General features: G+C 44.1%; 34 protein-coding genes across 34 annotated transcripts in view; 15 read left to right on the top strand and 19 right to left on the bottom strand.

Moving 5' to 3' along the window:
- The first annotated feature begins 25,688 nt into the window (after positions 1-25,688).
- Positions 25,689-26,993, top strand: BDR25DRAFT_305024 (Metallo-hydrolase/oxidoreductase). Its single transcript, XM_033690335.1, has one exon. It carries the CDS (start codon positions 25,750-25,752, stop codon positions 26,794-26,796), a length of 1,047 nt encoding a protein of 348 aa, XP_033545491.1. The 5' UTR covers positions 25,689-25,749; the 3' UTR covers positions 26,797-26,993.
- A 2,122-nt stretch (positions 26,994-29,115) lies between these two features.
- On the top strand, positions 29,116-32,061 carry BDR25DRAFT_316099 (uncharacterized protein; the record flags this gene model as incomplete). Its single annotated transcript, XM_033691572.1, has 2 exons — positions 29,116-32,017; positions 32,054-32,061. 2 exons carry the CDS (start codon positions 29,116-29,118, stop codon positions 32,059-32,061), a joined length of 2,910 nt encoding a protein of 969 aa, XP_033545490.1.
- A 1,109-nt stretch (positions 32,062-33,170) lies between these two features.
- BDR25DRAFT_335437 (histone-arginine methyltransferase CARM1) lies at positions 33,171-34,913 on the top strand. The gene is made up of 2 exons (XM_033693010.1): positions 33,171-33,432; positions 33,483-34,913. Exons 1-2 carry the CDS (start codon positions 33,243-33,245, stop codon positions 34,814-34,816), a joined length of 1,524 nt encoding a protein of 507 aa, XP_033545489.1. The 5' UTR covers positions 33,171-33,242; the 3' UTR covers positions 34,817-34,913.
- Positions 34,914-35,159: 246 nt separating this feature from the next.
- BDR25DRAFT_265443 (uncharacterized protein) lies at positions 35,160-40,019 on the top strand. Its single transcript, XM_033686922.1, has 7 exons — positions 35,160-35,468; positions 35,527-35,715; positions 35,764-38,091; positions 38,140-38,583; positions 38,635-38,881; positions 38,931-39,410; positions 39,486-40,019. Exons 1-7 carry the CDS (start codon positions 35,388-35,390, stop codon positions 39,857-39,859), a joined length of 4,143 nt encoding a protein of 1,380 aa, XP_033545488.1. The 5' UTR covers positions 35,160-35,387; the 3' UTR covers positions 39,860-40,019.
- Positions 40,020-40,662: 643 nt separating this feature from the next.
- Positions 40,663-42,490, bottom strand: BDR25DRAFT_394829 (uncharacterized protein; the record flags this gene model as incomplete). Its single annotated transcript, XM_033698335.1, has 7 exons — positions 40,663-40,753; positions 40,807-40,849; positions 40,888-41,027; positions 41,465-41,481; positions 41,580-41,961; positions 41,995-42,144; positions 42,204-42,490. The coding sequence occupies 7 exons, from the start codon at positions 42,488-42,490 to the stop codon at positions 40,663-40,665; spliced, it is 1,110 nt and encodes a 369-aa protein (XP_033545487.1).
- Positions 42,491-43,391: 901 nt separating this feature from the next.
- BDR25DRAFT_373331 (uncharacterized protein) lies at positions 43,392-44,156 on the top strand (the record flags this gene model as incomplete). The annotated part of the gene is made up of 5 exons (XM_033697275.1): positions 43,392-43,586; positions 43,643-43,758; positions 43,816-43,884; positions 43,936-44,024; positions 44,093-44,156. Exons 1-5 carry the CDS (start codon positions 43,400-43,402, stop codon positions 44,154-44,156), a joined length of 525 nt encoding a protein of 174 aa, XP_033545486.1. The 5' UTR covers positions 43,392-43,399.
- Positions 44,157-44,202: 46 nt separating this feature from the next.
- Positions 44,203-45,483, bottom strand: BDR25DRAFT_290439 (uncharacterized protein; the record flags this gene model as incomplete). Its single annotated transcript, XM_033688517.1, has 2 exons — positions 44,203-45,292; positions 45,345-45,483. 2 exons carry the CDS (start codon positions 45,478-45,480, stop codon positions 44,655-44,657), a joined length of 774 nt encoding a protein of 257 aa, XP_033545485.1. The 3' UTR covers positions 44,203-44,654.
- A 771-nt stretch (positions 45,484-46,254) lies between these two features.
- On the top strand, positions 46,255-47,038 carry BDR25DRAFT_265439 (uncharacterized protein). Its single transcript, XM_033686921.1, has 2 exons — positions 46,255-46,532; positions 46,585-47,038. The coding sequence occupies exons 1-2, from the start codon at positions 46,318-46,320 to the stop codon at positions 46,991-46,993; spliced, it is 624 nt and encodes a 207-aa protein (XP_033545484.1). The 5' UTR covers positions 46,255-46,317; the 3' UTR covers positions 46,994-47,038.
- Positions 47,039-47,051: 13 nt separating this feature from the next.
- Positions 47,052-47,805, bottom strand: BDR25DRAFT_373325 (uncharacterized protein; the record flags this gene model as incomplete). Its single annotated transcript, XM_033697274.1, has 2 exons — positions 47,052-47,195; positions 47,380-47,805. 2 exons carry the CDS (start codon positions 47,803-47,805, stop codon positions 47,109-47,111), a joined length of 513 nt encoding a protein of 170 aa, XP_033545483.1. The 3' UTR covers positions 47,052-47,108.
- A 313-nt stretch (positions 47,806-48,118) lies between these two features.
- Positions 48,119-48,947, bottom strand: BDR25DRAFT_265437 (cytidine deaminase-like protein). The gene has a single exon (XM_033686920.1). It carries the CDS (start codon positions 48,914-48,916, stop codon positions 48,359-48,361), a length of 558 nt encoding a protein of 185 aa, XP_033545482.1. The 5' UTR covers positions 48,917-48,947; the 3' UTR covers positions 48,119-48,358.
- Positions 48,948-49,080: 133 nt separating this feature from the next.
- BDR25DRAFT_335432 (DnaJ-domain-containing protein) lies at positions 49,081-50,420 on the top strand. The gene is made up of 2 exons (XM_033693009.1): positions 49,081-49,324; positions 49,386-50,420. The coding sequence occupies exons 1-2, from the start codon at positions 49,129-49,131 to the stop codon at positions 50,258-50,260; spliced, it is 1,071 nt and encodes a 356-aa protein (XP_033545481.1). The 5' UTR covers positions 49,081-49,128; the 3' UTR covers positions 50,261-50,420.
- Positions 50,421-50,502: 82 nt separating this feature from the next.
- Positions 50,503-51,841, bottom strand: BDR25DRAFT_335431 (uncharacterized protein; the record flags this gene model as incomplete). The annotated part of the gene is made up of 2 exons (XM_033693008.1): positions 50,503-51,519; positions 51,799-51,841. The coding sequence occupies 2 exons, from the start codon at positions 51,839-51,841 to the stop codon at positions 50,525-50,527; spliced, it is 1,038 nt and encodes a 345-aa protein (XP_033545480.1). The 3' UTR covers positions 50,503-50,524.
- Positions 51,842-51,941: 100 nt separating this feature from the next.
- Positions 51,942-52,538, top strand: BDR25DRAFT_305016 (uncharacterized protein). Its single transcript, XM_033690334.1, has one exon. The coding sequence runs from the start codon at positions 51,998-52,000 to the stop codon at positions 52,346-52,348; it is 351 nt and encodes a 116-aa protein (XP_033545479.1). The 5' UTR covers positions 51,942-51,997; the 3' UTR covers positions 52,349-52,538.
- A 174-nt stretch (positions 52,539-52,712) lies between these two features.
- BDR25DRAFT_305014 (aminotransferase) lies at positions 52,713-55,452 on the bottom strand. The gene is made up of 7 exons (XM_033690333.1): positions 55,093-55,452; positions 54,346-54,688; positions 54,152-54,243; positions 54,062-54,102; positions 53,795-54,004; positions 53,060-53,661; positions 52,713-52,983 (listed from the first exon to the last, which is right to left on the bottom strand). Exons 1-7 carry the CDS (start codon positions 55,184-55,186, stop codon positions 52,920-52,922), a joined length of 1,446 nt encoding a protein of 481 aa, XP_033545478.1. The 5' UTR covers positions 55,187-55,452; the 3' UTR covers positions 52,713-52,919.
- An 884-nt stretch (positions 55,453-56,336) lies between these two features.
- BDR25DRAFT_305012 (V0/A0 complex, 116-kDa subunit of ATPase) lies at positions 56,337-59,378 on the bottom strand. Its single transcript, XM_033690332.1, has 5 exons — positions 59,140-59,378; positions 58,968-59,046; positions 58,684-58,919; positions 56,847-58,629; positions 56,337-56,797 (listed from the first exon to the last, which is right to left on the bottom strand). The coding sequence occupies exons 1-5, from the start codon at positions 59,266-59,268 to the stop codon at positions 56,460-56,462; spliced, it is 2,565 nt and encodes an 854-aa protein (XP_033545477.1). The 5' UTR covers positions 59,269-59,378; the 3' UTR covers positions 56,337-56,459.
- Positions 59,379-59,591: 213 nt separating this feature from the next.
- On the bottom strand, positions 59,592-61,341 carry BDR25DRAFT_305011 (uncharacterized protein). Its single transcript, XM_033690331.1, has one exon. It carries the CDS (start codon positions 61,295-61,297, stop codon positions 59,906-59,908), a length of 1,392 nt encoding a protein of 463 aa, XP_033545476.1. The 5' UTR covers positions 61,298-61,341; the 3' UTR covers positions 59,592-59,905.
- Positions 61,342-61,485: 144 nt separating this feature from the next.
- Positions 61,486-67,177, top strand: BDR25DRAFT_265418 (uncharacterized protein). Its single transcript, XM_033686919.1, has 4 exons — positions 61,486-62,041; positions 62,150-64,659; positions 64,765-66,480; positions 66,537-67,177. The coding sequence occupies exons 1-4, from the start codon at positions 61,822-61,824 to the stop codon at positions 66,885-66,887; spliced, it is 4,797 nt and encodes a 1,598-aa protein (XP_033545475.1). The 5' UTR covers positions 61,486-61,821; the 3' UTR covers positions 66,888-67,177.
- On the bottom strand, positions 67,046-67,886 carry BDR25DRAFT_357566 (uncharacterized protein; the record flags this gene model as incomplete). The annotated part of the gene is made up of 6 exons (XM_033695822.1): positions 67,046-67,089; positions 67,149-67,262; positions 67,291-67,326; positions 67,416-67,647; positions 67,700-67,739; positions 67,801-67,886. 6 exons carry the CDS (start codon positions 67,884-67,886, stop codon positions 67,046-67,048), a joined length of 552 nt encoding a protein of 183 aa, XP_033545474.1.
- On the top strand, positions 67,843-69,313 carry BDR25DRAFT_290412 (DUF1295-domain-containing protein). Its single transcript, XM_033688515.1, has 2 exons — positions 67,843-68,402; positions 68,501-69,313. Exons 1-2 carry the CDS (start codon positions 68,066-68,068, stop codon positions 69,166-69,168), a joined length of 1,005 nt encoding a protein of 334 aa, XP_033545473.1. The 5' UTR covers positions 67,843-68,065; the 3' UTR covers positions 69,169-69,313.
- A 229-nt stretch (positions 69,314-69,542) lies between these two features.
- BDR25DRAFT_394820 (uncharacterized protein) lies at positions 69,543-76,898 on the bottom strand (the record flags this gene model as incomplete). The annotated part of the gene is made up of 17 exons (XM_033698334.1): positions 76,653-76,898; positions 76,567-76,596; positions 75,507-76,493; positions 75,346-75,457; positions 75,157-75,272; positions 74,983-75,123; positions 74,924-74,950; positions 74,834-74,893; positions 74,686-74,779; positions 74,350-74,609; positions 74,141-74,323; positions 74,080-74,104; positions 72,101-74,025; positions 71,499-72,074; positions 71,295-71,449; positions 71,150-71,247; positions 69,543-71,098 (listed from the first exon to the last, which is right to left on the bottom strand). The coding sequence occupies exons 1-17, from the start codon at positions 76,722-76,724 to the stop codon at positions 69,543-69,545; spliced, it is 6,417 nt and encodes a 2,138-aa protein (XP_033545472.1). The 5' UTR covers positions 76,725-76,898.
- Positions 76,899-77,765: 867 nt separating this feature from the next.
- Positions 77,766-78,031, bottom strand: BDR25DRAFT_305007 (uncharacterized protein). The gene has a single exon (XM_033690330.1). It carries the CDS (start codon positions 77,957-77,959, stop codon positions 77,789-77,791), a length of 171 nt encoding a protein of 56 aa, XP_033545471.1. The 5' UTR covers positions 77,960-78,031; the 3' UTR covers positions 77,766-77,788.
- Positions 78,032-84,592: 6,561 nt separating this feature from the next.
- BDR25DRAFT_231528 (uncharacterized protein) lies at positions 84,593-84,943 on the bottom strand (the record flags this gene model as incomplete). The annotated part of the gene is made up of 1 exon (XM_033685380.1): positions 84,593-84,943. One exon carries the CDS (start codon positions 84,941-84,943, stop codon positions 84,593-84,595), a length of 351 nt encoding a protein of 116 aa, XP_033545470.1.
- Positions 84,944-85,173: 230 nt separating this feature from the next.
- BDR25DRAFT_305006 (transcription initiation factor IIE, beta subunit) lies at positions 85,174-86,349 on the top strand. The gene has a single exon (XM_033690329.1). The coding sequence runs from the start codon at positions 85,327-85,329 to the stop codon at positions 86,128-86,130; it is 804 nt and encodes a 267-aa protein (XP_033545469.1). The 5' UTR covers positions 85,174-85,326; the 3' UTR covers positions 86,131-86,349.
- A 417-nt stretch (positions 86,350-86,766) lies between these two features.
- Positions 86,767-87,441, top strand: BDR25DRAFT_326769 (ubiquinone biosynthesis O-methyltransferase; the record flags this gene model as incomplete). The annotated part of the gene is made up of 1 exon (XM_033692297.1): positions 86,767-87,441. One exon carries the CDS (start codon positions 86,767-86,769, stop codon positions 87,439-87,441), a length of 675 nt encoding a protein of 224 aa, XP_033545468.1.
- Positions 87,442-87,485: 44 nt separating this feature from the next.
- Positions 87,486-88,296, bottom strand: BDR25DRAFT_265398 (uncharacterized protein). Its single transcript, XM_033686918.1, has 2 exons — positions 88,004-88,296; positions 87,486-87,927 (listed from the first exon to the last, which is right to left on the bottom strand). Exons 1-2 carry the CDS (start codon positions 88,193-88,195, stop codon positions 87,790-87,792), a joined length of 330 nt encoding a protein of 109 aa, XP_033545467.1. The 5' UTR covers positions 88,196-88,296; the 3' UTR covers positions 87,486-87,789.
- Positions 88,297-88,405: 109 nt separating this feature from the next.
- On the top strand, positions 88,406-91,393 carry BDR25DRAFT_290394 (Utp14-domain-containing protein; the record flags this gene model as incomplete). The annotated part of the gene is made up of 1 exon (XM_033688514.1): positions 88,406-91,393. The coding sequence occupies exon 1, from the start codon at positions 88,454-88,456 to the stop codon at positions 91,391-91,393; it is 2,940 nt and encodes a 979-aa protein (XP_033545466.1). The 5' UTR covers positions 88,406-88,453.
- A 2,176-nt stretch (positions 91,394-93,569) lies between these two features.
- On the top strand, positions 93,570-96,332 carry BDR25DRAFT_373273 (endo-1,3-beta-glucanase Engl1; the record flags this gene model as incomplete). Its single annotated transcript, XM_033697273.1, has 4 exons — positions 93,570-94,016; positions 94,066-95,473; positions 95,610-95,747; positions 95,827-96,332. The coding sequence occupies 4 exons, from the start codon at positions 93,570-93,572 to the stop codon at positions 96,141-96,143; spliced, it is 2,310 nt and encodes a 769-aa protein (XP_033545465.1). The 3' UTR covers positions 96,144-96,332.
- A 439-nt stretch (positions 96,333-96,771) lies between these two features.
- On the bottom strand, positions 96,772-98,344 carry BDR25DRAFT_316078 (vacuolar calcium ion transporter-like protein /H(+) exchanger; the record flags this gene model as incomplete). Its single annotated transcript, XM_033691571.1, has 4 exons — positions 96,772-96,868; positions 96,963-97,804; positions 97,852-97,935; positions 97,997-98,344. The coding sequence occupies 4 exons, from the start codon at positions 98,342-98,344 to the stop codon at positions 96,772-96,774; spliced, it is 1,371 nt and encodes a 456-aa protein (XP_033545464.1).
- A 1,150-nt stretch (positions 98,345-99,494) lies between these two features.
- BDR25DRAFT_305002 (uncharacterized protein) lies at positions 99,495-101,945 on the bottom strand. Its single transcript, XM_033690328.1, has 3 exons — positions 101,072-101,945; positions 100,572-101,007; positions 99,495-100,520 (listed from the first exon to the last, which is right to left on the bottom strand). The coding sequence occupies exons 1-3, from the start codon at positions 101,604-101,606 to the stop codon at positions 99,758-99,760; spliced, it is 1,734 nt and encodes a 577-aa protein (XP_033545463.1). The 5' UTR covers positions 101,607-101,945; the 3' UTR covers positions 99,495-99,757.
- A 949-nt stretch (positions 101,946-102,894) lies between these two features.
- Positions 102,895-105,999, bottom strand: BDR25DRAFT_290385 (Piwi-domain-containing protein; the record flags this gene model as incomplete). The annotated part of the gene is made up of 4 exons (XM_033688513.1): positions 102,895-103,098; positions 103,147-105,718; positions 105,800-105,869; positions 105,897-105,999. The coding sequence occupies 4 exons, from the start codon at positions 105,997-105,999 to the stop codon at positions 102,895-102,897; spliced, it is 2,949 nt and encodes a 982-aa protein (XP_033545462.1).
- Positions 106,000-106,166: 167 nt separating this feature from the next.
- On the bottom strand, positions 106,167-110,057 carry BDR25DRAFT_357558 (uncharacterized protein; the record flags this gene model as incomplete). Its single annotated transcript, XM_033695821.1, has 25 exons — positions 106,167-106,258; positions 106,287-106,320; positions 106,379-106,562; positions 106,625-106,678; positions 106,732-106,947; positions 106,992-107,215; positions 107,245-107,337; positions 107,407-107,626; positions 107,687-107,808; positions 107,873-108,029; positions 108,090-108,131; positions 108,161-108,402; positions 108,456-108,594; positions 108,650-108,697; positions 108,760-108,877; positions 108,915-109,015; positions 109,068-109,152; positions 109,182-109,264; positions 109,316-109,421; positions 109,483-109,498; positions 109,530-109,607; positions 109,641-109,740; positions 109,836-109,866; positions 109,895-109,982; positions 110,025-110,057. 25 exons carry the CDS (start codon positions 110,055-110,057, stop codon positions 106,167-106,169), a joined length of 2,706 nt encoding a protein of 901 aa, XP_033545461.1.
- A 23-nt stretch (positions 110,058-110,080) lies between these two features.
- BDR25DRAFT_357557 (uncharacterized protein) lies at positions 110,081-112,489 on the top strand (the record flags this gene model as incomplete). The annotated part of the gene is made up of 14 exons (XM_033695820.1): positions 110,081-110,221; positions 110,262-110,302; positions 110,357-110,453; positions 110,496-110,548; positions 110,595-110,714; positions 110,885-110,923; positions 110,948-111,025; positions 111,077-111,146; positions 111,181-111,739; positions 111,790-111,904; positions 111,933-112,048; positions 112,083-112,194; positions 112,231-112,318; positions 112,376-112,489. The coding sequence occupies 14 exons, from the start codon at positions 110,081-110,083 to the stop codon at positions 112,487-112,489; spliced, it is 1,743 nt and encodes a 580-aa protein (XP_033545460.1).
- A 16,499-nt stretch (positions 112,490-128,988) lies between these two features.
- BDR25DRAFT_316075 (uncharacterized protein) lies at positions 128,989-130,415 on the bottom strand (the record flags this gene model as incomplete). Its single annotated transcript, XM_033691570.1, has 5 exons — positions 128,989-129,387; positions 129,463-129,774; positions 129,832-130,076; positions 130,168-130,359; positions 130,409-130,415. The coding sequence occupies 5 exons, from the start codon at positions 130,413-130,415 to the stop codon at positions 128,989-128,991; spliced, it is 1,155 nt and encodes a 384-aa protein (XP_033545459.1).
- A 1,025-nt stretch (positions 130,416-131,440) lies between these two features.
- The window catches only part of BDR25DRAFT_357550 (kinase-like protein), a gene marked incomplete at both ends in the record, with an annotated part of 3,776 nt that continues 1,502 nt past the window's right edge, over positions 131,441-133,714 (bottom strand). The window contains 2 exons of the mRNA XM_033695819.1: positions 131,441-131,470; positions 131,504-133,714. The exon at positions 131,504-133,714 is cut by the window's right edge and continues 201 nt beyond it. Of these exons, the coding sequence (XP_033545458.1) occupies positions 131,441-131,470; positions 131,504-133,714 (2,241 nt within the window). The remainder of the gene's footprint in view (positions 131,471-131,503) is intronic.

The following is a 133,714-nucleotide window of genomic DNA, read 5'->3' as shown; positions in this document are numbered from 1 at the left end:
GTACTCTTAGTGTGTATAAGACTTAGCACGCTAATGTGTGTAGTATATTAATAAAGAACACTTCTTTCTAGCCTTTAAAAACACGTTTTTAGACGTTTTTATGTATAATAACTGTAAAAAAGCTTTTAAGGCATTTAGACTAGTTCCTATTAACACGTAAGTAGTCCTTAATTGTCTTAATGTGCAGCTGTGTACTCTACTACTAGGACCTCTACTAGAAACGCTATAGCAATTAAAGACCCTAAGTAATTTATATAAATTTAGATTATAATTAAAGCTTATACATAATTTTTTTATATAATTACTAACAATAGCACAAGAAAGCTTTTTACAGCTTATAAAAAAAGCTAAAAAGATGCTATATAAAAATATACTTATAAAAGCGCGTGTATAAGAGCTTAAAAAGTAATTAGTAGACATAACTAAGCGCAAAGGGTGTAAAAGAAAGCAGATCTAGCAAGGTAGCATAATAGAGTATAAGACTGCAGCAGCGCAGGTAGCTGCTAAGGCGTCTGTAGTAGCTTAGCAGTTAAAGAAGGCTTGTAGTAGTAGTAATTAAGAAAGAGCCTAACTAGCTCTGCAGCGCTGTAGGAACTGTAGGGAGACTAGGCACAACGCTTGTACGTGCAAAAAGGATAAAGAAGAAGCACTAGAATTAGATGTAGGCATGTTATACATAGGTTCTCTATTTAGTTGTGAATAAAATTAGAGTTTTGTATGTAGTGTTTGCAATGCTAAGAGATTTTGTCAGGTTTAGTAGTTTGGCGGGTTCGGTGGTGGAATACGTTATGTATAAAGCTTTTCTAGTGTAATTACTTTTTTTTATGCTATATTATACAGCTTCTAGGCTTAGGTACTTTTAGTGCCTAGCTATAGTGTAATTTTTTTATTTTTTAGCACTTATATAAGCTCCCTTTTAAACGCGCAGCTAAGTGCTAAGAAGTTTTATAGTGTCTATTCTTTAAAATCTTTTATATACGCACTTAAAAAAGTAGCGCCCTTCTAAGTTGTTATATATAGATTAGTAATTATATAACTTATATATAATTAAGTCTGCAGGCTTATTAAAGCTTCTAATATATTAATCTTATTATTCTAGTACTTTAGGCTAGTCTTGTTTTATAGTGTTGCCTTTAATATCTCTATATCCTTTATAAGTTATTTATATAATAAAAATTATTTCTTATTCTTCTTATTATTATACAAAGTTGTTAGTTACTAATAAGATTTTATTATAATAGTATAGTTAATTACTTTTCTAGTAGATTACGCAGGTACTGCTGTTATCTAGCTGCTAAGTTATATAGCTTTAATAGCTTTAGTGTACACCTTACACTATCTCCTCTTTACTTTGTATAGTAGTAGAGCTTACTATATAATGTAAAGAATTAATCTGCTATTCTAAGAGATAAGTAACTAAATAAAGTACTTTATAAAGTATAAGTGCTTTATTATTACTTTTTCTAAAAAATAAGTAACAAAATAAAGTGCCTTATAAGGTGTAAAGTTAATTACTTGTGTAGTAGATTACGCAGGTACTGCTATTATCTAGCTGCTAGGTTATGCAGCTTTAATAGCTTTTAGTGTGCGCCTTACACTATCTTCTTCTTACTTTGTACAGTAGCAGAGCTTGCTGTATAATATAAAGGATTAATATGCTATTGTCTAGCTGCTAAGTTATGTAGCTTTAATAGCTTTAGTGTGCGTCTTACACTATCTTCTCTTTACTTTATACAGTAGTAGGGCTTACTATATAATGTAAAAAATTAATCTACTATTCTAAAGAATAAGTAACTAAATAAAGTACCTTATAAAGTGTAGGTGCTCTGTTATTACTCTTTCTAAGAAATAAGTAATAAAATAAAGTACTTTATAAAGTGTAAATACTTTATTATTACTCTTACTAATTTATAGTTAATTAAATTAACTACTAATTAGTGTTAAATAGGCTCTAACAGCTAGCTGCTTATAGTATAAGCACTTAAGTAGCAAAAGTAAAAGTAGTATATAGTGTGTGACAGTCCTACGCAGAGAGCTCTGTCGCGCGTCACATGACGAGCTGCCCGTGCAGCCAATCAGGATATAGGGGGTGCAACTAGCGCAACACTATTAGTTTGCTTAGCGCTAGCGTCCTTACTAGCGCCTTAGCGCTGTAAGCACTTCTTCTGCAGAGCTGCTCTTAAAGCTCCCTTTTTCCTCCCTATCTTAGTGTAGCTAAAATAGAGCTAACTTACTTTACCTTACTTCCTTAGCTTTATATAGTAGTAGAGATAGTGCTTATTATTACATTACACTAAAATTATCTTATTTAGCTAAAGAATAGTAACATAATATTTAAGTCTACTATGCAGTTAGCTCTAAAAGCTTAATCTACTAACTAACCCTTACTTAGACAGATCTGCTAGTATAACTAGGCTAAGCTTTAGTTTATTAATAATAGCTATCTGCCTTAAAGCCCTAGTTAGGCTAGGTAACTATAAAAGTAACACTAAGTAATAATTAAATTATTACACTTTATTAAGAAGCTTTAAGCTAGAAGTGCTGCTGCTCTAGTTTAAATTAACTATAAAGGGGGGCCTACTGTACTAACTACCACCGCAACAACGCAAAGAGAGCTGCAGGCTCTGTACAAACCCACGTACAAACCCACCACTAATCAACTATCAGCCCCACTGTCACCGGACCTGGGGCTCACACTACACTATACCTCTGCAGACTGCTAGACCCTAGAGTAGAGGGAAGAAGCTAAGAGCACTAGAATAGAGAAGCTATTAAAAATTAAAATGTATGTTAATTTTACTACCTAGCCTACTAGCAACACTTATACGCCTAAACTAAGGACGCTACTATGCTAGGCCTAGTTCTACACTAATAATGTGTTTAAGAAGGACTACGCTATTAAGACTGCGCGCGTGTGCGCTTAGTAAGCTAGAAAAGCACTATTACTTTAGACAAAGGCTATTACCTAGAGTACTACTAATTATAATTTAATTAGCCTTTGCCTAGACCTACTAAACTTTATAGCTATAGATTACACAGTTATAGCAAATAAGCTACTATAGCAGTTATTAAAAGTGTAAGCTTATTAAAACTATACTAATACTTTTACTAAAGCAGTTAACATAGCAGAAGCTAAGTAAGTAAAAGTTAGTAAAAAGCTATAAAAGCTTTAAAGCTTACTAAATAAAACTTTTAAACACTTAGCTAATTATAAAAATAAAGTTAAAAAACTTAAGGCTACTACTATACTAGTGTGTAATTAATTATTTCTTTTAAATAAAGCTTATTAAGTGCTAAAAGGCACACTTATGCTAACTACACTAAGAAAGCAACTGTAATTTAACCTAGCTACGCTAAAAATGCCTAACCTCTCTTATATTAGTACTATAAGCTAGGGAGCTAGGCTAAAACTGTTAGCTAAAGTAAAGGATCTGCCTAGGTTTATAGGTAAAAATAATATTAAATTTAATTACTAAAAAGACTTTTTAATAGGTAAGCTACTTTATAACATAAACTACTTTATACCTACAAATAGTAACCTTATAAAAAAGAAAAACGCTTAAGTACACTATACTAAAAGTAAAGTAAGTAGTTAAGTGCTAAGTTAACTAGTTTTTTACTTTAAGGCTTAAAAGTAGTAAAGTAAGCTAGTAATAACTAAGAATATTATAAGCTTTTTAAAAAAAAGCTTTAAAAATACTAACTAGTAAATAAAAGCTAAGACTAAGCTTTACTAGCTTAAAATAAAGCTATTTTAGAATTTTAAAGACTTTAAGGCTTAGTTTATATACCTTATAAATAAAGCTAAGCTGCTGCTTAAGTAGTAAAAGAATAAAATCTATAACACTTTATTAAGTTAGCTTTAAGTACATATAGAGACTTACTATAATAACTTAATAGTTAGCTTTTTTTATTACATAAAGTAAGCCTACTAGATATTCTTCTTACTGCAAAGGTCTACTATAAAGTTAAGTGTGTAACATGCGCAGAAAGGTTAAAAAAAGCTTACATATTAAAATGTTCTTTAACCTGCTACTGCTGCTGCTGCTTTAATAACTTTAGCAACACTCTAAGTATAGGTAGCTTTAATAAAAAATGCTGTAACTTACTACTTATACTATTAGCTAGGATATATAAGTTGCAACTGCTCTTACACCTGCGCTAAAAGTAAGGCTATAGAAGTAGCATAGAAGCTAGACACTATAAGCTCTAGCAAAAATAGTAAATTAAAGAAAGACTTACTTTAAAAAAAGTCTTCTTTCTAAAGTTAATAAATAAAGTGCTAGCACAAGAGCTATGTAAGCTGCTATTTAGCAGTAAGCTTTTTATGCTGCCCTACTGCGTTTCTACTAGAGAGATTACTATACACTTAAATAGTCTTATTAACATAAGGGCTAGCAGCTATAATTTAATCTACTTATAACACTTACAAATAATCTAGAAGTACTTATAGCCTAAGATGCTTAGCATTAAGTCTATTTTTATTATAGGATATAATAATTAACTAAACAGATAAGTAAATAAGTACTTTTACATAAATCTAGTAATTAACAGCTACTAGCTGCTTACACTCTTTATTTTTTATAACATAGGCTGTTATAACTTAATTATAGGCTATAAAGTTTTTAAGAAGGCTAGTGTTTAGATTAACTATAAAAAATAATTAATTTAGTAGCTAAATAATAATTAGACATAGAACTACAAGTGTAATATTATTATCTCTATATATAGTGTGTCTTTATAGATTAACTAATCTTATTAAGTAAACACTAACTAATAAAATAAGTTTATAAAAATATTAAAAATTAATTAATACTAACTTTAATTAACTTAGAAGCATAATTAGTAGTAAAACTTAAAAAAAATAAAAAAGTAACTTAATCTTTAACTAATACCTTCTAGCGCTAATTAAGCGCGCTAATGTTAACTAGCTATATCTAGAAAAGCACTTACTAAGGCAGGGCTAGAGGTAAATGTGATTAACGCTGCTACATTTATGCTACATGTAAGGCGCAGAGATGTTATAATTAGACATATTAGCGTTTATAAAGTTAATTAACTAATTAAGGACTGCTAAGCACTTATAATAGTTAATTCTAAGAATAAGCTTTAACAGCTAATGCTTAAGAAGTTACTATTTTTTGTGTATGCTAGAGCTACGCTAGCTTACTTCTTAAAAAAAGACTTAAATAAACTGCTGCTGCACTAACCTAGTGTTAACTATAATATTAAGCTAACAGTAGAGAACACTCTATTAAGCAGCCTACTATACAGCATATCTCTAGAGCAGCTTAGGCTAGTTAAGGACTATCTAGACAACCACCTGCAACGCGGATTTATCACGCATAGCAACGCTAGCTACACTTCTCTAGTCTTATTTACTAAAAAGCTAGGAAAAAGGTAAAGGTTCTATATAGACTATTATAAGCTTAATATAATTATAAAAAAAAACACTTACTTAATACCCTTAATCTAAAAGACGCTTATATAGCTAGCTATAGCTAAGGTCTTTACTAAGCTTAACATATAATAGGCGTTCTATTACATCTAGCTTACTAAAGAGGTTAAGGACCTAACTACTTTCTAAACACGCTATAGTAACTATAAGTATTATATGCTACTTTTTAAACTTTATAACAGCTTTATAACTTTTTAGTAATATATTAATTAGGTTTTACATAGCCTACTTAATAACTTTTATATAGCCTACTTTAATAACATCTTAATCTACTTAGATAACTTTTTATAGTATAAGGCATATGTTACTAAAGTTCTATGTTGTCTATAAAACACTAGCCTATAGATTAACCTTAAGAAAAGTAAATTTATAGTTACTAAAATAAAATTCCTAAGTTTTATTATTAGCATAGACAGAATCTGCAAAGACCCTACTAAGGTAGCTGCTGTCTAAGACTAGCCTATACTAACCTTAATTAAGAGCCTGCAGTTGTTCCTAGGGTTCTGCAACTTCTACTGCGCCTTTCTTAAGAACTATAGTTACATTATACAGCTACTTATAAAGCTGCTTAAGTGTAGCGCCTAGCATCTTTTAAAAGAGCATAAGTTAGCTATGTTTAAGTGCGCTAAAAACCTTATGCTATTAAATAATGTCCTTACGCACTACTTACTAGATTATAAGACATGTATAAAGACTAACATAAGTAATAAAGTTGTTGCAGAAGTACTATTGCAGCTGCAGAACAACAGCATCTAGCGCTCTATAGCGTTCTACTCTAAGACTATAAGCCTACTGCAGATAAACTATAATATACATAATAAAAAAATGCTTACAGTTATCTAAAGCTTATAAAAGTAGTAAGCATAGCTAATAGGCCTATAATAAAATAAGCTATTTACAGTAATTACTAACTACTAAGCTCTTAAGTACTTTACTATTAAGTGTAAGCTTACTCTTTACTAGATGTAATAGGCTATACTAATAGTAGACTTTAACCTTACGCTAACCTACTGCCTAGGCACTGCTAATGTTGTTGCAGACTGTCACGGTATCCTCCCCGGATCCCAGACATAACCGTATTAGACGCGTACTGGAGTATTATTAGTGCATGTCTGACACAAACACAACACAACACAGACATAAACTTAAGCATAAACTGCCTTAACACTAACTAAACCTAGAACAGGCTTAATTTATACCTAAAGCGCTTAGACTTTTAAGCTAAGTATTTAATTACTAATTTCTTCTTAAACTTTCTTATTTCTTACATAATGTCTTGTACCTACTATAATACCTTACATAGTAATTAAACTAGACCTTTGTAAAGCTTTATAACCTTACTTATGCATAATTATAACATTATGTTGTGTTAAAACTCTAGCTAAGAATAGCCTCTAAATCTAATTTAATAAGCTTAGTACTTACATAACTCTAAGCTATTAAAGTAAGCTAAAAAGCCTTTTAAAAAGCGCTTACTTTATAAAAAAGCTGCTATGTTGTAAGCTTTAAAGCTTTTTAAAAAGACTTTAAAGAACAGCTTTATGTTATTAAGTAGTCTGTTTCTGCTTTAACTTTTGTTATAGTAGTAGGAACTAAGAACTTACTAGCCTTAAAGCTTACTTAGAAGTCTAGAGATAGCTTAACTCTCTCCTACCTAATGCTGCCTATAACCTGTAACTTTTCTAACTTAGTAATAAAATCTAACTAACTCCCTAATCCCCTGCTATTTAACAGAAAACAGAAAGACCTACCTTCCTTTCTACATAAGCTCTAATACAAACTTAAAGAAAACATAGACTAATTCCCCTTTAAACACTTTTAGTTACTATATGCCTACTTTTAACTTAACTACAACATAACAGCCTTAATTAACTTACTAATAGATAAGGATATTATTAACCTAGATTAATTTATAGTGTTCTTATAAGTAACTTATAAAGACCTAAATAAAAAGTTAACAGCCCTAAGTTACCTAAACACCTTATAATAAAAAAGAAAAAGCTTTACTTTACACTTTACTAAGTTCTACTAACTTGCATCTAATATAGGCCTAAATAAGATAAGTTTAATTGCAGCTTTATATAACTCCCTCTTAACTAAACTGTAATGTGCTATAGTAGGAGAACCTCTTCTAAACAACCTTAACACGTATGTAAACCTAATTGCTACCTACAATAATAACATAAGGTTCCTCTCTGTACAAGCCCTAATACGCCCCTAAACTAGCGCAGTTGCAAATAAGGACCCTAATGTAATAAAAATTAATTTAAATTATGCTCTAGTTAGTTCTAGAAAGTGTAAAAATTACAGAAAAAAAAGTTAATGCTTTAAGTATAGTAAGTATAGTTATATCTTTTAAAACTACTTTATTCTTCTTTCTTAAGTCTACATAAGTAGCGCTGCTAGCACTTATTAAAGATTCTTATTATTTTAATTTTATTTCTATAAGGGCTCTAACTTGTATTTAAGCTCTAATCCCTCTTACTACTCTTAACGTAGCCGCAGCTATAGCAGTAGAAGCCTGTAAAAAGGCTTGTCTTAGAGCTAAGTTGCCCTCTAGGACTAATTTAACACTAGATCTCTGCTAACTTATAGGCTAAGTCCCCTACTAATAACTAGAAGTACTAAGTTAATATTCTTATATGTTTATAATAAGAAACTATATTAGCCCTAATATAGGCTCTTATTAACTTAGAAGTAAATAGCATAGGTTACATTAACAGAGAACTAGCGCGTAAACTAAATCTTTAATTAACACTACTTACCTAAATAATTTACCTAACTAGATTTAATAGAAAATAACTTAAAAAAAGTTCTATTTTCTATACTATAACTATTATAATTACCTACTAACACTATAAGGAGCAGATTAAGCTCTATGTAATAAACATAGGATGTTATAACCTAATTTTAGAATAACTATAGCTATATTAGCATAAGGTTGCCTTTAATTACTAAGAGTAAGTTTTAAACTTTAACTCTTTCTAATGCTAAGATATATGCTTACGCTTACACCTAAATAACACTTAAATAGCACTTAATATAGAAGGTTTTTAGACCTACTTTTTAATAACCTAGAAAAGAACTACCTAAGTAAGGCTAATAAGCTAGGCCTTTTACTAAAATAGGCTATGTAAAATAATTTAATAACTACTTAAACTTAAAGAAAAGAAAGCTTTTAAGAAACTTTTACCTACCTAATTTAAACATAAACTAGAACTTAAATAGTAAATAGACATCTGCTATATAAGACCTACCTTGTTTATAACCCTAGCTTAATAACTAGATTATAAAATCTACACAGTTATAATTTCTAATATAGACTAAGCTTTAGCTCTCTAAAAACACACTAACTTAAGAATAATAGTCCCTTAAGACTACTACAACCTGTTGCATGTCTTTTTCTAAGACAAGTTTAATAAGCTTTTAATACAACATCTGTACAATTACTAGATAACTCTTAAGCCTAGTAAACAACCTAGTTATAGGCTACTATATAGAATGTTGCTAAATAAATTAAAAGTGCTTTAAAAATACTTTAATAAGAACTTAAAAAAAGGGTTTATTTAAGCTAGCTTTTTACTAGTAGTGTTACTTATACTATTTATAAAGAAACTTAGATGTAGGCTTTAATTCTGTGTTAACTACTAAGGACTAAACACTATTACTATTAAAAACTAATACTTAATTCTCTTTTTACAAAAAACTCTAAGCTAACTAAGTAAAGCAAAGTATTTTATAAAGTTAGATATTATTACTGCCTTTAACAAGCTAAAAATAGTAAAGGGTAATAAGTAGCTAACAGCGTTTTAGACCTAATATAGACTATTTAAGTACCTAGTAATGCCCTTTAGCTTAGCTAACACGCCTAGTACTTTTTAGCATTTTGTAAACAACTTACTCTAACCCTACCTAGACGTGTTCTGTACTGTGTATATTAACAATATTCTAATCTACAGTAATAGCCTTTTAGAGCACAAACAGCATGTACGCCTAGTGCTAAAGGCTATAGAAGAAGTAGGTCTGTAACTTAACATAGACAAATGCAAGTTCTACTAATTAAAGGTTACGTATTTAGGATATGTAATCTCTATAGATAGCATCTAAATAGACCCTATTAAGGTTTAGACTGTGCTAGATTAGTAATACCTAAAGAACATAAAAAATGTTTAAGCTTTTATAAGATTTACTAACTTTTACTAATAATTTATTAATAACTTTTTACAGCTAGTAAGCCTTATAATTACACTTACTAAGAAAAAGGTTTAATTTAACTTTAACTTAAATTACTAATAGTCCTTTAACTAGCTAAAGAAAGCCTTTATTAAAGCTTTAATACTCTACTACTTTAACTTTAAACTACTAATACTTGTAAAAGCTAATGCCTTAGACTATGTAGTAGTAGGAGTTCTCTTCTAGACTAAGCTAGATAGGACTATTAGGCCTATTACATACTTCTTAAAAAGAATAAGTCCTGTAGAAGGTAATTATAAAATCTATAATAAGAAATTACTTGCTATAGTACACTGCTTTAAACAATAGCAACCTAAACTAGAAGGTGCAGCGCATCTAATACAGGTCCTATCTAACTATAAGAACTTGTAGTACTTTGTAACTATAAAATAACTTAGCTACTATTAAGCCTGTTAGTCTAAATACTTATTTTATTTTAATTTTAAAATTATTTATTATTTTAGTTAAGACAGAGGGAAACTAGATGCCTTTATAAGGTAATTCTAAAACATCCCTGCTTAAAAAGAAGTGTAAAAGGCTTAACACTAAACTCTACTCTAACTTAAGCTATTTTTAGACCTTAACCTAAATAAAATAGATTAGATAATTAATTAGATTATTACTAATAAGTATTTAAATAATAAATTTATCTAAAAAACCTTAGACCTGCTTTAAAACAGCGCTAGTTAGTTAAAAAAGGTAACACTAGCTAACTATAAAAACTAAAATAGTAAGCTGTATTACTGTAACTAACTTATAATCTCTAATTCTAACAAACTAAGAATTAAACTACTCTAAATTATACATAACTCGCCTGTTAGAGGACACCTAGGCAGAGGAAAGACTCTTAACCTACTACAGAGAGAGTACTACTAGCCCCGCATGTTCTATACTGTACGCTAATACGTATTATGTTGCTATACTTACTGTAAAGTAAAGGCCTTTTAAAAAAGGTATAATAGCCTACTTAAACTACTTCTAATCTCTAAATAAGCTTAGAAAGACATATTAATTAATTTTATTATAGACCTACTTCTATCTAAAGGGTATATAAATATTATAGTAGTTGTTAATTACTTAACTAAGTATTAACACTTAATACTATGTTCCTCTATAACTGCCCCTAATATAGCCTAGTTATTTTACTAATATGTATAAGTTTACTATAGCCTGCCTAACATAATTATATTAGACAGAGGTACGTAGTTTGTCTTAGCTTTTTAGAATAAACTCTATAAACAGCTCTAAATTGTCCCTTATCTATCTACAGCTTTTTACCTAGAGACTAACAGCTAGACTAAGAACATAAACGCTGTAATAGAATAAGTTCTATAAGTGTACATAAACTACTAGTAGGATAACTAGGTAAAATAGTTAGCTATAGCATAGTTTAAAGCTAATAACATAACATCTAAATTAACATAAGTATCTCTGTTCTTAGTAAACTATAGATACTACTCTTAAATAAGATTTAAACTACTTATAAATACTCCCTAACTAACTTATTAATTTATATAAGTAATAGATGTAAATAGACTTATTAATAAAATCTAAAACATATCTAAATATGTTTATAAAGAGCTTACATAGGCTTAAGCTTTTTAATAAGAGTACATAAACTAATTCTAAACCTCTGCCCTTATGTATGCAGCTAGCAAGAAGGTCTAGCTAGACACTAGAAATATCTAAATAAACTAATAATTAAAGAAACTTAATTAGAAGAACCTTAGCCCCTTTACAGTAGCTTATATAGTTTTATTACACACTTACTAATTAATCCTACCTAACAGTATAAAGATACACCCTGTGTTCTATGTATTGTTGCTGCGCTAAGCAGCTTCTAAATCTAACTATCTACTTAGACAGCTAAACCTGCTACCTAAACCTATTATTATAAATAATAAACTAGAATATGTTATAGAAAATGTTAAATAGATTTAGTTTAATAAAAAGAAACATATTTATAAATACTTTATAAAATAAACTAGATATAACAAACTATTATAGGAACCTGCAGAAGCTTTATAAGAGAACTCTGCAGTAACCTAATTCTACACTTAATACCTATTTAAACTAAACCTGTACCCTAACAAAGACAACCTAATGCTAGAACTACTAATGTAAAGGATTCCCTTCCTAATAAGAGGGGGGGTACTGTTACAGTATCCTCCCTAGATCCTAGACATAACTGTATTAGACGTGTACTAGAGTATTATTAGTGCACGTCTAACATAAATATAACATAACATAGACATAAACTTAAGTATAAACTGCCTTAACACTAACTAAACCTAGAATAGGCTTAATTTATACCTAAAGTGCTTAGACTTTTAAGCTAAGTATTTAATTACTAATTTCTTTTTAAATCTTCCTGTTCCTCACACAACGTCTTATACCTACCATAATACCTCACGTAGTAATTGAACTAGACCTCCGTGAAGCTCTATAACCTTACTCGTGCACAATCGTGACACAGACGCGCTGTTAAGAAAGTAAAAAGAGCTTAAAATATAAAAAAAAAAAATAAAGCTACTTATACACACTTTTTCTTAAGCTAGAAGTAGATTAGTGTTAGTTTTATTACTTAATTATGTGCTGCTCTGTAAAGCACTTTTTTGCTAAATAAAAAGCTTATAAAGCTGCTACTAATAAATTAACTATATAAGCTTATTAATTAGATTCTAGATGCTAATTAGAATTATAAAAGCTTATAATACTACTATAATAAAGTGTAAAATTTTAGCTTATAATAAAAGCTTAACACTAAGGGCCTACTACTAAAGAAAAGAAAGCTTATAGTTCTAGCTATCTAGTTTCTAAGAACCTACCTTATCTGCGCTGTTTACGCAACACAACTTACTACACATTCTAAAACTAGAAAAATAACTAAGCTGCTGTGTAAGTAGTACTACTAGCTAAGCATAAGCTAGAACATTAAGACTTACATTAGTGCCTATAAGGCTTATTAGTAGAGCTATATTCTTTAAGATAAGACCTTAAGGCTTTTTAAGCTACTACTAATACTTAAGTAAGCATAGTAAAACATCTTTATAAATTTTAAGTTATTTCTACTTAATTAAGCTAGCTATAATAACATATTTATTATAGTAGACTGTCTAAGCAAGCGCTGCTTCTTACTACTATGCTACAAGACTATTACTGCTATAGAGGCTGCAGACCTATACTATTACTATATCTAGTGTGTCTATAGACCTTTTTAATTAATTATCTTTAACTATAGACTATAGTTTACCTCTGCATTTATAGACAAGCTTTACTGCCTTACTAGCGTTAAATAAAAGCTCTCTACGCCCTACTATCCCTAGACTAACAGTAACATAGAGGTGCTAAATTAGTATATTAACTAGTAACTGCGTCTATTTATTAATTACTTCTAGGACAACTAGTTAGACCTGCTGCCCTGCATAGACTAGGCTTAAGCATCTTTACTGCATAAAATAACAGAGTTATTACTATTTAAAATTAAGTTTAGCTATTATTTAACACACTACTAGAACTAGAAGACACGTACAAGACGCTTACTAACTGCGCTAGAGTAGATTTTATGTAAGAAGGCTTAAAGCTATGCTAAGCTCTACTATAACACTATGTCACGATTGTGCACAAGTAAGGTTATAGAGCTTCACAGAGGTCTAGTTTAATTACTACGTGAGGTATTATAGTAGGTACAAGACGTTGTGTGAGGAATAGAAAGGTTTAGAAAAAAATTAGTAATTAAATACTTAGCTTAAAAGTCTAAGCGCTTTAAGTATAAATTAAGCTTATTTTAGGTTTAGTTAGTGTTAAAGCAGTTTATGCTTAAGTTTATGTCTATGTTATGTTATATTTATATTAGACATGCACTAATAATACTCTAGTACATGTCTAATATAGTTATGTCTAGGATCTAGGGAGAATACTATAACAGTACCCCCCCCCTTATTAGGAAGGGAATCCTTTACATTAGTAGTTCTAGCATTAGGTTATTTTTATTAGGGTATAGGTTTAGTTTAGATAAGTATTAGGTATAAAATTAAGTTACTATAGAGTTCTTTTATAGGGCTTTTATAGGTTCTTATAACAGTTTGTTGTATCTAGTCTATTTTATAAAGTATTTATAGATATATTTTTTTTTATTAAACTAGATCTATTTAACATCTTTTATAATGTATTCTAGTTTATTGTTTATAATAATAAGTTTAAGTAGTAAGTTTAGCTGTCTAGGTAGATAGTTAGATTTAAAGGCTACTTAGCGCAGCAATAATACATAGAACACAGGGTGTATCTTTATGCTGTTAGGTAGAATTAATTAGTAAGTGTGCAATAAAACTATATAGGCTACTATAAAGGGGCTAAGGTTCTTTTAATTAAGTTTCTTTAATTATTAGTTTATTTAGATATTTCTAGTGTCTAGCTAGACCTTCTTGCTAGCTGCATACGCAGGGGCAAAGGTTTAAAATTAGTTTATGTACTTTTATTAAAAAGCTTAAGCCTATATAAGCTTTTTATAAATATATTAAAATATATTTTAGATTTTATTAATAAGTCTATTTACATCTATTACTTATATAAATTAATAAGTTAGTTAGAGGGTATTTAAAAGTAGTTTAAATTCTATTTATAAGTAGTATTTATAGTTTACTAAAAATAAAGATACTTATGTTAATTTAAATATTATATTATTAGCTTTAAACTATGCTATAGCTAACTATTTTACCTAGTTATCCTACTAGTAGTTTATGTACACTTATAGGACTTATTTTATTACAGTGTTTGTGTTTTTAGTCTAGCTATTAGTCTTTAAGTAAAAAGCTGTAGATAGATAAAAGATAATTTAGAGCTATTTATAGAGTTTATCCTAAAAGGCTAAGACAAACTGTGTACCTCTATCTAATATAATTATGTTAGGCAGGCTATAGTAAACTTATATATATTAGTAGAATAACTAGGCTATATTAAGGGCAGTTATAGAAAAACATAGTATTAAGTGTTAATACTTAGTTAAGTAATTAATAACTACTATAATATTTATATACCCTTTAGATAAGAGTAAGTTTATAATAAAATTAATTAATATGTCTTTCTAAGCTTATTTAGGGATTAGAAGTAGTTTAAGTAGGCTATTATACTTTTTTTAAAAGGCCTTTACTTTACAGTAAGTATAGCAACATAATATGTATTAGTGTACAGTATAGAACATGTGGGGCTAGTAGTACTCTCTCTGTAGTAGGTTAAGAGTCTTTCCTCTACCTAGGTGTTCTCTAATAAGTAAGTTATGTATAATTTAAAGTAGTTTAATTCTTAGTTTATTAGAATTAAGAATTATAAGTTAGTTATAGTAATATAGCTTACTATTTTAGTTTTTATAGTTAGCTAGTATTACCTTCTTTAACTAACTAGTGCTGTTTTAGAGTAAGTTTAAAGTTTTTTAGATAAATTTATTATTTAAATACTTATTAGTAATAATTTAATTAATTATCTAATTTATTTTATTTAAGTTAAGGTCTAAAAATAGCTTAAGTTAAAGTAAAGTTTAGTGTTAAGCCTTTTACACTTTTTCTTAAGTAGAGATGTTTTAGGATTACTTTATAAAGGTATCTAGTTTCTCTTTGTTTTAACTAAGATAATAAGTAATTTTAAAATTAAAATAAAATAAGTATTTAAACTAATAAGCTTATTAGTAGCTAAGTTATTTTATAGTTGCAAAGTACTATAAGTTTATATAGTTAAATAGGACCTGTATTAGATGCGCTGCACCTTCTAGTTTAGGTTGCTATTATTTAAAGTAGTGTACTATAGCAAGTAATTCTTTATTATAGATTTTATAATTACTTTTTACAGGACTTATTCTTTTTAAAAAGTATATAATAGGCCTAATAGTCCTATCTAGCTTAGTCTAGAAGAAAACTCCTGCTACTACATAGTCTAAAGCATTAGCTTCTACAAGTATTAGTAGTTTAAAGTTAAAGTAGTAGAGTATTAAAGCTTTAGTAAAGGCTTTTTTTAGCTAGTTAAAAGACTATTAGTAATTTAAGTTAAAGTTAAATTAAACCCTTTTTTTAGTAAGTGTAATTATAGGGCTTACTAGCTATAAAAAGTTATTAATAAATTATTAGTAAAAGTTAGTAAATTTTATAAAAGCTTAAATATTCTTTATATTCTTTAGGTATTACTAATCTAGCATAGTCTAAACTTTAATAAGGTCTATTTAGATGCTATCTATAAAGATTACATATTCTAAATATATAACTTTTAATTAGTAAAACTTGCATTTATCTATATTAAGTTACAGACCTGCTTCTTTTATAGCTTTTAGCACTAAGCGTACATGCTATTTATGCTCTAAAAGGCTATTACTATAGATTAGAATATTATTAATATACACAGTATAGAACATGTCTAGGTAAGGTTAAAGTAAGTTATTTACAAAATGTTAAAAAGTACTAGGCGCGTTAGCTAAGCTAAAGGGCATTACTAAGTACTTAAATAGTCTATATTAGGTCTAAAACACTGTTAGCTACTTATTACCCTTTACTATTTTTAGCTTATTAAAGGCAGTAATAATATCTAACTTTATAAAATACTTTACTTTACTTAGTTAGCTTAAGGTTTTTTATAAAAAAGAAATTAAGTATTAGTTTTTAATAGTAATAGTGTTTAGTCTTTAGTAGTTAATATAGAATTAAAGCCTACTTTTAAGTTTCTTTATAAATAGTATAAGTAACACTACTAGTAAGAAGCTAGCTTAAATAAACCTTTTTTTTAGGTTTTTATTAAAGTATTTTTAAAGCACTTTTAATTTATTTAGTAACATCCTATATAGTAGCCTATAACTAGGTTGTTTACTAGGCTTAAAAGTTATTTAGTAATTATATAGATGTTATATTAAAAGCTTATTAGACTTGTCTTAAAAAAAATATATAATAAGTTATAGTAGTTTTAAAGAACTATTATTTTTAAGTTAGTGTGTTTTTAAGAAGCTAAAGCTTAGTCTATATTAGAAATTATAACTGCGTAGATTTTATAATCTAGTTATTAAGCTAGAGTTATAAATAGGGCAGGTTCTATATAGCAAATGTCTATCTACTATTTAAGTCCTAGTTTATGTCTAAATTAGGTAAGTAAAAGTTTCTTAAAAGCTTTTTTTTTTTAAGTTTAAGTAGTTATTAAATTATTTTACATAGCCTATTTTAGTAAAAGGCCTAGCTTATTAGCTTTACTTAAGTAGTTCTTTTCTAAGTTATTAAAAAGTAGGTCTAAAGACCTTTTATATTAAGTGCTATTTAAGTGTTATTTAGGTGTAAGCATAAGCATATATCTTAGCATTAAGAAGAGTTAAAGTTTAGAACTTACTCTTAGTAATTAAAGGCAACTTTATGCTAATACAGCTATAGTTATTCTAGGATTAGGTTATAATATCTTATGTTTATTACATAGAGCTTAATCTACTTTTTATAGTGTTAGTAGGTAATTATAATAGTTATAGTATAAAAAATAGAACCTTTTTTAAGTTATTTTCTATTAAATTTAGTTAAGTAAATTATTTAAGTAAGTAGTGTTAATTAAAAATTTAGTTTACGCGCTAGTTCTTTATTAATATAACTTATACTATTTACTTCTAAGTTAATAAAAGCTTATATTAGAGCTAATATAGTTTCTTATTATAAATATATAGAAATATTAACTTAGTACTTCTAGTTATTAGTAGGGGACTTAGCCTATAAGTTAGCAAAGATCTAGTGTTAAATTAGTCCTAGGAGGTAACTTAGCCCTAGGACAAGCCTTTTTACAGGCTTTTACTGCTATAGCTGCAGCTATGTTAAGAGTAGTAAGAGGGATTAAAGCTTAAATACAAGTTAAAGCTCTTATAAAATTAAAATTAAAATAGTAAGAATCTTTAATAAGTGCTAGCAGCACTACTTACATAGACTTAAAAAAAAAGAATAAAGTAGTTTTAAAAAATATAACTATGCTTACTACACTTAAAGTATTAACTTTTTTTTTATAATTTTTACACTTTTTAGAACTAACTAAAGCATAATTTAAATTAATTTTTATTATGTTAAAGTCTTTATTTATAACTGCGCTAGTTTAGGGGTGTATTAGGGCTTATATAAGAAGGAACCTTATGTTATTATTATAAGTAGTAATTAGGTTTACATATATATTAAGGTTATTTAAAAGAGGTTCTTTTATTATAGCGCGTTGCAGTTTAGTTAAGAGGGAGTTATATAAGGCTATAATTAGACTTATCTTATTTAGGCCTATATTAAATGTAAGTTAGTAGAACTTAGTAAAGTGTAAAGTAAAGCTTTTTTTTCTTTATTATAAAGTGTTTAGGTAACTTAAGGCTGTTAACTTTTTATTTAAGTCTTTATAAGTTACTTATAAAAATGCTATAAATTAATTTAAGTTAATAATATTTTTATTTATTAGTAAGTTAATTAAGGCTGTTATGTTATAGTTAAGTTAAAAGTAAGCATATAGTAACTAAAAATGTTTAGAGAGAAATTAGTCTATGTTTTCTTTAAGTTTATATTAAAGCTTATGTAAGAAGAAAAGTAGGTCTTTCTATTTTCTATTAAACAGTAGGAGATTAGGGAGTTAGTTAGATTTTATTACTAAGTTAAAAAAGTTATAAGTTGTAGGCAGTGTTAGGCAGAAAAGAGTTAAGCTATCTCTAAACTTCTAGGTAAGCTTTAAGGCTAGTAAGTTCTTAGTTTTTACTACTATAATAAAAGTTAAAGCAGAAATAGACTACTTAATAATATAAAGCTATTTTTTAAAGTCTTTTTAAAAAGCTTTAAAGCTTACAATGTAGTAGCTTTTTTATAAAGTAAGTGCTTTTTAAAAGGCTTTTTAGCTTGCTTTAATAGCTTAGAGTTATATAAGTACTAAGCTTATTAAATTAAATTTAAAGGCTATTTTTAGCTAAAGTTTTAACATAATGTAATGTTATAATTATGCATAAGTAAGGTTATAAAGCTTTATAAAGGTCTAGTTTAATTACTACATAAGGTATTATAGTAAGTATAAGACATTATGTAAGAAATAAAAAGGTTTAGAAAAAAATTAATAATTAAATACTTAGCTTAGAAGTCTAAGCGCTTTAGGTATAAATTAAGCCTGTTCTAAGTTTAGTTAGTGTTAAGGCAGTTTATGCTTAAGTTTATGTCTATGTTGTGTTGTGTTTGTGTCAGACGTGCACTAATAATACTCTAGTACGCGTCCAATACAGTTATGTCTAGGATCTAGGGAGGATACCGTGACACACTATATAATAAGTAATTAAAATTATAAAGAAGGGCATTACTTAAGCTTAAAAGTAGTAAGCAGCTTAGGTAAATAAAAAGTAGCATAAGCCTAACTTTATAGTAGGCAACAAGGTATATGTAACTTTTAAGGGCTTTACTATAAGGCGCCCTAGCTAGAAGCTTAACTAGTAGATGTACAGGCTCTATTTAATTATAGGTATAAGAGGTTATTTGTACTAGCTTAAGCTCCCCCTATACATAAGAATGCACAACGTCTTCCACGTAGACTGCTTACAGCAGGCAGCACCTACAACGCTGCTAGGTTAGGTTAAGCCTTTAAAGAAGCTAATTAAGGTTAACAGTTACCCTAAGTAGCAGGTTTAGAACATCCTAGATAGTTACGTCTACTGCAGGCGTCTCTAATACTAAGCCTTATAGGTAGGCTATAATCCTAAACCTACCTAGTATAATGCTAACAGATTCCTTAGAGCTCTGCATAAGGTAAAGGACTTCTACTAAGCATATTCTACTAAGCCTAGTCTACTAGCGCGACTAGACACCTAGTTATAAGCGTATAAAAAAGGCAAGAATATAAAACTTATAAAGGTTAATAATTAACTTATACTAGAGTCTTAACTAGTTTAAAAACTAATGTAGAGGTGCTAAACTACCTAGTCTTAGAGATAAGACTGCCTTAGAAGAGGGTGATGTAACAGTCCTACACAGAGAGCTCTGTCACGCGTCACATAACAAGCTGCCTGTGCAGCTAATTAGGATATAGGGGGTGCAACTAGCGCAACGCTATTAGTTTACTTAGCACTAGCGTCCTTGCTAGCGCCTTAGCGCTGTGAGCACTTCTTCTGCAGAGCTGCCCTTAAAGCTCCCTTTCTCCTCCCTATCTTAGTGTAGCTGAAATAGAGCCGACCTACTCTGCCTTGCTTCCCCAGCTCCATACGGTAGTAGAGACAGTGCTTGTCATCACATAGTGTGCACAGCGTATAAAGTAAGTAAAGTAAAGGTAACATGTTTTTAGTTCTATTACTCTTGTCTTTTCTTTGTATAAAGAAAAAGGGGGATATCTAGATGTTTGCGCACAGAGGTTCGCGCACAAGCATCATGTGACATAGATACGTGGTCCTGCTCGTGCGCGATCGCTTGTATCTAGATCGTGACGCTGCTGCTGCGTACAGACAGTTAACTTTAAATTCTTAATGTTTTTTTATTATGCATTTTTTTACTAGGCAGTTAATGCTTTTTACTTAGTAATAGTAAAGAAGTTAATTATTTTATTAATTAGCTTTCTATTAAAAGTAGTAGAAGGCGCAGTTAAAAGTGTTTTTACATTTAGTCTAAAGTTTCCTTTTATAGGCTAGACCTGTACTGTAATGCTAGCAGTTTAGCATTTTATAAGTTATAGCTAGTTTTATTAGAGTGTCTATAAACCTTTTACTCTTTTATATGCTAATTAGCTACTACCTAGCGCAGTGTTTAGTTAGCTAATGTTAGACGCAGTATTTATTTATGTATAAGTACTATGTATATAGGCATTACTTTAAATTTATACAGATTAGTATAAGCTGTACTTAGGCCTAACATAGATATTTTTTTATTTAAATTATCTGTAAAAAGTAACTTTTATACCTGCATTAGAAGTTGTTGTGTTGCTTACTTTTACATAAGATATAATATCTATAGATTTATTATTTCTCTAGCTCCTTTCTAGTTACTACTAGTGCTAGAGGTAGTGTGTCTACCTATTTATTTAATAGAGCTAGAGTTTAAAAAAGTGTTAAAAGCTAATTAAAGCTTTTTTTTTTTACTAATATTTTTTTAAAAAACTTTTATTATTTTTCTTTATGTAGTATGTTATAATAGACTATAGTAATTTTTCTTATAACTTTATAAGTGTTATAGTTATTATCTAGAGTTACCTTATAAAGTTCTGTTTTATAGAAGTTATAACTATAAAGTTTTTTATATTTCTAGTAGTTTTTATATTTAAATTATTTTTTAAGTTTTTTTAGTAAGATGCCTATTTTGTTTTATTAAAGAAGGTATTATTCTTTGCCTTTTTTTATGTTTTTAACATAGTTAACTACTTATGTTTAATTTTACTATTCTTTTAGAATTACAGCTTGTTTAATAGCCCTAGAGATACTATTTTTTTTAGACTTCTACTTTCTAGTAGTTTACTAAATAGTTAGAGGATTTATAGTTAGCTTTACATCTCTAGTAGAGTTATTTATCTAGCCTGTTATAAAGTTTCTCTATTATTAGACCTTTATTAGTGTATATAGCTTTTATAGCTAACTTACTATTTTTATTTTTCTACTTTATAAAGTCTAGGCAGTTTTGCTAGAAATAGCTTACTTTTTTATAGTTAAAGCATGCTTTTTTTTAAGCTATTTTTATTATTCTTTGTTTAAAGGTAGCTTTATGCTTTTAAAAGAACTGCTTTTTTTTTAAGAAAGCTATGCATATGTTTAGTGTAGCTAAGATTTATAGGTTTACTATTAAACCTTAGAGTCTTCTTTTTCTTCTAAAACTATTTAGGTTTTAAAGTTATAACACTTACTTTTTTTTCTTTCTAATGTTTAGCATGTCTTTTATTATAAGTAAGTGCTTTATTAAAGTATTCTTTAAAGCTCTTAGGCTTTTTAGTGTAAGTAAATTTATTTTTAATTATTTTTAAAAGCTTATTATAGAACATGTGTTTTATTGCTTTTTAGTTAGTCTATCTGCAGATAGCTAGTTATTTTCTAAAGTAGGCTATATAGTATTAGACAGTGCTTTTTTTTGTTATAAAAAGTCTATTTTATTAACTACTTATTTTTTTAATTAACTAGATTATAGATTACAGTTAGGGCTAATTTAAAAAAAGTAATATTTTTAAAGATCTTTTATATTTCTAATAGTAAGAGTTTTTTATTTACTTAATAGTTTATCTAATTATTTGTGTAGGGTTAAAACTATATAGTAGGTAATCTTTTTAGGTGTAGGCTTATTTATAAGATTATTTCTTTGTCTATTTTAAAAGCACCTTTATTATATTACATATAAAAGTAGCACTTAGTAAAAAATAGTTTTAGGTCTTTAGCTACTCTAGTAAATGCCTTAGAGAAAGTAAAACATAAAGTTCTTTTTAATTTAATGCTAGTTTTTTTATATGCTATGTTTTAAAGACTAGCTACTTCTAGCTAGAGGGCGTGTAGTTATTAAGCACTAGACAGTCCTTATTATACTTGTTACTAAAAGTGTTGCCTAAGTTGTTCTAGCTTATTATAAAAATATAATATTTACTAATTTTACGCTTTCTTAGTAGCTATAGAGGTCTAGCTAGTGCTAGCAGCTAAAGCGCTTATTATGCTAATATCTAAGGTTAAAGTAGCTATACTTTATAAAAGTTAGTAATTACTGTTATAATTCTTACTCTAATAAAATAGTCTTTTTAGAAGCACTACAGCCTATAGTATGTTGTAGAGTAGGGGTAAGAACTTAGCTAAATTAGGTGTACAGTCTATTTAGCAGAGTATAGGTAGAGTAAAGATAAGAAAGGCAAGTTGTAGTTTAACCTAGCAGCTATATAAAAAGCTAGTAAACTAATCTATAAAAAATAAAATAAAAGTATATATAATATAAGATATATAAGGTAGTGTTTTTTTTTATAAAGGTATTAACACCTTTTAGTTTATTAAGTATGTAAAGACTAAACAGTAATTATAGCTTTCTAACTATAGTTATAATTCAAACTATATACATAGGGTTTTGCATGTAGTGCATGCTGTGTGCACTGTGCGCGTGGCTGCGCTTACTGCGCACTGCGCGCATAGTAAGCAAGTGTACTTTCTTTATTAAATAATGCATTCCTTAATACACTTATCTAAGAGGTAGAGCTATTCTTTATCTGTCTTGTTATGTGACCTGTCTAGGACAGGGTTAAGCGCCGTCCATCCGGCGTCGTTTAAGCTATGAGGTATAGCTGATTAGTTGATTACGGTCTGTTCGTTGGCTGTAACACATAGTTGCTATAGCTATCTACTATAAGCAGGTAATAGTCTTCTGCTGTACATGTCTTTATTTAATTATTAAAGTGCTTAAGCTAGGCTAGGCTAAAGTAGTTAGTTATTTAGCTATTATTACTTACTATAAGCGTCTAGTTACTAGAGATATTATAATCCTAGCTAGCTTAGTAGAGCTTTCTATGTAAGATAATAAGTAGTAAAAGTAACTAGCTATATGTGTTAATACACTTAATTATAGTAACTTAGTTATAATTACTAGGCTATATAGTAACTACTTAACTAATAGTTTTAAAACTAGTAACGTACTTCATAGGCAAGTTACTTACACACCTAAGTTGCTTACTTTTGCTAAGACCCTACTAAACTACTTTTCTTACACTAATACATTCTCTATAACACTACTTAGATGTGCTAAAAGAATGTTAGATATAGCTTACACTTTAAGCTTTTAAATAAAACATAAAACTCTTAAAAAAAATATGCTATAGCTATATATAAAGTTTTATAAAAAATAATAAATAACTATAGCACTAGATAACATTTATAAGCTAATTCTACAGCTAAATTATAAAAGCTAAGTAATAAAAATAAGTAAGTAATTATTAAGACTATACTTAAGCTATATACATAAGGAATTTCCTTTTAAATAGCATTTATAGCTAATATAGCTAATTCTTTACACGCTAAGCATAATTTAGGCTATGTTTATATAAACTAGCCTAGTATGTTTATAAAGTGTTATTTAAAGCTTAAAGTAATATTTAAGTGTAAGTATAACTATAAAAAAGCTTTTTATAAAAGTTCTAAAGTAATTTAAAGCAGGTTTAGCCTTATAAAGAATATTAAAGCTAAGTATAGTATTTAAGATAATAACACATATAACTTTAGTAAAATAGGCTTTATAATTAGCTAAATATTTTTTAACTATACTTACACTTAAAACTTTACTTTAAGCTTTAAATAACACTTTATAAACATACTAGGCTAGTTTATGTAAACATAGCCTAGATTATGCTTAGCGTGTAAAAAATTAGCTATATTAGCTATAAATGCTATCTAAGAGGAAATTTTTTATATATATAGCTTAAGTATAGTCTTAATAATTACCTACTTTTTTTTATTACTTAGCCTTTATAATTTAGCTGTAAAATTAGCTTGTAAATGTTATCTAGCGCTATAGTTATTTATTATTTTTTATAAAACTTTGTACATAGCTGTAGCATGTTTTTTTAAGAGTTTTATATTTTGTTTAAAAGCTTAGAGTGTAAGCTATATCTAATGTTCTTTTAGCATGTTTAAGTAGTGTTATAGGGAATGCATTAGTGTAAGAAGGGTAGTTTAGTAGGGTCTTAGCAAAAGTAAGCAACTTAGGTGTGTAAGCAACTTGCCTGTGAAGTACGTTAATAACTTTAAATATAATAGTAACTTCTATTATAAATCTTATGTTGCGTTTGCTAAAAGGTTAACCTTCTAGCTAGCACAGCAGAAGGATATATATAGACGGATAGCTGTACGCGACACACCCCCCAGCTTAAACTGTGGAACAAGAGAGGTAAAACATAGTGAAACAACCTTAACACACCCTCTAGCCTAAGCAACAGAACTTAGAGACAGATCTAGTAAGGTAGCCTCTGTAATAGACGCACAGCCTAAATGCTCTTTGCTAAGCGTAGGAATTAAACACACTGTGCTTAGGGATAATGTAATTTTATTAGTAGAATAGGGGTGTGTAAATTTTTAAGCGCTAACTATCTACACTACGCTGCAAACTAGGCTTATAACTGTTGCGTTTGCTAAATAGTTAACCTCCTAGCTAGCACAGTAGAAGGATATATATAGACGGATAGCTGTACGCGACATCTTATTTTATTAAAATTATAAGTATTTTTATCTAGTATTTTATATGTCTAACATGTGTCCTTTACTAGCTTAAACTAGGCTTTAAACTTAACTAGATTCTAATAAAGAGCGCGCTAGAAGTATATTTTTCTATTCTACTTTATCTAAAGCTCTACCTAGCTATTAATAAAGCGCAATACCTAGCACTTGCCTACAGGCAGTAGTAGAGGATCTTAGCTACATGCTTAAAGCAGAACGTTTGCTATTTAACACACATTAATAATATAGAGTAGAAAGCTGCGTTAGTTAAGGTCTAGGATCTAGGAAATAAGTAACTGCTTTTTAATAGGTAATAGCTTACAGTAAACTAAGATTATCTTACGTTTTAGAAGAATACTACTAAGGCGCGTTTAGAGGGTAGATTCTAGTATGTTATAGGCTGCAGTAGCTGCACAAATTAATAGATAAGAGTTAGACTTAATTAAGACAAGAGCAAGCTAAAGCCTGCCTTCTTTTGCTAGAGATTAAGCTTATAGTTGTTAAGCTATAGTTAAAGGTGTGGACGCGGTTTCGCGTGGTTTAGTGGGGTGCGCAGCTTACTGATGTGCGCAGCTTACTGATAAAACACGTTATTAGCGAAGCTGGCGTCAGCTGTAACCTGAACAGGAAGCCACTCGTCTTCGCTAAGAGAGTTCGAACACGTATTCGCCAATTCCACCACTCATTGCGCCCGTAGTCCACCAAGCGGGAGCTGATCTCGCTTCTGAAAACTAGCTTATAAACCATTTGTCAGTGGTCGTGCTGCCATGCTGCTATTTCTACCAAGGCGCTATTAAATCATTATATATAAGGTAGAAACAAGGTGGGATTATGAATGACATCCGAGTCACATCACCTGGCAACCTTGTTATATATTTATCCAAACCGACTCCGCATAATCTTAATGAAGACCTTATTTTCTCTCTTCTTTTCAGTCCTCCTTTTCTCTTCTCTCGCTGCTCAATGCTCTATTCGGGGTGAGATAAATGACGTTTTCCTTCCCTTGCCAGAGACTTCCAAGGGCCTCGCAATCGGCCCCGAGGGATATGTAGTTGAATCTTATGGTGGGGGCGTGTATATGGTTACTGATGGCTCATACCAATGTCTCTTCGTCGCGTCTACAAAAGGTGTCATTTTAGTAGACTTACCTCCAACGATCGGCAAAAATATCTTCTTCGCCATTGGCAACATTACCGATAAGCCGATTACTCATTTCGTGTATTCCCATTCACATGCTGACCACATCGGCACGGCAGCACTGGTCGCGAAGCCCGGTGTCGAAGTCATTGCACACGAAGATACTACCGAACTTCTACGTACATATGCAGACCCAAGTCGGCCAATTCCAACAAAATCATTCGAGCACGATTACGTTGTAAATTCAGGGAACCAAACTGTCCACCTCTCTTACAAAGGCGAAAATCACTGCCGAGGAAATATTTTTATCTATGCCCCGTCCGCTCATGTCCTCATGCTTGTGGACGTTGTATTTCCAGGCTGGGCTCCATTCTCTCAGCTCGCAGTTTCTAGTAACATTCCCGGCTGGATCAACGCACACACCCAGATCCTGAAAGACTACCCCAAAATGAAACATTACATTGGGGGCCATCTTGGACGGTCGGGAAATCGACAGGACGTACTCATTCAGCAGGAATATATGGATGATTTACGCACTGCATGCACAGCCGCAATCGAATTGACAGCTACAACAGACCCGGTACTTGGCGCGATGCATATTCAGGACACGGTTTTGGCGGCGAATCCAGGAAATTATTGGGCTGTTTTCAAGGTGTATTTGGACCTGGTTGCGGAAAGGTGTGCCAATGTGACGAATGAGAAGTGGTTGGGCAAATTAGGTGGTGTGGATGTGTTTGCGTTTGAAAGCGCATATGCGATGGTTGAGCATTTGAGGCTGGACTATAACGTTCTTGGGCCGTTCCGGAATGTGTAATGCTAGCCTAGTCACACGAAGGAAACATTTGACGAAGGTGATAAGCTAGCGTTCATGACCCTGAGTTACTGATATATACTGTCTACTGGCTTTTTTAGCGGTTCACCTCTATTCTCGAGCTTGGCGTTTGTGGCTCCGTTGCTACAGATATTGCCGTCTTACCGGAGCTTCAGGAACGCCTTGCTGCTTACGGCCCCTACCAAAGCGTCTCGACCGAGCTGAATCGCGATTTGCTGGATTCACGCATCAAGGAGCCTAGTTTGCATGACCTTGTTCTTCTAGCGGCTTCGAACCAGGAGATAATCACAACTCAGGCCAGTCGCCGATCGTGTATGTCGCTTTCCCAGCTCCATTGCTGGTGCCGGCACGAAATTTCAAGTCCGCAAAGTTCGAGTGCCGCGCAAACATATCACAAGTGGTTTCGTGATAACAAAATCATCCTAGCTACAGAGCTCCAACAGCGTTCCGAAATTGGGGGTTTCTCGCTTCACAGGGATGGACTGTGGGACCCTTTCAAGCTGAGGTTTCGCTGGTTCTCTAATGACACTAGTGAATACAATAAGTTTCTAGAATGGGAATACGGGGAACTCATGGATGAGTAATTTTGACTCGAGCGAATATGAGAGAGCAATTGGGCAAACCAAATATACGGCACTTCTATCCAAAAGAGCTCAAGGCACTGAAACTCGCATTCCTCCAACGTGTCAGCAAGCTCGGTTATATTAGTGCTTTCCATCTACGAGGGTATGCAGCGTCAACAGAATCTCTCAGTGCACAATGAAAGAAGCATGGTCTCGTGGAGCTCCTAGTAAGCTTCGTTCGAGCTAAAGCAAAAAGATAATTCGAGTCTATACGGGAGAAAATAAATAAGCTGAAGGGTGTAAGCGTGGTGGGGAGAAAATCCAGGATCTAGAATTGAGCCGAGGGAGACTTTACTAACTCTTCACCCTGTAGGTCGAAAACAAGGGCAATGCCAGGGGCGAGGCCTCTAGCTGAAAGGTCCAAGTCTGGAGAATGAAGACGAAACGAGGAACCCAAACGAAGGAGGTCTTACTAACGACGCACAAAGGTGTAGGCAGAAAGCAAGGAGTTTTATAGTAATAGAATGTATTGAACAGAAAATAATATGCCAGTAGTAAATTGCTCTTAGAATAGGCTATGCCTGGTGGCCACTGACGAAGGTAACGGACCTATATTAGTTATATAACAGAATAAGAATGAAATGAAACCCTGAGGGCGTGCGAGATAAAATTCTTGCGATCAGTACAGGATCTTGTGCTTGATATCACATTGAAGGAGTGGGGGAGCTGTCAAAGCTCCCATCTCCCATCGACCGCAGGGAGGTGAAACTACACCAAACTAGATGTTGCCATTTTCTTTAATGCGGCAGGGTTGGTTAAATGACACTTTTTTTTGTAGGAGAATTTTTGCCATATCAACATTGTGTACGTCGTACGAAGCCACTGGAGGCGTATGTCAGGTTAGGTCAGTGAACAAAACAACAACCCGTTATACTACTCTAGCAGAGAGCTACTAGAATGCTCCCTAAGGTCAGTCACTCAGATTAAGAGCGCTCTTTCACCACCTCACCACCCACCCTCCCATTTTTCTTGGCGCAAATCCATTCGGGCACAACACCAGCCTTCACTTCTAATTTTCTCTCAATACACACTTGCCCTTAAAAAATCTTCTTCATTCTTCCACAATCCATACATTGTTTTGTACCGTCACAGAAAACAGCCAGCCGAATTACACAGAAGACGCACTTTACAAAGCACCATCCGCTTCTCACACCTTTTCTTAACCCAGTGGATCACTTACATCCTCTTTTTGTCTTTCACGTTCAAATCCCACCCCCAATTAGGCCATCAATAGTACAAGAACTAGCAACTTTGCAGCTGTATATCACCCTCTTGTATCCTTTCATACCTGGCTCCTTCACACAACGAGAACCGTCTTGAGTCGTTCACGTCCGCCAACTTTCGCCATCTTTGTGCCATCACATCGAGTGAAGGAAAGTACTTGCGGCCTTACCGCCCCGCAAGGCCTGGCGACGCTCTCCAGCTCTTTCATCACTTTCACCTGCGAGCAACGCCCGTCTCTAAGGCTATCGCCTATAAAGTTCTGCCCTCGTATTCTTGATATTCCTTCCTCCACGCACTCTCCTCTCAGTGTCTTTTGCAACACAACCCTCAGCTTATACATTTGTACCAAACGCACACCCACTATCTTGCGCTTTTGAAGGCACTGCCTGCGCGAAGGTCTTTCATTGTACCATTTCATTATCATTCACCGCCGCTACATTTCGAGGCCAGCACTATGGCTTCGTTTCAAGTAGAGGCTACTGCTACACGCCACCACCTAACCCCTCCAGTTAAAGAGCCCACCTTCAAGGCAGTCAACTCAACTCCAGATGAGAACACTGTTTCCGACGCTGAGCAAGAAGTTATCACTTTTGACGCTAGTCCCGTCGCTAGTGGTTCTGGCGACCATGCTTCCATCCCAGACGTAGTATCCATCCACGAGCTTGAGAAAAAAAACGATGAAAATTGTGACGAAGGTAAGCTCATCAATATCCCGTCCATGTCGGAGTACGAGTCTAATGGTAAAGTAGACACTGTCCTAAACACTATCACCAACAAGGATAATGCAAAGGACAAAAATGTCATCCCAATCGATAATGCTTCTAACGCAAGTCAAAAAGACGAGATCATGCCTGGTACCGAAGAAGAGTCCAGTCTTCCGGCAACCCCAACTCCGCCTCCAGCTCGGAAGCAGGACACTCCCGCCGGCGAGCAATACAACGGCAGCACGGCCGGTGAAGAGACTGGTGAGTCCAGCTCCAGGGACGGTTGGCGCCGTCAGCCTAGGATATGCGCCGCTGAACCTAAGTGCCCAGTGACTGCTCAGATGCTGGAGGAGCATATCGCATACCGTCTTGCACATATCATCTCCGCGAACCTTGCTCCAGGCTGTAAGAAAGTCGATCCAAAGGACATGCTGAAGGGTCTTGCTCAGTATCCAGTTGTCGGTGACCTCTTGAACCATTTCAAGCTCCTCGGCTGGTCCGTGGATGCGAACGTGGTCAAGGCACTCAAGAACGATCCTTATGTGCTACTCAATGTCACACCCGTCGCCGGACCCAACGTCACCCGCAACGAGCTTCAAGCGCCTAAGCCGCCACATATGGGAGTTATTCGTCTCTTGTACAACGAATTGTGCGCTACGATTAACGGCGAGAACAACGAGAATTTGCGCAAAGGTCAAGCTAGGGTCCTTAGCAACAACGTTGCAGACTTCTTGGTTTCTGGATTAAGTGCAAACCAGATCTTTGATAAACTTCGCATGAATGGTTACGATGGTGTGAACTTGAAGGAGATCAAAGATGTCATGGCTCGGTATGAACGCCACCTTACCGGTATGAACTTTCGAGAGGACGATCCAGCATCCGACTCCTGTGCCTTGGATAGCCCATCGCCTGCCGCAAGCGAACTCAAAAAGGTCCGCAATATTCCGCAGACTGCGAGCCTGCGAGGCACGATTCGTCGCCAGGGTAATACAGGCCAGAGTGTTGCTCGTGGTTTCTCTCGGCAGCCTCGTGCCAATAGTAAAGCCCCAAGTGAGGCCAAGGAAGCTGTTAGCAACCCAGAACAGAATGCCGCTCATGGCTCGTCTCAGCACCCTCACGTTAACGACAATGCCCCAGCTGAAGCCCAGGAAGCTGTTGCAGAGGCTGTTACAGAGGTTGTGACAGAGGACGAAAATGAGAGTGATAGCGACAGTGGCGATGACGAGATTCCGTCTAGCCTTCATGGCAGGCATGGGAACCTGGTTAAGGACGATTGGGTAGCCCAGTTTAAGGTAGCTGCTACTCCACCGGGTGTAGCTCCCGCACAGAACGCCCTAGTCAATGCTACAGTTGCCAGACCTCCAGTTGCCAGTCTTCCAGTTGCCAGTCCTGGAGTTGCTGGTCCTACAGACCTCGCCGAGCATCCTTCCTGCCATAGCCCTTCAGAATACGAGACTTTTGAGCCATCCAATGAGCTCCCGGGTCGTTATAATGTCCGGTTTAAGATGACCCTTGCCAACGGCCGCACCATTGAGCATCTCGATCTGCTCCCGGAGATGGACATGGAGGCTGGAGAAGAAGATGGTTCCTATTTCCTGCCTTGCAATGAGCACATCATCCCAACAGTCAGCAAAAATGATGAGTCGCTCTGGGTTAAGGATCCTAGTGTCCCAGAATGGCCTGGTGTCTATCATCGCCATACCAAGAAGCGTGGAGTCCTCACCGCTAAGCCTCACTTCATTATGCGAAAGTTCACCTACCCAACAAACGTATATGATCAGCAATACAAGTATGGCATGTCGTGGGAGAGCTTCGGAGATGACAAGCATGTGGGCGGTTTCGACATCAACAACCGCAAACATGTCCACCACTACAACCGGTGGATTGGCCAAATTCGCGCTCGAAATGATAGGAACTACGTCAAGCGTGACATTCGCAAGTGCTGGCATGACCAGGAGCTCATAGCACTGCGAAAGCATTGCAATGACGAGATCGAATCCCGAGGTCTCATCGATTGGTACAATAACATTAACTTGGCTAAGGTTACTCGCTTGGTCAATGAAGCTCGTCTGAAGTATAACCCAGAAGCTGACCCTCGCACCGAGAGCGGCGTTCAGTCTCAGGCAGACCGTGACACGTATGAGCCTAGGACTCGGGCGGGTCCCAAGATTGGTGTGCCTTGGCCTCTCGGTCCGGATGGCAAGCCAAAGCAAGGAATCAAAGAGATGAAAGAGGAGGCTAAGCGCCTGAGTGATTTGCAGCGTCGCGGCGAGGAGATCGAGGACAGTGTTCTGAAACCAAAGAACCCGTTGTCTTTGGCAGACTTCCCTCGAAAGCTGCCAGGCGGAAAGTCTCACTTGCGTCAGATACCGCAAACGAAAGTCGCTACGGAAGGCCCAGTCAAGCATAAGCGAGGTGCCATTCAAGATGCCGTCCAGGATGCCGCACCGGCGAAGCGCAAGCGAAGTGCGGGTGAGGATGAGGTCTCAAAGGAGGACGAGCACCCTCAAAAGCGGCGAAATTCCGACGGCAATGAGACCACCATGGGGGAGAACACCATGTTGACCGAGTACACCGAGGACGAAGTTAAGGGTGAGGATGAGGACGCCATCATGACTGGAACGGATGATGGCAGCGCCTCCCCCACTCACAGTGAGTCTATTAGTGAACCAGTCTAAACGATTTTAGGATGGTAAGCTCTTGCTAGCTCCACATGTGAGAGGATTTTGTTCACGACGGTCTTGATCATAGATGTGCGATTCCGTGTCGCCGATTACAAGTTGTTTGTTACAACAACATCCTCTCTTTCTGGACGATGGATACTTCAATGATTTTTCTGATGGAGATATTGGTAGGTGGTGGAGCAGGCATAGCTTGATGTGTTCTGGATCTGATAGCGTTAGCGATTGGCAGCTCTACCTAGATGTTTTGTCCGTCTTAGAGAGAATCATTCTTGAGGTTAGGCTTTAGTTCAATATGCACATCTCTTAAAGTGGATACAGAGAGTTTTCAACTGGTATACGTGCATGTGTAAGTGATGTCCATCATACTTTTCAGTGAACCAAACACAACAGCAGGATATTGACGAGAAAGGAATTGACGAACAACTGTTTAAAAAAAAAAAAAAGTCCGCTGATAAGAGACTACATAATCAACAAAATTTTTGAGGCAAGATAAATGCAATCGCACCGGTCCTGGGGCTGAAGAGGCAGTTGCGAGGGCACAAGAGTCATGCAGACTGCGTTTGCTGACGCTTCAGTGATTGAAGGAATAATCTCGGAACATGCAATGAAAGATACTTGTGAGACATCAGCCCAAGCGTAGAATGTAACACAAGATCTATGTCTTCTAACTTTGGAAGAGCTGAGGTGAACAAAAGCGGCGAAGCGGAAGAAGGAGAAAGGCTATTGTAGTTGGGTTAGATGTGACTAATAGTCTTGACTTTGGAATATTAAATTAGGCAATAAGCACGAGACTAGAGGAAGGCAGTCATTGTGTTTGTACTTCTAGTGTGATAGATAGCATAGTGAGAGCTACTAGGTGGCTTCCGCGCCGATAGGAACAAGATTGGTGTGGCAGCTACCAAAAGAAATAGCTAAAAAGAGAGCTAGAATTGAATCGATGCACAAGAGTCCGATTTTCCACAGGCATATGGTGCATGAGGGATCACTATTAAGGGGATGACTGAGGTGCTGGATTGTCAGTAGTAGGCGGGGTCAACCAATCACCAAACCGCGCAACCCTGTCGCGGCCCGACCTTTGACTCTCCCTTTTCCACAAGCGAATTCTCACGTTCTGTCGCTTCGCTGCTTTCAAGAAGCCTCTTGGTGGCATCAAGACCTCTTCTGGCAATTACTAATATCAGCTAGAACTCATCATGTCGGATGGTTCGTCTTCACCGCCCAGCTCGGTCGGCAGCATCGTTGAGGAAGCTTCTGAGCCGGATGTGACAAATTTCGAATGTCTTTTCTGCACGCAACAATTTGATCTGGTGCCCACGCTAGTGTATCATTGCTCCAAAGAACACGACTTCGATATCTACAAAGTCATCAAGGAGGTCACGGCAGGTCAGTCGCATGTTTGCTTCGCTAGGAAGCATACGCTGAGCGCAAATTAGGCGGTGACGATCTTGCCATTTTCAAATTGATCAATTTCTTGCGGCTGGAAACTCGAAAGGGCACCGACCCGACGTCGATTACAGTCAATAAGGAGACTCTAGCTGATGACAAGTTACTGCAACCTACCGACCCAGGCGATGCTCTGCTGTACAGCCTTGGTGATGTGCTTCCTGACCTGGAAAAGCCTGCTGCAAGCTACGAAGCCTTCGAAGCTCGTAAGGGAGACATGCCCCAGCATGAAGTTGAGCACTTGAAAATCGGAGATGGAGATTCCGGCTATTTCGATTCATATAAACGTTCTGGTATCCATCGGGAAATGATTCAAGATGCCGTAAGAACAAACGCATACCGAGACTTCATTGAACATCACGCATCCCTTTTCAAAGGCAAAACTATTCTCGATGTGGGTTGTGGCACAGGCATTTTGTCCTTGTTCTGCGCTCGAGCTGGAGCCGCGAAGGTCTTTGCAGTCGACTTTTCAGACATCGCCGCGAAAGCGCGAGACATCGTTGCAGCAAATGAATATCAAGACACGATCACAGTAATACAAGGCAAAGTAGAAGGCTTCAACGTCCGGTCTATAATAGGCGACAATAAGCCGGTCGATATCATCATCTCCGAATGGATGGGGTACGCTCTACTATACGAAGGCATGCTGGATTCCGTCCTCACCGCGAGGGACCTGTTTCTCAAAGACGGAGGCCTAATATTTCCGAGCCACTGCACCCTTCACGTAGCACCTATCTCCGACCCTGAGTTCATTGCCTCTAGTAACGGTGCCACATTCTGGAAAGACGTCTACGGTTTCGATATGTCCGTTATGATTCCCATCGAAATGCTGAACGAGCGCGACATTGGCGTCTTCGATGTCCCAGCAAAAGCCATATGTGGCTCTGCTCTGCCATTCTACACCCTCGATATTATGAACATCACTGTGAAAGAATTGGAGTTCACTGCGCCATTTTCTATCAAGCTAGATCGGGATATCCAATCTCTGGACGCCTTTGCGATCTGGTTCGACACGTTCTTCGTTCCACCAGGCTCAAGTGGGAAGCCAGATTGCGTTAATGCGTCCGCTTGGGGAGAGACTGGCCAGGACGGGGTGGCTTTCACCACTGGACCTTTCGGCGCTCCAACACACTGGCACCAGGCAGTTCTGCTTGTTGGCCAACAAGATCGAGGTAAAGGCATCGGAACAGGCACTGAGATTACTGGCTCAGTTTTGTTGAGAAAGCGGAAGAAAGATGCAAGGGCTATTGTGGTGGAGATCAGTTGGAAAGGGGATGGGAGTGAAGGACCCATTTCGGGGACACTTTCTCGGTCAATGTCGTAGAGAGCTGACATGGACGATATATATGCACTTTTCCAACGACCAAGCCGAGAGCCCGATGCGCCCTCAGAGGTGTGTAGAATTTGTGGATATGGGTCCCAAGGTCTTAGAACAAAAGAACAAATCACGTGTCTTATACTTGCATTGTAGGTGCGGGCTGATCTCAACAACCCAATGCTGACATAATGAGCCGAGACATGGGGATTGGATGCGGATGGCTTGCATTAGACGCGAACCATGCAGGATGTTCTCAAATTGCTTTTGGAGCCGTTATCGCTGATGCGTGCACCTTTACGTGATATACATATCGGTTCTATGCCCACCTTCGTTTTGTGTGGAAGCGTTCTTCTTTTCGTCGGCATCTCAGAGTGCGGATCGTCATTGAACGCTTGGACTTCCTCTCCACGTGGTCCATGCGCGTGAGCTTCAATTCACTTCACATGTCCGCAACTGACTCGATTGAATTCGCAACACGGCCTAGGAAACCCCCAGCGCATCTCATGGTAGTTGATAGCTCCCTCTATCTTTTCTAGAGGATGCCTCGCCGGTAGTCCACCCCTCACCCTCTATTCCCATGCGCGGCATTCTTCCTGGTCGTCCGCAGGCGAAGCTGCAGGCTGTCTCCCATGGACTTTGGGAAGGCCATGAGATTGTCGTATGTTCTTTTATTGCCCCCAGGCAATAGACTAGACGAATAATTGCGTGCTATCTAGGCCTATATCTCCGGCAATTCCCTCGTCGTCCTCAACCGCCCGAACCACGTCCTCCAAACAATATACATCGACGAAGAGTCCGAACTTGAAGCTGTTGCCTTCGACCCAGACACCGGCAAGCTCGCTACATGCTCGGCGCAATGCATATACATATATCAGCCTTACGGGCAAGACGAGAGCGCCGTCAAGGTGGGCTCACTGCCTCACGTTTAGGTGAATCGGCTGACGCGCGAAAAGTGGTCGTTACAGGGCAGCATGTGCCTGCCTACCCCGGACGATGCGATATCAACTCTTTCGTGGGGCATGGCAGATGAATTGCTCGTAGGAAGCGCGTCTCTCACACTTCTCAATACGCATGGCGCGACAGAGCAGATCTGGACAAAGCAGCTGGCGAATCCCGTTAAATTTGCGCAGTTCTCGCCTGATGCGGAGATGATAGCTTCAACCGGTACATGTGACAGACTGTTAAAGATATGGCGGCGACTAGCATTTGGCTCCGCTGACCAAAGCTTCGATTATTCCTACCTTCCTCATCCAATGCCAATCACGGGCATACATTGGCGTCAACCGTACCACAAAGACCTGTCAGCAGACAATGTGCTATACACAATCTGTGCGGACAACAAGGTGCGAGTTTGGGTGGCAGGAGAAGGGCATGGGTTGGCTGGGCTTAACTTGTGGGGTGAGGTGGATTTGATTGAGTCAATCAAGCCCCGGTCAATACCTTTGGACCAGCAGTCACGAAAGAGGTATGCCTTCTTCATCGATGGCAAGTATTTTACGCATGCGACGGAGAGAGCTGTGCAGCAGGCAACGAACGAAGAGAAGGATCAAGTGGCCCTCAACCATCTCATTGCTGTCGCCAATCGCAACCCAGAGATCTGCGTTGTGTTGGACGATCGAGGCAACATGTCTGCTTGGGGCTTTGAGAATATAGGCGCTAAGATCAAGAGGACGTCAGATGTGTTTAATATTGCGCATGTTGATGGATTGCATTTTCATTTCGCCAAAGGCGCCAGCTGGCTACAGGATAATGTTCAATTCTATGCCTTCTGCGGCGACACACCGGGTTCTGTCTTCACAATACTCTCGCATCATTTTGACGGGCGAGTAGAGTGGCTAGAGTCTCGAATGGACTATCTCTTCGATCCTTCTCCTCAATCCCAACGAATACAACGTAAAACGGTCTGGACGGGACATTCGCACGCTATCAAAAAGGTTAACCGTACGGCGAGTGGGAGGGCTCTAGTGTCAAGGACTGTGACAGATGAATGTATTGTGTGGGTCCAAAGAGCCACTGAACTAGGGATGACACTCCACCGCCACAGTACAGTTAATGTCACAGAACATATCCATCGAACATGGCTGCTCCATGAAGGCGACTTTGTCGTCTTTCTACACCACGAGCACATCTCACTTTGGGATACCCGAGGACCAATGGCTTTCGAAATTGCCCGATGTGCCTACCAGATCCGGGGCAAGCCTCTTTGTCTTATCCTCATACCTGAGACTGAAACTGGGGGCAGGGTTACTCATATTGCGACAATCAGCTCTGAGATGAAAGGTGTCTCTTGGGAACTTCGGCTTCCTCCCCAAGACAGAGACCCAGTAACTGGCCGCAAGCTTTCTAGCATCGCACCTTACACCAATGGTGTGTACACGAACGGGCATCCGGAGATATCAATGGAACAATTCGACATCTTCGATCTTGGATCCGGAGACGACCTCGCCTTTGTGCTTCCTGTCGATCCTGCTGGTACAGCTCCTGTCATCTCGGGCTTTCTCGACACTTTCGCTCGCGACATTGCTATTTCATACACGAAGTCTGGAGTGATAAGATCATGGACGGCACGGGTGAACCAAGAGAAAAGAAAACTGGAATGGCTTGAAACGTCGACTGTTGAAACTGGTGTTCGGAACCCCTCCCTCGCGAGCGGGACGTCGATAAGGAAGGCCGCATTGACAGATGCGGAGAAGACAACGTTGACAATTTGGAATATGAGAAGCGAACAGCTGGAGTATGAGGAGAAGTTTGAAGGAAACGGTATCATTCAGGATCTTGATTGGTCTTCCACCCCTGATAACCAGTCCATCCTCGCAGTCGGCTTCCCGCATCGCGTCGTCATATACGCTCAGCTTCGATACGACTATCTAAACGCTGGACCCTCATGGGTAAAAATTAGAGATGTGCGGATCAGGGACATAACCCCACATCCTATAGGAGACTCGGTATGGCTTGGGAGTGGCAACCTCGTTATTGGCGCCGGGAACCAACTCTTCATCCAAGATGAGCACGTTGAGGTATCTGAAGGCCTGTTTCCAAGCCTACGCATGATATCTCGCAAAACAGCGGCTCTCGACATTTTTACAGCCGTCAGCCGCCTCAATGGTCCTTTGCCGGTTTATCACCCCCAACTCCTCTCGCAATGCGTGCTAGCAGGGAAGCTGCTTCTTGTTCAACGCATTCTAATACGACTATATCAGAAGTTGAAGTTCTTCGTCGAAGGCGATCAGCTGGATAGCTTCCTCGGTTTCTTGCCGGAAGATTTCTCCGAAACTGCAGAGGTAGGTTCAACCGTACCAGACGTTGTGTAGGTAACTAACGTGATATAGTCTCACATGACGGCGTCTAGAAAGGAGATGCATTCATCTTACGCCGACTTCTCTGACGATGGCGAGCCGGATTCTTTAACAGAGGAGGTCGCTGTCAACCTTAATGAATATCTAACACGAGCGCAAATCCCCTTGCTATCGAGCCGGGAGCAGTTCCATCTTGCAGACATAGTTGAATGTGTGGGCATGGTAGAGAAGCATCGGCGTTCAATCGATGATAACGCAGGGCGATTTTTACTCTTCTTCCGACAGCACGCTTTGCGGGATGGGCAACACTCTTCCGAGCAGGTGCCTATTTCCTGGCGGGAGATAACCTGGGCTTTCCACTCTGGAAGTCAAGACATTCTAGTCGACCTTGTTTCACGACACTTCAATGGTCGAATTCTTTGGCAACATGCGAAAGAGTGCGGGATCTTCATGTGGATGACCGATATCACCGCTCTTGTGGGTTTTTGCCAGTTCTACAGTGTTTCGATATAATGCTGATAACAATAGCGAGCGCAATTCGAAGTCATCGCTCGGAACGAATACACGAAAACAGAGGAGAAGAATCCAGTTCACTGTAGCCTCTTCTACCTCGCGCTCAGGAAGAAGGCTGTGTTAGTAGGGTTGTGGAGAATGGCTGGATGGATCAAAGAGCAAGCCGCCACGCAGCGTTTGCTTTCGAACAATTTCCAAGAGGAGAGGTGGAAGACTGCAGCATTAAAGAATGCCTACGCGCTCATGGGGAGGCGTAGATTTGGTAAGTCATTTCTCTTGGAGCTGTTGCACATAACTAATGGGATTTATAGAATACGCTGCAGCTTTCTTCCTTCTGGCCGACCACCTCCAAGACGCCGTCTCTGTCCTCCACAATCAACTCGGCGATGTCCAACTTGCGATCGCTACAGCCCGGGTCTACGAAGGTGATGATGGCCCCATCCTCCGCAGTTTCTTAAAAGACAAAATCCTCCCGCAAGCCGCTCGAGAAGGCAATCGATGGCTCGCTACGTGGGCATACTGGATGCTGAATAGGCGGGATAATGCAGTTCGCTCACTGGTCACACCACTCTCTACCCTTCTGTCGCCACCAGAGACACCGAACTTCTCCAGTAAGCTGTTTCTGACAGATGATCCAGCGCTTGTAGTGCTGTATAAGCAGCTGCGCGAGAAGAGCTTGCAAACACTAAGAGGGGCTGTCATGGTGAGCCCGAGAGACGAGTGGGAGTTCGTCTTGCATACAGCGAATCTATACGAGAGGATGGGGTGTGATCTGTTAGCTCTTGACTTGGGTATGTCGTTCCTTTAGTTCTACATTTTCCGTATCACGCGGACTTTGTCATGTTTCCGTGCTAATTCTCACCCAGTCAGAACCTGGGAATTCCTTACTCCCCCAAGCATAAACCTCATACCCAACCGCCCTCCGCTCTCTCCCGCCATCCCTCGCGAATCCTTCCACGCCCACGGCCCCAACCAATCTGCCACTGACTTCGATTTCGATCCCCGCAAACTACTACGTAGGAGAAGTTCGCTCGTCGTCGCCGACCTGCCGACCCGCGAACATATCAGGAGCGCATTTCCCCAGCGACCCGGAAACACAGTGCCAGAGGAAAGCAGCTCAGAGGAGGAGAGTGAGGATGAGAGGTCGAACGATAAGAAGTTCGACGAGAAGAAGAAACCACCGCCTACGCAATTCCAGGAACCTGATGCAAATAGCTTGTTAGACTCTTTTGGGTTTTAGATAAAGCTGGTTTGGGAAGGTCGAAAGGGCTGAGATATGTATGCTCTATGTATAGGACTGTAGCTTGGAGGTATTGAATAGCGAGGGATCCCGCGTGGGATTTGAGATTTGGTGCATGGCATGGCGTTGAAGGCCCTAGTCGGTAACTATTAATGTAATCAATTTAACGAGATCACGTCTTTCTTGTGTTCGTGTTGTAAGCGTTATGAATTGACTGGTATCGATGTAGGATTAAAGAGTATCAACGCCACGACTATTATGGCACATCATCCGCCCATGGTCATCATCTTGAACAGATATGTTTTTACTGTCGAGAACCAGACATGTGACCTGAATTCACGTTTTCATTGCAGGACGTTCATGTATATATTTAGTAGAATAGTGCAGAACTTGGTGGGTTGGTGGGGAGAGGAGATCTGTAGGAAGGTGGGGAGGGGTATTTGTATTTGGAATCGAGAGGTTCAGGTCTGAGCATCCGGGGAAGACTTGAAAGTTGTGCTGGGACCTAGGTATTACGTAGCCTTTGACAGCTTCCCTCAGGACAACAAGATGCTTATCGTCGTCATATGTTGCGAAACCCTATCCCCCCAAGCACATGTGTCCCAGATAGGATAGCAATGATACCTACCCTAAAGTGAAAGCAAATCCACGTAGTCAGAGAGGAAGTGACCAGATAATTTCAACTCTCGCTAACCACTACGACGTCAATGGGCCCGCCAAACTCCATCTATGAGTTTCCGCGAGTTTCTAATGCTTCCCACCGCCCCACTTTTTCGCTGCTACCTGCTCTGTTGTCTTTCCCTTCAATCACGTGTCTCCTCGCACAGACCAACTCCTAGCATATATAAACTCGCTCCCTTCGCCGCCTTTCCTCTTTTCCTTTTCTTCTTTTCTCTTTCATCCTAGTGCTCGGGCTTTACGCGTGTCAGTGAGGATTTGTCCGAGACCGCGTTTTTGCTAGTTGAAAACTACAAGCTATGACTGCTTCAGCTGGCCTTTGGGTCGGCTGGGAATTTTTGGAAACACACATTGTATGTCTTTTGACGGCTTTTCATTGCGGTTCATTGCTTCTTCTATGAGCTTGAGGAAATTTTTTTTTTGATATTGTAGTGTTTTGGGGAGCTGGTTCAGAATAGAAGTCGGGGTGCACTTAATCGAGTTGTTGGTTCTAGTAAGATGTTGGGCCGGTAAGAGCCTTTTCTATTTATTTATCCCGGTAGGCGCAAATATGCTAAACTTTTGTTGTTCTTTAATATTATAAATGTGGGAAATTGCAATGTCGAGCTGTGGATACTACTATTAGTAAGTGTCAGCGCGTAGATGAGTCCTCCCTATCCTAGTATATCACTCAAGACTGTTCCGGACAGGAATTTGCAATCTGTTTAGTATTCTTGGTAACTATATCTAGCGACAAGTTTCATCGATCAAATTAGTTCTGTGAGTGTAGGAACTACGCTGTAACTTACAGGATAGATATTAGCAACTCACTATTTATTAAGTCCATCTGTGCCTCTACTTTTAAAAACACCTTAGTACTCTGCTAGGTACTATACCTTTTCACTCAGCTATCTATGTTCCTCTGAATAATATCCTGGTGCAGATTACATGGATGTAAACGGAGGCTTGGGAATAGTGCATATCATTCACTAAAACCAATGTTATTTTGCCACCTCAATTCTGATTCTGCCTAACTATCTACTTCTCCTTGCCCTCTTCCTACTAGTCCTCTTGCTCCCTCATCCCTTCCTCCCCCATCTCGTCCCCTCTCCCCCTTCCTTGCCATCGCCTCCTCCACCGTATTTCCTGGTCCGACATCTGTCTTCGGAGCCGTGACTCTCCTACTATTCTCTGGCCTCGTGCACTCCCACTCCCAGTTCTCATTAACTGGTGAAAGCCTACACTCCTGGCGCGGAAAATTGAGATCCGGTTCGATGGGGTTCAATGGTGGTTGATGACCAAATGGCGTTCGCGGAGTGAAGTCTGCTGGAAGGGTACTGAGGAGATTGATTTTGGCGGTGAAGAGGTGAAGGACGCCGTGAGAGTCTTCCTGAGAGAGCGGTTGGTTCGGCGGGGTGGGGAGGGGAGTGCTATTGGAGGTGGCGCTGCGGCCCGACAGGTTGTGACTGTAGCCTGACTCGGAGTTGCGGTTTCTTTGCGCTCGTGTACTGGGCTGAAGTGGAAATGCGGCTGGCGGTGGTAGTGGACGACGGTTTTCTGGGGTTTGAGGAACGCACAAGGCCCCGACTAGCGGTGCTGGGCTTGCTGCTTGCGGGGACGTTGGTGGACTGCGAGACTTGAGAAATGTTAACATTTCATTCGCGAGATAATGGGCAAGAAAGCTTACTCCGGTGGGATTGAGGAGGCTCTCCATGGTGTCTTATAAGAGAGATTGGGAGTAATCAGTGCCTGGAAGTGACTAGCTTTACTTCCCCATGATCCAAGAGCACGCTTATGGGTGGTGTAGCGTAAAAGTGATTTCCTCGCAAGCGACTTGTGGAGTGGTATCGGTACATGCGGTCCTGGGAGAATGAAACCCTTGTGTTGACTCACCACCATTTTACTCCTGGCATCGAGGTGAGAGAGGCATACCACGTGACTGAAAGTTACACAATACTCGAAGTTCGGTGACATAGTTCCTCCACTAAGGCTAGTGGAATGAAAGGCAAATTCAGAGGTGTGAAGCCATGTCTTCTTCATTCGGAGAGGAGGAATAATCCGGTAGTCTAGGTTGAGGCTTACTAATTAGCGAATCGATACTGAAGGCTGAAATTGGGCATCCGTGCTATTTTATACGTCAGTCTTTCACCTTTCGAGATAGCCTCCCATTCTCAAGACAGATTGCTAGGGTGCCTTGCCTTATACACGTTTACCAAACGGTCAAGTCCGGCATATCCACGCCTAGCTCGGAGTATTCTTAGAAATATTTTAGTCAGATAGCAGACTCCTGAGTTTAACCAAGCGTGTTCCTGGAAATGAAAAGTTTCAAAGGGGCAATGAGTCCTATTGTTCATGCCTGCGTAGTTCGTTCAAGCTTCGAAATAGGGAATCTCGAACCATGTCTGCCCTTTGTCCATCTCTCACCTACCGTTGCCTATGCCTCTGCCCTCCACGATCCTCAGCTATCATGTCCTACTTCGAGAACTGTCAATCATGCAATATTCCGACTAGTAAGGGCGGTGTTCAATTCTCGTACATCACTTCCATTTTCGGAAATCAGGCGAAAGCACCCCCTGCCATCCAACTCAGTTGATGACTGTTCAAGGCCCTGAGCACACAATCATGGCACCTTTTCAACCATTGCAATGGTAAGTTAATAAGAAATCCTCGAATTTATCGTATCCAACCCCGTTGAAATTTTGAAGGATGGATTCAATATATCGTTCACTTGGCTCGCAGGCAGCAATATCAAAGCCTAAGTATTTCTTCCACTCAATTCTACTTCGCCATGTGTATATAAAGCAAAAGTATTCTCGCTCTTTCATTCGTAAACCAAACAAGACAAATCTGTTCCTAAGACCACTTTCAGCATTAACTTCGAAAATGCGTGCCTTTTTGGGTATACTAGTTGGCCTCGCTTCCGCCACTCTTACAACAGGGCTCAACATCCCTCGCGATGACCCAAATGGAACATTTCCCAACCCGCATCAACCTCATATCATATCAACATGCACCTCCTTCTACAAAGTCCAGACCGGCGATAACTGCTGGGCCCTCACAGTTAAGTTCGGTATTGCTGACCCCCTTTTCTAACCGCGTATCCGGCACTGACTTGAGGCCGCAAAGGAAATTTCACCTTAGATGACTTCTACTTCTGGAACCCGGACGTCCCAACGCCCAAGATGGACTGCTCCAACCTCCTGCTGAACTACTACGTCTGCATCAGTAATACTACGACTCCCGTGAACCTACCGCCTACCACTACTACGACTTCGACTCCAAGCGCAACACAGACGAAGACATGTGGTGGGACCCCAGTTGCGACGCCGGCGCTTGTACAGCCGGGAATATATTATTGCTGTACGCGTGTGTCGTGATTCCGAGTCACCGTCATGCTAATCTTAATGTATCTAGGCAAGAAATTCTACGAGGTGGTCGAAGGTGACACTTGTGTGGCAGTAGAGAAGAAGTTTGACCTCAGTGATAATATTTTCCGGCGTTTAAATACGTGAGTCGGCTCTTTTTCCACCTATCTCATTCGGGGTAGAAATGTACCTGGCTGATATTTGAGTCTAGTGGAATCGATGCAAATTGTTACAACTTGATGCTAGGGTATAATGTGTGTGTTGGGATAAGTTGAGGTAGGAGACAAGGCCGGGATGAGGGACGGGGATTTGGGTGGTTCTAGCATGACATGTGGAATAATTAGGAGGAATGTTGAATAAAGGTGTGGTAAAAAAAGACCGAAAAAGAGTAGATATAGATCCCAAATATCCGACAAGATACGATATATCATCCCACTAGGGCCGGGATGACGTGAATCGGTGACTTGAATCAACCCCCGTTGTCATCAGACGCCACGACATTGATAACCTCATCCACCAGAAGCATCAAAGTAGAGAGCAATTACCAGTCTTAGTGAAAATCGTCGGCAGTCAAACGGCAAACTTTAACCAAGATTTATATCGTGGGGATCTCCAGACTGAATTAGCAGAAAGACCCAAAAGCGGGTGTAGCTCCGCCAAAACTAGGCAGATGGCTAACAAGCCAGAGACTCTATCCAGAACTGGACACTCGACTCGAATTCGGGTAGGGTTTGAACAATCCATGAAGTTATTTTCCGTAATACGTCATGTTTTCATATCAGGGCGCCGGCATTCATCATAACCTCCTCTTTGCGCCGCCGAGCTTCGAGCCTGGCCTCCCTTTTCTCCATATACTCTTCCCATGCCTTCTTCTGCTCTCCTCTCCTTGCTTCATGCTCAACTTTGAGCCTCTCATATTCTTGGTTCTTCCTCCTCTCCCTCTTGATCTCTTTCTTGATCTTTTTATGCTCCGCTGAAGTGAGGTGCCAAGGCTTCGACAGAACCTCTCGTTTGAATGCAGCGGTCTCCGCCCACGCCTGCACTTCTTCGTTGGTGGTAGGGACAATCCAAACTCTTTTGATCTCGAGCTGCTTCATCCCCCGGAACTCGGATATGGTGCATTTAGCTTTGATGACCGACCCAATGTCGACCTGTTGGTGGTCCACAGTTACTTCGAAGCACCCCGTTCGCACGATGACGTTGACATTCCCAATAGTTGTATTGGACGGACTTTCTACCGAGTTGTAGATATCTGGGGTCAGTCGAACGATCTTGACCTCGACGGTGGCGCCGCTTCCGTCATCGATAGTGAGAACGGTGTACTTCAGGTTGATATCATCGATAGCAACAACTGTGCCGACGATGCACACATATCGGATCGGGTAGTTTAGATTGAAATATATGTGTTGGCCTATATTAGAATCGTGAGCTATCACCAACGTGCCGCATTCGAGGTGTATTACTTCGGTATTGAGGCTCAGTCCGTAGCGCCTGCACATCGGCGGCGGTCAGCTTCACCCAGACATTATAAGTGGGCGACGCCGTAAAGCAGTACGCGGGATATATACGATACTTCGCTGCGGATTGATGCGTTGACATGTCATGATGCTGCGGAGGATAACGATGTGTGGAGGGGAGACGCGTCGGTGATAAACAGTGAATGACAGCCGCACGGAGACACGTGACATAGTCTCGGCTATTCGGCCATCTGGCCAGGCGTCAATGGATGCAAGATGATCGCGGCGCATGCAAGACAGCATGCATCCACACCACAGTAAAAAAGCACCACCGCTGCGCTGATCCACCTCACCTCGCATATCCGACTGTGCCGCTGTCTAGGCCTTTGGTCGAACTCCCAGGGCAAAATCAAGGCCCTTTGACAATGCCATCCCGCTTCACCTGGATTTTGTGACAACTCAGTGTCCGACGAGGGGCAGCAAAACCCCTCAACTAGGCTTCCCAGTCTTCAAAGTCTCCATTCCACCTCAACACCGCCGTTTCACTCCCAATATTCCATGAATAGCTGGCTAGCAATGTTAGGTCTGATAGCACGCAGAGCCCAAGGAACACCTGAGATTGTTTGCCTCGTTTCAACCAAGCTTTTCCGAGGCCGATAAAGCGCACCCCCTGCCCAACAATCAGGTTGTCATGACCTACGAGGCTGACCACCCAGCTGCAGCCTTCCCGGAGCTATGCCACCTCCTCCAGGAGCTTCCCATGAGCTCTAACTTTAGGTCATAAGACTATGGGAGAACCCATCTCAACTGCCGGAAGTTACTCTTTCTTGATTTTCCCTGTGTCTGCTAGTTAGAAGGAGCTTGCCTCGAAGATAGTTTTGTACAGACAAATATACTGACAGCCAACCTCTCACTCTTTTTTTTTTTTTTTGGGTGAACTTTTGTCGTTTCCTTCATTTTCCCATATTATCGTCCCACAATGCAATTCCTCGCACCGTTCCGACGTCATTTCTTCCTTCTTCCGATTCTGTGCATCGCGGAACCGGATGCGGACCCTCAGTATACCAACAATGCGCCTTTTTCTGGCGCAATCTACATCGTTAATCCCAATGGCGAAAGTGTGAACGCCGCAGGGACAAACTATTGCCCGAGCTACGCCTCAGTAAGCTGCGCAAACATGGGATCCCCGAGCTGGTAGGGACATGAGGTTTTTCCTCACAATGTTTCAAGCTGATACCGCATGCAGGTGTTGTCCAGCCTCATATACCTGTGCCTCACCTCCAAACTCAGGCGGCCTAATTGGCTGCTGCCCCTCTGGAAGTACGTGCGGGGGGAACGTAAATGTCGCTTCAATTACTACCGTTACAGTGCAAGCAGTGCAGCAAACATCCTACGTCTATGTTCAGCCTCAGCCTACCACAGTGGCAGTTTATAACGCGCCCACGACCCAAGTGGTAGCTCAAGGCGGATTTTGCAGCACTTTAACGATGAGTGGTCCTGGGTTGCCGACGACACGCCAGGGAGACTGCGGAACAATTCTTGTTGTAAACGAAGGCTACACAAATTTCAAACCAGTTGGGTATGGCATCGGCGCGATTGCCATTTTATTACACCTGGCCCTCGCGAGGATGTTTGGTGCGATTCATTGGCTGTAAATTTTAGGTCCAATTGGTGTTTGAACACGAGTTACGGGATTCAGGATTGATGAAGATATGATTTATGAGTTCAGTTTTGCGTAGTTACAGTACTACGTACCATATAGAACACTCATCAATTCCCTTTCTTCACATCCTCCTCCTCATTCTTCGGCACGTTTATCATCTTCGGCACCGTAACCGCATTCAGATGTCGAAAAGCCTACATCGGCACCGTTAGCACATTCCTTCAACTCCTATAAACTCACACCAGCCATCGTCAACGAAACCACAGCACCCACCCTCCAAGCCCTAGTTTCCCACCCCCAACTCCAAATCCAGAACCCCCATCCAATGTAGTAATTGGCCCACCACCAGGGGTTCAAAAGCAGGAACAGATCACTTACATTCGCGATGCTCGAATCCGGCAGTGACCCATCCCACCTATCTTCGACCTTCGTAATCTTCCCCGACAGGTCATCCGTATAAATTGCCACTACACTCTGCACCGTCTGCTCCTTCCCAATCCCCTTGATCACATACCGGGTTTTCAAGTCCATCAAGATTGGGTTCCCGGCGGATGTGACGGAATGGTGCAGGCGCTCGATTTCGCTGAAAGCTGATTGCAAACCATACCATTGCGCAGAGTAGCGATCGCGACCTGTCGCGATGGTCAATGGGTCGCTGAACGTGGCGTTGTCGGACCAAAGGGAGAGTTTTTGGAGGGAAGGGCGCCCGGCGAAGAGATCCAAGATGGAGCCTACGAGGGTCTTTTGGTGGGGGGTGAGGTTTATGCCCGGAGCCGTGGAGATAGAGGTGTTTTCGATAGGCATGTTTTCTACGGTAGGTTGAGAAGATGGATGGATGCCAGATAGCGTGAAGTTGAAGGCTGGGTGGGAAGTTTACCAGTAGACATGTTGAAGGCGCAAATTAAAGATTTTCTTCGAAATTGAGAAACTGTTGGTCTTGCAAGTGTTCTGAGAGAATTGGGAATGGATTGGGGATGGAATGCACGCATCAAATGAGCTTCTCGCTTATAGAGTTATTTGAGGAGAGAAAAGTGAGTGTCGGGAAGCTTCCTTTATTCTTTTACATGTTGCTCTGCGCGTCACAGCCTGTCATACGCGTTATGCTAGATTATCTATTCGCTAGCTAGCTAAAGTCATGACGCAATGGAATGTAGAGCGCGCTAAGAGCCTAGCTACAGGAGCGCCATATGATATGGGAAATCGAGATGTGCAGGTTGGATCTAGAGGAATTCGATGTTCCGAGGGACTCCTGGCGCTACGGGTTTGGGACTAAGGACTTATACTTTATAATGTTGCCAACATTATCCACAGTATCTCTCAAGAAAGCCGTAGAAATGGAGCAAGTCATCCAGGTGGTCTACCTCCCATGCCCAGCCGTCGCTACTCTCAAAATATCCTCCTCAAATCCAGCCACATGAACGACTTCAATCCCATGCTCTTCCAACTTCGCTCTTCCCTTATTCTCGCCAACAAATTTCTCCGGCTCTTGCACTCCAATATACACCTTCCTAATCCCGCCTTTCCCGCCCTCACCCCTCGTCCTGATAATCCGATCGACACATGGCAAATTTCCGCTTAATCGTAGATTACATGGCTCCATAGTGGTATATAAAACAACGTCACCCGCCAACAGTTCGCCCACACGATCTTCGGCAATGTCATGTGCCTGAGCTAGCTTGATCAGACAGCATTGCTCAGCATGGGTGTTTCCTTCGAGTTCTAACGTATACCCGCGAGCCAGAATGGAACCGGTGGTTTCATCAACAAGTAAAGCTCCGACACGAAAGTTGGAAGGCTTTGGTGGTGATTCTTGGGCTTGGTCTAGTGCAAGTCGCATGTATGTTGCGTGGTCTTTTGGGTCAATTGAGGGTTGTGGTGGGCGAGGGCCGCCGTTGTTGAACTCGGGAACGCACATTTTGAGAACAAAATCGGTGGTAGTGATAGTGGAGGTGTGGTTTGTGCTGAGGCGGCGACCTGTGGCGGTGAAAGTGGCCCAAGCATTGACCAAACTCCGTGTTAATGCCGACGTCATCCTAACGCGACGCGTCCTCCAGCATCCCAAAGTTCCATCTTCAACTCGACTGTGGTTTGTCATCCTCTGCCTTTTATCCACAAACACCATTCCACATGGCGAGACCAAGACGACAGAAGAAAGAAAAGGACCTCAAGGATGACGAGTTCATAGACGGCGAGGAGGATGTGGAAGTTGACGACGATGCGCCGCCCACCATCGATCCTTACGCTGTGCTTGGACTAGAACAAGATGCGACCGCCGACGATGTGAAGAAAGCGTATCGGAAGCAGGCACTGCTTTATCATCCCGGTATGTCTTCGCCCCTTCCATTCCATTCTCCTTTTCCCACCCCAATTCTAACACTTTGCAGACAAATCCCAAGACTCCAACAAATCCAACGCGGTCAAAAAATTCCAAGAAATCGCCTTCGCCTACGCTGTCCTCTCCGACGAACGTCGCCGCAAGCGCTATAACCTCACCGGCAGCACCGCCGAGACCCTCGACCACTCCGATGAAGATTTCGACTGGCTCAGCTTCTACCGCGAGCAGTTCGAGAACATCGTCACCGAGGAGAACATCCAGATCATTAAGGATGAGTACAAAGGCAGTGCTGAAGAACGGGAAGCCCTGTTGGATGCGTATACGCGGTATAAGGGCAACTTGGACAAGATTTACAATTCAGTGATGTGCTCGGATGTAGTAGAAGATGATGACCGGTTTCGACAGATTCTGGATGAGGAGATTGCGAAGGGGACGATTGAGTCGTTTCCTACGTACGAGCGTCAGAATAATGATCAGGCGAGGGAGAAGGTGAAAGCGGCTGAGCGGAAGAGAGTTGAGGAGTTCAAGAAGCGGAATGAAGGGAATGTTAAGGGTCTGAAGAAGGAAGGCAAGAAGGGGGATATGAATGACCTGGCGGCATTGATCAAACAGAGGCAGCAATCTCGTGCGGGGGGTTTTTTCGACCATTTAGAGGCGAAGTATACGGCTAAAGAGGACAGGAAGGGCAAGAAAAGGGCGAAGCCGATGGATGAGCCGCCGGAGGAGCTGTTTCAGGCGAACATTGACCGCATGAAGCGGAGTCGGGGGAATGCCCGTGAGGCGAGGAAGAAGATTGTTGTAGATGAGGAGGATGACGTATCGGAAGATATGGGCGTGTCTGACGAGGATGACGCTCCACCGAAAGCCTCCCGGAAGACAAAAGCTAAGGCTAAAGGCCGAGCTCGAACAAAGGCTCGCATGTAGGCCAAAGACATCAAGCAGTCTCAGAGAGGGCAGCGGGCAATTCAATGGGTATTTCGGACACTCAGCGTGGCGTTTTTTGGTATGTAAATAAACGCCGGCTTGCACGGTTTAGCAGAAGGTTAAGGAGTCCACATTCGATGGAGTTCAGGCCGGTAGTAGCACAGAAAACTTCTCCATAGTCTTGGACATTAGTTCCTCAAACAACCCTATGGGTTTCAAATAGTATTCTCATAGCCTAGGGTATCTATTTCAGCACAGCCATCTCTACGCATCCATCTTCTTATGGTTTACAGGCCGTTTCTCCGTCGGAACCCGATAAATCCGCTTCCCAGCCCCTCTCTCGAACTCCCATCCTACAGCCTGCAAAATTGCAAACCTCACCGCATCGATCCCAAATCTACGTCCGTTAACCCTAACCTCTGAACTACACGCCAACAGTTCACCTAACGCGCCGCCTCCCATCCGCGGCTGGATGTCCGCACGAATCTCATGCAACTTAAGCTGGAGTTCCGGCAGCGAGCCTATTGGCCGCGCACCCTTGCGTCCGTCCACACGAGACAGCACCCCCGAAGCTGGGAGATAAATCCTGTCGATTTTAGAAAGGATGATTTGGTACGGAACACCCGCTAATCGCAAACTAGCCATCAGCGAGCGGTCTTTGTCTTTCAGACCGGCGTAGGCGTCGACGAGGATGAACGTCCGCCGTAACTGCTTCCGTTGCGTGAGATACTTTACGATTTCGATACCCCATTCGGTCTGACTTCCCTCACCATAACCCGGTAAATCCACGATAACAAGGCCCTGTCTCCCAACAATTTTCTCATGCTCATTCCCGCCGCGTGATGGGCGGATGCGTACACCACCACCAGCAACAGTCCCAATGCCATACAGATTCATCGTCTTGGTATGACCAGGATGTTTCGACGTCCTCGCAAGCTCCCCGGCCTTCCCTCCCCCGGCCTTTTCTCTCTGCCCATGAGCCTTGAGATCCGCGCCCACAATAGCATTAAGCAGCGAACTCTTCCCTACATTACTCCGCCCTACAAATGCAACCTCGGGGACATCGCTCTGGGGCCATTCTCGGAATCTCGTGATACTACGGAGGAACGTTCGTTGGGCCTTCGTGAAAAACGAATGCGCTTGCGCTCGTTCGGCGATGGTGGGGGCGAGCGTGTCCCAGTACCAATTCACGGCTTCGGGGTCTAGGATTGGGGGTCGGTGGATTGAAGGTGCGGGGGGTTCGGGGTGGAAGCGGGGGTCTGAGGGTGAGGTTAGACGGACAACGGGGGCGGGGGTTTTGCGGATGGTGTGGTTATTGGGGGGATTGTTGGAGGCGAGACTAAGGGTTTTTTGGCCGGAGGTTAGGCGCACGAGGTCTCGGGGGTCGTTGAGGATTCTTTTGCGGAGGGGTCTGTTGCTGGTCGTGAAGAAAGGTCGGAGGTGGGTTCTGGCGGTTTTATCGCGGTTGACTGGGCGGGTGTGGAAGGCACTGGAGGCTTGTTGGAGGGTGTACGGGTGTTTGGAGAGCAGATGTATACATCTCTGGCAGATATAATGCGGCTGTGAGGGTAGTGCTGCCATTATATCTCTACTCAATGCTGCATTGGATCAAGTCTGAGGTTGTCCAGAAATTATTTCCACAGCGGTGGTCAGTGCTTCTCCGCAATCCACCTCCGCTCTTCCTCCCCAAACCCTCAAAGTCCCTCACACTTTCTCTACCACATGTCCACTCCCATAATGGCATCTACAGCCCCCCAAATCCGTTCCCTCTACCGCCGTATCCTCCGCGAACTCCCAACCCACCCCTCAGCCCACCAAAAGCTCTCTTCACCCTCCATGCTGCAACAACGCATCCGCGCATCATTTACCACACCCACTCCAAAATCAAGCCCGAATTCAAAACAGCACATCGATCAATTCCAACAAGCAGAGCAATTCATCCAATACATCCAAGCGCAGAGAATGTATGCGACGCTCATCGAGCGATATAATCCGGGCATGGGGATGAGTGAGGAGGAGCGGGTGCGTTTGACGGCTAGGAGGGTGGGTATGGATTTACCGCCAGAATTTAAGGCCGAGGAAAAGTGAATAGTCAGTTGGGTAGAAGATGTGGCGTTTGATTGAGACTGGAGATGGATATGGAAGGAGCTTGGTGAGGGATTTGGACCTTTTGTATAGGGTTGTCCCTGATTGGTGTTGCGCGGAGATACACGCGTGTGAAGGGGAATTTACCTAGGGTAGATGGATGATTGTTGCATCGGGTGGGGATGGACTAACCGGTACATATTTCGGTCCTCTCCTTGGGAAGCTAGAGGCTTCGTGTGAGAAAAGGCCAGAGAACAACGAGACACGGGAGAATGAATTGTATTGAAATACATAATGTAAAATCACCACGCATAGAATAGATATTGCACAAACCTGGAGGCAAGGGCAATGCATCATCAGCAGCGTATGATGTAAAAACTATATCTGGATATACTAATATCATATCTAAGCCTATAACCCTCTTCCAATTCCCTTCCCATCCTTTAATACAAACCATTCTAAAATCCCACTTATTCACCGCCTTGTCTAGGCCCACCTCTACGTCACCCATCCTCTCCGTTTCTCTTACCAAACCTACCCAGCAACTCTCGCCTCAAGTCAACTCATTCCTAAGTTAATGCGCGGTCGCTCCACCTCTTGGACGAACCTGGCTCGCTGGTCGAGGATCCGCTTTGTGCCTATTTAGAAAAGAAAGTCAGCCTCCGGATTCAACTTGCGTTCCGTTCGTAGAAATCTAGGGTATTCAAAACTCACTTCTTCACAATCCTCTCGATAGCATCGACGCCCTTAACCAAGACATCCATGCGGGGTCCATAGCTCAACCTCACGAAATGATGGCAAGGACTATCAAACAAATCCCTCCTCTTACTGGGGTTCAAATCGAAGAAGATTCCTGGGACTACGATAACCTTTTCCTCCAAACACGCCTGGAAGAAGTTCAACCCGTCGTTAATACTCTCTGGAAGCTCGCTCAAATCCAGCCACAAGTAAAATGTGGAATTCGGCATGAACGGAAACTTAAATCCGATTTCAGTGAGTCGGCCGATGACGTAGTCGCGCTTGATGCGGAAGTGAGTTTGCAGCGCGGCCATTTCGCAGCGCACACGGGCAGGTTCGAGCATCTGGACGGCAGCCTCTTGGAAGGGTACGTTGCATCCGCCGTCGAGGTACGAACCGCAGGATCCGATGGCGTTGATGAATTCTTTGGGGCCGAGGACCCAGGCGACGCGCCATCCCGGGAGTCGGAAGCGTTTAGTCAGGCCATCGATGATAAGAACGTCGTCTTCATCGACGTCTTCAATGTTGTCGGCGGCGGAGATTACGGTGCCGTCGCAGTTTGTGGTGTAGTTGTACCCCTGAAGGTTCCGGATGTTAGTACTTGTAAGAGAAGTACAATATTAATGATAGGTGTAGCATGAAGTGAATTTAGAGATGAGAACTAGTTGGGGCGGAGAGAGAAGGTCGTAGCGTTTCGGTGCGCTAACTTACACAGTAAAATTCATCCATAATGAGGGTAGCGCGATCACGGCAGATATTCTGGATCTGAGCGAGCTCGGGATTCGTGATCATTTGTCCTGTAGGGTTACGGGGGTTCGATGTTAGGATTACGGACGTGCCACGAGCGATTTCCTCAGCAATCTTGTCCGGAGACATGTGGTATTTGTCCTCTTCGCCTAAAGGAATGGGGATTGCAGCGATCTGAAGGGAAGGCAAGTTAGATTTAGTGCGGGATGATGGGAAAGACAAAGGGCTTACATTTTTGAAGAGAGACAGCATTTCGTTATAGGCAGTGTAGTCTAATTCGATTAGTACTGGGTGGTGTTACGTTGTATAAATGCAACGCACCGGGGATGAAGAAGCCCAAGTAGCAGTTCCCGAGGACGGCGGCAATACGGATCAGCCCTGCTCTGCCTCCTGGAACCACGCACACGTTCTCCCTAACCTATGATTAGCACATGATCTCTCATGGTCGTGTCTATCTAGGTAATATCCTTTCTCCTCTAAAACACCCACTTAACATGCCTAGGGTATAGACTCACCAAGTATACTGACTCTTCCTCCACTTCCTATGATGATCATTGTATAACTTCGCAATTGCCTCCCTCAATGGCCTAATGCCAGCCGTGGGTCCATATTCGCGGCCATGGCTCGTGATATCGACTTCCTTGGGTCTCTCAAAGCAACCCTTGATCTCATCATCGACCTCGGGAGCGCCTTGTCCCAAGTTCGCCCACTTGTCAGGCTCCTCGAGAAAGCCGTGCTCGTAGGCTCGTTCTGACGTCCAGACGACACCAGTGGAGGCACGTGTGGGATCGAGGCCCGCGTGAGGCTTGTGGCCTTCGTGGGAGGACCTGAATTGCCGATGGATTTTGGAGGAGAGTTCTGACGGAGGGTTAGTGGGGCTGGAAGCTTAGGAGTAGAAGACAGATAGATAAGAAGGTAATGTCACTGGGGAAAACTGAATGGGTTGGAGGATGATGCTCGGCTGTGGGGTTGGAGGGGATCGACCAGGGCTGTAAGACTGAACGAGACACATTTCATGGAAACTAATCCCAAAAAAGACCCCAAAACCAAAGCAGAAAGTCCAACACCCTAAAGTAAGACACCCTTTACATTTGACCACTCAAGAGCTAACAATCGCAGTCGTGGGCAGTATTTTCAGCTCCGCAAAAGTAGAAGAGCCGAGCGTGCATGCAGCACCCAAATGACGTCTTATCAGGGAAAAGCAAAACACGATAGAGATTCCAGACAGAAGAAATTGAGGGGGGGGGAGACTTGGGACTCACCACTCTCGCTCGGTTCCTTACTACTCGAAAATCTCCTCTCCCTGAACGTCCCCGTCGACTTGAAGGTCGGGATTTTGGCCGCCGAAAACGACATAGTGTTCAAGGAAGTAAGAGCTAAGCTTTTGTCTAGCGAATCAAGCGGGCCTTGGAAGGTGAAGGGAAGGATGATGTCAGAACAGCAGAGCAGACAAAAGAATCTCCACACTTGACTTCAATCCCAAGAGTGGAAGAGTGCAAAGCCAGGAAAAAAAACTTGCGAGCAGGGCACCAACCTACCTAAATATGTTCGCACCTCCCGAATGCATGAGCCAGCTCCAGCCAGAGCAGAGCCCAAAGCTCCCCTCCCCAGCTAACGCTCCCTCCCTGCAGCCCGCGCTTTGTCCAACATGCAAGCACTCCGTCACCATGATTTCCACGTCTTCCCGTCCAATCAACACCACGTATGCTTCGCACGGAATCCAGTGCCTGAGGCGCGGGCCGGCATTGGCGAAAGCTTCTCACACCGCTTGCACCTCTCAAACCCTGTGCTGCATCACTCATCCTTCATCGACATGCATCGGTATGCAGGTGCAAAGCATGTCAAAGTTGCGGTGAAAAATATAAGATCTATTGCATTTTCCCTCTCATGTACCCTCTATCATTCATTCAAACCGCATTTTGATCTTTTTATTTCCCTAGGAATCCCTGCTGTTGAAATGACGTTGAGGCTACTAGTCTTGAGCTGTTTTCCCCCCCCCCCCAAAAGTCTCCTGTTGCTGATGAGACCGGCAACATTGATGCCCGTTTCCGTGGACGCGGCGTAAATACGCAACCCAAACCCAACCAACAGAGCAAATGGTCTCCTGCTTATGGCGAGCGTCCGCAAATGCCCCTGGCGCGGTCCATGGAAGCACCTCGTAAAGTCATCAGCCTGGGACACGCTGCTCCGAAAGAGTTCGTCTCCGTCCTAGAGTGGGGGAGGCGGGGGGGATAATGCCTCATTGCCTCATGTGTGGCGTGGCAGGCAGCCCTATCGGATCCCACCCCTGGTAGTGGATCGTTGGAGGTTCTAGAAAAGATGAAGAAAATTCGAGAACATCAGACAGGAGAGTATCTCGCGGTCGCCGGGTGCACTGTTCGCTTTGTATCACGATTGCGGCGCCAGTGGGCTCGGCCGATATGGCACAGCCTCAAGTGAGCAACGGTAGCCACGCAACTGCTCCGCGCGATTAATCTCACAGGATGACAACGCAGCATCCAATAGTGTACATACTACATTCTATATACAGACCAGACGATGTTGCTCTAGCAACCTACACAAGGAGATACCAAATCGCTCTCTGGCCCTACAACAACTACAAAATGAACCAAAAAAAAAAGAGATACCACTACTCGACTGGATCTTCTTCTAGTATGACTTTGAAACTGAAAGGCTCGAACGGCAAACCGTCGCCCATGAAATGCTTGCTCATGGCTTCCACCCAGTGCAGACGCAAGGAATGCAGCATGGCGCTAGTGCCTTCCATGACACACAGAACGAAGACGGTCAGCGAGAACCAGAGATAGAAGACAACGACGAGTATAATGGCTCCCCCGATACCGGTGAAACCGAACGCAATCTTCATTGTCATGTCCCAGAGCACAATCGAGAGACGTTGATGTGCGAGTGACAGGGCCCAAAGACGGAGATAGGAAGCAGTGTGGGAAACGCAGTTGAGACAGAATTCTATCCAAGTTAGGGTCTGTCTCGTGGGTAGGTTTCAGGGCCAACTTACCTATGGTGTGAATCACCTGGTGAATCATGATCTCGCTAAATTCGAATTCTTCATGCTCTTCGCCATGGCCGATGTCCTGGGTGATCATAGCAATGCCGTCTTCATCATCGCCAAAGCTCTCTCGTCCACCATTGAGTGTCTGGCCTTCATCATCATCGTCGTCTAGAGCGCTGACCCGAGTGTTTTCTCCGATGCCACGATATCCCATTGCACGAGCCTTGTTGTGCTCGTACCTAAGATAGAAGGGTTTAAGAAAAAGAAGAATCGGTACACAAATCACTGCTAGAAGCAGCAGAATGACCTGGATTTTAGCTTGTCCTTTGTAAAGTGGCTGCTCTGGGTCCTCTAAGATCCCTGGTTTGAGGAACATATAAATCAACATATTTAGCAGACTGGGAGGGCTACGCCCAAGAGCATTCCAATCAACACACCACTTGTAGACGATTGAGAATGACAAGTACCCAAAGATCGACTGGAAGAAGATCATTCCAGGCACAAAATTTCCCCAGATATCGATCGGAGTGTGGAAGTAGCGCGCATTGATGAGTGACCAACAGAGAGAGAAAGTCATGTGACACCAACCAAGCAGGATACTCAGCTTCATCTTGTAGCTGTTGGAGAAGAGCAGGTCGTTGTCTGTGTCGTGCCATCTCCAATCAAGGCCGAATGGGTAAGTGTAGCCGTCTAGACGCGAGGCGGTTGGTCCCATTCCATTGCCATCCCACGTCCACATCGATGTGAAAATGGGCAGTTCTTTGGAGAAGGCATCGCAGTAGATCAAACCGGTGTACATGGAGAAGAGGCCCATCATGAAGACGATGTATCGACCGTAGAAGATCATGGAGAACAGTTCATCCAGCTTGCTGCGCATGAGTTTCCGCTCGTAGTAGATCATTGCCAAAGACGCAAGGAACAAGATAAGACCATGGCCAAAGTCTCCGAACATGACGGCGAAAAGGAATGGGAAGGTGACGATTGTAGGAAGAGCTGGATTGACTTCACGATACTTGATCGTTCCGTAAGCATCGATGATGGTCTGGAAAGCGAGGGTAAAACGGTTGGTCTTGAAATATGTCGGGGGTGTTTTGGTTGTCTTAACTTGATTCACAATGGTAGGGACAGACAGACCAGCTCGGTCGTTGACATCCTGAAGGGTCGATTTAATCAGTCCAAGGTAGTTAGTAGGAGCCCATGCCTCTGCAATGAGGGTCTTGCGCTGGTGGTCATAGGAGAACTTGTTGAGCGTTTGGTATGTCCCTTTTTCTTTCTTGATGATTACCATCCAAGCAGCCAGGGAACGACTAATGGCAGTCAACTCAGCATCCAAAGTAGATTTGGTGTTCCTCAGAACGCTTGCAAGGTCGCTCAATCGAGTGTTGACCTCGCGGATCTGATCACGACGAAGCTCGCTGTTCTCATCCACGCTGTAGAGATCGGCACCAAGAGACTCCGAGATCTTTCTGATCTTCGCAATGATCTCCTTGCCATGGGCGAAGATGATGAAAACGTTCTTGCTAATCTCTTCGTTGTTCTCGGGATTGATAATAGGCTTTGGAATCTCGGATTGATTCATGTACAGGTTGCCACGGAGAGTCCTCCAGAGAATGCGTTCGAAAGCTGCAATGCGCTCGCGGGGGATAACGCCGGCAACGAATCCAATGTTCATGACGGAGAAGGACTGTTCCCCGGCTGGTTCCCCTTGACCATGTTGTTCGACATCGCGGAGAAGGGGAGCATCGTCGTTGTCGAGCGAGTGTCGGATTTCCTCAGTTTGGCCACGAGCCTGTCACATGCATTAGACGAATACTTCGTAACAGAGACGGGGGATAGTCTTTACCCTGTCGAAGAAGCCGCCAGCCTCTTGGAGGACCCAACGCCACTCGGTGAGCTCGACCTCACGACGCTTCAATGTCTCATAGCTCTCATTGAGCGACGAGATCCTGTTCTCCAGGCTCTGGCTCTTGTCGGCGAGCTCGTCGATCTCCGAGGCAGACGGAGAGGTGAATGGATTGTTGAAATCGTAAATGGATCGCATCGGAATAGCCGCTTTCTCCATCTGCGAATGGAAATATCCTTGTCCATGTCAGTCATATCCAGAATCCAGTCACTGTATCGACATACGAAGCTGTCTTTCCACATTGTCCAATCGACGGATCTCCTGGGTAAAGGTACGTTGGAATGCGGTGGTCTCGGAGTTGAGCTAGGAAAAGCAAGCCTGTTAGCTATGCAGGTTCATCGCATCCCGTCAACCAAGCTTAAGGCAGTCTTGCCCGGTACTGTGGGTATAGCCTACATCTCTAAAGTCCATCACACCGAGCTCGCCTAGCGCAGAGACGACTTCGCGCCCTATCTCATTGGCAATGTAGAGCTGCGTCAAGGACATGTCCGCAGACCGGAACATGGTGTCCTTGGTAGGTGCCATGATGGCAGCTCTGGAAGCAGGCAGTCCTCAAGCGGAAGACTTGTTTCGAGGTTCGTTGTGGTGTTGATCCAGGGTGCGGTGGTTGGTGACGGCTGCCTTTGGCTTTGGCGATGATGCCGCAGGGGAGTTGCGAGTGCCAAGTCGCTATCCAGATCCTTAGTCACCACTAAGCTAGTATCACGTGACTGAGGAGACGTGCGTAGGTATATTGTTCGTTGTTAGGGCAGGGCATGACAAGATCTGCTCTATTGCGCGGAGGGGAGCGTAGTAATCCACGATTTTATTTTAAATGAAGTCGTGACCAGTGGCTGATGAATTTGCTTCTTGAAGTCACTATCTATGTATCCCCATCTCAAGGACGCCAATGTCCTACTAAAAATCCGGCTTCTCACCCGTGGGTATGAAACTTTTATACGCGTATAACTCCGATGTCACCACATCTGCCTTTCTATCATCCATATAGTCGTCTGCCCCGAGCGCACCAAACGGCTGAGCCACTTCACATCTGATGCATTACCGTGGCCTTGGCTTTACCTTCCCACTAATTTTCATCTGCCACGACAACCGGCATCACTTTCTCGCGGCTCGGGTCGTAGGCGACTGGGAGGGAAGAACTTCGCCAAAGACAGAATTAGCTTCAATCATCAAACTTTATGCCCTTCCCGCCCTCAGTATCAATCATACCACCTCTGTAAGATCCACGTTTCTTCTTATTCTTCTCCTTCGTGAAGCCCTTGCCTTTCGTCGGTTGCAGGTCGGCATGTGCCCTGTCTGCGTAGTCATACGAGACGTATTTGTTGCTAGAAAAACGCGGGTCCACCGGAGTGTTCGGTGCAACACGCTGGAAGCGATTGGCAGTAGCTGGTCCCTTCTTGGCAGGTCGGCCGCTGCTGTCGCTCAAGCCGTTTGCAGTATTGGGGTTTTCCTCTGCAGATCCCGAGCGTTTGCGTTTGTTGCTGCTGGCAAATTGGGGAGAGGCAGGGGGCAGAGTTGCGGTGGACTCGGAAGAGTTCTTGCGATTGAAAGGTGAAGTTTTCGTCTTCTTGTTTTCCACATTAGAGTCGGAGTCTGAGGAAGAAGAATCGCTGTCGGAGGAGCTCGATTCGCTACTGGACGAAGACGTCTCTGCACCTTTCTTGGCGGTGGTATCCTTAGGTGTCTTCGCCTTGCCGCTGTTCTCCGCAGGCACTGGATCCGAATCGCTGTCCGAATCGCCATCAGAAGAGCTGGAAGAGCTGGAAGAGCTGGAAGAGCCCGAAGAACCAGAGGAGCTCGACGATGAGGCAGATGAGGCAGCCCTCTTGCTCCGTTGGATCTTCTCGCTATTCTTGCTCTTATCTACGGGTTTCGTGCTCTTAGTCTCAGAGCTACTCTCAGCTTCACTCTCGCTGCCGCTGTCGCTGTCGGAGCTACTGTCAGAGCTGCTAGAATCGGAAGAGGAAGGAAGAGGTGTTTTCGCCGCCTCGGCTTCGAGATCACTGTCCGAGTCGCTGGAGGACGAAGAGGATGAATCCGATGAAGCGTTCTTCTTTGTTTTCTTTGCCGGCGGTGCCTTTTCAACCTCTGATTCTGACTCAGAACTTGAGGTCGAGGAATCAAAACTGGAGCTAGAGAGAGCGGGGCTTTTCTTCCTCTTTACTATTCTCCGTCTCTGTGTTTTCGTTTGTTGTCCAGCGTCGGAATCGCTGCTAGAATCGCTGCTTGCATCGCTTGTGTCAACATCCATCGCCTCGTCTGCATCCTCCTTCTCGCTACCGCCAGGTTTGTGAACCTGCTCCCATTCCTTGAAGAGAGTGGTCAGATCGGGATAGCTGGTAGACGCTGATGGAGGGGCCGTCGCAGCATCGCGCTGTTGAGCTTCTGTCTGGAGATCGCGGGCGGCTTTTGCATAACCATGCTCTTTGAGGAAGCCTTGGACGAGGTCGATCAGAGGAGCTGGCGCCTGGGGTTGCTTCGCACTGGATTTGGTAGTTGTTTTCCGCTTGTCACTAGTGCTTTTAGTGTGCAGCTTCTTTTCACTGCTTGCCATGGCGTCCCAATTGGACTCGGTACAAAAGGTGAAGGGCTGTTAGGGTGGCTGGAGTGAGATGGGGAGTGGAGGAAAAAAAGTTCAAATTTCACATCTGCGGCGCAGGCCGCTAAACCCTTCTTGGACACGACAGCCTCTACCCCAACTCGACCAGGATCCCGGCCAAGCATCGCTAACTAAGCACATCTCATACACTGTCCTAACGCCTCTCACTACGTCCAACAAACACTGGTCACGGGCGGACCAATTCACTCTAATCCTCACTCTTTTCCTCTTGGCGGGATCCAGTGCATTGCTTGGCCTGCAATCGCCTCCCGCCTGTCCCTTTACCCACTTACTTCCCCATTCACGCACATCTCGCTCTCCAGACCAGCGACTCGAGCTCGTCACCCTCGTATTTCATGGCCAGAGACTGTCGACTGCCCGCACCATCTTAAAGGCTCGGGCCTGGTGCACTCACTCCGTCGACGTGCATATACTGCCGAAGACGACGGTCGCCCGCCTAGCGCGCTGTACAAACATCCATGGACTCAAACCCTCGGCCGCGCAACCCCCCGAACGGGCTGCCCGGGAACAGGAGGCCAAGCAATGAAGCTCGCCGTCCGCCTGGCGCCCCGGGAGGCCCGCCTTCGTCCTCAAATTCCTCAACAGTGCAGTCGGGGATATCGCGCGCCGAACGGTTTGACGAAGAACGGCGAAGGATCAACGAAAGTGCCTTCGCCAAGGTCGACGACCAGGGACAGCGTATGTTTCCCCTTCCCTTACCCCAGAAGAACTTGTCGCCGCTTCAATTGTATCTCTACTATCTATCGATTATTCAAACTCCCGTGTCTGGGTCTGACCACCGCAAAGCTATTGAATCTTACATAACCCACATCCGCGTCCAAGAAGATGGCGCTTACCCGCAAACACCGCCCCCGCCGAATGGCAATCCCTCTAACAAGAAGAATCGAGTCATTATTGTATCCGTACGTGCCACCGGTCGCGTGCGTCTCCACAAGGCTCGCGAGAATGCAAATGGTACCTTCTCAATTGGAAAGACGTGGAATATGGAGGACCTCTCCGGCATCGAGAATTTTGTCCATCTGGTTCCTGCCAATGAGGACGAGGCACAGAGGATGAGGTGGGCTGGTGACTGTGGGTTTACCGTAACCATCCAGAAGCCCTATTACTGGGAAGCTGGTACCCCCAAAGAAAAAGAGTTCTTTATTAGCAGCATGGTCAAGATCTACCACAAATATACTCAGGGGAAATTCCCAGTACTGTCAGGTTTCAATGCTGCGGAACTAAATGCGTTGACGGCGGGAAGGCCGCAGCTGGCAACAGCGGAGGGACGCGCGCAGTTCGACAGGGAGAAACCAGGAGGCCCTCCACAAAGACTGGGTCAGTCTCCACAGATACCTCCACCTTCACCTCTGCCGCCAGGCATCCAAAGGGGGACTCCGCCCCCAGGAGAAGAGAGAAGACCACCTCCGTTGAGAGACGAACGACGACCGCCACCACTATCAGAGGATAGGCGGCCGTCGTCTTTCAGGCCTAGGCCAACAACTGCAGACGAGGAGCGAAGGCCTCCACCACGACGCCCTCCGACGGCAGAAGGCGACAGAAGGCCACCACCGTTGCGGGGACCCCCTCCCCAAGGCCGGCCTTGGACTGGTGATGAAGACCGAAGACCCCCGCCTCTTCGAGGCCCCGGCCAAGGTACTCCACCACTCCCTCCATTCGCACAGGGCCCAGATGGACAGCGACGCCCAAGGCCGAGACCTTCCATGGAACAGGGCATGCGATCGTCGCCAAGCCGAGAACAGATGGATATGCGCTCGCCGCCTAGCAGGGAACAAATGCGCGCGATGCCTGGACAAGCGCCGACACCTCCACTTTCACAAAGGCTGACACCTCAGTCTTCACGATCAGAGTTCGCTGCCCATCGACCTAAAACACCAGAAACCGGGAGCGTCTCGTCTATCCCGGTAAGCCTGAGCCCCGGACGACGACCACAGGCAGATGATGCTCGATCTCAGAGGTCAATAGAGGAGTCATCCTTGGATGGTGCGGGATTCGGTACTATGGCGGGAGAGCAGCGCAAGCAAAATGGTTTTCCTTCACCGAACCGCAGGGATCCTTCTCCAAAGGGCTTGAGGCCGGGCACGGCGCAAAGTAATGCAAGCTCGGCATTTTCGCGCAATGATGACGCTCAGCCAGAAGAGCGCCCCCTACGTACTGCTCCACCAGAACGGAGACGACCTCCGATGCTCACCGCTCAGTCACAGAGCAGCGTTGGAAGCGGCTCGAACAACGAATTCCACACTCCCGTTCAGTCTCCACCACCACCTGCAATTCTGCAGGCTGGCAGGCAGCCGCAGAAACCTGCCATGTTCGTCGAGGCACGACAGAACACGGCTCAGAACGTCCCCGAACCTTCCCAACTTCCAAAATCCTCACAACCTTTCCAGCCTCCTCCCACCTCACCTCTTCCGAAAATACCAACGGTCACGGAATCAAAACCTCGTACGACTGCCATTGAAGAAGTAAAACCAGCCGAGATCGAGCCAGAGCCTGCTGCAAAGCCTGTTGCTCCGACGGAAGATGAAGAGGAAGCTGCGCATCGACCTGGATTAGGCCCAATGATCAAGAAGAAAACGGGGGACAACCAAAATGCAGCAAACGCAATTCGCAAAGCAGCATTCGCCCTTGGTGCATTCAAGCCCCGTGCAGGTGGCGCTGCTGAGAAATTATTTGCCAAGGAGACGAAAACATCAGATGAACCGGATGGTATCAGCGGGGTATTTGTTCCACAGCGTCCGACCCCCAAGGAAGAGATGGAAAAGAAACTGGAACAAGACAATAAGCCCGGACCAGATCGGTCGTCAAAAGAGCGGCCCAAGATTGATACAGAAGTGGTCCCTTCCGTAACAGTCTCGAGCCCATTGTCTCCGACCCCCGTCATGCCGCCAGCAGACACTGAACAGAAGTCCCCAGCGCGCTCTCCCAGCTCGGACAAGAAGGCTGCTAAAGCTGAGGCCGAAGCGGAAGTGCGGCGCAAGAAGAGACGGTCCAACCAGCAGGTCAAGAACATTTCGAGACTTGGGATTGATCCAGGGATGCTTGATGGCCGTGGACTGGAGTTTGAAAATCTACTGTCTGAATTCGGCTGGGGTAGCAGCGAGCTTTCAGGCAAGAACATTGAGTCACTTGAAGCTGACATCAAGCGAGAGATTGCTCGCGTTGAAGCTGGCAGCTGGCTCAACCATCTGGAACAAAAAGATGAACGAGTCGAGGCTGTGGAGAAAATGCTGGATCGTGCGATTGCAGAGTGTGACGAGCTCGAAGGGCTTCTTACCCTCTACAATGTTGAGCTTAGCGTGGGTTCTCCTTTTTCGTCTGTTAACCCTGACCATGTTTGCTCGGCCCACGATGCAAACTGTATCAACGACTTAATTCACGACACTGACTTTCCTCTACAACAGAGCTTAAACGACGACGTTGCATTCATCGAAGCTCAGAGCCAAGGATTACAAGTGCAAACGGCGAATCAAAAGCTGTTGCAAACTGAGCTCCAGCAACTAGTTGATACCATTTCTATAACTGCTGACCAACTAGAACCTTTGAGACGTGCACGTATAGGTAAGGTGAACGATTTGATGGATATTGAGTCATCCCTAGTACTTCTTTACAAAGCCCTGATCACCATCGATCCCGCTTTTGCAGAAGCCAGTCGAGCGAGTGCCGCCGGGGATATGAGCAAGCTCACCAGCATCTCGGGCTTTGGAAATAGCGAGCTTGCAACAATGCGTGCACTCCAGGAGAAGAAAGATCGGTATATCAACGAAAGTGCAATGTTCCTCGACCGGTTAAAGCAGCATATGGCGATCACTTTCGGCGCTGCCTTCATTCAAACTAAAGACATCCTTGCCAACATCGATCAAACAGCAATGCCTTCAACGAGAGCCAATATTGATGCCCACGATGCCGGTCGCAGTCAGTTATGGATGTTTAGTCCTCTCATACTCTTTGCCAAGGAAATTGACCGAGCTTCTTGGGATGAATTGATCAAGATGTACCAAACTCAAGCCGGTCAGATCTATCAAGACGAAATACGAGATAATATCTTGTCCTGGAAACGGTTTGCACGGAAGCCGACGGGTGAAGAACAGGAGCTCCTATTTACAGCTCAAGAAAAGGAGCCTGAGAGTATAACTGGTGCAGCGAGAAAATTGACCGTGAAACGAAGTCAAACGCTTGCCCGGGGTCTACGAGCAGCATCTGGAGATAAGGAAGGTAAAGTCGACAAATCTCAAGCCGGCAAGCTATACGGCTATGACGTGTTTTCTAAAGCTCTTGACGATGTCGGTCCGGTTCTTTTGACGGAACAAAATTTTGTCACGGACTTCTTCCACGCTACTTCTTCCGATGCTGTAGATTTCCCTGATGCAGTCCAAGCCGCACCTCCCGAGGAACGCCGCGGTGCAAATCTTTACAGCCGGAAACAGTTTGAATCCGATCGAGCCATGGCTAAGCGTGTGGCGGAAGTCATGGAAGAAATCTTCTCTTTCTGGCCTACTGAGATACAAAATCTTGTTGAATGGGCCGTGAAGGCAGATCCTTTGCAAGGAGTTGGCATCCTCTGCGCTGTCGACCAAAAACTCTTCGAGATTGAGGATTCAAATCAAGACTTCCTCACTCGTACGCTTCAGAAGGTTCATGAGCGACTTACCGGCCTTTTCATCCGGTTTGTCGACGAGCAAATCCGTGCAATAGAAGACACGAAAGTCAAGATCAAGAAGCGGAAAGGGGTGATTGGGTTCATGAAAACATTCCCCCATTTTTCTGTCGCCATCGAGAATATGTTGCCTGCTGCCGATGACGAGGAGCAACTCGAGATTAGGCGCATGGTCGATGACGCCTACCAAAAGATCAATAAGGCAATGTTTGAGAGCTTAAAGGTCATCGCCAAAGAGTCTCCCGCTGTCATGGCAACACAAGGACAGGGCGATCCCGAGGATAAGGAGGCCCTGAACTACCATATCCTTCTCATTGAGAACATGAACCATTACATGGAGGAAGTAGATGCGCGTGCCGACCCCATGTTACTAGAATGGAAAGCCAAGGCAGAAGATGAGATGAGGGAACATATGAACCTCTATGTGGATGCTGTGATGCGGAGACCTTTGGGCAAGCTTCTGGTAAGCACATTACTCTATTCTATCCTTTCTCTCTTTACAGTTCTAAACATCTTCAGGAATTCATTGAATCCACCGAGACCCTTCTTGCCCAGCCGGGCACCACGCCGCAATCAATCGCGACTCGCTCATCGCACTCCCGATCTCTGTTCCGTAAACTAGTCAATTCATATGATGCCAAGGAAGTACGGAAGGGCATTGAAGCGCTCAAGAAACGAGTCGACAAGCACTTCGGCGATGCAGACGACCCAAGCATCAGCCGCGATCTCGTATTCAAGGTCCTCAAGGAATGCGAAAAGAAGTATAGCGATATCTACGACCGCACCACCCGAATTAATCAAGATGTATACACAGGCGAGGTAGAGATGGACTGGGGTCCTGGCGAAGTCGCAGCTGCGTTCCGTCGGTAGGCAGTGCCCTGTAGCGATTTGCTTGATTCGTATGTTGTTTGCATACATGTTTTGGGGACTCTTGGACATAGCACATGCGCGCATGTTCCTCTGGCGTTTTATGGGTTGGAAGTAAGCGCATCGTTAGGAGGGTTAGCTAGGCTGGAAGCGCTCAATCTTCAAGTATTTGCAGTGACAAGCAGAATCGGTTTCCTGTTGTGCACTTACCTCTGTTCTTAGCGCATGGTTCATTTAACAAGGCTTGCTACTTAAGGTTGGCACAATTCGTAAGTAGCTCGAACATCGATCCTAGTTTCCACGTCCCAAGACTTGCTGCCTTATGTCTAACCTTCATACTGCCATGCAGTATCTTCTTTTCCGTGTAGAATGTACGGGCTGTGTAGCTATGGTGGCTGTGCGCCACTTGAATCTGTGAGGCTCTCGCCGGTCTTGACGATACCTTTCCCACATCGTGCGGTCCAGTTAAATTGATACAAGTACTTTGTAAACAGGCTTCCCTTTAATTGCAAAGCTGAGCAAGCGCTTTACCGCTTAGGGCGAAACTCACAACTTCATCAATAGAGTCCAGCCGCATCGCTGTTTTGCAACCAACCTTTGGTCCTGCCCGCGACTGAAGCATTTGGGTGTGGTTTACATTCCCGGTGACTATATGTATATGCTTGAGTATGTTGGGTACCTGAATTCGCTCCTGGCGAAACAATGTCACTGTGAATCTCCCCATGTAGCGCAACTTACGGGTCAAATTAGAGAAGACGGAACTCTCGGTCGACGAGGGAGGAATTTTCAGCCTTTCTTAGCTAGTTTCACGTCACTTCACTGACGTCGGGTTGTCCATTCAGCATTTGACCGACCCTGACGACGATCGACTTCCCCCCTGTTATGCTAGTCTCATTCCGGATGATGCATTGACGACATCGATCGCGGGGTGAAATCCAGATCCTCCACCATCACAACACGACAAGCATGTGAGTTCTTGAATGCCGCCGGGCATTGTGTCATGCATCCAACTGGTTCTTAATTATGAATATTTATCTCTATGCTGATTCCCAGCACTCTTCTCATCTACGCATTACCAACACTGCATTTCTGCAATTTGCCAATTGCTGACTCAACAGAATATCTTCCTATCCTACCTATCCTACCTATCCTAGAATCTCTATACGACAATAATTTGAAGCATGACACTCCTTCAAACCATCCTCCGTACAACCGCATTCCGTAACCCGCTGCTACGAACGCTCGTCCCCACCGTCGCGCTTGCATACGGGATTCAAACCGCGGTGGCCGTGCCCTCGATTGCCGCCAAATCAGAACGGTTTTACGATCTTTCGGGCAGCTTGACGTATCTGTCCTGCACAGCCTTGAGCCTTTTCCTACCATACTTACGAGCGAGGTCCGCAGGCAATGTCGCTGGAGGACTAGCTGAGTATCTGAGTCCGCCAGCGCCGGGGCAAGGCGCGTGGTGGTGGCGACAGGCGGTGTTGAGTGTGGCGGTTGGGGTATGGGCTACGAGATGTAAGTCAGCCAGGAGGGGCCAATTTCTGTCCCGTTTCCTATATCTTATCATGGTTGAGCACGATGATAGATATCTGACATCTAACATGAGAACGTAGTGGGATCATACCTCTTCCAACGCATCACCTCAGATGGCCACGACTCCCGCTTCGACTCCATCCGCGGCTCCGCTGTGAAATTCTACGCTGCTTTCTTCGCGCAAGCAACATGGGTCTCGCTCTGCCTCCTCCCCGTCATCGCCATCAATTCCCTCCCTCGCTCTGCATTCGCCCTCTCCCGCATCCAGAACGTGACGAGTAGTATCCCTGTCCCCATCTCTGCAAAACCATACTGGACCGACATCCTTGGTCTCTCGCTCTTCCTCTTTGGCCTAACTTTCGAGATCATCGCCGACCGCCAAAAGTCACAATGGGCAAAAGAAAAGAAAGAAAAGAAACACAGCGAAGAATTTCTAACCCGGGGATTATGGTCGAAGTCCCGGCATCCGAATTATTTCGGTGAGTCCACTTTGTGGACGGGTATTGCTGTCGCTGCCGGCGGTCTACTTGTTCGGAACTCGGCCCAGGTGGGGCTGAGGTTGAATGGTCTTGGGGGCAGGATTGTGGTGTTGAGTATGTGTGCGGCGAGCCCGGGTTTTGTGACGTTCTTGTTGTTGAAGGTGAGTGGGGTGCCGTTGAGTGAGAATAAGTATGATAAGAGGTATGGGGATCGGAAAGATTATAAGGCGTGGAAGGAGAATACGCCGATGTTTTTGCCAAAGTTTTGAGGGGTGGTTGAGCGGTGTTTGGGCTCTGTAGTGTCGAGTTATACGATTAGTATGGTGTGAAGTGGAGTAGAATCTCATGTCGAGGGAATTGGGTTGCACATGCGTATGAGGCTATGTTGATATTTACTCCGAATGGTCGACATCTAAGTGGATGTTTTAAATAGTATATTAAAAAACTAATTTCAAACGTTAATGAGCATCATGATCGAAATTCCCACACATTTCTCGCGTTTCTGGCATGAAACAACCGAATATCCCGTGATATACTTTGAGTACCACATGGCACCATCAATCTCGAAGCATCCCATCACGATCACCCGCACTTCCATTCACGAACTTCCCCCCTAAACCCTTTTCAAACACAACCTTGAAATCTACCCATCAATAATCTCCACGATATCCCCAAACTCAGCATACAGCCAGGGTTCTAGATCTCGGAAAGCCTCAGGAACGTCATTGTGCTGCTGCTTGCTGCTGATATCAACATCCAGTCCCACCGAGTCGATATGCTCGTTCTTGTCTTGGCCGATCTCGACTGGTGTTTTCGTAGACTTCGTTCGCGGCACACCCTTCCCATCTTTTACCTGCTTCAACTCCACAAGTGCTGATCCTTTTAGCATCGATTTGGCAGACTTGAAACCATCAAATGAGGGCTGAGGGCTGCTGGTATCGTTCAACAACGATGATCGACTCTTCTCTAGCCGCGCTGTTGGAGATTTGACCGGGGATAAAGACGCGTACTGAGTGAGACATGTTTCAGCACTGGTACCCAGGTTCTGGTAGCCGAGATCTCTGCCGTTTTCGACATCAAATATCTCCGCCAACGCACTTAAGTCCTCCTCGTCCCCTTTGTTGCCTGCTTGAAAATCTTTACAATCCTTTAAACTGACCATCGCTTCTCCAAGTGCGGAATCATCATCATCGAAAAGATGCAAATGATGATCGGAGGGAACATCATAAACACATTTCTCGATTCGACTGTCAATATCCGCTACCTCTTGTTGTGTTCTTGGTTTTTTACCAGCACGTCTGATTTCTGGAGTGTCGAAATGAGTGGAAATGTCGTCCATCTGGATATCACCATAGTCACTCGACTGAGCGGTCCCTTGTCTGGTCGAGTCATTGTCTAGGAAGGACAAACTGTGGCCTTCACCCGCAGAATAGCAGTAAGTGGGCTTCTTGTGCATGATAGAGGAGATAGAGGCTGGAGAGTCCTTTTTCTGGACGCTTTGGTGAAGCTGATGCAGATTGCGATAGTCTATTGGCCCATTTCTGGCGTAGTCCAGCTTCCTCTTCTTTTCCTGTTGCGTCAAGTCCAAGACCTCGATGGGAGTCGAGGTTTTCCTCTTCGAGGGTGTAAGATAAAGCCTCGTTTGCGTCTTGTCGACCTTGTCTACTTTCTTCTTCGGGACAGCTTGAGATGATGTCCCATTCGTAGCTAGGACCTTTTTCACGGGCTTCTTCGGTGGCTTGTCAGTACCCTCCTTACAACAATAGTGTTTACAGCTCTTTTTGTCTTTGCACTTATGATTGCATGCCCATTTTCCATTTTCTAGTTGCTTTGGTTCGTATTCATCTTCTTCCACAGACTTCTCCAGGCTCTTGCCCTTGCCCTTAGTAGATGTGTTATTGGTCGTGTTCTTCCTGGTAAGGGCGTGATTCGGATTTGCATAATTCTCTATATGATCAAAGTCAAGGTCTCCGAAGGACGCCTTGACCAAATCGTCGTCATCAATCCCATCGAGTCCGAATTCGTCGCTTCCATCGGACGATCTCCGGCTTCCAATCATGGTCTCGATTCGACGTCGAGACATGTTGGAAGTAGGACGCTCGGGGCCACTAGATAAGCTGGCCGTGTCATGTGGCCTGGGCCGCGTAAACCTTGATGCTGGGATATTTGGCTTGACGGTTGCTCCTCGCATCGTACCCGCTGGAAGATATGCATCAGCAAGAAGAAAAGAAAGACTCAGTCATTGCTTACCAAGGCCATCACACATCACGTAGCAATTAATGTATTGGTCTGGACCCGTCAAATGCGCTAGGAACGTCAAGTCTTGTCCCTTCCCAAGTTTGAATCCACTACCGGGTGTCAGGTAAAGATCAAGGCGCAGAAGACAGCAGTTTACCTTATCCGAGCAAAATGAATCAATCGTTCATCCGAGGTCTCAGCTAACAAGCAAACGTAAATAGGCTTTTGCTGAAAATTGGATGGTGGGTTTTCGTTAAGGAATCCAATCTCTGCTTTAACCAGAATTTTGACCCCATCGGGAGTTCTCGAAATCTGCTTGAGGGTTAGCAAATGCTCTGCACAGACACCAACAGACACTGACAGAGGTAGGCTGAACATGAACTGAGACTCGAAGTTTGGGAAACGGTTTCAATCGGTCCAATAGTTTCATGCCGAATGGCGGATTCTTGCCCAATATCATCTCGATTCTGTGAGGTTCAGTATTTTCGAGTTCTTCAATGCTCCTGATTCCTGCGTTCACTAGCTTTCTCACCGCAACAACGCCGATTTGTTCAATCTGCTTCAGCTGTAGAGGACTGTCATCCCATGCCCGGCCGCTAAGGCTTCGTTCCAACATTAAAGCGTTTCTGACAGCAACGGAATCCCCCAAGCAGATCTGGCAGTCAATGATACACCGGATCAACCGATGTACATGCTTGAAAATTAAACTCATCTCCATCGTGTACTGCGACCTAATCTTGGCCCCATTTTCAAAGGACATATCTGCACCGCCAAGGACGGATTGGAGTATTAAAGACACTTTCTGCGCTGGGGCGTCAAGATTCACTGGAATAGGAAAGCGTATAGAGGGAGACTGGTTGAGGCTCTTGTAGAATGGTTTCTCGCCGGCTCTGAATCGAATCTCTTTGAATTCAGCCGCTTGTGCAATTGCAGAGAGCTATCCGGCGAGGGGTCAGCACCTACAGCCCTCTTTGGGGAGAGGGGGATGAATTTCCTTACCATTTCCGAGATTTTAGTCTTTGGCTCCAGTCCTAGGAAGGCCCTCATTGTATCAAATTGCACATAATACCGTGCCATGGCATCCCCAAACTCGGTGCACTTGAAGTGCTGATCCTTCGTCACAAGGCTCGTATCCTGGAGGAGTGTGATGTCACGACTGCAAATATCGTCCAATTGCTCGTCAACATCTTGTCCGCTTCTGGCCCCCTCCAACTTATAGTAGTTGGGGTTTTGCTTGAGTCGCACGTATAGGAAAGTGCCCGCAAGCCACTTTTTCGCAGAAGTGAGATCTCGGATGGTTCTAAGGCCGACCTCGGCGTTCAAGTGGTCAACAAGGTTCAAGTGGAGACAACTCTCCAATATATCTTGCCCAGTCACCATTAGTTCGTAACGACGAACCTTTTGCTGACGAGTCATGATGACTGCGATTGCACTGTTGTCAAATTGGGGCCGTCCGGCTCGACCGAGCATCTGCATAACTTCCAGGTCAGCATACTCTTTCAGACCTGTATTCGTGTAGGACATTGTATTCTTGATGATGACAAAGTGACAAGGCAAGTTGACGCCTACTGCGAGTGTTGAGGTACAGCAAATGACATTGATGTCACCTTTCAAGAACCCTTCCTCAACACCTTGTCTGTCATTCGGCTCTAGCCCTGCGTGATGGAAAGCCACTCCAGATGCTACACAGTTTCGGAGTTCGCTATCGCGAAAATGGAGGGCCTTGGACGGCTTCTTCCAGTGCCGGTCTTGGGAACTTCTTGATATCCACCAATTTGCGAGCATCTTCGCGGTGCTCACTGTGGAATTTCGAGTGACGCAAAATACCATCATGGGCTTCCGCTCTGAGTATTTAGTAATGACCTCTGGGAGCTTTCCATCCAGGAATTTTTCGAAAACGAACTCGTTGCCACTGCTCTGATAGCCACAGACATGTTTCTTTAACTTGACTGGTCTGAATTCTTCACCGAACCTCTCGTTGTTCGCAGGTTCGAATGGCTCCTGGGAATTTTTCCCGAGCCAAGTTGCCACATCCTCAAAGTTAGGGACGGTTGCTGACAGTGCCACAAAGCGTACATCGGTCCCAATCGTCTTCATTCTAGATACGACAGTCTCCAATGTTGCTCCCCGGTCCTCGTTGAGAATGTGAACTTCATCAATCAGGAATAGTCTAATGAGTTGCATGAGTTTCTCATGATCTTTCCATTTGCGAGTGATGCTATCCCACTTTTCTGGTGTCGTAACAATGATGTTCGCGGATTGCACAGCACGGAGATTGGCGTTGTCGCTGTCACCAGTGAGCTCGGCGCATTGTAACCCGAGAGGGTTGAATTTCTTCTGCCAATCCCGTTGTCGCTCGGAACAGAGAGCCTTGGTCGGAGCTTGGTACACGATCTTGTACTGACCTGTAGCGTTTGTGCTGATCGCTCGACAAATTGCAAGTTCTAGAATGGCCGTCTTTCCGCTTCCAGTCGGGGAAGAAAGGACAAAGTTATCATCGGATTTATACACGTTCTTAAAGCACTTGGACTGTACAGCGTTGAAGAAATCGAATGGGAAAACGGTGCGAAGACGGTCAGGCAGCTCAGATCGTGGGATTAGTGGGATACCTTGGGCCATCGGAGGAGCGTGTGGCAGAGCAAGTTGATTCGGAATAAGCTTCTGTGAGGCTTTCGGGCAGGACGGAAGCGTGCCCTTCCTACGGTGCTGAGCTTCAGTGTACAAGACACTTTCTCCGTCTAGGGTAGATCGATTCGACAGCTTTGGGACGACAGCGTGGTGGTCTTCAGCCCGTCGCTGACTGGCCCTAAATGCTGGGCTGGATGATGCTCTGAACTGCAGATCGGGGCCGGACTCCTGCAATTGCGTAGCACTGAAACCAAATTGCGCTGGGGTCTATTAGCCAAAGACTCAAGTTAGAGGCACAGAAATGGTAAACTTACGTAGATTCCTGATCCGTGGCTGGGACTGCACACGAAAGTCTATGAAGGTCAATATTCATACATCCGGGCCTTTGACCAGCCACTTACCGTCAAAATAAGCCTGGCTGCTCTCTCCTCCGCCATGATATGCAGCTTGTGACGGAGAAGGAGCACCGACAGTCGTTAAGTACCTCGGTGCCCTCGACGCCAGCGAAAGTCTCGCTTTACCTTGTGCAGCCTGCCTCTGACGGTCTTCATAAGGTCGCTGGAGCAGTGCTTCATCTGCCCCACATTAGCATGCTCTACTTCCCCGAGTGGTAAATTGATAAACTGACCAAAGGAGTCAAAGGGCATTTCTGATCCATCTTCGTCCATGCCTTCTAAGCCAACGGACTTAGGCTCTTCGGTATGTCGAGGAGCTCGGTACCGATCACGGGAAGGCAGTGGACGAGGTGGCAGTATGTACTTTGATCGAGGGAGGCTGTACTGCCGACCCGCTTCTCGGTGCTCGAGTTCATCGAGGAGGTCAAAGATGCCGTCCCCCATGGTCACTACATGTATCGTAGATGACTGATGAAATTGAAACTTAGAGATACCCACGAAATGGTGATCAAGATAGACGGAAACGCAATGACGAGATCAGGTAGAGGTGAGGTGGCGAGGTCGAAACTGAATGGATATATTGGACGGGGAAGGAGCGGTGGACAACGAACAGTTCAAGCTGGTATCTAATTTGTTGCGCCTCTGCTTGTGAGGCAGCTGCTACCTACCTGACCTGCAGTGAAGCAGCCCACCGTTCACCATATCCCTCCAAGTAGTATATACACACACCCGCCTACCCAAGGACCCGTGCGCTTATCAAAACCTGCCGACGGTCTCTTAACCATAATCGCTGAATGCTATCATTATCTTATAACGCCAAACCCATTGTGTCGTCCCTTTCAAACGTTCCCAAAGAATGCCCCCACCGAGAAAGACAATGCACCAGACCCCTGAAAGCCGTCCAATGATTTTCCGATAGCCAAATCCCTGTTGTTGACTGCGCCTACCAATATGAATGACTCGCTTTTGCGAACAATAACCCTATTTAAACTCTACTCGATAGGCCCGGTCTCCAATAACCGGCTTAAGAATCTCGCTTTGGGAATGTTTTGCGATCCGAATTCGTCCGGAAGTGATGACGGTCAACTGTAGGAGTACTGGGTCTCGAGGTGCTCAGGGTGCCAGATCTAAGCGGGGACTTAGCTAAAGTCCCCGAGCGCTCAAGGTCAAAGTACGATGGATTACCATCGATGGTGGTCTTTTCATAGTCGGCGATTCGGATTGGGGGTGGTCGGATGCGGTCTTGGCTGGTGTAGAGGTAGGTCGCAAATAGAACGACGCATGTGCCAATCAAGTACTGCCTACTGTCAATAGCCGTACCAAATATATTTTCTAGTAGCACTTACAGATGCGGTGATTGAGAAATTGAAGAAGATGACGCTGGCGAGGAAGCTAATGATAATGCTGATGCTTGTGGCGAAATTCTTTGCAATGTTGTCGGCGTAGTTGATCACCATTGCAACGATTACGCCTCCACAGGCTTGGAAGGTGATCGCCGTCCACACAATCCAGTTGTAGCCCGCGAAGAATCCTGTCTTGGAAATTTTTTCTCCATCCATGAATATTACTCCGATGAAGAGCGCAGGGAAGATAGACCAGAACGACAGCTGAACGTTCCGCACCCAGAGTGACGCATTGGTAGACGTTGACTCTTTCAAAATCTTCTCAAACGTCACGCCTGCAAGACCGGAGATGGCACATGCAACCAAAACCGCCACGAGGCCAACTGAGGTGTTCATCTGCGGATTCTGCATTGCCACATCTTCTTCGATTCCTTCGTACGTGGCCGATCGTTTCGTCAGCTGTGCCGCGGCAGTGCTACCAAGGGCTTGAAGCTCCTCAATTGTACGGGGCCAAAATATCCGCGAGGAAGTATCCTTCAACGCATTCATTCCCGAGTGATCGGAAGAGTGTGGGAACTGGACAATGGCGACGCCAATCACCAACAAGCACAATGACGCCCATTTCTGCGATGACAAAGACCGCCGCAGTAATATAACGCTAAAGATAGCGGTTGTAAGAATTTTGAGCTGGTATGTGACTTGGAACGTTGCGGCGTCCAGGTTGCTCACGGCTACGTATTGGAGAGTGTTCTGGAGGGTGTATAGTAATGCGGGGATTGCGAGTTTCCAGCTCTCGTTTGTGAACACCGCGGAGACGAGATTCTCGAATAAGATGGTCGCGGGCGTATTAGCGGGGAGGTTCGCCGACATATCGTACAAGGCCATTGTTAGGGATATTGCGAGCTTTATGACTTCGTTTAGAAAGACGGAGGTTGAGGTGAGGTAGCGCTGCCCGTTTACCAAGGGCATGATTCGCGAGTAATGCATTATCTGCCTGCAGTTAGTTCTCAAGCCGCCTTCTTTGGCTCATTGTTGCGTAGGTATGTCTGTCAGGATGTCATACCAAAATAAGGGCCGAATTCTGGAAGGTAAGCTGCAGAGGAGGGTGAGCCAGAGATTCCACGGGGGGCAAATTAGGATAGAACGCACCGTTATTAGGGAGAGGTGCTTCAGCGGTATTCCTCCCAGCGAACCGCCTCTGCGATTCCCGTCGATGGCCATGGTGCCCCTTTCCGAGCTTTTTGGTCGCGCGGCACGGGCGTGTTACGGTCAGCGGGAGAGAAACCGAAGTTGGGATGTCGAAATTTGGTCTGGATAGAAGACGTGGCCGCGACGGGTCAAAGGAGCGTCAAAAGTTGGCCGAGGAGTCGTGGAGCCGTGGGATGAGTTGTCCGCAGATGTCTGGTGTGAAAATGCCTGTCAAGCTGGAATGCCCCAGACACCAGACGCGCTCACATCCCGGTCGCCTCGCCTCGTTCCGATCTCCAAGTGACACGATCACGGGTTCCGATTGATCTGGAGATGCGCCTCCTTCGCCAATAAAAAGCAAGCCCTGGCGCCAAAGTTCTTCTTGCTGCAGCATTCAGGCCATCAGTGCCTTTTACAAAACCAAGGTCATGCGCTCACGAGTCTTTCTTTTCTCGCGACACCTTCCTTCCAGACTTTGCAGGTCGAAGTGGGCCGACTACCGCTATGGCTAGTAACAATTAGGAACTCTCTAAGCCCTCAGCAAAGTTAAGCCTTTCTTGTTACATATTATCGAAGAAATAGTAAGAAACAATCCGTCAAACCTGTATCAAATCCCCCCTCCGAGTCCCAGTCCCCAAATGCTCACTCTTTGCAACTGTTTCCCACCGTCATCGCACCGTCCGACTCGTCCGCCTTGAACCCTCCCAGTGCATTAACAGCAACCCACTTCCCCTGAGCCTTTAAATGACGCCCCGCAGCACTCGCAAACTCGGAAACAGGAATATCGCAGCCCAAGAAGCGAGGTTTCATCAAGTTTCAAGCCGGGTTGTTAGTAACCCATTGGCCCTTGAATATATGTTTCAGGTTGAACGAACTTTGAACTTTGTTCGAATCGAAAAGAGTTTCAATCTTGGAAGGTCCTGGAATTTCTGAGCAGGCACGGCACGTCCACTTTTGGTAAGGCCTTGTAATTGAGAGTTTCTTTGCTATGTTCGTCTCACTGCTTCACGATGTGATGACCAGACCTTGGGAGGCGGAAAAACTAGCACCCGTACAATCAGAATGTCGAATATACCTGCATTCAAAGTCGACGACACCTACATCGCTACATATACTACAATGCCATCCATAATCGCCATAAAAAATTTCTCTTTTTCCCATTCACTTGTCCACCCATAGTACCCCACATTACCGAAGGAGTTATACACAATACAGATAGCCGCCCATCGCGGGCAAGAACAAAGGAAACATGCGCAGAGCATAGCCATCACACACTAGGCCTTGTTCAGAATCTCTCCTCTACTCATCAGATTCATCTCATGGATTATTGACCACCACCACCACCACCACCACCACCACCTGCGCCACCACCTCTGGCCCTCTTCCCCCCTTGATGTCCCCCCTCCCCATCCCCACCATCATCTCGTCCGCGCTTCTGTCCTCGCCCCGCGCCAGGAGCACTTCCACCGCTAGCCCCGGGAGTAAATTGCTGGGCATGCGGGTTGAAGGACCTTGGACTATTCTGACCTTGACCCGACTGGCCTCCTTGCTGTTGGACATTCGTCTGGATATGTCCACCGCCACCACGGCCGCGACCACCACCGCCTCTACCGCCGCCGCGGGGGAGCTGTGATGCGCCAGCGCCTTGAATGCTCATTCCCTGGTTTTGGTTCTGTTGGTTCTGTTGGTTGCCTCCACCACGACCGCCCCCGCGGGGAATGCCGCCTCCTCGAGGAATCGCGGATTGCTGGCCTTGCTGGCCCATAAGGTTACGGAGTGCAGCAGGTCCGGTGCCGACGTTGTCCCTAGAAGGTCTCGCTCCGGGTTGGTTGGGCTGCTGTTGCTGCTGTTGATTGAAGGGAGTACTCTGAGGCATCTGGTTTTGCGACCCCATAAAGCCAGGCTGAGGAAGTCCTCCAAAGGTCCCAAAGCCTGGGACGTTCTGAGGTGGTTGACCCGGTCGATTTTGACCCATACCTTGACCTTGTTGTTGGAACGGCTGACTTCCTTGACTTTGTCCAAAATTGCTGGGACGGCCAAACGTACCCATCTGGTTGGCTTGCTGTGGCTGAGTAAATGAAGGCTGACCGAAGGGGTTTGCCTGCCCGAATGGATTTGCAGTTGCTCCGTTAGGTTGAGGTGTAGTTTGAGCTTGAGGTTGCGGACGCGACTCAACCTGTGTTTGAGTGGGCTGAGCAGAGCTAGCAAGAGCAGATGGTACTTGCAGCTCTGTCGACGGCTTAGGTGGTTGGACTACTGGGGTCGGCCTCGCTTGATCAAGCTTCTCGACCTCTACCCATACCTCCGCGACCCTTCGGTCAGGGGTATCGTTCGCGGCCTGTTTTACAACCTCGAGCTTAGCGTTGAGCTTCTTCTGTCTGACCTCAGTTATGTTCCTTTGAGCCTTTTGTTTCTTTTCCAGCTCCTCCCGCGTCTTAGCCTTGGCATCCTCAACCTTCTGGGCCGTGAGGCTTTCTTGCTCCTGTTTGAATTTAGCGGTAGCTTCCTCGACCTTCCTAGCAATGATCTTGCCCTGCTCTTCCTGGGAAGGTGCTTCGGCGTCTTCCCTAATCTTGTCCTGTTCCCCTTTGTATTTCGCTTCCACTTCTTCCCTAATCTTCGAAGCGAGACTTTCCCTTTCTCTAGATAGTCCGGTCTTTATGTTCGTCGTGATCATGGACCTCAAGATATGATTGGTTTTAACGGATTCCCGCAGTTCCTTTTCGTTCCATGGGCCATATATTCGATCGCCTGCATCTCCCGTTGGCTCCGGTTTAGGGGTGTTTGGCCCCTTCGAAGGGTCTTCTGAGAGGGGTTCTTGATGGCTCGACACAGTAGAAACCTGAGTCTTTCGCACGCGCTCAATCTCAGCTTGGTGCTCTGATGTGAGGCGCTGGATTTTGGCATCATGTTCGGATTTGAGACGTTGGATGTCTTCTAGGTGTTCAGTCTTGGCCTTCTCTCTAGCTTCCTTGACCATATCGCCGCCTTTCTTCTGTACTGATTTCGTGCGCTGCTGAAGCTTCTCGTCGCAATCTGTCTTTTTGGCAACGTATTCAGCCTCGAGCTCGGCACGTCGCTGAGCATATTCGGCTTCAAGCTCTGTGCGTCGCTCAGCAAGTCGGTCGTCTCCAGGTTTTGTGCCATTTGACACGTCGTTTCCTGAGTCTGTAAGCGTGGCAGCGGCCCTTAAACCCTCAACTTCTTTCTGCGCAGCGGCTAGCTCTTCTCTCAGCTTCTGGTCGCTTTCCGAGGTTTGGGCCATGACTGTAGTGCCTTCCAGTGGCCGCTCAGACTCCAATTCGTGAACTCGGGCCTGGGCTCGCTTAGCCTCGCTCTGGGCCTGTGCGAGTTCATTGTTGAGACCAGCGATGCGTTGCTGCAACTCTCCCTGTACCAAAATTAGCTTTGACCCATTAACTCGTACTGTAGCAAGGGACTTACCACTTGATTCTCAAAATCGCTGATCCGAGATTTCATGGCCTCGACTTGAATGTGAAGAGCAACTGCCCTATTTGATTCCTCAATGGCCTTCCTCTCTGCTACTATGATATGTGCCTCCAATGCTTGCTTCTCCTCGCTCGAAAAGTTGGAGCCGCCCTCATCAACCTGTCCCTCTTCCTGGGCATTCGCCATGACAGTATCAGCCTGTGCATTTGCAACTGCAACCGCTTCGTCACGGGCAGCCCTTGTTGATTCAAGCTCTTGCTGAAGAGTCGAAATTTGTTGCTGGAGCTGGTCCCGTTCCTGACTGAGAGTCTGATTGGTAGAGTCCTTTTCTTTAATTTGGGCGGAGAGAGTCTTCGACCGCTCCTTAAACTGTTTGATCATAGTCTCTCGGCGTTCATCAAATTCTCGCTTCGTCTCTTCCACTGATATCTTTTTCTCGGCCTGTAATCGTTCTTCGAACCCGTCAACCTGCTCCTGCAAAGGTTGCTTCTCCGCCCGAGCTTCATCGCGCTCAGTTTGCAAAGTGTCGATTTGCGTCTTGAGTGCTTCGAGTTCGGCTGGGTCGATGCGGTCATATTTCTGTAACACGTCCTGATGGCGTTTCTGCCAATGATCTCGATCCCGCTGGAGGAGTTCGAGCTCACCATCTTTGATCGATAGCTCGCCCTCAATCTCTTGCACCCGTGTTTGGAGGGGTTGAATCTGACCAAGCAATTCCTCGACCTCCTTTGCTTTCTCGGATAATTGGGTCTGGGCCTGTCGAATTTCATTGCGCAAAGTGTGATTGCTCTCCCGATAAAGGTTGAGCTGTTCGAGACTCTTTTGGACGCGATCATAGCTCATCGCACTCTCCTTGTTCAGGACATGTGCTTGTTGTTCGGTGACTAACTTCTCGCGAGTTTGGTCGAGTTGGCTCTGGGTGTACTCCAGCTGTTGCTGCAGGCGTTTGGCATCTTGAATAGCAATCTCATGTTGGACATCCACGATTTCTTTCTCTTGTCGTAAATAACGGATAACATCTCGGAGCCCATCTAGGTCGGCGTTCGAACTTGCAGCATCTGGCTCTCCACCGGCGACAGAAACACGACTCTGTTTTAGGTTTGCGATCTGGGTGCTAACATGCTCAAGCTGTTGGTGAAGGATCTTATTCTGTTCCTTGACCCCATCATTCCTGGTGCGGAGCTCCTCAATCTCGCGTTCGTATCGATCTTTGGCTTCCTCCCAGTGCGCTTCGGTCTGCTCTAACGCGAGACGAGCAGTTTGGCCTTGAGACTTGATCTGCGCGACGTCCGTCCTCAGCTTGTTGTACTCCTCACGAAGGTCTCGAAGATTTTGCATCGCTTCACTGTGTTTCATAAGCTCGTTCTCATAGTCCTGCTGTGCTCGTGTTGCAATGTCAGCCTGCGCCTTCAAGTCTTCTCGTGAGAGCGCCGCCTTTTCCTTGTATCGTTCCGCGTCGTCCTTGATGCGAGTGATCTCCGAATTCAAAAGTTCCTTTTGCTGGTTAAACTTGACACTCTCCTCCTCGTGTTTCTGCCTCAACGCTGAAAGCTCAGTGTTGGTGGTAGCAAGCTCTGACGAAATCTCATCAACTCGCTTTTCGAGGTCACTGATCTTTGCGTCCTTCTCGGCAATGAGCTCGTCCATTTCCTGTTGGTGCTGCTCGCTAGTCTCGTTAACACTCTCCAGTTGCTCTTCGGCATCGAGCGCAATCGCTTTGTACGTCTCGACCTGTGTCTTTGCGGACTTGACTTCTTCTCGAGCGGCCTCAAGCTCGCTCCTGAGGTCGGCCATTTCGAGGCTGAGTTGCTCCTCTCGGCTCATTTCGTCGTCGTTGCTCTCTAGAGAGCCGTTCATATGCCTGCTTGGGCTGGAGTGAAGAGTTTGGGTGCGTTCTTCGGCGATTCGCAGCTCAACCTTCAATTCGTCGACACGGACTTGAAGCTGGTCACGCTGCGTTTTCACCGTGGCAAGCTCAGGCCGAATATTGTTCAATGCTCTTGTCAGATCATCGATCTTCTTGCGGGTTTCAGTCGACTCATATTCGCGTCGCAAGGAAGCCTTCTTGTTCTCCTCAACCTCATCCTCTAGCTTTCGTTTAACGGTTTGGAGTTCTAATTCGAGGGAATCAGCTCGATTTTGCAAGCGGCGTCGATTCTCTGCGTCTGTTGCCTCCCGCTCATTCTGCATATTCTGAAGGTCGTTCATCATCTTGTTAAGTCGGGACCTCTCATCCAAAAGGGCTTTGTTGTCGTCGCTAAGGCGGGCTTCGATCGACTTGGCCAACACCTGCGAAGCTTTGAGATTGCTGTTCTCTCGTGCCAGGCTGTCCGCCATATTCTTCGCTTCAACAAGCTCCTCTGCGGTTTGCTGCGTGCGAATGTCCTGTTTTGTAGCAAGCTCTTGGAAGGATTCCGCGCGCTTCTGAATCTCGCTATTTTCCGTTTGCAGTTGGCTGAGCTTGGTTTGAAGTAGACCATATCGCTCTTGGGCCATGCTAACCGCATGACTAAGCCTAGAGTTCTCACTATTAAGTTCGCTCTTGTCCTTAGCAAGACTGTCGACTTGTTGCTTTAGTGACGTTAAGTCTGTGGCACTTTCGTGCTTGAGCGCATCTAAATGGGCCTGCATATCCTTCAGCAACTTGGCGTACTCTGCGAGTTCCGTGGGGCGAGGTGTTTGTTCGACGCTCTGAGCCAAGTTCCCAGGTGGAGGCGTAATAGTAGCCCTTCCATCGACTGACTGACCAAGAATTGATGCTATGTCTGATCCCGGGGGGATCTGGCCGCGGTTGGTGACCATTCGGCGGAACATATCCCGTTCTTTGGTGGTGCTCTGCACTCGGACTGTGAGAGATTTGAGTTCGTCCTGACATTGGGCGAGTTGGTTCTTGACGTGTTCCAGCTCCTTTTCGGTCTTCTCGATTTGTTTTGTGTTTTCCTGTGCTTCAGTTCCTTCGTATTGCTCGGCGACTTTCCGAATTGCAGTTAGGACTTCCTGGTTCTTGTTCTGAAGCTCCGCGACGTTCCTAAACAACACTAGATGTTGACTGATCAAGCGCCCGGTGGCTGTCGAGTCATCGAGCTGGTCTTGAAGGACCTCCCCATTGTCAATCTGCCGCAAATAAGCCTGCTGTGCAGGGTTGAGAGCCTCGAGGCCTTGATCTCGAGCTTGCTGCTGCACTAACAGAAACTTGAGCTGTGAGCTCACGTCGCGAAGTTGTTGATTCAGTATTGCGATTTCACGATGGTTGCCCTTGATTTCGCCCTGGTATTTCCGGGCCTCTTTCCGTGCCGCTTCCCGATCCTTGACTGCTTCTTCCGCGATAGCGGACTGCTCGCCGTATCCAGCCGTTAAACGCTCGTTCTCTTCACGAAGTTCGTCCAACTCGGGCGCCTTGTTCTCTAGCTCCTCAAACATTTCGTTCATAGACGCCCTCAGCTTTTCTTCTTGCGCTCGGCTCGCCCGTAAGTCGGCTTTCAACTGCGTGTTCTCTGCGAAAAGCTGTGAAACAGACATGCCACTCCTGCTTCTCGAGCCTCCAGGAGTGAAGGCGACTGGCGATCCGGCTCTTCCAGGGGTGTCGAAGGAAGTATTGATTCCACGTCGTGGGGTTCCTGGCATACGGGCCGAATGCCTCAGTTCAGAAACATTAGATTCGAGAACCTCAACCTGCGCCTCCAGTTCAGCCACCCGAACCTCACCGGCCTCCCTCTGATTGCGTTCCGATTCAAGCTCAGCCTGCATCTGACCAAGTTCTTCAGCAGCGTTGTCATTGATGTGATCGGACTGTGCCTGAACCTCCTGCAAGCGCGCCTTGGCCGTATCCGCAGCGCGTTCCTGAAGTGCAGCCAGTCGCCGAACACCATCAATCTCCGCACGGTATGACTCGTTATCCTTGGTCGCCGCATCCTGCAGTTCCTGGATCCTCACCAGAGATTCCTCCACTTTCTGGTCCAGCTCTTCTAGGCGCAGGCGCTGCGACGCCTCAGTCCGGCGAAGAGAGTCGATTGTTTGGCTGGCATCCGCATTGGCTCGTTGCAGCTCGGAAATTTGGGCGTTCTTTTCTTTGCGGAACTTGGTATTTTCGGTGGCGCGCGTCTTCATTTCAGATTCATACCAGTCATTGTGCTTCTTCAGGAGCTCGATTTCCTGTTGAAGACTCTGTTCACGGAACTTTGTACTTGTAGATGCATTCTCCAGAGATTGATTCCTCTCTTCTAGCTCAGCTACCTGCTTCCGGTAACCGACAAGCTTCTGGTGTTGGGCCGAAAGCTCCTGGGCAAGTTGGTCGTGGGCGGCGGATTTGGCGTCATGGAGGGCAACGGCGTCTCGGTTCTGAGCCTCGAGCGTCTTGACACGTGATTCGAGCGTCTGGACTTCGGATACGGAGCTCGAGGTAGAAGACTTCAATTGTTCGAGCTCTGCCTCGACCTGGGTACGGGCATTTTCTATAGGACGCTGCTTGTCAGGAGGAGCTCGGGGTCGAGACACAGAGGTGTAGGCTTACCTTCTGAGCTGAGCCTCCTCCTCAGCTCCTCGACATCCTTCAGAGCTTTGTCGACGGATGCTTTGAGAGAGCGCGCGCGGGTGTCGCTGGAGCGGACAACGGTCTCAAGCTCCACGTCGGAGCGGAGCTGTTCGGCCTTGATTTCATCGAATTCTCGCGCCTTGGCCTCGATCTGCACAAGAAGAGAATGGATCAACTCAGTAGTGGGGGAATCAATTAAAGATTGCAAGGAAGGCTCGGGAATGGAGTAGGACGCGGCGAGGTAGCCAATGTCCACTGCAGCCGCAGCCATGGTGGGAAGGAAGTGCGGAGGGCAGGGCTAGCGCATTATCGAGAAAGAAAGAAAAGGAGAGCGGGGGCGGTTGGCGACAATAATGGGGATTCAAATAACACAGGCAGACAAGACAGAGTCGCGAGGGCAGAGAAACAAACGAATGGGTGCACAAGCCAGCGGCGTCTTGGCACCGCCGCATGCATGATTTCACGCCAGCACCAGCACCAGCACCAGTACCAACCGTGACCCTTCACTCCCACACCCACTACACCCCGTCTCTCACCCCGACCAACCTTCACCACCTCTACCACCCGGTGGAACAGCCTCTCTTGGCCCTGGTGTGCGACTCTTTCGCTAGACGCTGCACACACATCAATACCTCCACCCCCCCAACCGCAGCTATGTCCTTCCTCAAGGCCAGCTCCGCTGCATCCAGACTGGGCGCCCCATCTCCCACGCCCTCCAACTCCTCAAACAGCGGCGCGAAGCGAAAGCGACCCGCCGATGATGTCGCTGCTTCCACCGTCTACTCGCAGCCCTTGGACACCGGCACTGGCAACCACATCTTCACCCAGGTCACATACACTATCGAGTTCCTTCGTGGCAAGAGCCGATGGATGACCTTCCAAGAGATTACCGAGTACCTCAACATCCCGCTTCACGAGGACCACCTTCGCACGCAGCTGGAGGTCATCTTCCGCAGCCCCACCACTAGCCGCATCGAGCACAATCCCCGGGACAACACCTATCGCTACAAACCCAAGTACGACATCCGCAATGCTGCGCAACTCAAGGGCTGGCTCCAGACGCAGAAGTCGGCGCAAGGATTGGCTGTGCGGGAGCTCAAGGATGGCTGGCCGAATGTGCACGAGGAGATTAGGGAGCCGGAGCGGAAGAGGGAAATTCTAGTCAACCGCAACAAGAAGGACCAAGTCGCTAAGACGGTGTGGATCAACGATCCGTCTCTCATGCACAACCTTGACGAAGATTTCAGGAACGAGTGGCACAAGATACTGCTGCCCCCAAATCCGGACGATCTGCGGAACAAGCTGGTAGCAGCGGGTCTGAAGCCTTCTAGCGCCCCTCGTGCGGCTATGGCTGCGAAACCGAAGGAGAAGAAGAAGAAGGCGCCAAGGCGGGGCGGCAAGCAGACCAATACCCATATGGCGTCCATCCTCAAAGACTACTCCCACAAGAGGAAGTAATTTTTATTTCTCACTGCATAGCATCGGCGATAGGGATCGTTTATCGGATAACCTTGCATGGCGTACGTGGAAAATTTCCTTTTGATTTGCATGGCATGCTTAAGGATGACTGGGCGCTCGGACTCGGAGCTCTCTCACACTGTAACTACTACACGAGTACAACATGAATGTTTTCCTGGGCCATTGTGAAATTTATATCCAGCCATAGACAAGACCTTGCCCCTGAGTATGAATATGAACATACTTGTGTTCTCGAATCTTGACACCAAGCAATGTGAGCATGACCTTATGGTCCGTGCTTGAAATTTAGTGACATCAACCTTGAAGCTCCCTCCAATGCTCTCCACCAAACTGAACATCAATCCTCCCAACACCAACTCAATGGCACCTCTAAACCCACCCAGGGCTCTGTGCTCCCTCCAAAGGCTCTCGACTCAACTTCCGCCTCGACCCACCACAACAGCCCCAATTCCCCGAATACCGCTTTGCTGCACAGCCCCTCTCCGCAACACATCCACTCACTCACCACCCCATTCACCCCCCAAATCCTCCGTCGATCCCGCAGAAGTATCCCACTTCAATGCGCTCGCATCCAGCTGGTGGGACCCACACGGTCCTTCTCGCCTCCTGCATCTCATGAACCCGCTACGGCATACCTTCATCTCGCGCTGTCTCGACACAACGCCGCCATCCACCAACCCCCTCCCGGAGGAATTGCGCTATCTCGATATTGGCTGCGGCGGAGGAATATTCGCTGAGTCTGCTGCGAGATTGCGCACAACGGCCTCCGTCACCGCGATCGATCCCACTCCCGATGTTCTCGCCATTGCTGAGGGGCATAAACGACGGGATCCGGCACTCATGACGAAGGGGAAGCTGACGTATTTAAATACATCGATTGAAGAGTTGCCAGTACCCGGCTCCGAGGCGGAGAAATTCGATGTGGTTACGCTGTTCGAGGTCCTCGAGCATGTTAACGCCCCGGGGCCATTTCTAGAATCAGTAATTTCGAATGTGAAACCGGGGGGCTGGTTGGTGTTGAGTACAATTGCACGGACGTGGACGAGCTGGATGGTGACGAATGTTGTTGCAGAGGATGTGTTGGGGATTGTACCGAAGGGTACGCATGAGTGGCAGAAGTATGTTAATGAAGGGGAGTTGAGGGAGTGGTTTGCGGAGAAGGGGGGTTGGGGAGGGAATGGAGGCGTGAAGGCTATGGGCGTGGTATATGTGCCAGGTTTGGGGTGGAAGGAGATTCCGGGAGGGGAGGCGTGGGGGAATTATTTCTTCGGGGTTAGGAGGGATGGGTGAGTGCGCAGAGCAAATAGATGTTGTAAGATAAGTGGGTCGCAGTACGACAATTATACAAGATACCCGAAATGTACAGTATAGCACCAAGAACTCTTCAATTGATTGACCACGCTCAAAAGGTCCTCCCAGTTGTTCCTTCATCGACTGGAGCCAAAACCATCGTGTCCTATGTCCACCATCCCGAGCCCCTCAAACCTCTCGTACCTCAAAGTCAACGCCCTCCTAGAACGCCTACCAATGCTAATATGTTATGCATCTTTCCCAATCGCATCAGACACCACCCCACTCCCTTGGACCAAGATTCTAGACCTACTATATCGTACACCCCTCGTCCTTTCCACCCATCCTTCAATCCTGCCCATTCCTCTCTTTCCACAACATCAAATACCTCTGCCCGTCCCACTTACCCCCGTTAGGACCCTCTCCTTCCTCCCCATCCTCCCCCACCTTCACCTTCTCTACAACCTTGCTCACAAACGGCGTCAACTAATCCATCAAAAAGTCAGCGCCCATCCAAATCCCAACCAATCCCCTGAACAAAATCTCACGTTTGGGCACTTACATTCGTCTCCTTCAAATATATCGGTTCAGGGTATGTCCGTATCTTGCTGTAATCCGGCTTAAAGCGTCCGTATTGGTTTATCGCGCCCATACTGCCAACGCGATTGCCTTTGTAGAAGCCCTTATTGACCATTTTTGTCGTGAGCGGGAGGCGGCGTATGCGGCGGTAGAGGGGTGCCGTAGGTTTGAACATGGTGAATATTTAGTTCATGGACGTAAAGGTAGGATTTATGATGGCTGGAGGGGAGAACGGTGAATTGAACAATGAATTGAAAGGTGAATCGACTAGAGCTCGGAGCTCGTCGGCTGAATTCCGGGATCATCATCATCAAGGGAAAAAAAAGCCTATGCCAAGATTTCGCGCACGGCTTTCCACCAATTTCGAAGATTCTCCAGGGCTCCCGTTTCTAGCTACAACGAACAGCTCGACCGAGCACTAGATTGTACCACGATGCCGCCGAGAATATCCAGAGGCTCGCCGCCATCCACCAAACCCCGTCCCTCCATCCGCAACCCCAGAAAATCCCAAAAGCGTGCCCTCGACGCCTTTTCCATCGCCTCGCACTCCACCACCTCCCACCAAAAAATTCGACAACACCGTCTCGGTGAATCGGATCTCTCGTCTCGCCGTAAACGGCCCCGTGGTGAAGATGAAGGTCCGGAGGATAGCGAGGACGAAGATGCAACCGACGCTCGGAAAAGGAAGATGAAGAAAGTGGACAGTGGGGAATTGAGTCTGGACGAGGGGAGTGACTCGGAAGGGAATAAATGGACGATGGGACGTGTGAATGAGGATGATGATAGTGACATTGATAGCGACGAGGCATTTGGGGAGAGTGATGAGGAGCGGTTTGAGGGGTGGGTTTTTCGGGGGAGTGTGAGTAATCAGAAAAGGAAAGGGAAGCCGAGGAAGAGCGCAAAGGTTGTGGATGATGAAGATGAGGCAAGGATTGAGCAGATTGATCTCGATGAGGGAGAGAGTGCAGATGGGGAGGAGGAAGATGAGGATGACTTGGGGGAGGATGCGATTGATCTTGCGACGGCGTTGGATCAGTATGAGGATAGCGAGGAGGAGAGACCAAAGAATAAGAAAAATAAAAAAGCGAGGTTTGAGGAAAGCGATGGTGAGCATAGCCAGGAAGAAGACTTTGCTCTAGACGGAGCCTCCGACCTCTCCATGTCAGATGAGGACGACGATGCTGATCCCTCCAAGATGGAAAAGCTAAAGAACTTAATATCATCATTGCCAACAGAAGAAGAAGCTCCAGCCAAAGGCACGCGAAAAGTTGAGGTTCATGAATCCGGCACTCCCTCCGAATTCGGCGTCCTCAGGAAAGTCGACATTGCGAGCTTCAAACCCAAGGTCACAGACCCGGACCGGAAAAGGTCACTCAAACTGTTACGGGATGATCTGAAACCGCCTAAACGGAATGACATTGCTAGGAAGCTCAATGCACCCCTCCCAAAACGTCAACAGGACAAGCTAGATCGGACTGCCGCCACAGAGAAAACCAACGAAACCCTGGGACGATGGGTAGATACTGTCAAGCACAACCGGCGAGCCGAGCACCTATCCTTCCCTCTCGTGCATCCTCGTGCTGGGGAAACGTTCGGCGAGAGCCGCCTCCAGCCTACTACAACGGAAGCTCCTACGAACGACCTTGAGAGCACCATCCAAAAGATCCTCCAGCAAAGCGGCCTCTCTAATGGGAAGGACGACGAACAGCAGATACAGAAATGGGAAGAGCTGCAGATTAATAAGCTGCCGCTTGAAGAAGTCCAGGCACGCCGGGCGGAACTTCGCAAGCAGCGAGAACTACTCTTCCGCGAAGAAGTTCGTGCAAAGAGGGTGAAGAAGATCAAGAGCAAGGCTTACCGGAGAGTTCATAGGAAGGAACGCGAAAGGATAGAACAGCGAGAAAGAGATGCTCTGAAGGCGGACGGTGTAGATGTCTCCGAAGATGAGCGCGAGTACAATGATCGCCGACGCGCAGAGGAGCGAATGGGTGCAAAACATCGAGAGAGCAAGTGGGCAAAAGGCATCAAAGACAGTGGTAGGGCGGCCTGGGACGAGGACGCTCGCGCAGGTGTGACCGAAATGGCTCGTCGGAATGAGGAGCTTCGGCGAAGAATTGAGGGCAAGGAGGTTCGTGACGAGGATGAGGTTGGCTCCGATATATCTAGTGAAGAGGATGAAAACGAAGGTGGAGATGATGCAGACGGTGCCCAAGGACTACAACGCCAGCTGGGTCGCTTGAAGCAAAACCCTTTCGCTACTGACCAATCCAAGCTGGGCTCTATGATGTTCATGCAAAAGGCTGAGGCGGCGAGGAAGCAGAGAAATGACCAAGAGATAGAGCATCTACGACGAGAACTCGCAGGAGAGGAGGGCCCGAGCGAAGACGAAGACGAAAATGCTGCGCGCGCTGGCCGTCGAAAATTCGGCCCTACAACTAATGCAGGTATCCCCACCATACAAAGTAAACGCAGTGAGTTCGAGGAGAGACCGGATTTCGATGAAGAGGCAGCCTATGAAGGCGCAAATGATAACGCCGCTCAAGACTCTCTGGATGATATCACCAAGGCTACACCCACCAAGTCAAAGCAACCCCAAGGAGCGGCCTCACCAAGGAATGTTGTGGTAAACAACCCTTTCTTAATGAAAGCATCGAAGGAGAAGAGGCCCAAGAAGATGGAAGCCGGTCAAGAACCTGACCTCTCGTGGAAAGCGCATGATACAATCCAAGCCAGCCAGCAGAAGGCAAAGCCGAAGACCAAAATCAAGATCAAAACGAAGTCATCAGACGACAGTCTCCCTGAACCTGAGATCAGTGCGCCAGACGCGGACGGCTGGCAAACTGTCACGTACGGTAATAACACCAACCAAGATCAGGATGACACCGAGAGCGAGGGTGTTGACCTCGGCATCGTACTACGCAATCAGGAGCTCACAGCCAAAGGCTTCGCAGGTGATGACGTCGAAGCCGATTTCGCCGCTGAAAAGAGGGCCATTATGGAAGACGAAGATGACAAGGTTATCGACAACACACTTCCAGGCTGGGGCAGTTGGGTCGGCGAAGGACTCAGCAAGTGGGAGCAATCTAAGAACAAAGGCCGCAGCCTCGTCAAGCAAAATGGTATACAGGCAAATAAGCGGAAAGATGCGAAGCTCGAAAGAGTCATTATCAATGAGAAGAAAGTTCGGAAGAACAAAAAGTATCTTGCGAGCTCATTGCCGTTCCCATATGAGACTAAGGAGCAGTATGAGAGGAGTTTGCGGTTACCAAAGGGGCCAGAGTGGACGACAAAGAAAACGTTTCAGGGTGCGACTAAGCCGAGGGTTATTGTTAAGCAAGGGATCATCAGGCCAATGGCGAAACCGCTGGTTTAGAGTCTCGCATATGATCTTGCCCACAGGCTCTGGGTGGGATAGATGCATTGTTACCATATGTAGCTTTCCGTGGCAAGACTGTGACGTTCTTAATGAGCCTCATTTTGTGAAACGTATCTCCTTATGGATCCTGTGACATGGAATCGAGACTTCCAATGACCTTTTGGTGTTACAATTGCTTCATATAGAATGGCGTGCATCAAGTGCCGCCCAGAAGGTTCGTCACCTAACCACCCCATTTTGACACAGGCCCGCCTGTCCCGTTCGTTCGGCAGCGACTCTCTCCCGGATAATTTCTTGGCTTGGACATCTCCTCTTCACGTCAGCTTCCAACGCCACCCTTCTTCGTGAACAGCTCATTAATCGTTGTTCTTTATCACCCGTCTCTTGGTGTGGATATCAACGGCTCTTACATGCTTCCCATCAGGCAGATAAGTCACATAGACTCCCGTAGCAGTAGCATCCACTCCGCCCTTTCAACCTAGTCGCGCACTACAACAAGAATCCTATCTACTACCTACTTAGAATCAGCACCGAGCGCTTGCACCCCGTATTACCCGACTGCGGGCCAGCGTTTCCCCGACTGCAGGAACCAACTCGTGCATTAGCCATGTATCGCAGTGGCGTTTCTTTTTGGCCCCCAACCCGGATGAGCATCAATCCTTGCTTCCACCCTGTCCAATTCTCCCATTACCCGTCGTTAATTATTGCTTGGTTTCCAGTGAGCCTAAACCTTAAATCGTCTACACTCGTCCAAGTTCTACAAAGACTTGTCATTTGCCCTATTCCTTGTCTGATGGATGAGACTGCTTACTTCTTTCGAGGACGACATGTTTCTCCACATATCACAAGGTAGCATCGACTCTCTTCTCTGGACTCTCTTAGCCACGCCACTGGGTACCTATTTTACTCCGCTTCCCATGTGTCCGTTCTCACAAGACCAAAAAGTGCTAACACTATGTCCTCGATGTTTCTCTCCAAGGTAGATGATCATGCTGTGCTTTGCTCTCACCATGGCCATACGAATGTTTATTTATTTCTGAATTAGTTGTATAAAGCTAGATTTCTCAAGTTTCTTCTGATAATGGAGTGCGAGCTGTCGATTCACGAACCAAACCCTCAGCGCTTTTTAATCTTGGACACACTTTCCTACTCTCGCCTATATGAAACCTTACCTCATTGGCTTCTTTCACTACGTCGTTCTGTTATTTCCCCCCTTTGGAATCCTCGACCGTCATGGGTCCCTTATCGTCCCTAATAAGCTTTTCATTATTAGCACTGCTACATGTAAGGTGTATCGGTGCAGTCCCGGTAGAGGATGCCATATGGCATACGTCCGGCAATGTAGTTTGGGAAACGATAGTCATCACGGAGACTACAATCATATGTCCACCAACATTAGGTTCTATAACTGCTTCGATGAAGCACTACACAGCTACCGTTTTACGACCGTCGACACTGATGAGCTATAGCGCGCCGATTTCAAGTCTTCGGAGCCCATCCCCAATGATGTCGAGTTCTGGTGCTTTTCCTGAGTCTAGGACGATCTATTGGAGTTCTTCGCATGGAACACAGTGTTCCACATCATCTTTGGTGAGTTGGATGGAAGTTCTCAACTTGGACCAATTAGTAAGGGCGTTGATAAAACATAAAATAGCATGGTTTATCCACCAGAGGGTTTTGGTATCTTAACGGGATTTTCTGACCATAAGACACTTCCATGAAAATGTCACCCATTTGCCGTACGGCCGAAACTTCACAACGAACATCTCACCTTCCCCATCATTCCAAGAGACACCTTGAAACTTCCTAACGCGGTACACCCTTTACTTCTAAGCCAGGCGGACTTTACCTACCATCACGTGTGTTTACTGACCGGTGGAAGGCTCTTTCTCATGTCTCTCCTTCAGGGCACCCAAGACCCATTTCAACATCGCATCTGCGCAGCTCAACCCACGCTCCAACGACTCCCTCCGATCCTGATTCTTCTATTTCCGCTCGTCGTACAAGCCATTCCTCTTCGTCAATATTTTTAACGCATACAAGAACCGCATTTAGAAGCGCAGACGTATCTACAAGAACCCTTAGATTCACTACTTCCGCCCTTGTTCCTAGTACCACCGTGCAGTTCAGTCCGTCGACGTTACATCCTTCTCAAAGTCCTACTATTACCTCTATGGGCCACGGACCTTCGGTGGAATCATCCTCGTCTTCATCTTCGACTAAAGAGTCATGGTGGAAGGAAACTTGGAAAAGCACCATAAAGTCGGCCGGTTGGACGACGAAGTCTACGAGTACCTCTGCCCCGGAAGATGATATCTTCGTACCGATCGCGAAGGACAATATTCTCTCTCAGATACCGATTGGCAGACATCACCCTGTTAAAAAACTAGGGATCGAAGACAGTGACACGAGAACTATACAAACCAATAAATTCTATGCCAATTTCTTCCTCGGGGGCCAGAACCAGCCAGTGTGGACGCATCCGTATGTAATTTGGTGGACAAAAGGTGTGGCTAAAGTAAGCGCTAAAGAACCTGATATGACGAGCTGGGGGATAGGTATCGACCAGACCGATGGTGATGCGGTTGAATTCCCACCAGGAGAGCAAACTCCTGTCAAGGTATATCCATGGCGCGCAGATTGTGCAAACGGGGCTTATGAGAAAGTAGTACTATTCGAACCCCCTTTACCACGATTCCCTTATCCTGTCCGCCCAGGAATTAGGTCCCGAGACGATCCTGACAACAGACACTCTTCTCCCTTTCTCTGTCAATGTCAATCTCCTTGCTAAGAAGGACGATTTGGAGCCGACTCTGACTATCCCTTGCGTGCAGGGTATGGCTTTCGTTACTGGCGGATACAGGAACGCGACCCCACTTATACAGAGTGGCATTAAATTCAGGTCTATGAGCAAACCGATCAAGGTCGACAAGTCAGTAAAGTACCGCGTGGTAACATTGGATGGAAAGACTTGGTTAATCTACGTCAACCCCGTCCCAACTGCCCAGTACGATGCCACAGCCTTCAGAGTCATCGACAGTCAGAACTTCGTCGGCCCCCCCAACTTCAAGGGTACCATCCAGATTGCAAAGAACCCGATCAGCGACGACGGTGAAGCCATTTACAGCAAGGCTGTTGGTAGCTTCGTCACAGAAGCGACTCTAACCGGTTCTGCCAACAACGGCGTCGGTACCTACACCATCAGCTACACCAAGATTGGCAAAGCCCCCTTGCTCATATTCGCCCTACCTCACCACATTCAATCCCTATCCCCAGACCTCCAATCCTCAATCACCAAGCTCCAACTCCGAACAACAACAAAGGGCATGGCCACCGCGCTCTTCACCGAAAATCTCACAATGCTCGAGCCAAACCTCCCAACAAACATGACCTTCGCACCATGGGCACCTGGCATCACTTCCGCTAAAATCCTGTACTCCCCCAAAGCCATCGAAGCCATCACCTACACCGCAGACCGCGATATCCGGATCGCCATATCCGAAACGCCAGACTCCGAGAGTTTCTACTACGCGGGAAAATCGCTAGCGAAGCTCGCGACACTAGGCTGGGTTGTTAAAGATGTGCTCAACAACCCTACTCTTGTCTCCCTAGCCCTCACAAAGCTCAAAGAAGAGTTTCAAGTCTACGTTCAAAACAAGCAGAAATACATGTTGTTCTATGACGATGACTGGAAAGGCATTGTCTCCAGCGCCGGCTTCACCAACAGCCCAGGTGCCGATTTCGGAAATACATATTACAACGACCACCATTTCCATTGGGGATATTTCGTGTACACAGCTGCTGTTATTGGGTATCTCGACCCGGACTGGCTCAACCAAGGCGACAGTAGAGCCTGGGTTAATATGCTGGTGAAGGATTTCGCCGAGAGTGATAAGCAAGGCAGAGACTACCCGTTTTCAAGAAGCTTTGACTGGTGGGCGGGCCATTCATGGGCGAAGGGGTTACTTGAGAGTGCAGATGGGAAGGATGAGGAGAGTAGTAGTGAGGATGGGTTTGCGAGTTTTGCGGTGAAGATGTGGGGGAGGACGAGTGGAAATGTGATGATGGAGAAAAGAGGTATGTTGGTTGACTGAGCCCCACCGCCTCAAATCCCGACCCCCTCTTAATTAGTCAGCATAAAATGCGAGGAGGGCAGCTTTGGCTGGGAATAGATAGATGAAAGTGTAGTGCTTTGCTAACGATACTAAACCAGGCAATCTCATGCTCGCTATCCAAGCCCGCTCTTTTTCAAATTACTTCTACATGCTGGACAACAACACAAACGCCCCGCCACAATTCATCGGCAACAAAATCAGCGGAGTTTTCTTCGATAATAAAGTAGACCATACGAGTAAGTGGCTCTTCCTCCCCCGTCCCAATATCATCCCTTCTTGTCCTTTCTTCCGCACCCCAAACTAACACTCCCCTAGCCTACTTCGGCCCAGACTCCTACCTAATCTCCTCCATTCACATCCTCCCAATCTCACCCGCAACCTCCTATCTTCGTTCTAAAGCCTTCGTGCGCGAAGAATGGGACCGTTTCTTCTCCGACAACCGGGCGCTCCAAGTACCTGGTGGGTGGCGCGGGATCTTGATGGCAAACCTTGCGATCATAGATGCGAAGACGGCGTGGGGATTTTTCAAGGATGGGGTCATGGGGAGTTGGGACGATAGATGGATTGATGGTGGCGCCAGTAGGACATGGTATCTTGTTTGGTGTGCGGGGTTAGGGGGAGCGCCGCGGTGAGGTGAAGGGAAGGGTCGATGAGAATACCGGATGAAGCTGGAGGGAGAGAGGTAGATGTGGGTAGAAGATGGTTGGATGTCCAGCACTTGATTGTCAAGGCTTAGATACCTATGATCACTGAATGAATTGCTCTCCACGAACCCTTCTCATACCACGAGCACTAGATTTACAATTTCCTTGCTACCGATGCTTAGGCCACTATTTTAAACCCCTGACAACCAACTCAAACCATCTCTTCGAAGACTCTCTTCAACGCCGATTAAACACCTCCCACACCCATTTGTTCAGATTCGACACCTAATATCTTACAAAATCACCCACTACAACAATCGACATTCGTCCTTCGACATTATAAAGGGAAAAAAAAACCATTGTCCTCACTCCACAAGGTGAGAACCATTGGATATTAGAAAGGGAGGAAGGGTATCTAGTCCATCCAATGAGCCTTTTTCAAAGGGCCTAGCCGAGATAGAAGGTTTGGTAGATATCCGATGAGAAGAGGAAAATATACACAAGAAATAAGAAAAGAAAAGTCTCTCCTTCGCCAACATAATTGTGCGGAAAGGTGGGTGGATGAGGAAGATGCCGCACTGCAGCATAAAGTTCGGCAACTAGATAAAACCCCGGTTTAATTCCTTCCCCAGAGGTTTCGGAAGAAGCTGTCACTCAAATCGCCCTTAGCATCATCCGGATAGACGTAAAAAGCGAGGGCAATAATAGTGTATCTGTCTTCCAATCAGCATTCCGCACTTTAAATAAATCTTGCATTCTAATCCCTGCATGCAGCTGCAGGGATGAGTGGAAGTTGGTAAGACTTACGTTCCCAGACACATAGCGCCCTCAAGATAATTACTCTTTCCGTCCTGGATGAGATAATTCACGACTAAGACTGATAGGAAGAACACGACGGTTTCGAAGCTCTGGAAGTGGAGTGTCATGGGCTTGTCCATGATCCAGCCGAGAATGACGAGGAAAGGAGTTACGAAGAGTGCGATTTGCATGCTGCTGCCGATAGCTACGTTGATGGCTAGGTCCATTTTTCCTTTGTAGGCGACGATTACGGCCGTAACATGCTCGGCAGCATTGCCGACAATGGGGAGGAGGACGAGACCAATGAAGGTCTTGCTGATGTGTGCGGTTTGGACGATGGAGTCGATGCTGTCGACGAGGTATTCGGCGCAGACGGCTACGAGGATGGTGACGAGGACGAGGGCGATGCCGGCGGCGATTGGGGAGAGGATTTGACCTGCTTCCTCTTCTTCCACTTCTTCCTCGGGTTCTGCCGGCTCTGTGGGTGAAGTGGAAGCCGATGCTGAAGATTCGCCTTGTTGCTCAGCTTGAGCTTGAGCTCGAGCCTCGATGTCTCTCTTGTTTTTCTTACTTTGATCCTGTTTGAAGAGATTTTTGTGGGTGTGCAATTGGAAGACGAGATATAGAATGTAGAGAAGGAGTAGAATGATAGAAGTTCCATGGGAAAGAAGCAAGATATTCTTATCGGTCTCCTCGTCCGTGGACGTGCGCAATGCCGCGTACAGCGTTGCAGGAATGATCAAGGACGCAGAAGAGACAGCCATGAGGGAAGACATGGTCGATGCAACGGTCGAGTTGAATTCTGACTCTTGTTGTCTAATTCCTCCAGCCAAGAAACAGCATCCGAGCACCTGCACGTGTCAGTGTCTGCATATGACTGAGAAGCAATTCAACTCACTAGAAGGATGTTGGAGAGGATGCTGCCGAGCATGCTGGATTGGACGATGCGGATTTCGCCCTCTCTCAGCGCAACGATGGAAACCTGGAGGAATCGGTCAGTTACTTGTTGTCACGTGGGGGATCGCTGGGACAGATCAACTCACAATTAATTCCACCGCATTTCCAAAGGTCGCATTCAACAGTCCACCCAAGCTGTCGCCCAATTTGGCAGACAGCTCCTCAGTCGCAAAGCTCAGAAGGGCAGCAAGAGGAATGATGGCGATGAAGTTGAGGATGAAGACGGAGGTGGGGCTCCAGTGCAGAGCCCCAGCGATGATGCCGAGCGGAACAAAGACAAGGAAGACATTTGCATAGTTACTGCTGAGCGTCGCCCAAGTCACGGCAGCGATATGCTTAGGGAGCGCTTTCCAGCGCGATTGCTGCTGAGGTTGCTGTTGGCCGAGGAGTGGTTCAGTCTCACCATACGCAGAGCCGTTAGTAGGGGCGGGCATGTTGGGTCCTGAGTAGCTGGTGTGACGACCGAGACGATTGAATTCGCGCCTTATGTCTTTGTGTACTGCTATAGATGCGGACGCCAAGCGCGTAATTAGCCAAGATATCGCCGCTGAGAAGTGCCCAGAGATGAAGATGGATGTTGGGGGTGCTGCGCCTGGCAGAGTCACGGACGGTGCTGGCCAGAGCACGCGAAAGTGTGCCGGTGTTGAACGCCGGGCCAAGCCAGCGACAAAGGACGGACGAGGGTCGAACAGGAATGGAGAGAATAGGAATGGAGAGGATAGGAGAGAGCGGGAGGCAGAAAGGCTCTTACTCACTCATTCTATCGTCTGGAAGAGAACTTGGAGTTTTCGGACCGACGACGCCTGGAGTGGGGAGAGTGGCTGTAAAGTAGGCCACTGTGGCTCGCCGGCGAACGTCGGCGTGTGGGAGGGATGTTGTTTGGCTGTTTGTGGGCTGTAGGGCGCGCGGCAGTGATGTTCAGAGTCGCAAAGAGCGGGGGGGAAGAGGGCGCAGCAGTCTTCAGGCTGTGGAAGCAATATCAAGCAAGCGTCGGGCGATGATGGAAGCCCTGGGAGGTTGGGGAGCTATTAGACTACTAGCCAATGAGGGAACATTCCGTAGCAGAGCTCGTCTGCACAGCCCGGATGCCCAGGAATCAAGACACCTGCCGGACTGCTTCTGCACAGGGGCGCACATTTGTCGCTTGGCCGGCATCCTTCACTCCCCGGAATCGACAACCTGACGATCGTGTCGGTAAGCTATTTAGTTGACACAAAAGCCACAACCCAAAACGAACTTTTAACAATTTCGCCTCGAGTAGGCCGACAAGACCTTCAAGACATTGGCAGCGGCGCAGCTCCACCCTCCATCCCTCAGAAATCTCATCAGGCTTAACTGAACGACGTCAGAAAGCCCCGCTGTCTCCCGGTCAATCTGGTTCAGAGGCGGCAGAAGGAGAGCTGACGTCAATCGCTGGCTGACTGGCCGACTGTCTAGTTGCGCCAAAATGCCTGGCCCGTGTATTCATGCCAGTGCCATCCTGTTGCACATCATCAGTCGGACGCGACCCGAGCGCCTCACATATTATCTGATGCCTCCCCCTCGCCTCGTTCGCGAGTTTATACGAACATTAACATGAGGCAAAGCCGCCAAGACATGGTATTGGTATACTTTATAAACCAGACAAGAAACGACAAGAAACGACAAGCCCAACACCGCCCGGAATGCGCAATCCAAAATGCTGTGGAAAGAAAGTTATACCTTACTCAGAGGCAAATAGTGAGCTTGAAGCCTGACAACTCCGGCCTGATCCGGGATCCTGCAACTCCAACTGTCATCTTTGTCTATCCAGAACCCAATGCTTCATAATAATCAACCACAGCCCTGTGCTTTCGCGACAATGAGCCTCAGTACTCCGCCCCTTCTTCGTCGTCGTCCTGCCCGTTGCTGATCGTAACCCGTTTCTTCGGCTCCGACCACAGCTGCTGCAGGACTTTATGCTTTTGCGTGTCGCGAAGCGTCTTGAGGAATCCGTATGTCCCGGAGAGGTCGGACAGTTGTTGCTCCAGGCCAAAGGAGTTGGACTGCGCACGCCGGATCAGAGGGCTGATGAGGTTCTTGCGCGCCTTCTCGAGCTGGTCTTTGACTGAGCTGATAACTTGAATGTGGCTCTTCAGCTCGGATTTATTGTTTAGTGTGCTTGCACGCACGCTCTTGAGGAGCCTGAGGTTCTTCTCGTACTTCTTGATCTTCATCTTGTTGCTAATCGTCATCCGCCACATGGATGCCAGGAACTCGTCCTTCTTGTTGGACAGGCTGTCTTCCTCCTTGGCAACGGATCGGTGGAGGTTGTGGAACTGTCGGTCGACGCCTTCGAAGAGTTGGAAGAGCGCGTCAGCCTTTACGAGTTCGCTAGCGATGTTCTCCTCTAGCGTAGATAAGAGGTAATCGAATGTCCTTTGTAGCGTGGCTTTGGAGCGCTGCTGTGTTGTCTGACCCATCACATCGTTGACTACCTTTCCAACCGCCGTTGGCTCACCATTCTGCTCGAGAACCCCGACTTTGCTCAGGGCGCCGTGGACGTTGCCGATGACTGTGTCAACCATCCCAATCTTTGGGCCTTGAATACTCTCAAGCTCCCGCTTCGCCCATTCCATGGTGATCAGGATGCTAGAGAGTGTTAGTACACCCACGTTGAAGAAGATCAATTTTATTTCTTACGAGTCCATATCGCCATCAACGTTCGTGAAGAAGCTAGTCATACTGTTGGATAGAATCTTCAGGCTCTCGCCGAGGTTGTCCAGCTGTTCGATGATAATATTTGAAGCTGACATGTTCGTTGCGCGCACGCTCTCCCCAAGATCCTGCACAGCAATACTTGCCTCCGCTAGCTCGCGCGACCGCGGGATCACATTCTCCGATGCATACATTAACGGTTCGAACTGCTTCGCCAAGTTTGCGACATTCGCGACGTCCGGTATCAAGCCAACAGTCCATGATTGGGTCAAGGCCCATGAGAGCACAAGTACAAAAAGTGAGAGAGCAATATTGGTCTTCGAGCTAGTGAACATGTGGAAACCGTTTGCGACCGAAGAAATCGTGTCTTCTATGGGGGCAGTGCGAAACAACGTCTCTCCACGTATAGCGAAACGGACGACTAGGTACATTAGTACAAGCAAACAAGGCCGCGGTGGGGATGCAACAGGCAGGTGGGAACTTACATCCATCCAAATTACCAGGCCGTTCGTCGTGATGCGACAACGCCATATGGTCGTCCGCGCCCGGCTCTGGCCCCGCGCTGGCTTGCGGCTCTTCTGAAGGGCTCTGCATCCTTGATGCGATGCCGTCTGGCGAAAACTGTCTCTTTTCTTGCTCCGACATGGGTTCTGGGCTGGTTCGTGGGGTTTGCTTCAGCGGCGATTCGGGGAGGGGTATTCGTGAGGGTGTGATGTCGCGGTCGCTGCGGTAATCGAACGGGCTGGTACCTGGAGACTTTGACGGGCTCGGTCGCATCGCGCCTTCGCTGAGCAGTGACTTCCGGTACCAGGCGTTGTTCGACTTCTGCCATGCTGGAGGCGCCCACGGCCCGTCCGACTCTGGTTCGGACTCCTCCGCTTCCTGCGCGCTCCACCGCGACGAGGACTGCATGCCAGAGCGCGAACTGTAGGCAGAGTGCATGCTGCGCTCCGGGTCGAAGGCTTCGAGTGACGCGCTCAGTGAGGGTATATCGTGGTCGTAGATGCTTCCGCGATCCATTGTTTCCATCATAACTTGGGGGGGGAGGGGTCGCAGGAGCGGTGATGATGTTATCGGGCTGGTGCAGCGAGGAGGTTGGATTTCACGTCCGAATTAGAGAAGTACCACAAGGGATGTGTGGAGGCACTGCCGGCACATGGGGATACCTTGTGATGTAGCAGCCCTATGAGACATCGGTGCCTGACGAGATTGGGGGAATCTATGTCTCTGGTGAAGAGCCGAACATGTCGAAGATACGGCGGTTCTCTCCTCTGTCGGACGACTGGCCGCCGCAGCCTTGATGCGGGACCGGCCAGCAAACACGTTGGCCAGGGGTGAGGGGTGAAACGCGAAGGCTGGGGATATCGATAATGGGGTGGTTGGTTCTCGTGCGCCCGTGTGGCTGGGTATCCCTGCCCTGGCGCTGTGCTGCCTGAGGCCGTTGCGCGAGGGGAAAGCTCGCCGCGTCCAACAGCTCCACCACGAGCTGGAGTCCACTTCGTGTTGACGATGTTGACATGTTCGGCGGTAAGGCAGATGCAAATAGGACTTTCCATGTCCCATGGCCGCTCTAATGTCAAGACACACCTTTTTCCGTATCTGTTCACTAGAACAGAATTTTTGCTTGATCTCAGTGGTCAGACGAGTTGGTCCAGACTGTTGTGTAAGTGCACCGCGAAACAACAAGGTAGCGTGTGGGGATACACTCTTATTTCGCTATCTAGTGATGAACGTGTGCCCGAAATAGCATTCTGCTCTACACTCTTGTGAATGGATCCAGAAGGTGTGAGTGAAGTAAAGAAGTTGGTTGCTCCAGGCGCTTATCACACCTATCAACGCTGCCAGTCGTCATCTCCTCATGGGGAATAATCAGATAGCAAAGGAAAGACACCCTGCGGAGTGTGATGTTGCAGATAAGCGAGTGTGGTAAACATTTAGAGGAAAAGACAAACGAGTGACGCTGTAATCCAACTGGGTAGACTCGTGGCGCGCTGTATCAGGAACGCGCAGGTGGGACGAAGGGATAAGGCTCGCAAGCCAATCTGTCCGTCCGCGTAAATGAAGCCCGTGGTGTCCATTTAGTGTTGCCACCCTCCTTAAGAGGATGTATTGGCAGAGGTAGCCGAAGCTATTGAATGGCTCACTGAGATTTCGAACAAGTGATTCCGATTGAAGTTCTTCGAAGCTCTACTCGTTCGCTGGCTCAAAGAGGAGCTTCTTTTAATGTAGATTAGGCAATGGACTTGTGTTGGGCCTGAGAGGCGAAGTCAATCTAGTCGGTCCAGTTAAGATGGCAATGGAGGCTACTTCAAAGGTAGAACATGGTTTCCGGTAGGGCAGGGTGGACATCGCGCTGCCATTCCGCACTCGTAAAGGCAACTGAACCATCACCTTTTAAGACGCCGTGGAGGTACGCACGGCCTCTTTTGCAGAGCAGGTCGGCGTAGTAAGCCGGGGGGCAAATACTAACTACTCGTGTTGCTCGAGCAAACGTGTAGCATAGATTGTGCGTCTGTGGTCATTAGTATGAGTAGATTAAGTAGCATTGTTCTGAGCTTACTAGAATTTGAAGCTGGTCAGCACCGAACCTGTTCTCGTCCTTGAGGACGACGTAGTGTGCAGGCTTTGAAGTTCCCTGGAGTACTTTGTGTGCAAGGAGGAAGAAATCGAACAACTTCTCCCCGGTAACCCCGCGGCCGACTACAGTACCTGGAAGTGGGTTACTAGTGTGGGGGTCTGCATCTTGTTTCTTGGTCGGGTAGAATCGCGTATGATGTCTCTTTCCGACTATGATGATAGAGATCTTAGGGTGGTTCACCGCTGCTCCATATAGTTTCTTAAAGGCCTCCTCAAATGCAGGGTATTCCTTCTCCATGACATCTTTGTATTGCCCCTCCGAGACGCCATCCCGATAAACAATTACCTTGCTCGGAAGTCCCTTGTTGCACTTCTTCCAGAGATGTAACCGTTCGAGAATCATCTCCTCAAGCTCTGTTACCATCTCCTTGCGTCCCTGCTGAGTGCGTATACTGGCCGGATACTGTGAGAATTGGGTGTCAACAGACGCAACGACGCCCGCAATACTAGGCGACGTTTCTGCACTGCCGGGTGAAGGATGGGAGACATCGATTCCGAAGATGATTGTACGTGCATCCAGGGGCTCCAACTGGCCTATGTCGATGAAGTGATTGATACCCCCACACTTCTGGTTGAATTTGAGAGCGACGTTGGCAAAATATTGGGCTTGTCGTTGGACTCGGGACCATTTCTTTCCGATGTTGCAGACACAAGGTATACCGAATTTAATGTCGCAAACATACTTTACACAGTCGTAAAGCAGAGCCATCTCGCTTGGGAGCAGCACGAAAAGGAATTTCGGCGAGGCACGGAAATCTTGAATAGCCTGGGCAAGTTGCTGTCGTACTTTGTCCACGTTGCGGTTTTGAAGATCAAAGAAATTTATAGAGGTAAACTTTAGCTCTTCGACAGGGCCTGCGGCCATTCCGCATGTTTTAAGGAATTGCGTGAATAATCCCAAGAGATCCTTAACTCTTGGCTCGCCACCAACGACGGTCTCACGATTACCTTCTTTGATCACAAGACAATTCCACAAAGGGAGAGCCTTTGGCAAGCTAAATGGCTTCGTGCCGATAATCTCGGTGTCAAGATTCCAGGCACCGTCACTAGTTATGAGCTTTCGCGACTTGTAGGCCAGTTCTGGTGCATTTAGGACGCGGCCATGCACCGTCAGCATCGTCGGGTTGACTTCGATGCCAAATTTGGTCAAGTTGGTATTCAATTCTCCAGCCACAGGATTGATTTTTATCACGTTCAAGCCATCATGGCAGATGGACTTAGCATTTTGGTACGGTTGACGAGCTGCAAAGCGAATCATTCCCCGGGTTTGATCGCCTTGGAGAATTCTTCTGGCTAGTTGCCCTGGTGCAACGCTACATAGCTCTCCGGGGATCCATTTTGGGTTGCCTCGAGTGCCATAGTTGACCAGTGGCGCATTTGGTAAAGCGAGAGTCATGCTATACATCTGCTGGAAGTATTGCTGAACGGAAATGGTCTTGGTTTGACCATTTGGATCTGTCCAAGCGAAAGTGGCGTTGATGCTGTCCTTTTTATAAGGTGACAAGTCTCCAATAACATGCACCTTTCGCTTAGTTACTGGCTTGTCACCGGCCTTTCTTAGCTTTCCGCTGCGATCGGTCTCTGGGATGTAGTTTGTTTCAATTCGAAGCTTCCTACCGAACGCGGCCATGCGTGGGTGTTCTTCTGGGCCATTTGGGGCTCGACCATAGTTGACCTCTTTCAACAAGTCAAGAAGAGGTCCAGACTTGTAGAAAGCCCCTGTAGCCACATTTACGTTAACCAAAATCCTGTTAATGCTCGTTCTGACGCTCGGAAAGTAGCCGCGAAGAGCCTCCAGGCCTCCACCAAGGTCCGTGTTCTCAAAATTTGGGTGTTTTCCCAAAGGATAGAACTTGTTTTGGGGGGCAGTCGCTATGTTAGAACCAGTGCTTGAGCCATAGGATAGTATAATGTTCAAAGCCTGAATGATCTCAAGCTTCAGGGGATACGTCGTTCTTGCTGCGGACAAGTCTTTCATCAGCTCTGACAACGAAGCAGTTCCAATTTCTTCAACGAGTAACTTCACCGTATTCCGTTTGCGGGCCGCTGAACGCCTGCCAAAGTAGTCGGAAGTGGTTGCAGGGAGTGACTTCCCATCGGTAGGGTACCATTCAATGTCGTATGTTTGGCGGGACCCACCAAGGTCGATCTCCTTAGAAGCAACTAGCACCTGAGCCCCATCGCTCGCTACGCTGATGCTGGCGAAAGGCGCTCGTTCAAGAAGAATTTGGATGAGGCGCTTTTTCTTAGGCTTCGAAAGCTGATTGTCAGGTTGAAATGCTACGCTATACAGGTAGAAACAGTTATCTTTTGAAACTCCTTTCAGGTCGAAGTAGTTGGTCCAAAGCACAATGCTCCGTCCAGCGGTACCGTACCCAGGACGACGAGGAAATTGATCGACTAGCGACGTGCGCGCAAGAATCGTCGAATAGTCTTTCACGGAAGCGTCTTCGAGCTTCGTGGTTTCGGCATCAGGCGCAGGAAAGATCTCATCCCTATTATAAAGCCCACGAGCACCAATTAGACCTGAATCCACAGTGGTGTCTTTTGGGTCCACATGCTCTGGTAGAACTTACCCCCAGAATTTTACAGCCTCGAATCCACCGCACCCGCCGCGACCGCTGCCGCCGCCCCCGCGACTTCTGTCTCCTCCTTAAAAGCCTCCACCTCTACCTCTACGACCTCCTCGATCTCCTCGATCACCGCCTCTCCCACGGCCTGTAAAGTCTCCCCGGCCGCGACCGCCTCCTCCACGGCGGCGTCCGCGGTCCGCCATGTGTTAATATACTATCGGTTCGTGGTAAGGAGGTATGGAAGGACCTAAGTGCTACATAGTATTGAGATTTGATGGATCTATGAAATATCAATATATGCGTATATCGTAGCATAGATTGTATAAAAATGGCACAATTGCATGAAGATATGTATCCTTCTTGAAGGATATTACAAGAACGGCACGCGAACGACATTTTCAAATTTTTCTCCCAGAAATGATAAGGGCGGTGAAAAGATCAGATCGAAGGCAGCGGGGCGAGCTCAGAGATAGCTACGAGAGGCTCTTACCAAGTCCCAATGTTCTATGTAGGCCTGGTACATACTTTGGTCCTCGCAACGTCAGCCCAAGGAGTGTTAGATTAAATTTGTCGTAGTCCCACCAAAAGTCGATCTAGCCTGATGCAGAAGCGATCGGAATTCCTGAATAGTGATAGTGAAGACTGAATCTCCTCGAATTTGCACGATATATGTTGGGTTACGAATGAAAAGAGAGGGGGGGGAGAACGAGAGGAGAAAGTAACAACGGTGACGCGGGAACCGACAGGTTTTACTTGGCACAGCTGCCTAAGGTGCTGCAGCCACGCGCTGTTCGCTTAGGCGCGGAATCAGGTGATCAAGAATGTCACATCAAGCGATTTGCGGGGTGGGAGAGAGAAAAGACGTCAGCCTTTGCAGTTGCTCTCCAAAGTGGCTATCTAAGGTTCTATTGTGCTCGAAGAAAGAGTCTCCGTACGGAGAACAGGATAGAAGGGCGGAGTCAGGGTTCGTACCGTCGATAGAAAGGCGCTTGCAATTCCCTCCTTTAAGTGAATATGTCAGCCTCAAAATTCGGTGCGTGTCAAGCACATGCTGTATCACAGAGTTGCCCATTTTTGGAAAGCAAATAATAAACGTAGACCAAGACCGTGAGCTATCATTTTGAGGGATAGACACTGCAATCGTCCTGCATCTGAGGGAATCCATGCACAAAAGACCCGCTGCCTGGCGTGTAACCTTTCTCTATCTGAATTGGCCGAGGCTGAAGGAAGTTTTCCTGCGGCACAGTACGGCCCCGATTGCCACCAATCGTATGATCGATTGTTTTTGTTGCTAGAAACAACATTGAGAATTATATGCTTAGTTGCAAAGAGTGTGGCTTGCATGGTATCAAAATGGTCATGATGTATTTCAATGTGTGCCAACGATTTCAACTTAATTCCAAATTGCTCAGCCCAGGGCTGTCTTTAACTGATGTGGTTCTGGGAACTTCTAGCTTCGTGTTGTATAATAAATAACGGAGGTAAAAGAAATCCGGATAGTCTGCAAAGGGCTTAGGACTATGGGCAAATAGAAAGAAGTCCTCTTGAAATGTGCAAAGTCTAGAATTAGAAAATAAAGGGCTCAATTAGGGATAGCCGTTCCCTGGCACAGCTTTCAAGCCTCGGATGTCTGTTCTACATGACACGTGGAATACATGGAACTTATAGGTCTGGAAGAAAAGAGAGTGGGAGCCTGGGCAAAACGACATTGCCAGTGCGTTTTGGTGGGATCTGATTGCTATCATTTTGATGCCGGTCATCGTTGCACAATCATGAGCATACGAATGTTGCGCAACGCGCAAGGTTAATGATCTTGAAGCTGCTTGTTTGCTTCACAGAGTGTATCACAGCAAGTTCACGATGATCAATCAAGAAAAGGAAAGAACTCACGCTGTTGCATTATTGATGTCTGAGGCAGAAACAGCAGCCAGCATACTCGATGTAAAACAACTATCTTCCTCTGTAAGTTCTCCGTTGATCCATGCTCTGTCCGCACCCTGGTTGAGACAGGTCTGACAACGGAGTCGTTCCTACTAGAATGCTGGTTCCTCAAATGGCGGAGGAGATTATCTCGACGAGGAAACCCCTTCTCCTTGTATGAACACCCCATTTTATTACAATAGTAGAAGTTCCCTGTGCGAAACTGGATTCCAGGAGCATAGGTGGTATTGTGCGTTTGTTGGTGGCGGTGTAGGTCTCTGGTATGCCTGAAACATCGATGACAGGTGTCACACTCGTGAGGCTTGTCATGGAATTTTACGTGATGGCTGTTGTAATTTTTAGCGATTTGCACGTAATGAGGATCTCATAATTGCTCACTTGTAGTATTTTGCCTCTGGGAAGGTGGAGTGACACTCGTCGCACTCTAGCTGATTTTTCGAAGAAAACATCGGCACGGGAAAAGATTCAGGGTACATTTCGGTAGCATTATTCCCATAATCACAACTCGGTGATAATTGTGCGGGCAGAATTATAACAGGTGCGGCGGTCAATGTCTCAAGAGGTTCTAAGGGGTGTGGAAGTTTAGAGTGAGTTGGAGTCGCTACTTGGGAAGTCGATTCATCCGATTTTGAAACCTGGACGCCAGCTGTATGAAGGCTTCTTCGCTACTTTCATATTAGGCCGAGGTTATTATGCATTCTATGGTTTCAGAACTTACATGTAGGGAGAGCAAAGTTGAAGATGGAGGAGTTGTCCCCATCGCCATTTCAGTAAACGTATTTGCCTCTGTAATTGCAGAGGTCTCACAAAAAGACCTATGGACATCCTTCTGGCACACCTCATGCACACTCGACTCCCTAGGTTCGAACGTGGACCCAAGGTGGAGTGGACTACATTGTATTTCAATAGCACTTTCCGCAATCGGTCCTTGCGGCGGATATAGTTTTTTCGTCTGCCTCCCTGGGTCATATCATATCGGGGGGGGTGTCCATGTCTGTTCATCTAAATTTAAGATTGTAGACTCTAAATTAGATGGAGTGGGCAAATGTAGATTCGTTAGGATGCGGCCATCTTGCGAGCTATGATCACTTCTTGTAGAACCATAGCTGAGATCCGAGTTTGGTACGGGGTATGATAAGGCTGAATTTAGATAGTCCGACATTCTACTAGTATCAACGGGGAGCCACTACAAGTAGCAGGAATATCTTGAGAGTGTAGGGGATGAGAAGGAATATGACTAAGGTCCAGTGTTTTGAAGTCGATGTGTCGGTCCAGCTCCTGGAGCCAACTTTACGATAAAATAAAGCTATTAAGAAGGCTGCTCATAGACTTTAGGGCCCCAGCCAGCTCTGAGAAGAGACTCTGGAAATGGAAGTTAACCTTGTGTTTGGGCGTGCAGAAGAGGACTTGGACCTCTGGGAGGCTATGCAGTCAACGTGCATACCCAAAAGGCTGACTGCGGGACTCCGGAAATGGAAGCTAGCCTTATGTTTGGGCGTGCAGAAGAGGACTTGGACCTCTGGGAGGCTATGCAGTCAACGTGCATACCCAAAAGGCTGACTGCAGGTCTTAACACACAGGTTCAAGAATCTCCAGCTGTGCCTTGCGCCAATTGGGGGAGCGAGGTTCTTGTGGCGCCGTACATTTAGCAGATGGCCAATATACTTTGGCGAAGAAGTGTATGCTGGAGTGATGGGCGTACAGCTGGCCAATCACCTTAGTAAAATAGAAGCGTGGGCAGCCACCTTCGCATTCTGTGATCTAGCAAGGTCCTGCTACGAAGAGGGATTACTAACGGAAGGGTTCGGAAGGCCAGATTACTCCCGAGAGCGAGCAAGGCAAGGAGTGAGAAAAATAGATTCGATATAGACTAGCATCTAGCCTCTGTAGGGGAATATGGAACAACTAGCCATGGCATGAAAGGGCGGGAGCTCAATGAAATGAATCGGTGGGGCATTCCTTGAGAGTTTGGACGTAAAATCCCCATGGGGGTGGTTGGTAGCCTGTGAAACCGATAAATAGTGTCGTGTGAAGCTAATTTTAAGAATTTTAAATTTTAGATTTTTGTTAAAAAAGAGAGCTCAAAGGCGGATAGAACTGAATTCCATGAACAAATTTAGGGGTCAGGCCTCAAGAGCCGGGAGCGTGTCTTCATACTGGTGGTTGGGAAGACTTTGGAACGAGAATGCAGCGTTGTGTGAAGCCAATATCCAGAGTTTAAGTCATTGATGAAGAGTTCATAGAGCTAATATAACTGGATTGTTTCGTCTTCTTATATCTTCCAGACCAAACCTTTGACTTTCAAGGCTGAGGCGAGCATAGTTTCGGGACTTGAGTCCTACAATGGTAGCCAAGAGTTTGTCGGGCATTGGCACCACATTGAGTAATATTTTAGGGCACGAAGCCGCAAGATTCGTCTGTCCTCAGGAAGCAGCTTGGGGAATTCAGTGTTATCTAGTGGAGATAGCAGGCAGTCCCAGAGTTGTCACGCGGGCGGGGCGCAAGCTGGGATCATTGACGAAAGCATAGATCATGTGGGCTTGCCTGTCTAACGGCCTCTCGGAGGTCATTTTAACCATTCAGAGGCCTCTGCATCAGCTAACGCGTTGACCGGATCAGGCGTTCTGATACTTCGAACGCATTGATGAGACCAGCTCTGACTGGGCCATTCGTCGAGGAGGCGTTGATGGAGCCTATGAAGATTTCGAGGGACGAAGTATTTTAGCCAAGCTAGGGCTTATTAACCGAATGGCCTAAGCTAGAACTGTCGGCATTATTCGGTGGACTTTTTGAGCATTTTAGAGCCGTTCGGTACCCTCTCCGGGACAGCATAGCTAAACTAAATGTCGTAAAGAAGCTTGGTTCGCTCCATCCCCTTTACTGGCCTGATATCCTTCACCTCCAGGCTTGGGCACTTAATTACTATTTTCTATCCGGACACAAGTGTCCGCCTCTCAATTCATGGAGTGGGAGATTCGTTTTGCTAGCACTTGGCAATAAATTCTCTATTTACTTGTAACTATATGTATCCAGACTTAGTCTTGAAAAGAATAATGGCACCTGGGCTGATTAAGACTTTTGTTATAGTTTGCTGTACCATCCTTGTTAACACCCTCTTTTATTTTAGTGTCAGTGACGCTAGATGAGGTACTTCGCGTTGGCGAATGACATGTTAGAGTTCTTGAGGTCGCCTTTCTTGATTTCATGAAGCGCAGAAACCCTAAGCGCCTCAAAGTGTTCGAGAGCTTCGTTTTTGTCCGATTCAGATCTATTATATTTCATGTTCATGTCCAACGTCGCCTAGGCAGAATTATCTCTGAATATAATATGAAATTTTAGCTCAAACTTTGATAAAAATTCATGCTATTACCTTTTGTTTCGCCTCACTTCAATTATTGCGACCGTAATGGTTTGTTGACACGAACGAAATCCTCGTGCACCAGTGCGGGCCTGTCACTGTTCTGTCGTCTTTGACCTTTCGCCTTTCGCAATCCGGGATCCCTCTCCTGTCAAGCGCTGCAGGCAACCACACTAGAGCTAGAAAGCGTGGCGTTTTCCTGATGCAAAGGATGTCGCATGCTCTTCTCTCCTACGTTGGATTCTCCTTCCTCTGGTTGATTCCCGGCAAGGGGAGAATAAGTAGTTCACTAGGTTTACAATCCAATATGTCGCGCTATCACGCAACGTACCTAGTATATCCTGGCGCTCGCAAGTCTGCTCCATCGCAGCAGCCATATATATCACTATGTTGCGACCCCGACGATCACTTGCCTAACTTTGAGGAAGGTGCCAGTGAGAGTGTTTCAGTGCAATTTTCCGACGACGAGTTTCCCAAGATTGTGCCTCTAGTCTCAGACACGGATGATGATGAATATATGCCGAGCGAATCTGAGGATGGAAGGCCCAACAGAAAGCTAGACCGAATTGCGTCCGTATGCCCAGGCATGCCTGCCAAACTTTTGCCAATGAAAGGCGTTACTCAAGCCCCCTCCCTAATCTGGGGTCGGGCCTCACGAACAACGACCCTAAAATAAGAACACGGTCACGGTCAGTGAGGGTGAGCCAGAGACCACGGATTCAGATGTACCTCTACTTCCACATCGATCCAAGGCTAGGAGATTGGTACGCAAGATATCAGAATCTTCGGAAGAGGACATGGACCTCAAAGTAGAGGTGAGTGAAGAGGAGGGTGAAGTATACCAGCTGAAAGGAAAGAACTGATTGCAACAATGTATCGTGAGTTGGCCTTAGCCAGAAATTATCTCATCAATGCTGGCCTCTGGGATGGTGAGATCTTCTACTTTGGTACAGGTGAGAGAATAGCATTTACTAACATACAGAGTAGGGGCACCGACATACGTGCGGGACATTCTCAACCAAGCCCAGGATAGACTACGAGCTGTCAAACAAAGCAATCTGGGATGGTTCGATCAGACAGTTGGATCTCCGATGCGGCAGTGAAGCTGATATTCTATTGATGGACTAATGCTGAGCCGTAAGTCAAATATTCCTACGCTCTGCTCATCTTGCACCTGGCTCACCTTACCCTTAAAGTTTAAAAATGAAGGATTGTCTGCGCCTGTAAGCGTTTTGTTATAAATCTATTAGATGGCCGCGCGGCTGTGACTTGGTCGACAGTTTATGGTAATTGGCAGGGATGGCAAAGCCATCAGTGAGAAGCTTGTTGTACCTTTTCAAACTGTTTGCATTTCCTTTAAACTGACCGATTTGCACCACTACTTGGATTTGTAGACTAGGTACAGTACCAGAAGAGAGGTTTGTCTAAGGCATTTGAATCTGATTGCACGGGTATACCTCTTAACACTCCTTCCCCTAGTCTTAGTAACCCTCCGCAGCCTTGTAGCAGCAATTACAGTGATTAATTATAACAATAATAATATTCCTTCCTGTAGGTTGAAGGGCTCTGCGATGTGGTACCTGATTAACCTTAGGCTTAGCGTCTATTATTAGAGTTGGCAACAATTAAGTTAACTTAATTAATAGACTTAAATCTCTAAGATCTTAGGTTTACTAAAGGATATAAAATCCTTTAGTGTGTAGAAGTAGTAAATATAGTATAAAGCAGCTTAGCTTTAAGAGACTTTAGAGTTGTAATAGTTGCCTAACTAGGCTTAGTGCTATATATTTAAAATTCCTTAACTTCTACTGCCTACTAACTTACCTGCCTCTACTACGTATATAAAGGCTAGCTAGACAACTGCCACCTTAGCTTTTAACACTTATAGGTAGAGTTTAAAGACACTGCCTCTCCTGTTAGTACTCTAAAGCCTCTGCTAAAGAAGGCACATATAGGGCTAGCTAGAAGCTAGTTAGATTTTATAAAAGCTACCTTATAAAGTAACAACACCTGCTTAACCTATTACTATAATAAGTTTAAGCGCTAGATAATTAAGTTACTTATACTAAAAAAGTCTTTATTTGCGCGCAACCTAATTTTATACTAAATAAAAAAGGCTAATAAGTACCTTATTTTATTACGCTTTACTCTTATAATTTTTAGCATTTTTATAGCAGCTACTAATTATAAGAGGACCTTCTTTAAGCTAGGTAATTTGCTAGAGATAAGGCGTCTCTGCATAAAGGCAGACCTCCTCTCTGCTCTATAAAGCCTATGTAGTTAGAAGCGCCTTAGCTTAAAGCCTACAAAGTTAGTAAAAAGTCTATGTAGTAACGCTATCTCTTCTAAAGACCTAAAAACTATTTATAAAATATATAGTAGTTAATTTACTACGTAATCTATTAATTAAGTTAATTAAGTTAATTAAGTTAAGCCTTATTTATGCTATTAAGTTAATTAAGTTAATTAAAATGTGCTAGATCTGTTAATTAATTAAGCAATTCACCCTAACTTAATTAACTTAATTATTGCTAACTCTGTCTATTATACTATATAAGTTATATAACTAGCTTCTTAGAACCTTAGTTTATAATAATAACTGTAATGGCTTGGCTTAGCTGTCAAATAACTGATAACAGTGCTGAATTCGATGAAGAAGAGGGACTGTATCGTCACTACGGAATTAGGTTTTATACCGCAACACCTAGCTAGCTTAGGTCTAGCTTGGGTAGCGTTGTCAACAAGCCAGCTTAGCGCCTCTTGCAATACAACCGATGTGTGTCGCAGTTTGCTGCAAGTTGCTGCAAGTTGCTGTAGTTTGCTTCGTGCCCTTTCTAACGCTGCCAGCTAATCTCTAGTTGATACCACTGGACACCAGCCCATGGCATAGGCAAATAGAGCACTGCTAAGGCTAACCCTACAGAAGAATAGGCCTGCCTAGGTTACATACTAGGGTTAGATTAGGTAATGTACTTGTAAGGCCTAGTATTATGCTTCCTATGCTTACTACAAGCACTGCTTAGAGAATAGCAAGTATAACAAGCATCTTAGAATATATATAGATGCAGCCTCTCTACTATAGTGTTTAATATAACGTAGTACTGTTGCTACTGTTACTAATAGTATCAATCTCTTAGTTAGCAGTTAGAAATAAAGTAAATTGTCTTCTGTTACTGTATAGACAATCAGGCTCTAGCTACTGTAGTAACTACCTATACTATTTAGTTTCTTAGCGCTTTAGCAAAGCTAGAAGGATAATTTTAATTATAACTAGCTAGTACACTCTATAATTAAGGCTCTGTAGACTTATTTGCTTAGAGTTAAACGAATATCTACAACTATATTAGCAAAGTTATGTTAAAATTAGGCTCTCTAGAGTCTTTAAAAACACTAGCTACTAACGTAACCTACAAGCAAGTTGCTTACACACCTAAGTTACTTACTTTTACTAAGACTACACTAAACTACTCTTTCTACACTAATGCATTCCTAAAAACACTACTTAGACGTGTTAAAGAAACATTAGATACAGCTTATACTTTAGACTTTTAAATAAAACGCAACACTCTCTAAGTAACATGCTGCAGCTATGTACAAGGTCTTTTAAAAGATAGCAAATAACTAACACACTAGATAACCTTTTTAAGCTAATTCTATAGCTAACTTATAAAGGCTAGATAATTGTAATAAGGTAGGCGCTCTGCTTGTAAAATTAATACTATACAACTTTCTCTACTATACTAAAAGGTACGCGTAAGAATACTTAAGCTAAGTATTTCTTACATAGTATAATATATATATATATATAGATAGATAATGCTAGAGCTTGCACTAGCACTAGCAGTTGCCTCTAGTCTAGCCTAAACCTCTATAAGCAAGAGAAGGCTACGTAGTTAACTATGCCTATCTTATTACACTATTCTCTCTCTTAATAGTCTTAGCCTCTAAGACATAAGACTAAGGATATATATTTACTTCACTTTAATTATAGCCTTTACTATAATTTAAACTAGAGTAAATACTAAGACTTAAGCTCTTAACTTTTAAGTAGCTTAAGTATTATATAATAAAGTAAACGCCTTACTTATAAAATTAATACTATACAACTTTCTTTACTACACTAAAAGGTATATATAATAATACTTAAGCTAAGTATTTCTTGCATAGTATAATATATATATAGATAACGCTAGGGCTAGCACTAGCACTAGCAGTTGCCTCTAGTCTAGCCTAAACCTATAGAAGTGAGAGAAGGCTACATAGTTAACCGTGCCTACCTTGTTATAATAATAATAAGAAGTAAGTAATTATAAAGCATATACTTAAAGCTAAATAGGTAAAGATTTTCTTATTAGCTAGTAGCTGAAGCTAATATAGCTAATTCTTTATACACTAAGTGTAATCTAGGCTATATTAGTATAAACTAGCCTAGTATGTTTATTAAGTGTTATCTAAAGCTTAAAGTAAAGTTTAAGAACAAGTATAACTATAAAAAAGCTTTTTATAAGAATCTTATAGTAATTTAAAGCTAGTTTAGCCTTGTAAAGAATATTAAAGCTAAGTATAACATTTAAAATAATAACATGTCTGTAACGATCCTCATGAATCGTTCCATCTCGAGTCGCCCGGAACCTCCGGAAGGCCCTCGTATCGGCCCCGACCTCGACCTGGCCCCGACCCCTGCTGTTACCCCTATTCCCTCATGTATTTAGTCGCACCTCGCCCCCGTAGCTAGCTCGGTAGTTTTCTGATATCCTTTCGTACTAGGCCTATAGGTGTCAATGGCATTCCCAGGTTCAGAGTCCCCACGCACTCCCATATGCCTCTGAGTGGATTCCCACCGCATTCGGACCCATTGTCTTGCCTGCGCCGTTACAATGTCTAACTTTAATAAAACAAAGTTTATAATAGGCTAGATACCTACTAGAGCAGTTATTTATAGCTTTAAAGAAATAAAGACAGCTAAAAGCAGTCTAACTAGGTAACTAGAAGTAGATAATAGCTATCTAAAGCATTATGTAACAGCACAGGCAAGACAATGGGTCTGAATGCGGAATGAATCCACTTAGAGGCATATAGGAGTGCGTGGGGACTTAGAAACCTGGGAATGCTATTAACACATATAGGCCTTGTACAAAAGGATATTAGAAAACTACTAAGCTAGCTAAGAGGAGAGGTGCAGCTAAATACTTAGGGAATAGGGGCACAGCAGGGGGCAGGGCAGGGGACAGGGCAGGGTTAGAGCAGATACAAGGACCCTTCGGATATCAACTTGTTAGGCAAACTAAGATGGAACAATTCAGGCAAATTGCTACATTAGTAGTTATAAACTCTAAGTAATACTTTAAAACTTAGGTTATAATTAATGTTTATAAGAATTAAAATTTAGAAGTATATAAATAGCTTACTAACTTTTATAGTTAAGGCATTTAAAATAAGTTTTAAAAGAGGTAACGTACCTAACAGGTTAGCCGGCCAACCTGTAAGGTGTATAAGCGCTAAGCTAAAAATCTTATGTGTAACTAAATTACCTATATTATAAAACTTAAGTTTCTACTATACTTTATACACACTTATAATGTAGTAATTACTTTTAGTAATATCTAAAAAGAGTTTTAAAGCGCTAGTTTAGTCTTATTTAACTTAAAATAACTTAAAATAGCTTTTAACATCTAGTTATATACTTTATTACTACTACTACTTATTAATAACAAGCTTTAGTAGTTATAAGCCTTAAGTAATACCTTTAAATTTAAGTTGCAATTAATGCTTATAAAAGTAAAAATTTAAAAGTATATAGATAGCTTACTAATGTCTATAGTAAAGGCCTTTAAGAAAGTTTTAAAGAGAGTAGTAATTATTACACATAAGCTAGTATTAGCATAAAAAAAAATTATAAAGCTTTAAGCAGTAAATAAGGCTGCCACGCAACATAAATTGCATAAAAAAAAGTAAATTTAAGTAAAAAAAACTTTAATAGTTAAAAATAGAGCTTATTTAACTGCTCTAAAGGAGTTTAAAGCGCGTAGTAATAGGAAGAAGCTAAAGACATAAGTGCGCGCTAAAGAAGGTAAGCTAAGTTAAAAGTAATATAAGCAGTGTAATTAGACTAGGCATAACTTGCGTATGTGTAAGAAAGTAGTAAAAGTAGACTTTAAATAATATCTTATGTTGTATTACTCTATACAGGGCTAAAGTAGGCTGTTTTGCGCTAGAATAGAGTGGTTTTAGTAGGGGCTTAGCAAAAGTGGCCGGCCAACCTGTGTGGCCGGCCAACCTGTTAGGTACGTTAGCAATAATTATATATAAGCTAGTGTTAGTGTAATAGAAAATTACTAAGCTTTAAGCAGCTAATAAGGCTACTACATAATATAAATTATATAAAAAAAAGTAAATTAAAGTAAGAAAAGCCTTAAGAGTTTAAAAAAGCTTACACTTAACAACTCTAAAAGAGTTTAAAGTGCGTAGTAATAAGAAAAGGTAAAGAAGTAAGTGTAAGCTAAAGTAAGTAAGCTGTTTTAAAGGCGCTGTATATAGTATAATTAGACTAGGTATAACACGCAAATGTGTAAGCAAGAAGTAGAAGTAGTCTCTAAATAATATTCTAGGCTGTACTGTACTATATAGTGCTAGAGAGGGTTGTTATAGGCTATAATAGAGTGCGTTGTGTGTGGTCTTAGCAAAAGTAAGCGACTCAGGTGCGTGAGCAACTCGCCCGTGAGGTACGTTAAGTTAGATCTGTGCGGCTCTTTTTTATAGCGTAACAGACTTCCCTTCTTATAGCACTAACGTTAAGTATTTTTGCTTTAAAATTAAGTAAAACAGCCTTACCCTAGCCTTAAAACCTCCTTCTGATGCTTAGAAGTCATCATCAGCCTTGTGTGCGCTATCGCGGGCAAATTTATGCAGGGTCGCTATGTTGGTTGGTACTTCCAGCGGAAGCAAGAGTCTAATCCTGTCTAATGCAAGATGACTTCGCACATCCTATCTCATCATCTGCGGGTAATTTACTGTCAGATCTGTGGCTGTGCGGATTGTACAAGCGCTCTGAATATGGTTAAATCCAATTTAGGATTGGGAGCAGTGGGATTGTTTAGCCAGCCAAGACGTGTCAGCGTCGAAACCAGCTTGGACACAGCCATTATACAACTTCGAGATGCGGTCCAACGCATGATGATCTCGTAGCAAACACAGCTCTACAGTATCACCTCGCCCTGGATATACTATTGATATTGTTCTCTCCGCTAGCCGAACAAAAGGACCAGCGTTTCCATCAGGAAGTAGTACGATTCGACTCAGGCTTTCTAGACAAGTTACGTCTCACCTATTATATACTTTTGTTTGCTTTACCTAACAGTAGGGGTTAATATAATTAAGTTATAGTTTAATTAAAGCTACTTATACTTCTTAACTTTTTACTAAAAGTTATAACGTAACTGTTAAAGCTTTTAAAGTAGTAAAGTTCTTTTTACTTTTAATATAGCACATAAAGTTATTTAATTTACTAAAAATAACTTTATAATGTAGCTAGTTTTTCTAGAGTTATAAAGCTTTAATTATAAAGCCTAAGAAATAATTATAGTTATAAGTAACTATTTTTTCTCTTTTACTAAAAGCTCTCTTGCTGTCGCAGCTTGTAGAGGGTATACATAGGAAATTAAGTGCTATTTTAAAGAGTATAGCATAGTTGCGCTAACTAACCTAGAGCCACTAATCTAAAGGTTCTCTATATAAGGGACTGTTATCTTTTGCTATAATAAGGTTGTCTAAAAAGTTGTTGTAGTACAGAGCAAGCTCTAAGGCTACACTAACACATAAATAGTAGCACAAACACGCTCTTCTAGCCCTTACGCGCGTTAGAGACTGCTGTAACGATTCTCATGAATCGTTCCATCTTAGGTCGCCCAGAACCTATCCGGAGGGTCCCTGTATCAGCTCTGACCCTAACTTAATTCTTATGAATTGTGTCTATCTTAGGTCGCCCAGAACCTATCTAAAGGGACCTTGTATTAGCTCTAACCCTAACTTAACCTAGCCTTAACTTTGCCCTGCCCTCTACTGTACCTCTATTCCTTTATGTATTTAGTTGCACCTTGCCTTTATAGCTAGCTTAGTAGTTTTCTAATATCCTTTTGTACAAGGCCTATAGGTGTTAATGGCATTCCTAGGTTTAGAGTCCCCACGCACTCCTATATGCCTCTAAGTGGATTCCTACTGTATTTAGACCTATTATCTTGCCTACGCTATTACATTATATTAGAAAACTTGCTTTTGCTAGTAATAGCCTTATTATAATATTACACTAATTATTTATTTAACTATGTCTAAGCTCTAAGACATATCTAATTTTGTTTAGGTTATAATACTTACACACTGTTATATTAAACTATTTAGTTTATAAACTAGATTTTATTAACCTTTAGTTAACTAAAGCTTTTAGGTTTAGAACTTCCTATTCTTATGTAATTAAGATTGCCTTTAGAAAAGTTGTAAAGAATGTGCTAAAGTAGAAACTTAAAAACTACTAATAACTTATTAAAATTAGAGGTAACTGCTTGTCACGGTATCCTCCCCAGATCCCAGACATAACTGTATTAGACGCGTACTGGAGTATTATTAGTGCACGTCTGACACAAACATAACATAACATAGATATAAACTTAAGCACAAACTGCCTTAACACTAACTAAATCTAGAATAGGCTTAATTTATACCTAAAGTGCTTAGACTTCTAAGCTAAGTATTTAATTGCTAATTTTCTTCTAAACTTTTCTATTTCTTATATAATGTCTTATACTTACTATAATACCTTATGTAGTAATTAAACTAGACCTCTGTAAAGCTTTATAACCTTACTTATGTATAATTATAATATTATGTTGTGTTAAAACTTTAGCTAAGAATAGCCTCTAAATCTAATTTAATAAGCTTAGTACTTACATAACTCTAAGCTATTAAAGTAAGCTAAGAAGCCTTCTAAGAAGCGCTTACTCTATAAAAAAGCTACTATATTATAAGCTTTAAAACTCTTTAAAAGGACTTTAAAGAACAGCTTTATATTATTAAGTAGTCTGTTTCTACCTTAACTTTTATTATAGTAGTAGGAACTAAAAACTTACTAGCTTTAAAGCTTACTTAGAAGTTTAGAGATAGCTTAACTTTTTTCTGCCTAATACTGCTTATAACTTGTAACTTTTTTAACTTAGTAATAAAATCTAACTAACTCCCTAATTCTCTACTGTTTAATAGAAAATAAAAAGACCTACTTTTCTTTCTACATAAGCTTTAATATAAACTTAAAGAAAATATAGACTAATTCCTTTTTAAACACTTTTAGTTACTATATGCCTACTTTTAACTTAACTATAATGTAACAGCTTTAATTAACTTACTAATAAATAAAAATATTATTAACCTAGATTAATTTATAGTGTTTTTATAAATAACTTATAGAGACTTAAATAAAGAGTTAATAGCCCTAAGTTACCTAAACACTTTATAATAAAAAAAAAAAAGCTTTACTTTACACTTTACTAAGTTTTGCTAACTTACATCTAATATAGGCCTAAATAAGATAGGTCTAATTATAGCCTTATATAACTCCCTTTTAACTAAACTATAATGTGCTATAGTAGAAGAACCCCTTCTAAATAACCTTAATGTGTATGTGAACCTAATTGCTACCTATAATAATAACATAAGGTTCCTCCCTGTACAAGCCCTAATACGCCCCTAAACTAGCGCAGTTATAAATAAGGACCCTAATATAATAAAAATTAATTTAAATTATGCTTTAGTTAGTTCTAAAAAGTGTAAAGATTATAAAAAAAAAAGTTAATGCTTTAAGTGTAGTAAGTATAGTTATATTTTCTAAAACTACTTTATTCCCCTTTTTTAAGTCTACATAAGTAGCGCTGCTAGCACTTATTAAAGATTCTTACTATTTTAATTACATTTTTATAAGGGCTTTAACTTGTATTTAAGCTTTAATCCTTTTTGCTACTCTTAACATAGCTGCAGCTATAGCAGTAGAAGCCTGTAAAAAGGCTTGTTCTAGGGCTAAGTTGCCTTCTAGGACTAATTTAACACTAAATTTTTACTAACTTATAAGCTAAGTCTCTTACTAATAACTAAAAGTACTAAGTTAATATTTTTATATATTTATAATAAAAAACTATATTAGCCTTAATATAAGCTCTTATTAACTTAGAAGTAAATAGTATAAGTTATATTAACAGAAAACTAGCACATAAACTAAATCTTTAATTAACACTACTTACCTAAATAATTTACTTAACTAGATTTAATAGAAAATAACTTAAAAAAAGTTCTATCTTTTGTACTACAACTATTATAATTACCTACTAACACTATAAGGAATAGATTAAGCTTTATGTAATAAATATAAGATATTATAACCTAATTCTAGAACAACTATAGCTATATTAGCATAAAGTTGCTTTTAATTACTAAAAGTAAGTTCTAAACTTTAACTCTTTTTAATGCTAAAATGTATACTTATGCTTACACCTAAATAACACTTAAATAGCACTTAATATAAAAGGTTTTTAGACCTACTTCTTAATAACCTAAAAAAAAACTACTTAAGTAAGGCTAATAAGCTAGGCCTTTTACTAAAATAGGTTATATAAAATAATTTAATAACTACTTAAACTTAAAAAAAAAAGCTTTTAAAAAACTTCTACTTACTTAATTTAGACATAAACTAGGACTTAAACAGTAGATAGACATTTACTATATAAGACCTGCTCTATTTATAACTCTAGCTTAATAACTAGATTATAAAATCTACGCAGTTATAATTTCTAATATAGACTAAGCTTTAGCTCTTTAAAAACATACTAACTTAAAGATAATAGTTTTTTAAGACTACTACAACTTATTACATATCTTTTTTTAAAATAAGTTTAATAAGCTTTTAATATAATGTTTATATAATTACTAAATAACTTTTAAGCCTAGTAAATAACTTAGTTATAAGCTACTATATAAGATGTTACTAAATAAATTAAAAGTGCTCTAAAAATACTTTAATAAGAACTTAAAAAAAGGTTTTATTTAAGCTAGCTCTTTACTAGTAGTGTTACTTATACTATTTATAAAAAAACTTAGAAATAGGCTTTAATTTTATGTTAACTACTAAAAACTAAACACTATTACTATTAAGAACTAATACTTAATTCTTTTTTTATAAAAAACTTTAAGCTAACTAAGTAAAGTAAAGTATTTTATAAAGTTAGATATTATTACTGCCTTTAACAAGCTAAAAATAGTAAAAGGTAATAAGTAGCTAACAGCGTTTTAGACCTAATATAGACTATTTAAGTACTTAGTAATGCCCTTTAGCTTAGCTAACGCGCCTAGTACTTTTTAATATTTTATAAATAACTTACTCTAACCCTACCTAGACATGTTTTGCACTATGTATATTAATAATATTCTAATCTATAGTAATAGCCTTTTAGAGCATAAATAGTATGTATGCCTAGTGCTAAAGGCTATAAAAGAAGTAAGTTTATAACTTAACATAAATAAATGTAAGTTCTACTAATTAAAAGTTACGTATTTAAGATATATAATCTTTATAGATAGCATTTAAATAAACCTTATTAAAGTTTAGACTATGCTAAATTAGCAATACTTAAAAAATATAAAAAATGTTTAAGCCTTTATAAAATTTACTAACTTTTACTAATAATTTATTAATAACTTTTTATAGCTAGTAAGCTTTATAATTACACTTACTAAAAAAAAAGTTTAATTTAACTTTAACTTAAATTACTAATAGTTCTTTAACTAGCTAAAAAAAGCTTTTACTAAAGCTTTAATACTTTACTACTTTAACTTTAAACTACTAATACTTGTAGAAGCTAATGCCTTAGACTACATAGTAGCAGGAGTTCTCTCCTAGACTAAGCTAGATAGGACTATTAGGCCTATTATATACTTCTTAAAAAGAATAAGTCCTGTAGAAGGCAATTATAAGATCTATAATAAAAAATTACTTACTATAGTACACTACTTTAAATAATAGCAACCTAAACTAGAAAGTGTAGCGCATTTAATATAGGTCCTATTTAACTATAAGAACTTATAGTACTTTGTAACTATAAAATAACTTAGCTACTAATAAGCTTATTAGTTTAAATACTTATTTTATTTTAATTTTAAGATTACTTATTATTCTAGTTAAGATAAAGGGAAACTAGATGCTTTTATAAAGTAATTCTAAAATGTCTTTACTTAGAAAGAAGTGTAAAAGGCTTAATACTAAACTTTACTTTAACTTAAGCTATTTTTAGACCTTAACTTAAATAAAATAAATTAGATAATTAATTAGATTATTACTAATAAGTATTTAAATAATAAATTTATCTAAGAAACCTTAGACCTGCTTTAAAACAGCGCTAGTTAGTTAAAAAAGGTAACACTAGCTAACTATAAAAACTAAAATAGTAAGCTATATTACTATAACTAACTTATAATTTCTAATTTTAATAAACTAAGAATTAAACTACTCTAAATTATACATAACTTGCCTGTTAAAAGACACCTAGGCAGAGGAAAGACTCTTAACCTACTACAGAGAGAGTACTACTAGCCCTGCATGTTCTATACTGTACGCTAATACATATTATGTTGCTATACTTACTGTAAAGTAAAGGCCTTTTAAAAAAGGTATAATAGCCTACTTAAACTACTCCTAATCTCTAAATAAGCTTAAAAAGACATATTAATTAATTTTATTATAAACCTACCTCTATCTAAAGAGTATATAAATATTATAGTAGTTATTAATTACTTAACTAAGTATTAACACTTAATACTATGTTCCTCTATAACTGCCCCTAATATAGCCTAGTTATTCTACTAATACATATAAGTTTACTATAGCCTGCCTAATATAATTATATTAGACAGAGGTACGCAGTTTGTTTTAGCTTTCTAGAATAAACTTTATAAACAGCTCTAAATTATCCTCTATCTATCTACAGCTTTTTACTTAGAGACTAACAGCTAGACTAAGAATGTAAACACTATAATAAAATAAGTCTTATAAGTGTATATAAACTACTAGTAGAATAACTAAGTAAAATAGTTAGCTATAGCATAGTTTAAAGCTAATAATATAATATCTAAATTAATATAAGTATCTTTATTTTTAGTAAACTATAGATACTACCTCTAAATAAAATTTAAACTACTTATAAATACCTCTTAACTAACTTATTAATCTATATAAGTAATAGATGTAAATAGACTTATTAATAAAATTTAAAATATATTTAAATATGTTTATAAAAAGCTTATATAAGCTTAAGCTTTTTAATAAGAGTATGTAAACTAATTCTAAACCCTTGCCCCTGTGTATGCAGCTAGTAAGAAGGTCTAGCTAGACGCTAGAAATATCTAAACAAACTAATAATTAAAGAAACTTAATTAAAAAAACTTTAGCCCTTTTATAGTAGCCTATATAGTCTTATTGCACACTTACTAATTAATCCTACCTAACAGCATAAAGATACACCCTGTGTTCTACGTATTATTGCTGCGCTAAGTAGCCCCTAAATCTAACTATCTACCTAGACAGCTAAACCTACTACCTAAACCTGTTATTATAAATAATAAACTAGAATATGTTATAAAAGACATTAAATAGATCTAGTTTAATAAGAAAAAACATATCTATAAATACTTTATAAAATAGACTAGATACAACAAACTGTTGTAGAAACCTGCAGAAGCCCTACAAAAGAACTCTACAGTAACCTAATTCCACGCCTAATACCTATCTAAACTAAACCTGTACCCTAACAAAGACAACCTAATGCTAGAACTACTAATGTAAAGGATTCCCTTCCTAATAAGAGGGGGGGTACTGTCACAGTATCCTCCCTAGATCCTAGACATAACTGTATTAGACGCGTACTAGAGTATTATTAGTGCACGTCTAACATAAACACAACATAACATAGACATAAACTTAAGCATAAACTGCCTTAACACTAACTAAACCTAGAACAGGCTTAATTTATACCTAAAGCGCTTAGACTTTTAAGCTAAGTATTTAATTGCTAATTTCCTTCTAAACCTTCCTGTTCCTCACACAACGTCTTGTACCTACTATAATACCTCACGTAGTAATTGAACTAGACCTCCGTGAAGCTCTATAACCTTACTCGTGCACGATCGTGACACTGCTAATGTCTAACTAACTACTCTTTAACTCTAGAGTTAAACACGCTCTAGCTAAGCTATACTACTACCCTGTTAACAGCTAAACCTGCGTCTACAGGACCTAAAGCTAGACCTACCTAATTTAGAGTTAACCTCTAGCAGTATATCTATGCTTAATTATAAGCACAGCTTAAACAGTTAATCTACTAAAACACTGCTAGGCAACTACTAAATTACCTCTAATAATGCCTTAAATTACTACTGCTACTTTATAGCAAGAGACTTTTAAGGCACCTTTAATAACGCTTAAAGGGTACTACTTTAAACGCATAACTATAATTAATAACTGCATAGATAGCAAGGAATAAAGAGAAAGTCTTAATTATTAACAGGCTAGACATTTATATAGATCACTATTAGAACAGGCGCGCATAGCGTTTAGTGTGGAGGACACTGCTAGCAGTGTGAAGGAATACTTAGTAAGGACACCTAGCTAAATTAGACTAGTTTTAGCTTAAGGATGCAGAGGATATAACAGCAATACTTTGTACTATTGTCAGATTTAAGCACTGTTTCTGGGCTTCCTGAGATGAATGATGGGTTTAGATATGATGTATGGGATGATTGATTGATTGTGTTGATTGTGTTTTATTTATCGATCCTTTTTCTGCTCTACTCGTGTTGCTCGGCTTTTTGTTCTGCCGATCCGAGTCCCTCGCGCACTAGCCCTATGCGCGACCAGCTTGCAACATGCTGCAATTTGCTGCAAAATGCTGTAACATGCTGCAATTTGCTGCAATTTGCTGCAACATGCTGTAAAATGCTGCAATTTGCTGCAACATGCTGTAAAATGCAGCAGTTTGCAGCAACATACTGTTCGAGCTTATTGCTCGTACTATGTAGCAGCTTTCGTCAAACGTTCCTCCTGTCTTGACAGTAGGTGCGCATATCTGACAACTATAACTACTACTAATAGGGACTATTAGTCTATAGAGGGGGGGGTAGTGTAACAATTCTTATAAATTATTTTATCTTAGGTTGCCTAGAACCTATCTAGAGGGTCCCTGTATTAGCTCTAACCTTAACTTAATTCTTATAAATTATGTCTATCTTAGGTTGCCTAGAACCTATCTAAAGGGACCTTGTATTAGCTCTAACCCTAACTTAACCTGGCCCTAACTCTGCCCTGCCCTCTACTGTACCCCTATTCCTTCATGTATTTAGTTGCACCTTGCCCCTGTAGCTAGCTTAGCAGTTTTCTGATATCCTTTTGTACAAGGCCTATAGGTGTCAATGGCATTCCCAGGTTCAGAGTCCCCACGCACTCCCATATGCCTCTGAGTGGATTCCCACCGCATTCGGACCCATTGTCTTGCCTGCGCCGTTACAACTGCAACCTTAAAAAAGTCTACTTTAATTATAATACTGCTTACTTTTAAGCCTTATTAATTAAATTATAATAGTTAAAAATGTAGTTACGCTTGTTTGCCTTATGTAATTGTAGGTAGAGCAAAAGTATTAATTGTACTACTTCCTGTTGGAAACGCTGGAAAGGACTAATCAAGCCACCGCGCTCTTATGCCTTCTCGAGCCTACCATAGCCGATTCCTAGTCCAAGCATCAGCCGAGAACTAGTCTCAACTCATTGAAGGTAAATCCGATAGGATAGGATGGGCATAGAATAAGATAGAGCGCGGTGAGCACGGAAATCGAGGCCCGCGCTTCGGCGGGTGGGCTTAGTGTCGCTGGCAAAAGGCCGAACGCTGCGTCACCTGCAGGCGCTTGAAGGGGCATTCATCTGCCAATAAGACACAAATTTAATATTAAACCTCGGAATGCCATACAGGACATGTTTAAAGCTGGAAATTGGGTTTTGTAATTCTACTCTGTCGAGTTTTCAATTGACGAGCCCTCATAATCAGATTCCTCCTGTGCTATACGCTTTACGACTCTCTCCTCTTGCTCAGCATACTTCGCCTCATCGCCGGCAGTGATTTGATCTGGGGGTGGCTGCGATCTTTTTCGCTTCTTGAGCCCAGGAGCAATTGAAGGCCTGCCAAGTGATTCTAGTCGTGCAACCCTGGTCTCTGCCGCGTCAAGAAAGTTACGGAGCTGTTGGGTATTGATAGCCAACTCTCGATTGCTTTCGCTGATTTCACGAAGTGCAAGTTCTTTATAAGCAAAGTCTCTTGAAGCCGCAGGCCTAGATGGTAAGTGGGATTTCCTTGCTTGTTTCGGAACGCCTAGGTAGAGTGTCAGACATATAAGTCATGAAAAGCTTGTTAAGAAATACAGCATACCTCGTCTACAACTTCTTGCACCGCTCTTAACTCATTGTCATCTACATGAGTCCGCCACACGGATAGCGTCGCCTGTCGCGACTCTTTCTTTCCGTATTCAACGTCTATACCAACGACGATTTAATTAGTAGAGTTTCTACGGCAGCTCAGGTAGTAGAGCTTCCTGCGCAGCTTAATTAGTGGAGTTCCTGTAGTAGCTCAGGTAGTAGAGCCCCTGTAGCAACTCAGTCAGTACAGCTTCTACAGCAGCTCAGTCAGTAGAGCTTCTGCAGCAGCTCAGTCAGTAGAGCTTCTGCAGCAGCTCAGTCAGTAGAGCTTCTGCAGCAGCTCAGTCATCGAGCTTTCTGTGTAGCTTAGTCGTAGAGCATTCCGCGTAGCTTAGTCGTAGAGTATTCCGCGTAGCTTAGTCGTAGAGCATTCTGCACAGCTCAGTCAGTAGAACTTCCTCAGCAGCTCGGGTAGTAGAGCTTCTGCAGCGGCTCACCCAGTAGAGCTTCCTCAGCAGCTCAGGCTTCCTGCGCAGCTCGAGTAGAGCTACTGTAGGCTAGTCAGTTGGCTCGATTTGTATGCGATCGCCATACAAACTGGCGTGAACGCTGAGCTGCCTCAGGCAGTAGAGCTTTCTGCGCAGCTCAATCAGTAGAGCTTCCTATAGAGCAGTTAGTAGAGCAGGCTGTAGAGCAGGCCGTAGAGCTTCCTACGCTGCTCAGAGGCTTGCAGAACTTCACGCGTAGAAGTTTAATTAGCTGCAGTCTGTGGCAGTGTAGTGAGGCGAGCAGCTTGATTTGCTGGAGAAATGTTAATCCGCTCCGCCAGGTTTTGAAATCCTGAAGAAGCAAAAATACAGCAAATAGTCAAAAGTTAATCCGGCCCCGCCAAGTTTTAATTCTAAAGAGGCAAAAAAGGCTGTGCAATTTCAGCCACAACTGGAAAGAAATCCGACCATAAATACAGAGCGAGGTACGAGCTCTGAATAAAATAGTGCTACTACCCAAGTAAGTTGCGCAACTTTAGAAGGCAAATAAGGCTGGAATACAGCGTAAGAAGCGTAAGAAGAAGCGTATATAGAAACAAGGCGTCTTAACTAGCGCTGAGGGGATAGAGCCAAGTACTCAAATTAATGTTAATAGCCAGCTAGAAGGCGAGGAGCAGCAATGTAGGAAGCGCGCCAGAGGTAATACACCCGCAGCGACCTAGACATAAATCCAAAACTTGTAAATAGACGAATTAGTAGACTATCTATCCCTTAGTAAATTATTACTATAATAGATACTAGAATAGTTGTGTTATTCAACTGTAATGCTCGGAGTCTTGGCAAAGTTCGCGCTTCGCTTGGGGAATACGTTCCGTTATACTTCACTTTTGCAATATCGATAGGCATCTTTCGAATTGCACTAAGGCCGGCTACCCCTGCTAATCGCCCTCCAAAATCTCTCTTCCTTCCCCCTCTGTCTCTTCTCCCAAGCCGCAAGCAAGCCCATCGTCGCAAGTGTAAGTGGGACCACCACGGCAGGATACAGCCAAATATCTCTTGTCCCAACGATACTATTCTTCGCCTCGGCCTGCTTCAAGGCGATGAAGTTTGTGCCGAAGAGCGTGGCCACGAGCGTGGCGGGGAGGTAGAGAATAGTGATGTAGGTTATTGTTTTGACAGAGGTTGTTTCTTCACTGTTTCGTTTAGCGAGGTGGACGAGGGTGGTGGATTGTTGGTGGGCGAGGGCGAGGGTCGCGTGCGTGGCGTAGGTGGTGTTGAGAGTAGATTGCTGAGCGAGGTAGGTTAGGAGGCGGTCGACCTGTTTGCGTTTTGTGGATGAGGACATTTCTTATTCATGGAGAAGGAAAAGTTGAGCCAGAGGAGTGTGACTTACGTTTTGGGAAATGGTTTTGGCTGTCTGAAGGAGGTATGTTAAAGTCTCGTGGTAGGATTGAAACTTTGAGATTTGGGATTCTAGTTCTCCGCGGAAATACTCGAACGCTGGCGTTTTGTCTTTGAAATAGATACGTCTATATCGCGTTCCGTGCTTCATCAATGCTCGGCAGGTGGATAGAGTTGTGCGTGCAACGAGCTGGAGGCGGAGTAGTTTACTCTGGAAATACTGTAGGTTTTGAATGTCGCGAACATCAAGATTATAGTTGTCTTTGGATGTAGGCTCCATGTCGTAGTAACAGACCTTATCGCTCTATGTCTCAAAAGTATTAGTGTACATCACAAGCTTATGTCGAAGGGGGAGCCTCACCATTTTAAGAAGCACGTCCTCTAAGTAGTTTAGGTACCATCTCCACTCTTTAGATGCGCCGAAGAGAATCAGTAAGTGCGGCATCATGGGATTCCCACTCTCAGTGCTCTGAAGTAGTTCATCCTTCAGTGATTGTGGCCCTCGTAGAATCAGCCATGATGATGCCTTCATATCGATATGGAAAGTGTGCTGAATTCCAGCATGCCTAATCGACCACGGATCTTCAAGGTCCCTACCGTGTTTCTCTGGGAATCGTATATTGTAGCAGATCACTGTTTCAGAAAGTGAGCACAAACACCAATGCTCAGTCGCATATATAAATAGCATACAGCATACCTTGCGAGTCGTTCTGCAAGGGATATGCTGCAAATTCGTAGAACCGATCATCCACAGCTCTTATCTTACAACAGAATCCTAAAGTTATTCTATAGAACGAAGGCGATGCGAGTGTTCGGCTTAGAATGGTCTCCATGGCATCCTTTGTTACTTTTAGACGGCCCCAGGAGCTTGCCTGTGGTATGATTCTGACTACACTATCAGTTCATGATTGCGATTACGTTTTCTAGGCTGAACTTACAACACATTAAGTGTGTATACATACATATTCTAAATATATTAGAATAGAACGGGTATAATTTGCAGACAACAGACAGCAAGGTACTCATCAAGTTTCCTCTCATCGTCGATAGTAAAGATAACATGCCCTAAAGATTCGTGAGATTGTGAACTAGAACATATAGGATGAGACCTGCCATCATCGGATACTCGCTTCAGCATTAAAGCCTCGACATGAGTAGCCTGACCGAAGATCCCCTGATGCTGCTGAAGGAGCGTTTTTGCCTCATTTATTTGTTGGGTGAGCATGGTGCAAACATTGAAGAAGTTGTAGACAATCGCTCAGAAAATGGTTACACAATACGTTTTGCTCCATAGATTATTAATCGAGCACCGGTGAACACCCAAGCTATAGTACCAATCATCACCTTCACAGCCACGCTATATGCATGCCGCCTATTCGTTCTTCATGCATCATCGTTCTTGATAGACTCGATCTCAGCCTGTCAATACCTTAGCTATCACCTGTTGTAGGGCTGATTTGGCAGCCCCTCACGTCTGTGAGATCCCGAGGCAGATTCTTCAACACGTAATTATCGTTGCGCATCTGGAATTTCAGTAAGAATGATCTATCGTATGAATGGTATGATTCTATTTACTTCAAATGATGCTGTATCTCCGAATAGGCGAAGGAGGAGCGCGATCAGCTTCAAACGGTCGGTATATTGACGGGGGAGTGTTTGGGGCATGCCGGAAAAGAATTTGGAGAATATGAGTGCATATCTCAACGCTTCTAGGCAATGGTTCTTATGCGTACGCGGTTAGGCCTATGCAAAAGCGTATTTGTTGCCTCGCTTACAGCCCTGCAGTTGCCTTTTCATTTCCCTCCAGTACTATGACAGCCTACCGTAGTACAAGCCTCACTCCCCCACTAACCTGCAGGTGTGAGCTGGCTCGCATTCTCAGCATGCTGTTAAGACAATCGAGACTACGAGACCGTCTGGAATGAATGTAAAATGACGGATTACGAGGAGCGCGAGTTTTCCTGTTGTGATTATATATCGCGCTCGTAATCCAGGGTGTCCTATTGCACCTATGCATTCAGTGAATCCAGCACGTCTAAAACCTCCTTCATAACAATCTTCTCATCTTCATAATCCTCCGCATCCCGATGTGTTGCGCCAGCATTTAAACAAAATTTAACGACCCCCATATACAAATCTCCAACGCGCTCTGCAAGCTGGGGTACGAGCTCTCTGACTATTGCATCTCTCGCATCAATGCCATCGAGTCCAGCCAAGGAATCTCGAAACGCAGAAAACGGGGTCCACAGTCCGATCTCTAGAAGCACCATGCCTAAGCTGTAATAATCATGCTCTTTGCAAAACCTAGGTAGCTCAGATAAATAAACAGGATGCCTATAGATGTTGTGTTCAGTGGTGAGGGATGGAGGGGGATGCGAGAAGGCATTCTCGGCATCTGGACGGCTGAGATTGAAGCCAACGAGGTAGGGTCGCGAGATATCCGGTGGCGACGATATATCCATATTCGTTTTTAGAAAGAAGATAACATGCTCCGATGAAAGGCTTTTATGGAACCAGGAGTTCCGCCCGAAATGCATGACAACAAGGGCCTGAGCGACTTTTCGGCTTAGCTCGAATATTCCGCCTAGTGATGGCCGTGCCTGCTTCTGGAGATCTGCATGCCTCTTAACGAGGGACTGTAAAGAGGCTACCTGAATGCTAGATGCTGAGCTCCTACAGACCATATCCGGATACGCAAGGACCAAGCCAAATGCATAAGCTTTGGGGATGTGAATATAGCCCATGCACGTCAGAAAATTTGCGTTTGGGACATTACCGAATGCCAAGAGTTCTTGTGCGAGATCCTCAACACGTTTGTAGAGTTCTTCGGTTTGGCTTCCGCTCCAGGTTGAATCGTAATGCTTCCATTCTACGAGCACATGGCTTGAGGCCCCACGCCTGTCGACAGCGGTTCCTTGGCTCATTAGACGGAAGGGTGTTGAAGGGGGTTCAACGTCCACTAGTTCTTTTTCCATGAGAAGAGATTCTCTTCCTGCATGTCGAGATTGCGTTATCATCAGGGCTATTGACCTGGAGACGGCTTTCGCCGTCAGGTGCTCATACATTGGGTTGGTCCGTGGAGCACTGAAAGTCTTCAGAGAGAGCTTCGCCATAACATCTGTATGTAGAAAATCCTCGTTATCTCCTTCTTTCGAACCAGGTGATCTCTCGGGAGCGTCTTCAGCCATTGCTCGGTCGTTGAGGGGCAACAGATCAAGGAGCTCATCCAGATGTTGGGATATATAAAACATCCCTTCTCTTGTAGATTCATCTATCTCACTGTCGCTACTCGCCACATCCTCGCTGCATGGAGAAAGCCAGGAAATTTTGTATTCCATGTCCTCGAACCATTTCAGAAGGCGACGATACTGGAGTTCGACGAGATTGTTACTGGGCTGAATGTCCTGGCACTCCCTTGAGATACCGAAATACCCCAATAAGAAGCGATACCGAGCTAACTCAAGGTCAATCAAATCCGCAATAAGCTTGTATGGGCCCATTCGAGATTTTGCAAAGAGTGTCCTTTTTCCGTCAAGGAGGTCCCAAATATCGAGAAATCGGGACCTTGTAGCGATGATTGTGAACTGGAGAGCCACGTTGTGAGCGGTGGGGCGCTGCTTAGGATCACCGACCAGGATGCGAAGGCAAAGATCTCGGAGGGCTTCTAGATGAACTACTTCGTTGGCTGGGAAGAGCTGTTCAAGAACCTCTCGTACCGAGCTCTTGAGCTCTCTATGTTGATGGAACGAATCATCTTCGAACCGAATACCCCCGAGAGTCTGTACTGTTACTCTGCGGTCTCGAAGTAAGTTCAGCGATACAACACCTCCATGGAGATACATCAGAGTTTCTGTCAGGATGCAGCCAAAAGACCATATGTCTGCCGCTCTTCCTACGCTATCCTTCTGGCATTCTTCGTCTCGACATTCTGGTGCCCCGTATGTCTCCGTGCCGCCTTTCCATAGCGTCGTAGATCCTAATGGTTTGGGCTTAAAACGCGCAAGCCCGAAATCGGCGATTTGGAAATGTCCGTTCCGAATCAGGATGTTCCCGGGCTTCAGGTCATGGTGATAGCCAATCAGCTCCAGCTGGCATTCTTCCGAATATGTTTCCGTATGAACAACATAATTGTGAAGGTGGTCTAGTCCAGAAGCAAGCTCTCGTAGTTCCATCAGGACTGCACTATGTTGCCGCAGGTTCTCAGGACCTTCGGATCGGTCTTTCGCAAACCACTTTTGCATATC

Source organism: Lindgomyces ingoldianus (assembly GCF_010093535.1).
Source record: "Lindgomyces ingoldianus strain ATCC 200398 unplaced genomic scaffold BDR25scaffold_24, whole genome shotgun sequence".
Lineage (NCBI taxonomy): Eukaryota > Fungi > Ascomycota > Dothideomycetes > Pleosporales > Lindgomycetaceae > Lindgomyces > Lindgomyces ingoldianus.
This window is presented reverse-complemented; position numbering and strand designations above follow the sequence as displayed.

Bases quoted from the DNA above. Each gene is read 5' to 3' on its own strand.
- BDR25DRAFT_305012 (XM_033690332.1), bottom strand. From the start codon at position 59,268: ATGGCACCTACCAAGGACACCATGTTCCGGTCTGCGGACATGTCCTTG. The intron at 59,047-59,139 runs GTAGGCTATACC...TGCTTTTCCTAG, and splicing joins GTGTGATGGACTTTAGAGAT to CTCAACTCCGAGACCACCGC. The intron at 56,798-56,846 runs GTAAGTTGGCCC...TAACTTGGATAG, and splicing joins CCAGGTGATTCACACCATAG to AATTCTGTCTCAACTGCGTT.
- BDR25DRAFT_305016 (XM_033690334.1), top strand. From the start codon at position 51,998: ATGGCATCTACAGCCCCCCAAATCCGTTCCCTCTACCGCCGTATCCTC.
- BDR25DRAFT_305002 (XM_033690328.1), bottom strand. From the start codon at position 101,606: ATGGATCGCGGAAGCATCTACGACCACGATATACCCTCACTGAGCGCG. The intron at 101,008-101,071 runs GTAAGTTCCCAC...TAATGTACCTAG, and splicing joins GCCTGGTAATTTGGATGGAT to TCGTCCGTTTCGCTATACGT. The intron at 100,521-100,571 runs GTAAGAAATAAA...AACACTCTCTAG, and splicing joins GTTGATGGCGATATGGACTC to CATCCTGATCACCATGGAAT.
- BDR25DRAFT_335437 (XM_033693010.1), top strand. From the start codon at position 33,243: ATGTCGGATGGTTCGTCTTCACCGCCCAGCTCGGTCGGCAGCATCGTT. The intron at 33,433-33,482 runs GTCAGTCGCATG...AGCGCAAATTAG, and splicing joins CATCAAGGAGGTCACGGCAG to GCGGTGACGATCTTGCCATT.
- BDR25DRAFT_265437 (XM_033686920.1), bottom strand. From the start codon at position 48,916: ATGTGCGTTCCCGAGTTCAACAACGGCGGCCCTCGCCCACCACAACCC.
- BDR25DRAFT_305014 (XM_033690333.1), bottom strand. From the start codon at position 55,186: ATGTCGTTTTCGGCGGCCAAAATCCCGACCTTCAAGTCGACGGGGACG. The intron at 54,689-55,092 runs GTGAGTCCCAAG...ACCCTCCGTCAG, and splicing joins TAAGGAACCGAGCGAGAGTG to AACTCTCCTCCAAAATCCAT. The intron at 53,662-53,794 runs GTAAGTTAGCGC...CGGAACCTTCAG, and splicing joins TTATGGATGAATTTTACTGT to GGGTACAACTACACCACAAA.
- BDR25DRAFT_305024 (XM_033690335.1), top strand. From the start codon at position 25,750: ATGAAGACCTTATTTTCTCTCTTCTTTTCAGTCCTCCTTTTCTCTTCT.
- BDR25DRAFT_265443 (XM_033686922.1), top strand. From the start codon at position 35,388: ATGCGCGGCATTCTTCCTGGTCGTCCGCAGGCGAAGCTGCAGGCTGTC. The intron at 35,469-35,526 runs GTATGTTCTTTT...CGTGCTATCTAG, and splicing joins GGGAAGGCCATGAGATTGTC to GCCTATATCTCCGGCAATTC. The intron at 38,584-38,634 runs GTGGGTTTTTGC...TGATAACAATAG, and splicing joins TGACCGATATCACCGCTCTT to CGAGCGCAATTCGAAGTCAT.
- BDR25DRAFT_265439 (XM_033686921.1), top strand. From the start codon at position 46,318: ATGCAATTCCTCGCACCGTTCCGACGTCATTTCTTCCTTCTTCCGATT. The intron at 46,533-46,584 runs GTAGGGACATGA...TACCGCATGCAG, and splicing joins AACATGGGATCCCCGAGCTG to GTGTTGTCCAGCCTCATATA.
- BDR25DRAFT_305011 (XM_033690331.1), bottom strand. From the start codon at position 61,297: ATGGCAAGCAGTGAAAAGAAGCTGCACACTAAAAGCACTAGTGACAAG.
- BDR25DRAFT_265418 (XM_033686919.1), top strand. From the start codon at position 61,822: ATGGACTCAAACCCTCGGCCGCGCAACCCCCCGAACGGGCTGCCCGGG. The intron at 62,042-62,149 runs GTATGTTTCCCC...ACCACCGCAAAG, and splicing joins GGTCGACGACCAGGGACAGC to CTATTGAATCTTACATAACC. The intron at 64,660-64,764 runs GTGGGTTCTCCT...CCTCTACAACAG, and splicing joins TCTACAATGTTGAGCTTAGC to AGCTTAAACGACGACGTTGC.
- BDR25DRAFT_305007 (XM_033690330.1), bottom strand. From the start codon at position 77,959: ATGGCTATGCTCTGCGCATGTTTCCTTTGTTCTTGCCCGCGATGGGCG.
- BDR25DRAFT_265398 (XM_033686918.1), bottom strand. From the start codon at position 88,195: ATGTTCAAACCTACGGCACCCCTCTACCGCCGCATACGCCGCCTCCCG. The intron at 87,928-88,003 runs GTAAGTGCCCAA...TTGATGGATTAG, and splicing joins TATATTTGAAGGAGACGAAT to TTGACGCCGTTTGTGAGCAA.
- BDR25DRAFT_335432 (XM_033693009.1), top strand. From the start codon at position 49,129: ATGGCGAGACCAAGACGACAGAAGAAAGAAAAGGACCTCAAGGATGAC. The intron at 49,325-49,385 runs GTATGTCTTCGC...AACACTTTGCAG, and splicing joins GGCACTGCTTTATCATCCCG to ACAAATCCCAAGACTCCAAC.
- BDR25DRAFT_290412 (XM_033688515.1), top strand. From the start codon at position 68,066: ATGACACTCCTTCAAACCATCCTCCGTACAACCGCATTCCGTAACCCG. The intron at 68,403-68,500 runs GTAAGTCAGCCA...ATGAGAACGTAG, and splicing joins TGGGGTATGGGCTACGAGAT to TGGGATCATACCTCTTCCAA.
- BDR25DRAFT_305006 (XM_033690329.1), top strand. From the start codon at position 85,327: ATGTCCTTCCTCAAGGCCAGCTCCGCTGCATCCAGACTGGGCGCCCCA.